Below are 143,848 nucleotides of genomic sequence, written 5' to 3' on the forward strand. Positions count from 1 at the left end.
TAGAGTCAAGGAAAAGTAAAAATTAAAGGTAGGCTTTTTTCAGTACTCACTATGTGTGACATATTGTGTTTTGTATGTATTAATTTCCCGTTCAAAATCCTCTAATAGGCTGGGGACAGTGGCTTACGCCTGTAATCCCAGCATTTTGGGAGGCCAAGGCAGGAGGATTACCTGAGGTCAGGAATTTGAGACCAGCCTGACCAACACGGTGAAACCCTGTCTCTACTAAAAATAAAAAATAGCCAGGTGTGGTGGTACACATCTGTAGTCCCAGATACTCAAGAGACTGAGGCAGGAGAATCGCTTGAACCCAGAAGGCGGAGTTTGCAGTAAGCTGAGATCGTGCCACTGCACTCCAGCCTGGCTGGCAAAGCGAGACTGCATCTCAATAAAAATAAATGAATAAAAATAAAATCCTCTACTAGCTTCCTACCCTTCTCAGAATGAAATACAAATTCTTCACCACAGTCTGTGATGTTCAGTATGATTTGGTACATAATACAGTTTTTCCTTCCTCCTACATTGGCCTCTCTCCATTCCTCAAATGTGGTCGGTACTCTCCTGCCTCAGGGTCTTTGTACTTGCTATTCACACTTCCTGAAATACTCTTTCCCAACCACCAATAACTGTGTGGCTGTCTCCTTCTTTCAGGTCAGACCTTCCCTGCCCACTTCCTTATGTAACACAGGTAGATGATCCCATCTACATACCATCACTCTCCTCCCCTTCGTTCTTTTGCCCCTGTTTTATTTTTCTTCTTATCACTTAGTATCCACTGGAAAAAAAAAAAATCTGTTGTCTGTCTCTCCCAAGTGGATTGCAAGCTCCATTAGATCTGGGACTTTGTTTTATTCATGGAACAGTGTTCTCAGATCAATGCCTTAAATATAGCAGGTGCCCATGAAATATTTATTGAATTAATTAATTAACTTAGCACATACAAAAACCTATTTGGTAAACATGCCCATGTGTCTTTGGAGGCTGGAATTATGTGTTTCCATGGTGGCCAAGGTCCTCCTAGATTAGCTGTATCTGGTTAAACTGTGCTAAGATGTCTGCAGAGCAGCTGAATGCCTTGCAGTGGAAGAAGACACAGACTCCTGGTCTATTCCAACCTAAGGGAGGGACAACTGCAGTAGCTGGCCTAGGACCCTGGCTGAGGCTGGGATGACTGTTCTTTTCTTGGGAAAAGTGAGATTCGATGAAGGTCTAAATAAAGGGTGGCAGTATCTGTAGAAAATAAATTGGGAAGGAATGGCATAGCTGGATGGAGTGTTTGGGGGCTGCAAGAATGTTGTGGAGTCAGACTCTACAGACGGTTTGAGGTTTCCAAATTAATTCATTTTCAGGGAGAGCTAGAGGAGACACAGATGGATAGAAATTCTGAGTGGCAAACATCCCACTGAGCAATCCACTGCAGGAGGAGAAATGGGCCCTGAAAACTGTCTAATGCATTTTGAAGAATTTCACTTTGTTGAACTCAAATGAAATACACAGCCAAATCTCTGAAATTAAAATGTTTTATTTGGGAAGAAAGAATTGCCATTTGGGCCATACACACAGACCAGGTGGTCTTCAGTATGTCTGAAGAACAAAGAGAAGGTCAGAAGTTTTATTTAAAAGGATAAATGTTACATATTGCTCTTTGAGAAAGTTCATTGGCACTAGTAAGGTTTTAGGAAGCTGGCAAGTTTTGATTGGTAAATGATGGCAAAGGGTAAAATAATTCTTAGAGTCACAGGAGGTAGTTTCAGTAGCTAGTAGATAAAACTGGCTTTAGGCTACAGCAGGCAGTTTCAGCAGCCAGGCTTGCAGAGAATGACATTCTTGGAGCAATGTTATGTGCCCTGAGGGCCTTCTCCCCCTGGCCTCTCAACTGTTTTAGTTGGGTAGAACAAAGATGACCCAATTTATTGATCAACTTTCACAATTCCCACCTGAGATGACCTTTTGAATTACTCTTCAGGTTACTATTTGAAGGAATATTGAGTTTTCTCCAGAGGAATTGAGGTAGCTAAAACCCTCCTTTGGAACTCAAGTCAGATAACTGACCATACTCAGAAGCATGTTGAACACACTTGCCTCCTAAAAAGAAAGGCTATTGGTGATGGGGGTGAGGTACCAGCATAGACCTGGGAACTGCAACACTCTGAGGTGCTAGACTTAGTGTGTCATGCTTCAGCCTGAAAACTGCAACAAAAATATGTTTCCATCCGTAATAGGAGAAAGTAGTGAGTTTACTTGCTTCAGAGACAGCATAGTTCAAACAACAAAACCATGAGAGGGGCCTTGTGTTTTACCTAACAATTGCTTACTTTCTAAAATGCTGTACAACAACTTGTTAATGAACTGAATGTTTAAATCAATTAGGTAATCCTGCTGTTTAAAAGCTTCCTATGGGAAATACTTTGGTAAACAATCTCTATACTTTCAAAAATGAAACACATTACTGTACTTCCAGTTTTCACATAACAAAGCACCTCTTTATTTATTTTAAACAGAGTCTCGCTCTGTCACCCAGGCTGGAGTGCTGTGGTGCAATCTCGGCTCATTGCAACATCCACCTCCCAAATTCAAGCGATTCTCCTGCCTCAGCCTCCCGAGTAGCTGCGATTACAGGCGTCTGCCACCACGCCTGGCTAATTTTTTGTGTTTTTTGTAGAGACGGGGTTTCACCATGTTACCCAGGCTGGTCTCGAACTCCTGACTTCAGGTGATCCACCTGCCTCAGCCTCCCAAAGTGCTGGGATTACAGATGTGAGCCACCGCGCCCAGGCTAGATAAGCCAGTTTCTGATCTGTAAGCCATGTTACTGAATGTGTGTCAGTTATGCCAAATAATTGTCTCTTGGCTGGGAAAAGATTTTCCGGCAGGCCCTCAAAGACAAGGACAGATGGCATTCCACTGGGGGTACTCTTTGTTTTAACAAATATTGACACTTTTGTAGGAAACTGATCCAGATCCTGTTTCTTCCTAACTCATCCTGGCAATCTTGAAGGTTTGAAGAGGTGTAGTTCAACAGAATTGTGAAAACGCACTTACCATTGAATTATAAAAAGACATACATCTTGAAGAATAATGCTGTTGGTTAATTGCTGCTTGTAAAAGTCACAAAGTAATAAATAATACTGGGACACTGTGATCACAAAGCACTTTCAAGCAGAAACGAGACAGGAAAGAAAGGGAGAGAGGAGAGGACACAAGAAAAACGCTTCCCAAAAATTCAAATTGCTATATGAAACGTTTTAAATTTTTATTTTTATTGTTTTTGAGACAAGGTCAGCTCTGTCATCCACCCTGGAGTGCAATGGCACAATCTCAGCTCACTGCAACCTCTGCCTCCCAGGCTTAAGTGATCCTCCCACCTCAGCCTTCTGAGTAGCTGCAACTGCAGGTGCGCACCACCACACCCAGCTAATTTTTGTAATTTTTATAGAGATGGGGTTTTGTCATATTGCCCAGACTGGTCTTGAACTCCTGGACTCAAGTGATCTGCCCACCTCAGCCTCCCAAAGTGCTGGGATTACAGGTGTGAGCCACCACTGCCAGCCTGAAACTTTTTTAAAAAGACCCTTTCCAAACTAGATGTTAGTAATAGCAAGGTTATGGTAGTTTACTTAGAAAATCAGGGAATATTTACTGTAATTCAAAATTTGTATATACTGTTTTTCTTGTTTGTTTTTGAGGTGGAGTCTTGCCCTGTTGCCTAGGCTGGAGTACAGGGGTACAATCTTGGCTCACTGCAATGTCCACCTCCTGGGTTCAAGTGATTCTCCTGACTCAGCCTCCTGAGTAGCTGGGATTACAGGCGTGTGCCACCACGCCCAGCTAATTTTTGTAGTTTTAGTAGAGATGGGGTTTCACCATGTTGGTCAGGCTGGTCTCGAACTCCTGACCTCAAGTGATCCACCTACCTCGACCTCCTAGAGTGCTGAGATTACAGGCGTGAGCCACCATGCCTGACCCAATAACTCTCTTATTAAAGCCTTAGGTGTGTGTTTTACTGCAGCCTTGTTGTGGATGGGAGGAGAAGGATGAAATGAAGATGGTACAGATCAACCTTGAAGGTGAGACAGGGACAGAAGAAAGGATTCAAGTGGTCTTCTCAGACAAGAACCCACTGTCAGTGCCAAACCATCTCCTGTGTTCATGCTCCTCCATCATGTTAGACAAGTGCTGGCCCCGAGCGGCAGTATCTCAACGCCCTGCTTCAGCAGTACTCTCCTGTACCTTTGCTCCAAGGCTGCCTTGAACTTAGCAGCACTCAGAGTCCCCCAGTTTTTACTCAGGGAAAGAGTTCATTTTTTCCCCAGCTTTATTGAGGTGTAATTGACAAATTAAAATTATATATATTGAAGGTATACAATATGATTTGATATATGATATACATTGTGAGATGATTACATCAAATGAGTGAACACATCCATCCCTAACTAATGCAGTTAGTTACCATTTATGTGTGTGAGTGTAGTGAAGACACTTAAAATCTATTCTCATTGCAAATTTCAAGTAAACGATACAGTATTATTAACTATTATCATCATGCTATACATTAGATTATCAGAACTTATTCATTCTATAACAAAGTTTGTACCCTTTAACCAACCTCCTAGCCCCTAGAAACCACCAATTCACTCTCTGCTTCTATGAGTTTGACTCTTTTTTTAAATGATTCGACACATTTAGCTGGGTGTGGTGTTGCACACCTGTAGTCCTAGCTACTCAGGAAGCTGAGGCAGGAGGATTGCTTTGGGCCCAGGCATTTGAGGCTGCAGTAAGCTATGACTGCACCACTGCACTCCAGCCTGGGCAACAGAATAAGACCCTGTCACTAAAAAAAATTTTTTTAATTAAAAAAATTTTTAAGATTCTACACATAAGTGAAATCATACAGTATCTGTCTTTCTGTGTTTGGCTTATTTTACTTGGCATGATGTCCTCCAGATTCATCCATGTTGTGCCAAACAACAGGACTTTCTTCTTTTTTATGGGTGAATAATATTCCAAAACTGAACATGGTGGCTCAGGCCTGTAATCCTAGCCTTTTGGGAAGCTGAGGCAGGAGGATCACTTGAGCCCAGGAGTTGGAGACCAGCCTGGCCAACATGGTGAAACTTTGTCTCTATCAAAAATACAAAAATTAGCCAGGCATGGTGGTGTGCACCTATAGTCCCAGCTACTTGGGAGGCTGAGGTGGGCCCAGGAGGCAGAGGTTACCGCGAACAATGGAGAATGCTCCATTGTACTCCAGCCTGGGCGACAGAGCCAGACCCTGTATCAAAAGAAAAACACACACACACACACACACACACACACACACACACACATATATATATATTCCATAGAAATAGTTCTTATGTAGGCCAGGCACGGTGGCTTATGCCTGTAATCCCAGCACTTTGGGAGGCCGAGGTGGGCGAATCACGAGATCAGAAGTTTGAGACCAGCCTAGCCAACGTGGTGAAACCCCATCTCTACTAAAAATACAAGAAAATTAGCTGGGCGTGGTGGCACGCACCTGTAATCCCAGCCACTCAGGAGGCTGAGGCTGGAGAATTGATTGAACCTGGGAGGTGGAGGTTGCAGTGAGCCCAGATAGCACCACTACACTCCAGCCTGGGTGACAGTACAAGACTCCATCTAAAAAAGGAAGGAAGGAAGGAAGGAAGGGAGGAAGGAAGGAAGGGAGAGAGGGAGGGAGGGAGGGAGAGAAAGGAAGAGTTCTTACGTAATAACAAGAACAAAACAAAAAGGGAAGGAAAATTTAAAAAGCTGTATTAGTTTCCCTGGAATGCCGTAACAAATGACCACAAACTTGGTTGCTCAAGATAACAGAAATGGGCCAGATGTGGTGGCTGATGCCTGTAATCCAAGCACTGTGGGACGCCTAGGTGGGCGGATCACCTGAGGTCAGGAGTTCAAGACCAGCCTAGCCAACATGGTGAAACCCCCGTCTCTATTAAAAATACAAAAATTAGCTGGGCATGGTGGCATGCACCTGTAATCCCAGCTACTTGGGAGGCTGAGACAGGATAATTGCTTGAACCAAAGAAGCAGAAGTTGCAGTGAGCTGAGATAGCGCCTCTGCACTCCAGCCTGGGCAACAGAGCAAGACTCCGTCTCAGAAAAAAAAAAAAAGACAACAGAAATGTATTCTCTCATAGTTCCAGGGCCCAGAAAGTCTGAAATCAAGGTGCCGGCAGGGCCATGCTCCCTCTGAAGGCCCTACAGGAGGATCCTTGCTTGCCTCTTCCAGCATCTGGTGGCTCCTGGCATTCCTTGGCTTGGGACAGCATCACTCCAATCTCTGCCTCTGTCTTCATATCATCTGCTTCTCTGTGTCTTTGTGTGAGTTTTTCTGTCTCTTTTAAGGCACTCTCATTAGATTTGTGACCCATACTAATCCAGTATGATTTTATCTCCATCCTTACCTTAGGGTTACGTCTGCAAATACCCTATTTCCAAATAGGTCAAATTTTGAGGTTGAGGTAGATGTGAATTTGGGGATAGGAGGTATATTCAACCCACTACAATAGCATAGACACGTTTGTTCAGCAAACTAAAATTATAACTAGCATTTGCCTTTTAGAAAGCAGATAGAAGGCAGGGGTTGAGGGGGCTCAGAAGTTGGCCTAGATGGCTGGGGAGTCTCACCTTCTGTTCTGATCCTGCCTTCTGACAATCAGAAGGCTGCTGCCTGGTTAAGGTCAGATAGAGATTCCACAGAGCTGATGATAAAACTTGGAATTAGATAAAACCAGCAAGGACAAACAAACAGTTGAAAAGGAATTGTTTAATGATATGAATTACTAAAGAGAGTATTGTAACTGCTACCAAAAATGTAAATGTACTTAAGGGAGATGATTAAACAATTGAGAGAATTCAGGTGCTAAACTAACGGTCAGTTCAAATATAAAAAACCATCAACTTTATTAAATACTGATCAGGGTCACTGGCCTCAAAACTAAAGTTTTTTTCTAGCAAAGTAGCAATAATTAGGCCCTCTGCCAACTGTGCTTGTGTTAATTTTCAGTTACGGGTGCTTGGGTTTTCTACTTTGTAAATAATCAGTGACTTTACCTACAGTCCAACTTACATATGTGCAGCTTTCCTACCGTCAAATAGTGTGCAATTAGGGAATGCATGTCCATATGAGTGTCACGTGTTCACAATGTCATCCGGCAGATATATGTACTGACAAAAAGAGTAAGATGCATCCCAAAGCCAGAGAGAGGCCTTTCAGATTCTTCCTCCAGATGGAAATTTAATCAAGAGTAGAGTGAAATATCTTCTTTCTTTTCCAAATCTATGTGGTAGTGCTTTTAGGGCTGAAAGCCACAGAGTTAAGCAAGAATACCAGAGTTTGGTCATTATCTAGCATAATTCCTCACTTGTTGCCAGGGCTTTCAGAGACACTCAAGGTGCAAAGGGAACTTAGAAATCTGTCCAGTTCAAGTCCTCACTGTGAAGGTGAGCGGCTCTGAGGTCCGGAGATGTAGTAGGTGTTCCTTCTAAAATGACTTGCTTGTGCCAAACCATGATGAGACCTAAACCCCAAGCTCTTTCCACGATGTGCCCCACTTTGACCATTCTCACCAGGCAGCATTTCCTAAACACCTGGACTGTCAGGGCAAAGTGCTGCTCTACCATGAACAAGTCATTGAGGTTTGTGTTAGTGTATTAATTCACTATGAGTGGCTAAAATAATATGTTTAGTCCAAAAAGAGCAAGATACCCAGTAGGTATTGAATAAGTGGTTTGCAAATGAATGGAATACAGAATAAAACCAAAGGACAGTAACTTACCACATGTGGCAAAGATAGCCATCCATGCTCTCTTCTTGGTCTTGAGCAGAGTTAGGTCCTCCTTGCAGCTTCCCTTTGTTACCAGCAGTGAATCCATAAGGCTCTGCAGCAACCTCAATTCTTGCCTCCTCAGAAGAAAGAATGCAAACAAGGGGGAATAAGGCAGAGTGAGAGACTGAGGCAAGTTTTGGAAGAGGAATGAAAGTTTATTAAAAAGTTTTGGGGCAGGAATGCAAGGACATAATGTATACTTGGAAGAGGGCCAAGCAGACAACCAAGAGGACCAAGTGCATGGTTTGACCTTTGACTTCAAGTTTTCTGCGTTGGCATACTTCTGAGGGTTTTTTGTTTTGTTTTGTTTTTGAGACGGAAGTACCACTCTGTCGCCCAGGCTGGAGGGCAGTGGCATGATCTCGCCTAACTGCAAGCTCCGCCTCCCGGGTTCACGTCATTCTCCTGCCTCAGCCTCCGGGGTAGCTGGGACTACAGGCGTCCGCCAACACGCCCGGCTAATTTTTTGTATTTTTAGTAGAGACGGGGTTTCACCGTGTTACCCAGGATGGTCTTGATCTCCTGACCTCGTGATCCACCTGCCTTAGCCTCCCAAAGTGCTGGGATTACAGGCATGAACCACGGAGCCTGGCTTCTGAGGTCTTGCTGTTACTTCTCCCCTGATTCTTCCCTTGGGGTGGGCTGTCAGCATGTGCAGTGGGAGCAGTGTGTTTACTGAAGTTCTATGCATGCTCACTTGAAGCCTTCCTAGAGTAAGATCATATTGCCGTTAAATGCTGCCATTTTTTTGCCTCTTAGTGCGCATGCGTGAGCCCACTCACTCAACTCCTGAGATTGCATTGGGAAACTGCTGATCACCAGTTTCAGGTTTTTCTGTCTGTTGGGAGACTGCCTTTCCCTGGTGTCGGCTGTGACCAATTATTATTTTAGAGAGACAGTTAACCATCACCTGATGGCCACCTGACATTCCTGATGGGGAGAGGGAAGCCCTCTCCTGCCCTGTTGATGTCTGACTAGCTACCTACTGTAACACCTCGCTGTTTAGGTGTGGCCCTGTGGCGCCGTTCCGGCCAATGAAGTGTGAAGTGGAAGTCATGAACGCCACTTCCTAGCCTGGCCCATACCACCCTCCCGTGCTTGATTTTCACTTGCTCCATCCACCAGCTGAATGGACAGGACTCTGAGGATCCAGAGGAGCCCAGAGCCACAATAAGAAAAGAGCCTGTGCCCTCAAACGACTTTAAAGGACACGGTCTCCCTTTATCTTACACCCTTTTTCTGAACCACAAAATAAGCAAGAGGCCAGGTGCAGTGGCTCACACTTGTAATCCCAGCACTTCTGGGAGGCCAAGGCTAGAGGATCACTTGTGCCCAGGAGTTCAAGACCAGCCAGGGCAATACAGCAAGACCTCGTCCCTAAAATACAAAAATTAGCTGGGTGTGGTGGTGTGCACCTATAGTCTCAGCTACTCGGGAGGCTAAGGTGGGGGGGATGGCTTGAGCCCGTAAGGCAGAGGTTACAATGAGCCAAGATCGTGCTAGTGCATTCCAGCCTGGGTGACAGAGCCCAGACCCTGTCGGGTTAAAGCACTGAAATTTGGGGATTGGTATAGTGGCTATCCCATCCTGATTAGTGCACTATGCTTGTGTGGGTCGTTAAACAGAACCAGATCCAGCACTTTGGATCTGATGGACAGGACAAAGGTTGCCAATGGTAGTTCCCCTTTGCTTCCAAATGATGTATGCTATAATCCCCACTGATCAGCTTGACTCCGAGGTCCCCTAGACCCCTTTTCCTAATTTCCTTTCCATCCTCTGCACACACACACACACAGAGAGAGAGAGAGAGAGAGAGAGAGAGAGAGAGAGAGAGAGAGAGAGAGAGAGAGAGCGCGCAATCACAAACCCTGGAACCTTAACCTGAGTGTGGGAATCCCAAGTCACACCAAAGAGACTAGGTGGGAGTCAGCAAGCCTACTTAGCTTGTGATTTCCCTGGGACAGGCCTGGTCCTAAACATGTTTCTCATATGAGGAGTCCCAGACTCCTCAATCAGTGGCATGCATTTCACCCTGTACACACTCTGCTTCCCTAATAAGACCGCAAGCTCTTGCCCTGACAGTCTTTGTATCCCAGGGACTGTCACAAATGGATGCTTAAAATATGTCTTTGAGAGTAAACAAGGCCGGCATGAATCAATAGGAACGAAAAGTATGCAGGAATCACCAAAGAGCCAAGCAACAAGATAAAATGCTTTAAATACAGTTAGTTGTTTTGGTGTAAAAGATCAAGAAAGGCATCGTACGAAGGGGCAAAATCCAATACTTCATTTCTTCTGACACTTTGCAGAGAAGAGATTTTGGCAGATTTTACATTTTCCAAAGCTGGGGAAAGAATGCTAGGTTGAAGAAGGGCATTCCCTCTTGCAAAAGGAGGAGGCTGAGTCATGAATAAACAAGCAAAACAGTGCAGAGGAGTGGCGGACGGCAATAGAAAGTTGACAGATGGTTAATTTCAATTCTGACTCTGCCGTTTATTGAGGGAATTTCCTTAGGCAGAGGGTGGCATGTCCCTGAGCCTCAGTGTCCTCATCTAGACTATATAAAATGGAGATAATTTTAGGAATTCTGGCCAGAGTTCCTAAAACTCTTGTTAACTTCCTAAGTGATAAGAGTGATAAAAGTGGCCAGGCGTGGTGGCTCATGCCTGTAATCCCAGCACTTTGGGAGGCTGAGGCGGACAGATCACAAGGTCAGGAGTTTGAGACTGGCCTGGTCAATATAGTGAAATCTGTCTCCACTAAAAATACAAAAATTAGCCAGTCGTGGTGGCGGGCGCCTGTAGTCCCAACTACTCAAGAGGCTGATGCAGAAGAATCGCTTGAACCCAGGAGGCAGAGGCTGCAGTTAGCTGAGATCGTGCCACTGCACTCCAGCCTGGGCAACAGAGCGAGTCTCCATCATAAATAAATAAATAAATAAATAAATAAATAAATAAATAAATAAATATAAATACATAAAGTGACAAAAGCATCTTTTGTTTTGATATTTGGTTTTTATCCCTGGCTACCCTACTTCACAAAGATGCTGTAAGGAATAAATGCACCAAAAGGGGCCAGCGTGGAGCAGGGTTCAGTACATCGTGGCTGCTATTGTGAATACTATGTGCAAGCACTTAGCGATCATTGTCATCATAATGTCCAAAGCCACGTTAAAGTCAAACTTTCGGAAGATTATAAACTAACCAAAAAAAAGCACAAACTCATCCTTTGCATTAAGTATCAGTTGATTCTTCATCTCCAAGATTGGTATTACACAGCAAATCGGGTCATTCATAAAGCTATTCTCTTTTGCAAAAGCCTTTGGCAAAATGTCCCAAGAATTTCAATTCTAGTGACTATACCTGTTTTAAACTAGCTATACTTAATTATCCCTCCTAGATGATACAATGTATATCTTAATTTATGTCTTGGACTTTAACAGGCTATTTTGCTTAATCATGGAATTTCTACCACAAATTTAAATTTCCTGTGGCTAATATTAACAGACACTTTCTAAAAGAAGGATGTCAAGGTTTTGACCTGTTTTCTTTCTTGCTGATTTTGGATAGATGCTGTGATCTTGTAATATAATGAGAAATATATCTTTGGCTGGGTGCCGTGGCTCAAGCCTGTAATCCCTGCACTTTGGGAAGCTGAGGTGGGTGGATCGCTTGAGTCCAGGAGTTCAAGACCAATCTTGGCAACGCAGAGAGACCCCGTCTCCACAAAAACTACAAAAATTAGCCTCGTGTGGTCCCAGTTACTCAGGAGACTGAGGTGGGAGGATCTCTTTGGGAGGATCTCTTCAGCCCAGGAGGCAGGGGGTAGAGTCAGTCAAGATTGCACCACTGCACTCCAGCCTGAGTGACAGAGGGAGACTCTGCTCCAGAAAAAAAAAAAAAAAAAAAAAAAGAAAAGAAAAGAAAGAAAAGAAAAAAGAAAAACTCCAAACCCACCATATGTACATAGGTCTTTGGTCTTTGTCTTGGCTCCTGGCCAGAGCGCCTAAAACCCTTATAACTTACAATGTGATAAGAGTGGGAGAGGAAAGGGGCTAGAGATTGAGTTCAGTCCCCAAAGCCTAAGGAATTAATCAATCATGCCTATAAGCCTGGTGTGGTGGCTCACGCCTCTAATCCCAGCACTTTTGGAGGCTGAGACAAGCAAATCACTTGAGACCAGGAGTTCGAGACCAGCCTTGCCAATGTGGCGAAACCCTATGTCTACTAAAAATAAAAAATAAAAAAATAAAAAATAAAAAAAATTAGCCAGGCATGGTGGTACATGCCTGTAGTTCCAGCTACTAGGGGAGGCTGAGGCACGAGAGAATCACTTGAACCAGGAGGTGGAGGTTACAGTGAACCAAGATTGCACCACTGCACTCCAGCCTGGGCAATAGAGCAAGACTCTGTTTCAAAAAAAAAAAAAAAAACCATGCCTACATAATGAATACTTCATAAAAACAAATAGATAAATAAAAGGACAGGGTTTGGAGACCATCTGGGTTGATGCACTCATAGAGATGCTGGGAGGGTGGTGCACCTGGGGAAGTTACGGAAGCTCTGTGCCCCTTCCCCATACCTTGCCCTATGTGTCTCTTCCATGTATTGTATCTTTTATAACAAACCCATAAACATGAGTAAATGTTTCTGAGTTTCGTGAGCCATTCTAGCAAATTATTAAACCTGAGAAGGGGGTTGTGGGAACCCCCAGTGTATAGCCCGTCAGTCAGAAGTTCAGAAGGCATTGATGAGATTGGCATCTGAAGTGAGGTCTGATGTTAACTCCAGGCAAATAGTGTCAGAATTGAATTGGGTTGGAGGACACCCTGTTGACCCCAGAGAACTGGAATCGAAGAACTTCTTGGTGTCGAAAACCCACACATTTGGTTGTCAGAAGTGTTGTGTGAGAGTACAGAGAGGAGGAAAAAAGTGTTTTCTATTTAGAGGTCTACAAGAAATTGCTGTTGTGTTCATCTCATACCAGGTAGGCGTGGCCATGTTTTAGTGGTTACTATCTTTCATGGCAAGTTATAATTTTACATTTAAATGGTTAAGCCCTTTAAATACATCTAGGGACTAGAATGTACTACTGTAAAGTTAATTCCTAGTTATAAATTATTCATTGACTATATCATTAACTGTATGGCACAAATGCAGTTACATTTTCAGCTTTTCCTTCTACTTGACTGATGTCTACCTCTTTTTCTTTTTTAAATAGAAACAGAATCTCACTATGTTGCCCAGGCTGGTCTTGAATTCCTGGACCCTGGACTCAAGACTGGAGGTCCACCTCTTTTTTCTTTTTTTTTTTTTTTTGGAGACAGAGTCTTGCTCTGTCACCCAGGCTGGAGTGCAGTGGTGCAATCTTGGCTTACTGCAACCTCCACCTCCCAGGCTCAAGCAATTCTCCTGCCTCAGCCTCCTGAGTAGCTGGGACTACAGGTGCATGTCACCACGCCTGGTTAATTTTTTGTATTTTAGTAGAGACAGTGTTTCACCATGTTGCCCAGGCTGGTCTCAAACTACTGAGCTCAGACAATCCACCCGCCTAAGCCTCCCAAAGTGCTAGAATTACAGGCGTAAGCCACTGCGCCCGGCGATGTCCACCTCTTACACAAGGTATACAAGTTACCTACGACTATGTAGCAAATCACCCAAAAATGCAGTGACTTCAAACAACATTTATTATCTTAGATTTATTTCTGGGTCAGGAATCCATGTGCAGTGTAGTCCTCTTGCTCAGGGCCTTTCACAAAGCTGCAATCAAGGAGTTAGCATGGGCTACAAGCCAACTTAGTCACTTCAAACCTCAACTGAAGAAGGATCAGCTTCTAAGCCCACTCAAGTGGCTGCTGGCAAGCTTCAGCTTCTCTCTCACTGGATATTGACCTTGCCACATGAGCCTCTACATAGGACTCCTTAAAACATGGTAGCTTCCCTGCTGGGCATGGTGGCTCATGCCTCTAATCCCAGGACTTTGGGAAGCCAAGGTGGGTGGATCAACTGAGGTCAGGAGTTCGAGACCAGCTTGGCCAACATGGTGAAACCCCATCTCTACTAAAAATACAAAAAATTAGCTGGGCGTGTTAGTGGGCACCTGTAATCCCATCTACTCAGGAGGCTGAGGCAGAAGAATTGCTTGAACCTGGGAGGTGGAGGCTGCAGTGAGCCGAGATCGCACCATTGCACTCCAGCCTGGGCAACAAGAGCCTCATCTAAAAAAAAAAAAAAAAAAAAAAAAAAAATGGTAGTTTCCTTCCCCCAGAGTGAGGGCTCCAAGAGGGAGAAAGTGGGAGAGAGGGTAAGCAAGCAAGATAAAAGCCACTCCATCTTTTTGTAATCTAAACTCAGAAATGAAAGCCCACCATTTTTGCCACATTTTGTTTATTAGAAGCACATCACCAGGTCTAGCCCACGCTCAAGGGAAGGGAATAATCACTGTACATTATCTTAGGCATTGCCTACCCTACCAGGATGTCATTTAAGGCAGTGCTTCTCAAACTAACCCTGGTGAAGAATCAACTTAAAAAAAAAAATTTCAATTTGTTGCAAGTCGGTACTTTTGTCAAATAAAATAGAAATTCATTTCTAGAAAACTAAAATTACAAAGGCATTAAAAACCCCCAAAATCTCAGCTCATCTGTTGATGTTGTAATGATGTCAAATTGCTATATAAATTTCTTTAGGCCAAGCATGGTGGCTCACACTTGTAATCGCAGCACTTAGGGAGGCTGAGGCAGGAGGATCACTTGAGCCCAGGAGTTCAAGACAGGCCTGGGCAACACAGCAAGACTCCATGTTTACAAAAAGAAAAAAAAAATTATTTCAATTCTCAATTCTATTACTTATCTCATTTGGATCAGAAGCAAAAAGTTTACATATGGGCATCAGTTCCAGGTCAACCTTTAAGTAGCACTGATTTCAGGATTTTATGAATGCAGATGACTTTTCGAGGCTTTTACAAGACAATGGTTTGGGCTTTTCACTTGGCTATTCCTAGACGGAGGATTCTAGAAATAAACCTTAGGAAGTTTTTCCTTCTAATTTCATTCCATTCTCTCCATGCTCCTAAAAAAGGGACTTTTTATTGTGAGTAAAGTCAAGGGTATGTAGGATAGTCTCCTGGTTAACACTTTACTGCAAGATCTTTTAGGTACCCTTGTTCCCGCCAGTCAGAAGCCACAGAGTTAAGCCACGCTTTTGAAGTGTGTAGTGTGAAAGGTATTTAACACTACGATTATCAATTCACATTGTAAAATGGTGAGGGGTCAGCCCACTTCCCAACAAATGTTAGAAGTTTGAATGCGCTTCCTGTTCCTAGTCTATTCAGATTTCTCAAAATATATCTCAAGTGTAACCTCCTCAATTCAACTAATAAATATTTTTTTTGAGCATCAACTGTGTGTAAGATTCTTGAGGGCACCACCTTGAAGAGGCACTGCCTCTACTCTCAATAGTTTATAGAGCTCCCTACATAAACCCTGAAGTAATTTACATCTAAGTATTTTGGCAATCGAATACATTATTTCTCTTGTTTCTTGGTATCTCACAAATTTTTATCTCATCTCCCTAGTGAAACCATAAACTTACAGAACGAAAGTACTCCATTCCATATCCTTCATGCCTCCAGCACAGCCTCAGGCAATTAGTAGGCTCTCAGTAAAAAGCTGAAGGCAGCATTTACTAAGCTGAGACTCTGAATCCCCTGTTCAGGGACTAAATGCTGTGAACGGGGTCTTGGTAACCTTGCAATCACCTTTCTTCATCCTCTTTGCCACCCCAACCCATCCTCCAAGGCTGAGCACAGAGGAAGCAACTTTAAGAAGTCTGTTTCTGCTCCCCTGGTCCCCATTCTTTTCTCTTCTTACTACACTAGCCCAGGAGACAGATGAGAAACCCAGGTGGAGGGAGGGGCCTTTTAAAACAAGTCTTGCTCAACTTTTTACACAACTGGCCATTCTCAGTTGGACATCCCCTCCTGTCCCCTTTTCTTCCAAGGAAGGGAGCTAAGGTTAGTAAAATCTACCCTTGCAAGGCCCAGTGCTGGGTACTGTGCATGCACAAAGGTGAACCAAACAGGTTCCTTGTCCTCAAGAATTTACAATGGGCAAATCAGACCGATTCTCATCTACAACACAGAGTAGAATGAGCCAACTGCTATAATGTTGGCGAACGGAGAAAGCACTGTGGAACAGATGGGGGAGAGATTAATGCCAACTGGTGAAAATTCAGAGGATGTAGCTTTGGAGCTAAGCCTTGAGGGTGAGTAATACAAACAATGGGTAGCAGGGAGCACTTCCTACCTATGCAGTGCTGTGGTCGGTGGTTTACATGCATTATCTCATTTGGGGCTCACAAAAGGTCTGCTGGGGAGGTGCTATTATTAGTCTCATTTTACAGTGAGAAAACTGAGGCACAGAGAAAAGGAGAGATTTGTCCAAGGTCACCCCTCAAGTGGAGGGGGGACTTGAACTCACTCAGGGTAACTGTAGAGCTGGTGCTCTCAACCCTCAAGGAAACAACGGATAAGGAGCAAAGGATACCAAGAGAGGAGGTCTAGCACTATGCAGAACATGCCCAGAGAAGAGAGAGGGGTCTGTGAGGCGGGGACTGGGGTGTGCAGAGTGGTGGGATGACTGATCCCAATGGCACATATAAATTTCACGTGTAATTTATATGTGAAACTACGAACTGTACACAAAATATTTCATCTGACCTCATCACATCCCTGTTTGACAGGGGCTATGATCCCCATTTTACAGATGGGGAACTGAGAGAAGTTACTCTTGCCCACTGTGCCCGCCAAGTGTCCTCACGTGGAAGTGGAAGCCCTTTGCAAGCTGCCAGACGCCTCGCAGTTGCCCAGTCACTCTCCGCCTAATCTACACATCCTGTCCCTTCCCACCCAGCTACCCTCCACCTAGTCCTCCACCCCAACTCCCGCCCTTGGCTTTCAGCTAGGATGGTGAAGCTCACGGGTGGCAAGGGGCCACTTGGTGCCCAGAACAGCTTCTGCTCCCAGAAAGCCTTGCGTTCCCCGAACATAAAGAGGCTTTGAGCTCGGGGAGTCCCGCCCCGCACGGCCCCTCCCACGGGCGCGGGCCTGGGGCGGCAGGGGGCGTGTTCCCGGCGGCTGCGCCCGCGGCCGGGGGCGGAGCTTGGCCACCGCGCCTGGCTGCGGGCGGCCGGGCTCCATGCGCAGGTGGCTCCTCCTTCGCTTCTCCCGATTACCGGCCGTGCCAGGCACGGTGCCGGCTGCGGAGGGAACACCTTTGTGTCCGGTCCTGGGAACCCGCGACGGCCGCCGCGCGCCCCGGTTCATTGTTTCGCTTCTCCGGGTTCCAGGAAGGTGTGGGCGGCGCGTGGGGTCCGCACGTGTCACCCAGGCGGCTGGGGCGCGGGGACCCGCGGGCGCCGGCAGGGGCGTTCCCGGGCTCGCGGCAGCGATGAAGCACCTGAAGCGGTGGTGGTCGGCCGGCGGCGGCCTCCTGCACCTCACCCTCCTGCTGAGCTTGGCGGGGCTTCGCGTAGACCTGGACCTTTACCTGCTGCTGCCGCCGCCCACCCTGCTCCGGGACGAGCTGCTGCTCCTGGGCGGCCCGGCCAGCTCCGCCTACGCGCTCAACCGCTTCTCCGCCTCGGGAGGGTGGGGGCGCGCGGGCCAGTTGCACCCCAAGGGCCGGGAGCTGGACCCTGCCGCGCCGCCCGAGGGCCAGCTGCTCCGGGAGGTGCGCGCGCTCGGGGTCCCCTTCATCCCTCGCACCCGGGTGGATGCGTGGCTGGTGCACAGCGTGGCTGCCGGGAGCGCGGACGAGGCCCATGGGCTGCTTGGCGCCGCCGCCGCCTCGTCCGCCGGAGGAGCCGGCACCAGCGTGGACGGCGGCAGCCAGGCTGTGCAGGGGGGCGGCGGGGACCCCCGAGCGGCTCAGAGTGGCTCCTTGGACGCCGAGGAAGAGGAGAAGGCACCTGTGGAACCGACGGCTCAGGTGCCGGACGCTGGCGGATGTGCGAGCGAGGTAGGTGCAGAGTGGGACGCGAGCAAAGTGTGGCGTCTACGCCGCCCGGAGCCCCCGAGGCTTGTGTCGGATCTGGGCAGGGGCCACTCTCGCTGTGTCCTGACACCCTTAGCCCCTGGGCTTTGCAGGTTCGCAGATGCTGCTGCTCTGATTCCGAGTGAAGAGCTACTAGTGCTGTTGCGGTGGCTTTTAGGTGTTTAAGGAAGAAGCGGATGAAATCATCCGTTTGGTTGTAGAGAACACCTTTCCTTGTGTTTGATGGCTGGCAAGAGTAGTTCGGGGATGGGGAGGGGAGAAGCAATGCCCGTTGTCTTCGATGAGTACCTCATGTACACTGGGATGTCGTTCTCTGGGACACGTGCCCGACATGGACGATATGAAGGGAAGCCGTGACCTCTGGGAGGATGCACGTTTTTAGGAAGGACTCTCTCGGCCTAACGCAAGGGCCTTCGCCCTGATTTCAACCCAATTGCTGTTCGTTTTTGCTGCTTCCCTGAATTAAGGAGCCATAGTCAGGGTCTATTCAGAGGCCAGCTGGCAGGCGGTCCCCCTGTGACCTAACCATCCCCTGCACCTAGCAATTCTTCTTCCTGGAATTTGTGTAACCTCTTATTAGCATAAAGAAAACAGGTACCTTGACAGTCACCTAGTGACTAACAAGTTCCCTTTGGTTTATGGGTCCAATCCCTTCTCTGGCTTAACTTCTTTCTGAAACCAAGTTTACCAAGATCTGTTGATTGAAGTATCTGGTGCTCCCCATGGAACGTTTGAGTTCAGTGTGACGACACTTTAGCACCAATTTCCACAAAACCACTTTACTCAAAAATTCCTTCTAGGGGACTTTTAAAATTCTGTCTTGGCTCAAACTTTAGTGTTTGCAACTGGTATCGATCAACCAGTGGTGATCAACAAGTGTTCTTCGGGTGTTGTTTTTGTGGGGCGCATTCTTATGCAAAATGGGATTTGGGGCTAAACTGGTTTGTTTGCTGCTCTTCAGAATTGCCGTTTGTGTAGGCAGTTGCCAGACAAGCTTCTCCACCCTCCTGGAGGGGTCATTGTGTGGAAGTGCTCGGTGATTCACTATTATGCTGATCTGAGCCCTTCCTCTTCCTGGGGACCGGAACCAACGGGGTGGGGGCCTGTGAGAGTCTTGGAGGGATCCTTCTGTGTTCAGGATATACTGTGGGAGGTTCTTCCCCGCTCACTTATCCAATCTGGACCCTATGGGGTCTGTCTCACCTAAATGCTCTGCCCTCTAATAAGCGAGTACAGGCTGCACTGCCACCATTCCTGGTTCTGTAACACAGAATTGAAACCTAGTGCTGGATGCTGTACCAGATGGCACTCTGCCACCCACACCGGAATGCCAACCCGTGTGCAAAGTGTACAGGGACCTGGAGGGAGGAGAGAGGAAGCTGTTCAGTCCTCAGAAACTTCCCTCCTGACATGACCTGGGAGACAACTGGTGGCCTTCCCTTGGCTGTTTTTTGTTTGTTTTGTTTTAAATACAGGGTCTTGCTCTGTCACCCAGGCTGGAGTGCAAAGGCGCAACGACGACTCACTGCAGCCTCAACCTTCCCGGCTCCAGCGATACTTTCACTTCAGTCTCCCAAGTAGCTGGGACAACTGGTGTGCACCACCATACTGGCTAATTTTTTGTAGAGAGAGGTCTCACTATGTTGCCTAGGCTGGTCTCGAACTCCTTGGCTCAAGGAACCATCCCATCTCCGCCTCCCAAAGTGCTGGATTTACAGGCATGAGCCACCGTGGGTGGCCTAGACTGGCAGGCCTGCCTTGGAGGCAGCTTTTGAACCTGGGCCAGCCAAACCACTGTGGAGGCTCTGAGTCCAGCTTTCCTAGGGGAGAGAGTGAAGTTCCGTGATAACCGTTCTCCTGGCAGTGCCTTCCTGGCTGGGCTGGCATGTGTGCACCATGTTCACTTCTGGGATGACCTGGTTACATTCAATCTGGCAAAAATCAGCTGTCTGGCTCCTTACAGTTGTCACGGCCGGTTCACTTTTGTAGCCTTTTACATCAACCTTGCGTGATGCACTGGCCAGGCACCCTTATATACAATTTGTACTTAAGAAAAATAGGTCTGAGTGTGGTGGCTCACACCTGTTATCCCAGCACTTTGGGAGGCTGAGGCGGGCAGATCACTTGAGGTCAAGAGTTTGAGACTAGACTGGGCAACATGGTGAAACCCCATCTTTACTAAAAATACAAAAATTAGTTGAGCGTGGTGGCACATGCCTGTAGTCCCAGCTACTCGGGAGGCTGAAGCACAAGAATCGCTTGAATCTGGGAGGCGGAGGTTGCAGTGAGCCGAGATTGTGCCACTGACCTCCATCCTGGGTGACGGAATGAGAATCTGTCTCAAAAAGAAAAAAATAAAAAGAAGAAGAAAACTAGAAGCCCAGGTTAGGGATTTGGGTAAAGCCACATGTCAGTGCAAAAAGAGGGACTAGAGCCTGAGTCTCCCGACTCCCAGACTGGCACATTAATTAAGTACCTACACTGTACTCAGGCTCTCTGGACATCTGGGACATCTCAGTGCATCTGGGATGGGGTGACTCAGCCTCCCACTGCCCACGCTAACCACTCTCCAGTGCTAGACTCTGCCATTCATAATGAAGAGGTTGCAATTTGGAACCATGACCTTGGGGAGAAAATGGGCTGGAAAAACAACACTGGTCTTTGTAGTCAGCTAGACCTGGGTTTGGGAGCATCACCTGCTAGTATGCCCTCCCATATGCTGCTTGAATCACTCCAAGCCTCCGTGTCTCATGTCAAGTGGGAGAGGAATGTGTACTCCAGAGGGAGTTGTGCTGATTAAGTGGGAAAAGCCCATTGGGAAGGGCAGCATGGTGCCTGAATTGTATAGCTGCTCTCTTCTGCCCTCCGTCCTTAACCCACCCTCCTTCACCTGTCCCTGCTCACTGGATTCCTTTTGGCTTTTTTGTCTACATATCTAGTTTGGTTGGTTATTAAAGAAGTGGGGTGTGCTAGACCCAGACTGCCTGGTTTTGAATCCCAGTTCTACCACTTCTGTGACCTTGGACAAGTTGCTTAACCTTTCTGTGTTTCATTCTCTTCCTCTGCACAGTGGGAATCAGAAGGGTGCTTACCTCAGAGGGTTGATGTGAGAATTAAAAAGTCCATTTCCACGTAAAGGGCTTAGAACTTGCCTGTCACTTAAGTGCTTAATAAATGTTAGCTACTGTTAACTTCAAAGAGAGGAAGTGCTTTGTCCCCTAGGAACATAATTTTTAATTTTAAAAAATAGATAATTCCAGTGGCTTACATTTGAGTTGCAGGAGTTTTATAGTATAATTTTCCATAATTTATGTACATATGCAAAAATATTTTGGAGTAGGGGATTTTCCAAGTATCAGAAGGAGTACTGCTTTGGTTTCACTTCTTACTGGGGCTTATCATTATCTGAAAACCGACTCTGGAATTCCCCAGGGCCGACACGCTTCCCTTCATAACCACAGTCATTCACAACGGATGAAGCATGCGTTCTTCCAAGTAACACACAGGTTAAACAAAGAAATGAACAGATTTTGTAGAATTGAATGTGTAAACGTATGGAACAGCTGCTTATAGCCAGCTTCAGTATTTCAGAGAGTTGTTGCCACTTTGAAACTGAGAGGGCTTGTGGTCATTTTGATGTGGTTTCCTATCCTGGTACAGAGACCTTCTGCTGGGTGAGGGGTCTGGTAAGACCTCTTGATTAACTGCTTGAAGAAACTGTTGGGCTGGGCCGGGCGTGGTGGCTCAAGCCTGTAATCCCAACACTTTGGGAGGCCGAGGCGAGAGGATTACGAGGTCAGGACATCGAGACCATCCTGGCTAACACGGTGAAACCCCGTCTCTACTAAAAATACTAAAAATTAGCCGGGCATCGTGGCCGGGCATGGTGGCACGTGCCTGTAGTCCCAGCCTGAGGCAAGAGACTCGCTTGAACCCGGGAGGTGGAGGTTGCAATGAGCCAAGATTCCTCTACTGCACTCCAGCCTGGGTGACAAAGTGAGACTCCATCTCAAAAGGAAAAAAAAGAAAAGAAATTGTTGGGCTGGTTTCTTCAGGGCACAGAGAGAATCTGATCTAGTCAATATTTATTTTTTTTTTTGAGACAGGGTCACTTTGCCTCGCAGGCTGGAGTATAGTAGTACCATCACAGCTCACTGCTGTCTCAACCTTCTGGGCTCAACGCTTCTCCCACCTCAGCCTCCCAAGTAGCTCAAACTACCGACACGCACCACTGCTTCTGGCTAATTTTTTTTTTTTTTTTAATAGAAATAAGGTCTCTCTATGTTGCCCAGGCTGGTCTCAAACTCCTGGGCCCAAGTACAGGCATGAGTCACTGCACCCGGCCTCAATATTTAATTCTAAGAGTAAAGGAAAGAGAAAGAAGGTCCTTGATTGTTAAAGTAAAAATTGTTTTTCATTTCAGAATAAAAAACAGTCCCTAACGCCTGGGCAATTGGAAAAGAAATTTCAGACATTTGCCCATTTTAAAATCACAGCTATGTTACGGAAATAGTCTTAAAATTACATACATTGCGTTTATGACAAGCGTTCACAGTGGGATTTGCATTTTGGTTACTAAAGGAAGTTTAAAGGTACACTATTGTCTTTGTATGGGAAAGGATGTCATTTAAGTCACTGTACGAGTTTGCTAGGGCTGCCATAACAAATACAGACTGGGTGGCTTAAACAGAAATTCATTTTCTAACAGTTCTGGAGGCAAGAAGTCCAAGATCAAGGTGTCAGAAGAGTTGGCCCTCCTGCGAGCTGTGAGGGAGAAAGTGTTCCACAGCTCTCTCCTGCATTTTGGTGGTTTGCTGGCAATCTTTGGCATTCCTTGGTTTCTTCTCCATCACCTGAGCTCTGCCTTTATCTTCACATGGCGTTCTCCCTATGGGCATGTCTGTATCCAGATTTCCCTTTTTTGTTGTTGGGGTTTTTTTTGTTTTGTTTTTCATTTTTGAGATGGAATCTTGCTCTGTCTCCCAGGCTGGATTTCAATGGTGCAATCTCGGCTCATCGCAACCTCTGCCTCCCCGGATCAAGCGATTCTTCTGCCTCAGCCTCCTGAGTAGCTGGGATAGCCTGCCACGACGCCCAGCTAATTTTTTAATTTTTGTGAAGACGAGGGTTTTGCCATTTTGCCCAGGCTGGCCAAATTTCCCTTTTTATAAGGACATCAGTCAGTCATTGGATAAGGGTCTACCCTCCTTCCTATCTTAACTTATCTAGTTACATCTGCAATGGACCCAGTTTCCAAATAAGATCACGTTCTAAGTATGGGGTTAGGAGTTCAACATGAATTTTGGGGACACAGTTCAATCTATAACAATCACCATCTTCCTTCCGTCAACTCTCAGGGTGTTCAGCTTGCTTATGATTAAAAGCTAAGTGAGCTGTTTCTGAAAGCAGCTGGTATATATGGAGGATCATTTGCACAGGACTTGGTACGTGCTCCTGAGAAAATCTGGGGTTTTGCTGGCTTGATGTGCAACCCTGGGGAAGCTTGGCTCAAACCATCTTTTTCCAGTCAATATTTCCCCTCCATTAGTAGGTTGTGGAGAAATCATTTTTGCCAAGTCTCTTGTGTCATTCTCCTTCTTTCTATGACCCCTACTTCTCAACCCAGACAGTGGGAAATTAGCATGCAAGGCCCAAGCCCTGACTTGATGCAGGCTGGTCTAGGGGTCTTGTGTGCTGGCCCTGGAGTCAGACCAGCCGGGGAATATCCCAGTGCCACACTGGTTGTGTGATCTGGGGCACACTTCTTAACTGTTCTGAGCCTTGGTTCCCTTATCTGTAAAATGGAATAGTAAGAGCACCTTAGGAAGTGGTGGTGAGGATTGAATGAAATAGTACAAGTTGAGCAGGGTTGATACACTGTTAATAATTTAGGTGGGGCTCGTACCGCTTCCTCCCCAATTTACTCCTGTCCATTGCGTTGTCAAGTGCGGGTTTCCAAAGCACACCTTGGTTCATCTCTCTGCTTTGTGTGAGATGCCTCCTCTAGCTTGCCATTGTCTACTTATTCAGTATTTTGTCATTCACGGCTGCCCTTGTGGCTTATGTGACCCAGCCCCCAGCTGCTCTTGCTGGGCCTCTCCATGTAGCCTTCTTTCCAGGAGAAAACTTTCTCCATCCCTTTCCCCAAACAACGCCATGATCTCCTGCCCTTTACTCTCTTACCTTTGCCCAGAATGCCTTCCTTTCATTCCTCTCTTTTATGGTTAAATTCTCAAACTCAGCTCAACCATCACCTCATCCATAAAACATTTCCTGTTCTTCCCTTTGAGCCCTATTGCACTCTGTAATATTTCTTCTATAGGACTTGGCATCCTCTCCTTTGAACTGCAGTGGCTGGAGGGTGGAGACTGGGTCTTGGCTTTCACCTGAAACAGCACCCAGGGACAGGGTTAGGAGCAGAGGTCAGTTCAGCCAGTGTCTGTCTGTTGAGCACTTATCATTCATGACATTGGCTTTGCAGAACTTCAAAGACACCACGGGTGTGAAGGTGTCTTGGGTCCTTCAAGGCCCGAGTCTCAACTAGAAAGTAGGTCAGATCTGAAATCCTGATGGGCCATCTGACTATTTAATGCCAACTGTCTGAGTGGATGGGGCAGTGGAAAGCAGACTTTCAGGCTGGCATTATAATTAATCAAGTGGTGAAACTTGGGATTGCCTAAAGTTATATAGCAAGTTAGTGACCTTGCTAGGAATAGAACAGGTCACCGTTCTTAAGCACTGAGTAAACCACACCTCCTGCTCACTATAAAACTTCAAAGGTAAAAACAAAAGTCTCTCCCATTCATGGCAGCCTTGTGATCCAAAGAGTTTATTCTCAAAATCTTGTCGCTTTTTTTTTCCTTTTCTTTTTTTTTTTTTTTTTTTTGAGAGATAGGGTCTTGCTCACCCAGGCTGGAGTGTAGTGGTGCAGTCATATCTTACTGCAGCCTCAACCTCCTGGGCACAGCCATCCTCCTGCCTTAGCCTCCTAAGTGGCTGGGACCACAAGCATGCACCACTGCACCTGGCTAATTTTTTAAAAATTTGTTTGCAGAGACAAGGTCTCGCCATGCTACTTAGGCTGGTCTCAAACTCCTGGGCTCAAGCTATCCTCCTGCCTCTTCTCCTAAAGTCCTGGGATTACAGGTGTGAGCCACCACGCCCAGTTGGATCTATGTTGATATTCAAATACAGTTCTGGGCAGCTGAAGCCTGCCTAGGCTGAGGTACATCCCTGAGTTGTTTTTGGTGGAGTGGAGTTGCAGGTGGTGGTTGGCAGAATGTGGGCAAGTCACAGAGGCAAGACGTGATATTTTGAAATTGGGGAGAACTGGGTTCCTGTCTTTATCTGTCAGTTCTCCAGAAAAACAGAACAAGTAGGATGTGAATAAATAAATACACACATACACACAGATTTATTTCAAGGAATTGGATGATATAATTGGGAAGGCTGGCAAATTCAAACTCTCTAGGGCACGCAGAAACTCTGGAAGCTCCGCAGGAGCTGTGATGTTGCAGGCTTCAGGGAGAATTTCTTCTTTCTCAAGGAAACCCCAGTTTTGCTCTTAAAGCTCTTCAATTAATTGGATGAGACCACCCAGATTATTGAAGATAATCTCCTTTACTTAAAGTCAGCTGGTTGATTGTAGATGCTAACCACATGTACAGAATACCTTCAGAGCAACACATAGCTTAGCACTTAATAGAATGACTAGGAACAATAGCCTAGCTCCTTGACATTTAAAACTGACCGTGACGCCATCCAGCTCCACCTCTTCCTGGGAAATCATGGTTTCCAAATTGGTAGATGGAGAAAATTAACATCTTTCTTGAAGAGTTCTTATGAGGATTAAATGACACTGTATGTTTAAGGGCTGGTACAGTTCCTGACATAGTAATAGATGGTCAACAGATGATTCGCTTTTATTGCTTCTGAGCTCCAGGACAAACCTCCAGGACACCCCTCGTCTTCTAGAGGAAATTACCAAAGACTGGAATCCACTTCAGCATGAAAGGAACCCTTCCCTCCCCAAGGGGGAGGTCATACTGGAAATGGTTGAATGAATTGGGGCAGTTCCATGCTGAGAAGATCAGACTGAGGAAGGATCATGATCACCAACTTCAAATATTTGAAGAGCTGTTATGTGAAGGAGGCCTTGGACTGGTTGAGGAGGCAGAACTCTAAATGCCAACTGAAGTTCTGCTAAAGCTCAACCACAGGAAGAACTTAATTTCTTAGCTTTTCTCTCTCTTTTTTTTGGCCTTGCCTTTTTTTAGAGTTTCTCCAAGGGTCTAAGGGCAATTCAGTGACTAAATGAGAGCCTCCTGGGGCACTAGTTAAAATGCAGATTGCCAGGCCCACCCATCTACCACCAGGCTGAATGAATACCTCTGGAGTTTTCCAGACCCCCAGGTGGTTCTTTTGCCATCCCAAGCTTAAAGTCCTCTGCCTTGGTGCTCCTCCCCCAGGGCTCCTCAGTGTCCAGCAATACCTGAATGGAAGGAGTGTCTGGCTGAAAGCCCTTGTAGGAATTTAAGGTCCAGAGCAGTTAAAAAACTGGGCCAAAGTGACTTACCAGGTACTTAAAAGTCAAAGCCCAATTTCCCTAGCTCCTTTTATTATTTCCTGATATATTCTAAAGAACATCTCTTTGGATGGGGGTGGAGGTAGGTTGGGGAATGGGGATCTAGCATGCAAAAACAATGAATGCAGAACTAGCTTGCACGTAAGTGCAGTTTAAAATTCATGCTTAACGCCAGGAGCAGTGGCTCATGCCTGTAATCCCAGCACTTTGGGAGGCCAAGACAGGAAGATCACTTGAGGTCAGGAGTTTGAGACCACCCTGGTCAACATGGCGAAACCCTGTCTCTACTAAAAATACAAAAATTAGCTGGGCATGGTGGCACACACGTGTAATCCCAGCTACTTGGGAGGCTGAGGCACGAGAATCGCTTGAACCCGGGAGGTGGGGGTTGCAGTGAGCCGAGATCACACTACTGCACTCCAGCCTGGGTGACAGAGCTGGACTGCATCTCAAAAAAAAAAAAAAAAGAAAATTCGTTCTTCAGTTCTAGAACAGGCAAAGCTGAGCTAAAAATATCAGGAGGGGAGAACTTTCTGAAATGTTCTGTATCGTGGTTGGGGTGTCAGTTACATGGGTGCCTCCATTTGTCAAAGTGTCTACATTTCTGCGTGTATAAATCCTACCTAAAAACTATTAAAGAAGAATTCAGTGGGGAGGGGTGAAGGTATTGATGATAAAAGAGTGCTGATCATTGTTGAAACTGGGTAATAGTTACATGGAAAGTGCACTGTATGATTCTGTATTCTGTTTACATGTTTGAAATTTTCCATAATAAGGAAAAATACAAAAATATGTATTTTGAGGACCAGTTGGTCTATTCTGCCTGGTGGGATAATTTAACACTAAACAAATGAATCATAAATGATGCTCTTTACTGCCGCCCCCATGGAACATGGGCCTCTTGTGTCTTAGCTTCAGCTACCTAGAGTATGTCTGCCAAGTTTTTCAGCTGTTTCCCTGCCTTCTCCAGGGGACTTTAGAAGTAAGTTTAGACTATTTGACTTTTTTTTTTTTTCTTTTGAGACAAGGTCTAGCTCTGTTGCCCAGGCTGGAGTGCAGTGGCATAATCAGGGCTCACTGCAGCCTTGACCTCCTAGGCTCAGGTGATCCTCCCACCTCAGCCTCCTGAGTAACTGGGACTTCAGGTGCGTACCATCACACCTGGTTAATTTCTTGTATTCTTTGTAGTGATGGGTTTCACCATGTTGCCCAGGGTGGGCTCAAGTGATCCACCTGCCTTGGCCTCCCAAAGTGCTGGGATTACAGGTCCATATCACATTTTATTATGGAAAATATCAAGCATTTATTACTAGTGGAGAAAATGGAGATGGATAATGCCCCCCTTCCCATCATGCAGCTTCAACAGTTACCAATTCATGGCCAGTCATGTTTCATCTTTAACTCTCACCCTCTCTGTCTGCCCCTCTATTCTTTTGAAACAAATCCCAGACATTTCTTAGCAAGGAGAAGAGAAAAGACAAGCATTGTTCCTTTCTTACTCTTCCACTATCTCCATTAACTCAAAACCTTCTGTCAATATTTCAGTATATATCCCCAAATCATAAGGACTCTTCTAAACATAACCACAATGCCATTAGCACACCTAAAATAAATTCACAAGGATTTTTTTTTTTTTTTTTTTTTTTTGGAAACGGAGTTTTGCTCTTGTTGCCCAGGCTGGAGTGCAGTGGCACAATCTCAGCTCACTGCAACCTCCGCCTCCTGGGTTCAAGTAATTCTCCTGCCTCAGCTTCCCAAGTAGCTAGGATTACAAGCATGCGCTACCAAGCCCGGCTAAGTTTTGTATTTTTAGTAGAGACGGGGTTTCACCATATTGACCAGGCTGGTCTCGAACTCCTGACCTCAGGTGATCTGCCTGCCTCAGCCTCCCAAAGTGCTGGGATTGCAGAAGTGAGCAACCACACCCGGCCAGGATTCTTTAATAATCATCACATATCTAGTCACTATTCAAGTTTTCTGTTATCTCATGAATAATTTTTCATAGTTGGTTTGAATCACAATCCGATGAGATCCATACCTTGCATTGTATCCAGCTGCTTTTGCATGATAAAGTAATATTCAAGCAGACAGGTGCTTCACTGGATTTGTACGCAGTCAGCTCCTGCCAGCACTGCTGTTGTAATCTGTGTGATGCAGTGTGAAGCGAGCGGGTGGGGCGGGGGAGCAGAATTCACCCTGGATGGCTGAAAGGAAGACCCTTAAATGAATGACTTCTTACAGCCATGTGGTCAGGGACAGACAGGGATGTTGGAGTGTCCAGAGGCTCCCGGTGAGAAGGGATGGAAGGAGTTGCTGGAGCCCAGGATGAGGGGCTGTCATCGTGGATCATGGAGGAAATGCTCTGACCTCCCTCCCCCTTGGCTATACCTGTGTTCTGCTCTAGCCTTCCCCTGGTGAACCCAGCTGGAAGCCAGCCAGCACAGGAGCCCTAGAGTTTCTCAGGGACACACATGGACCTGGAGGGGCAAACAAGAACCAGTACTGTGGCCAAGAACTGGCTGTGAAATAAAAATGCCTGCCGCCAAATCCTGGTTCTGTCATTTACTGGCTGTGTAACTTAAGGCAAGCTGCTTAACCTCTCTGTGCCTCAGTTTCCTCTGTAATATTCCTCTGTAATAACAATACCTACCTTACAGGGATGCGGAGCAGCTTAAATGAGATAATGTACATAGGGCCTGGCCTACAGCCAGTGCTCAATCAACACAAGCTGGAATTATTACAAACTGCTATTAAAAACCACCCAGGCCAAACAGGACACAGTCTCTCTTTATCTGGCTCCATGTTTCTCTCTAGCCCTGATGACTCCAGCTTGCCTGCAGCCTAGAGACAGGCCTCAGAGTGCTTTGGCCTTACCACTTTCCCTCTGATGTCATCCTTCTCATAGGCACCATGCTGTTCTTTGTCTTTGAAGGTTCTCCCAACCCTAGAGGTCAAAGCAGGTCTCCGTCCCTCCTCCTCCAGATGAATAAATGAAAGGCCTAGCTAAGGCAGCTGAGGCTGTTCACAAAGGGTATTTTCAGGGGCAAACCCTCTACCACATGACTCAGATCCCAGTACAGCATAAGCAGCACACTTGCCAGTTGACAGGGGCTTCAGAGACACTGCAAGGAGAAGAGAAAAGCCTAGCTTTTCTTCCCCTTTCCATTACATTACTGATTCAGAAAACCTTTGCGCAAGACTCTTCTGCTCTGCTCCTTACGCGGGTGGCAAAGGTGAGTGGCTGGAGGGCAGGTATCATGTTTACAGCCAGTAGGAAAGAAAAGACCCATATAATTTGTGATTTTAGATAGAACAGGATAAGTGCCATAAGAGAAAACCTAGAAGACATGGGATTTTAGAGACAGGAGAACCCAATTTTGGTTAAAGGGCCCAAACTAAGAACGTTCTGGATCCTTGCAGAGCACGGATGGTTCAGTTACCAGCACAGAGAGATGTGGTGGGGCGGGCCTTTCCAGCAGGTGCCAATTCTGTACAAGTCAGTAGGTGTTTAGTTGTGACTAAGGGCCCCAGCTCACAAGTTTACGATAGCTTCCTGTGTGGCAGGTGTGAAAATGTACTTTTTTTTAAAATTGTCCCAGCCCCACAAGGGTAAAAGTCACCTATTCACAAATAAAAAGTAACTTAATGATGGGTTTAACTTGCCTATTCTTTAAATAAAGAGCATGAACTATAAACCTCAAGTATACACAACAGAACTAGTAAAACATACTCTATCTCAGTTCTGTGTCACTGAATTGAGAAGAAAAGCAGAAAAAGAAAGCAGAGATAATAATTACTGGCTACCAGGGCTAGCTGGTTTCACTTTCTCTTAAAATCCAGATTGAGTTATTGGCAGTTAATCATTAATTGCAAATCTTCAGAATCAAAAAGCGGTAGAAAGGAGTAATTCATGTTTATATAGCAGCTTAGACATATGAAGGGGCTATTTTTAAAATGAGTATCTGACTTTTTAATTTTTAAATTATTTTTAATTTTTTTATTTCCAAACAGGTGGTGTTTGGTTACACAAGTAAGTTCTTTAGTGGTGATTTATGAGATTTTGGTGCACCCGTCACCCAAGCTGTATACACTGAACCCAATTTGTAGTCTTTTATCCCTTACCCCCCTCTTGCCCTTCCCCCCTCCCCTCACGTCCTTGAAGTCCATTGTGTCATTCTTGTCATTCTTTTTTTTTTTTTTTTTTTGAGACAGAGTCTCACTCTGTCACCCAGACTGGAGTGCAATGGCGTGATCTCGGCTCACTGCAACCTCCACCTCCTGGGTTCAAGTGATTCTCCTTCCTCAGCCTCTCAAGTAGTTGAGACTACAGGCACATACCACCATGCCTGGCTAATTTTTGTATTTTTAGTAGAGAAAGGGTTTCACCATGTTGCCCAGGCTGGTCTCAAACTCCTGACCTCAGGTGATCCACCTGCCTCAGCCTCCCAAAGTGGTGGGATTACAGGTGTGAGCCACCATGCCTGGCCATTCTTGTCATTCTTATGCCTTTGTATCCTCATAGCTTAGCTCCCATTTATGAGTGAGAACATACGATGTTTGGTTTTCTATTCCTGAGTTACTTCACTTAAAATAAGAGTCTCCATTTCCATCCAGGTTGCTGTGAATGCCATATATATAATATATATTCCATCATATATACATAATATATTTATTCCATCATATATATATTATATATATATATAAAATCTCTATATATCTCTCTCACAATTTCTTTATCCACTCATAGATTGATGGGCATTTGTGCTGGTTACGTATTTTTGCAAGTGCGAATTGTGCTGCTATAAACTTGCATATGCAAGTATCTTTTTTGTATAATGACTTCATTTCCTCTGGGTAGATACCCAGTAGTGGGATTGCTGGATCAAATGGTAGTTCTACTCTTAGTTCTTTGAGGAATCTCTATACTGTTTTCCATAGTGGTTTACATTCCCACCAGCAGTGCACTTCCCACCAGCAGTGTATAAGTGTTCCTGAAGAGGCTGTTTTCAACTAATTCCTTAAAATATGAATTAGATATTATCTTCTCATTTCGCACATGGGGAAACTGAGGGTCAAAGAGGTTTAGCAGCGGGCCCAGTGTTACCCAGCTATTGGGTAGGATAGGTCTTTTTACTCAGCTGGTTTGAACTTGGGCCCTCCTAGCCTATATGCTGTTTTGGGCTTTGCAGACTGCATATTATATTACACTTGATTCTAGCCAAAAGGCCAAGAAGCAATTGCAAATTATATCACAAACTCCATAGGCCCTTTTTACTTTGTAAATATTACAGCAGCAAATCCTCCACCCCTCCCTGCCTTGAGATTCTCCCTTTCTTTCCCTCAAGGTAGAATAATTGCTAACTGTTACAAGTTGGGTTCTCTGGGAAGCAGACTCTGAGACTACCTTTAGGGTGAAGGAGGTTTATTAGGGGGAACCCTTGGGATCAATAACTGGAGACAGGCAGGATTAGACAGAAGCAGAAGTCGAATTGTGATGCAGGCTGGCAGAACCCAGCACTTGGGCTGACATGGATGCATCAGACTTGTCCCACATTGGGCCTAGATGGCCTTGTCTCTCTACTCTCACCTGACGGGTAATGGGATGTGGGCACAGTGGGACGGGTGTGACCTTAGGGGAGGCAGCTCTTGGATGGTGGAGGCTGGCCGCCCACAGGTGTCCGGGAATAGCCACAAGCCCTCCTTTGAAGGGGACCTGGGCTGCACATCTCCACATGCATCCCACTAGCCCTGGGGGAAATGCTTCCTCTCGTTCATCACTTATGATGCTTGTTGTGTTTATTATATTTGCTTCATAATAGGCTCTCAAGAAAGAAAAGTCGAATGGATACAGGAAGGATCATCTAAGAAGATACTTATTCAATACCTAAGTTTGTGCAGGTTGAAGTATTTTTCTTCCCTCAGTCTGTGGAATTCAGTCTGCTATCCAGATTCTTGAGAGTGGCCGGGTGCGGTGGCTCACGCCTGTAATCCCAGCCCTTTGGGAGGCTGAGGTGGGAGGATTGCTTGAGCCCCAGGAGTTCAAGACCAATCCGGGCAACATGGCGAGACCCCGTCTTTACAAAAAAAAAAAAAAAGTTTCTTAAGAGCTATGCAGTCTTTTCTTCCCCTGTGGCCTCAGGTGGGTCACCATGTGGAATAGTCCTGGTTTATGCTTGTTGCCCAGCCTAATTGTTAATAGTAACCTCTTACCCTCTCAAAAGTGGATGCATTTGGTGATAAATTATACAGTCACTTATTCATAGACCTTTGGAGTGTCAGAGCTGGAAGGGGCCTTCTCAGGAAACCAGGCTTTCAACACTGATGTGACATGGCCCCCAGGTCTTGCTGCCTTCCTCTCCTGCCTCTCTCTACCCAGCTAAAGAAGAAATACCCACTGTAGCCACTACCTTCCTTCCCTTGGCTCTTTTAGTTGCTCATCTTTAAGAGCAGGCAGGCACTCTAACATTTCAAATCTATCCCCACCTCAGTCCAGAGTCGTGCCCTTACTGTCTTCATATTCACCCCTTGTTTCCTATGTACACTGATACCCACGAGACTGTCCTGCTAATGAGCTGTGTTTCTCACCTTTTAATTAGCAAATATTGAGAAACAAACCCAGGGTAGGTGGGCTGTGAGGAAATGGGTGTGCTCACATACCAGACGGCAGTGTAGGTTGGAACAGCCTTTTTGGATGTCTGTTGGTATATCCCATGAAGTAAGTTTAAAAAGTTGTCAGAATAGTTTCTTCAGAAAAACAAAAAACTCCTGGCACAGACAGAATTCAAGGGGAATTCTTTCAAATATTTCAAGTATAAAGAATTCCGATGTTAAATAAACCTTCCCAATTCATTTTTCAAAACCAGGATAACAATGATACCAAGGCCAAAAAAAGCACATCAGAGAAAACCATGAATCACTCTTGGCCTGCATGACTGAGTCCTTTTGGAAGGCTGAGTGGGGAGCATCACTTGAGCCTAGAAGTTTTGAAACTAGCCTGGGCAAAACAGTAAGACCCTTATCTCTACAAAAAGCAAACATTAGCCAGGCATGGTGGCATGCTTCTGTAGTCCCAGCTACTGGGGAAGCTGAGAGGTGAGAGGATCACTTGAGCCCAAGAGTTTGAGGCTGCAGTAAGCCATGATCACCAGTTTTCATCTATCAGATTGGCACTTTTATCCTTTTTTGAAGGCCTTTTCAGTAGATTCCATCAAATAAAAAATACACATATCCATTGACCCAGCATAAATTCCAGGAATGTATCCTACTTGCACATGTGTGCAAAGAACTATGGGTGAGGAGATTTTAATATCTATTACAAGAAAAGATTACAGACAACTATCCACCATTAAGAAGCCAGTTAGGCTGGGTGTGGTGGTTCATTCCTATAATCCCAGCACTTTGGGAGGCTGGCAGGTGGATCACCTGAAGTCAGGAGTTCGAGACTAGCCTGGTCAACGTAATGAAACCTCGTCTCTACTAAAAATACGAAAATTATCTGGGTGTGGTGGCAGGTGCCTGTAATCCCAGCTACTTGGGAGGCTGAGGCAGGAGAATCGCTGGAACCCTGCAGGTAGAGGTTGTAGTGAGCTGAGATTGCGCCTTTGCACTCCAGCCTGGGCAACAAGATCAAAACTCCTCAAAAGAGAGAGAGAAAAAAAAGAAGTCAGTTAAATAAACTATAGTAAGAAGCAAATGAGTATACCATTTGGATATTATCTATGCCTTGAATTGCTTTGTCTCCTTTTTTCACATAGCTAGCTCTCTCACTTACCATAACTTGCAGTTACTTCATTAGTTCACTTGTATTTTTGGTTCCCTCTCTCTTTAGAATGTGAGATCTGGCCAGGAGTGATGGCCCACACCTATAATCCCAGTGTTTTGGGAGGCCAAGGAGGAAGAATTGTTTGAGGCCAGGAGTTCAAGACTAGCCTGGGCAACATAGCAAGACCCCATCTCTACAAAAAAATAAAAATAGAATGTAAGATGTGAAGGGGGCAGGGTCTGATTATATTTTTTACTATTGTATTCCCAGCACTAGTGTTGTATTCGATACTCAATTTAAAATGACTGACTGTATCTCAAATACAAGTCATCCTTATTGGTGAAGCATTCTCATTAATCAGCAAAAATATACCGTTATTATTTAGCATTATTTGGGAAGCATAGCCAAAGCAATTAGACAAGAAAATGAAATAAGAAATTTAAATGTTAAAAGAGTTGAAAATATTAAAGTTTATATGTCTATACACTTGGGGGCAAAATGCAAATAAACAGAAAACTTAATGGGAGAATTATTCTGGACTAACCCTTTGCTGTTGCCTTGGCCAAAGTGATTTTGCTATGTAGGCATTTTTAGGTGAACCTTTTAGCTAAATATAATTTCAAACTTTTAAAAAATGGCATATATATATATATATATATATATATATACTCTTTACCCAGATTTACCTATTTATGTTTTGCCTCATTTAGCTATATTAAGAACCATGTCTCTCTGTATACATATGTAATTCTCTTTGTTTTGAAACATTTATAAGTGAATTGAAACCATTGCATCCCTCAACACCCAGATACTTACTAGTGTATATTTCCTAAGAACAGTGATTTTCTTTTCTATAGCCAGTTATCAAATCAGGACATTTAATATGAATGTAAGGCTACTATCTAATCTACAGTCCATTTTCAGAATCTGTCAGTATGTATTTAGTTGCCAAGTCTCTTTAGTCACCTGTAATGTGGAAACACTCCTCACTCTTGGTGTTTCTTCACCTTTAGATTGCTGAAGGGCATCAATCAGTTAGTTTGTAAAAATGACCCCCAATGTTGATTTATCTGATGTTTCCTCAATGGTTAGATTGAGATTATGAATTTTTGGTGAGAAAACCACAGAAATGGTATCGTGCCCTCCGTATCAGGAGAGCACAATGTTGGTTTAACTCCGTATTTTGATGATAGAGTTGACCATTTGATTTAGATGGTGTCCGCCAGATTTCTCTTGTAGTGTTATTGTTTTTCTTTTTGTAATTAACAAGTAATCTGCAGAGTGATACTTTGAGACTATTTAAGTATCTTATTTCTCATAAAATTTTCACTCCCTAAATTAGGCATCCATTGATGGTTTTCTAATTCATCATTCTCCTTTTATATTTATTATTCGTATTCTACTTTAAGAAAGAGATTTCCTCTTTCCTTCATTTATTTGTTTATATTTGAGTGCACTCATTGATTCTTTTGTTCAACTCATTTTATTCAATGAGTTATGATCCATTATTATAGGATTTTTGACCTAATTTTGGCTTCTTATAGTGTGAATTTTGACCATATAGAATTTCTCTGCCTCCAGTCCTTCTCTTCCTGAGTTTTCAGGCAAGACATCTTACATACCTTTGTTACCAATTCATTACACTCAAAAAGTTTCCCCCACAAAAAAAGCCTTCCCAGACTAAAGTTTTCTTGATCAGTTCCTCTATGGGTTTGATCTATATCAACCACTTGTTTCCCTGTTACTATTTATGTAATATAGGTGACATTGTTGTGTTTGCATGTGTGTGTGTGTCCATGTGTGTTGTATTAATGCATATATTACATATTTAGGGGAGTTTGCTTCATGGTTCTAAAATAGATCATTTGATTTAGAGATTAGAAGTTTATCTCTCTACCAACAGCAAATTTTTAAACAAAGTTAGCTGCCTCAGGTATCCAAAGTTTGAATTTGATTATCTTCAGATTTAATAACAACAAAAAACCTTACTTACCTTGGCAAAAGATGAGAGGTAAAAAGTGGTCAGTCACCTTTTCTTCCTTCCCCAGATTTATATCAGTATTGTTGCAGGAAGGAACAATCCATCAGAAGTAGGATCTCTATCAAAGTCTTGGGATATTGTGTCTAAGAGTTCAGCTATTCAACAAATGTATAGTAAGGGTCTGTTATGTGCCAGAATCTGGGTTAGGAAGTGGCCAATAGCAGGAACCAAGCAGACAGAGCCCTTGCCTTCAAAAAACTAGCATTCTAGTAGGACAAACAGCAAACAAATAAACATGGTAATATATCAGCTGGTGCTAAATGCTATGGAGAAAAAAATAAAGCAAGATAAGGGAAATAGATTTTGGTGTAGTTTTTTATATAGAGTGATTAAGAAAGAAAACTGGGATGGCAGATATTTGAAGAGACCTGGGGGCAGGAGGATAAGAGGGTTGAGAGAGCTTACAGTCAGAAAGGGCTGCAAATACAAGGGCTGTGAAGTGGGAGAGTGCTTGGTGGACCTGAGGACTGAACCTTGGGACATTGCTGTTTAGATATCAAGGGGATGAAGAATCAGCAAAGCAGAAGTTCTTGATGAGGTAGGAGAATAGAGAGGTACTTGGATGCCAGGTGAAGAAGCTGCTTCCAGGAGGAGGTAGTAACTAAGTCAAATTTTGCTGATGGATGAAGAGAAAATACACTGAGTACAGATAACTCTTAGGAGGTTTTTGGTTTAAAGGGGAGCAGAAAAATGGGATGGAATCTGAAGACTAGTGTGGGACCAAGGGAGTGGTTTTTAAAGGTGGGGGTATTTGTGTATGAGAGTAGGCTGATGGGAATTGTCCAGTAGATGAGAAACAACTGTTGATGCAGAAGAGAGGGGAGAGTAGCAGGAGCAATATCTTGAGCACATGAGCAGGGTTGTAACGGAATGTGCAAAGGAAGAGACTGATTGAGCTAGGACCGAACATCATCTACAGTGTCTAGAGGGAAGGCACAGTGTCACAATTAGGCACAATCAGACAGAGAAGCCAGTAAACCAAGTGGGCCAGCAGAATATCAGCCTCCTTTTTTCCTTATCTTGCTTGATTTTTCTCCTTTCTTCTGGCATCTGTAAATTTCCATTTCTTCAACCTTCACTTAAAAATTTTTTTTCTGTGGTTTGGTGGGAAGGGGGTGCGCCAGTGTGTCTGTTCCTGGAAGAACAGAAATTGTGAAAAAGTTTGACAAGCTTTAATGTTATAGGGGAAAAAAATATATCCAGAGAGCTTTGATATCATAGTTGAAACTATCTGAATATGCGGTACACTCTAAATGGTAACCATATTTGAATGTTTAGAGGAATTCTCTAGCCTTTTAGTTATTTAGGTCTCCTTATTTATAAAGTAAATTAAGGTAGAAGGACATATCTGGGTAAATAAGTATAGATCTGTGGAGATGTTTTATATTTATCATTTTCCTGATTATAAAAGGAATATGGCCGGATGCAGTGGCTCATGCCTGTAATCCCAGCACTTTGGGAGGCCGAGGCAGGTGGATCATTAGGTCAAGAGATTGAGACCATCCTGGCTAACACGGTGAAACCCCATCTCTACTAAAAATAAAAAAATTTTTAAAAATTTAAAAAAATAGCCGGGCGTGGTGGCGGGCACCTGTAGTCCCAGCTACTCCGGAGGCTGAGGCAGGAGGATGGTGTGAACCCAGGAGGTGGAACTTGCAGTGAGCCGAGATCTCGCCACTGCACTCCAGCCTGGGCTATAGAGTGAGACTCCATCTCAAAAATAAATAAAGCAATATGTGTTTGTTGTAAAATATTCACAGTTATAGACATGTATAAAGTGAAGTAAACTCTTTCCCACCCTGTTCCCAACCTTCCAGAGAGAACCACAATTAATAGTTTGTAATAATAGTTTCCATATTTGATCAGTGTTTGCTTCCACCTTAGCTGTTTGATTGATTTTGAACAGAAAACTAAAACTGCCTGCTGGCAACATTAATTTCCATATCTAATCTAACTCACGAGTATTTTAAATTCAGGGGCTTTATAAGTGCGTGTTAATTTAAATTGTACAGATTCGAACAGCCTGTCTCAGGACAAGATATAAAACTGACCTTTGTTTCTGAATTAAATGTTTCTTTGATACTAAAATAACGAAATGCCAGTCTTAGCTTTTGACTTGTGGGTTTCATGGTCCCTGAACAATAAGCACAATGCAGTTTTAAAGACTGTTTGCTCATTTGATGCAATTTGGTGCTTTTATAGGAGAACGAGGTACTAAGAGAAAAGCACGAAGCTGTGGATCATAGTTCCCAGCGTGAGGAAAATGAAGAAAGGGTGTCAGCCCAGAAGGAGAACTCACTTCAGCAGAATAATGAAGATGAAAACAAAGTAGCAGAGAAACCTGATTGGGAGGCAGAAAAGAACACTGAATCTAGAAATGAGGTACGCCTGTCAGAATATTCAAGCCTTGCCATTTTGGTTTTAAGGTAGATTTTGTGGCATTGACAGTTTGTGTTAAGAATGAGTATGTAAGGCCGGGCGCAGTGGCTCAAGCCTGTAATCCCAGCACTTTGGGAGGCCGAGACAGGTGGATCACAAGGTCAGGAGATCGAAACCATCCTGGCTAACATGGTGAAACCCCGTCTCTACTTAAAAAATACAAAAAACTAGCCGGGCGAGGTGGCGGGCGCCTGTAGTCCCAGCTACTCGGGAGGCTGAGGCAGGAGAATGGTGTGAACCCGGGAGGCGGAGCTTGCAGTGAGCCGAGATCTCGCCACTGCATTCCAGCCTGGGCAACAGAGCGAGACTCCGTCTCAAAAAAAAAAAAAAAAGAATGAGCATGTAAGTATGCTCTACTGTTAACAAATATCATATATGAAAATATCTCTGTCTTTAAGTTATGGGAGTAGTAATTTGATTTATAAATGAATTAGCCCATATAGTTATTTTCTCTGGTTAAACTCAAGATTTTGTGTGTATGTGCACACACCCCTTTCCAGGACCTTGCTAGCAGGTTTTGCTAGCTATGTTTCCCAAGGCAAGGGATGAAGAAATGGTGAACCTAGGAGTCCTCAACCAGCCACATGAACAGGCAGCCAGGCTGGCCTAGTCCAGGAGAGCAAGCCGAGGACCAACCAACCCTACAGCCGAACACCCATGATGTCAGCTAAGGCTTGGACTCAAATCTTTGTTCAGTCTCCTGGCAGGCCTGGCTGAACCACTGGGCATCCATGGTCCAGTGGGACCACCTCCTTAACTCCTCATTGCCTAACCTTACTCTTTAGCTGTGAGAAGAGGTGTACAAATGAACTCCTAGAGCCACGCTGAAGGGATGGATGCTTCCTGTGATCTGTGCTTCCTTCTCCTTTCATTTGGGCTGTACTGTGGTTTCTCTTCAGCCCTGCTGAGGTCCTGCCCACAGCATAGCAAACAGGCACTCCAGAGATATTTAATAACCATGTGGCACTTCCACCTGGAAGACATACCCTCACAGGTCTTGCCCTGATGGTTCTCTTAGCCATCACCTGCTTTAGTGTGTCCCCTTCCCAGAAGGTGGAGTTTAGGGCTGCGTATTATTAGGGCTTATAATATTACATGGAACATTACTTATTTGGCATTAAATCAGAAAACAGGTTTGTTCTCTTTGCCTACCTGCCACTCCCTTGCCCCTCCAGCTTCCACCTAGAGCCCCTTGGTGAAATCTAGGGCAGGTCCCATAAATTCTAGATACTCATGAAAATCCCTTTGGCCATCCCAGTACAGCAATTGATAAGAATAACCCAGTGTGGCCATGTACAGTTGCTCACACCTGTAATCCCAGCACTTTGGGAAGCCAAAGCAGGCAGATCACTTGAGCCCAAGAGTTGGAGATCAGCCTGGGCAACATGGCAAAACCACATCTCCACAAAAATTACAAAAATTAGTTGGTCTGGTGATGTCTTCCTGTAGTTGTAGCTACCCAGGAGGCTGAGGTGGGAGGATCACCTGAGCCTGGGAGGTCAAGGCTGCAGTGAACTGTGATCACACCAGTGCACTCCAACCTGGGCAACAGAGTGAGACCCTGTCTCAAAAAAAAAAAAAAAGGTATAACCCAGTGTAATTTTCAAGAACGCTGAACCAAAAGTTAGCTGGGCGTGGTAGTGTGTGCCTGTGGTCCCAGCTGCTTGGCAGACTGAGGTGGGAGGATCACTTGAGCCCGGGAAGTTGAGGCTGCAGTGAGTCGTCATCATGCCACTGCACTGCAGACAGGGTGACAGAGCGGGACCCTGTCTCTAAAAAGAAAAATCCAAAACAAAAAACACTGAGCTAAAAGTCAGCATCTTCCCTCAGTTTTGTGTGGCCTGCCCTGCTGATTTCTCTGGGGTTGACGGTGTGGGGTGCTAAGAACATAGGAAATTGTTTCTCTTGACCATCCCATACATTTAAATATTATACAACTCTTTGTCACATGGGCACTTTTTCATGTATAGGTTCTTTGGAGACCCCTGGCCCCACAGTTGGGAGTCTTCCTCTTGACAGAGGCAAATGCATCTCCACTGTAGCTGGTCCTTTAGGGCTCTTCCGTGAATGTTCTGTGCATACATGCATCTCACCTCTCCAGGTGGCCCTCTCAACCATTTGCTGGCCACCTAGCACCTTAGACCTAGCACCTTAGACCCTTTTTCAGTTCCCTAACTATGGCTCTTGCATGGTCTCTCACCCTTTATATTTCCCAGGCAAAAGTGGGATACTAAGCTTCTGTGTCCCCAAAGTGCAGAGAACACACACCAAGCTCTAAATGGTCTCCTTGAGGCCCTTTTTGCCATTCTTCAGATGAAGGGGAGGGGCAGAGAGCACACCCCAAGGAACCCTCCCATTTTCACTCTGACCACTGCAGCTTCAACCCTTTTGTAACCCTCAATTGCAGCCTGGCATTTGGCAGCTGCCTGTTCTTTTTTCCCAGCTGGTTTTCTCCCCAGCTCCTCTGACTTATCTAGGCTTTATATTTATATTTGGATGCGTTGTATGGTTTTACCACTCTCCCCACAGCATACATACTGTATTGTCAATACCCCTGGACTTTAACATTAAAATACTGACAGAACCATATGTATTTTGAAGGGGACAACATTTCTGACCACTTCCCTGAGTGTTCACAGTTCTCTTTGAGGAAAAAGATGTTTTCAGTAGTCTTTCACTTACTTAACACTGAATTGTATATTGCCTTTCTCCGAGGTATGTCTTCATCTTTACTCCCTCACTGGGCTTCCCAGAAAAGCAAGAACTGTTTTCTCTACCTCTACCTGTAACAAACTAATTCACTGCTAGGCACAGAATAGGCACTTACTAAATATTAATGAGGAGACAAATGAAGTAGGGAGCTTCCTTGGAGAGAATTAAAAATATAATTTGACATAGGACAAACATCAATTTGGACAAAACTTTTCAGAAACATACTAATCATTCAAAGCCAGGCATTTGTGCCTAGTTCTTATCAGGCTTGGTTCCTTATTGTGTATCTCCGTGTTCCTAGCCTGAGCATTTACATCACATCTTTGTGTACTTACACTTTTTTGGGGGGGTTGGGGGAGGACAGGATCTCACTCTGTCACCCAGGCTAAAGTGCAGTGGCGCTATCATGGCTCACTGCAGCTTCAACCACCCAAGCTCAGGTGATCTCCCACTTCAGCCTCCCAAGTAACTGGGGCTGTAGGTGCACGCCACCATGCCCAGCTAATTTTTTGTATTTTCAGTAGAGGTGGGGTTTCACCATGTTGCTCAGGCTGGTCTCAAACTCCTGGGCTCAAGCAATCTGCCCACTTTGGCCTCCCAAAGTGCTGGGATTATAGGTGTGAACTACTGCACCCAGTCACATTTCTTATAGTAGTTCTGACAATATATTTCTGTTCTTTTATTGGGCTATTACTTAGAAAGTGCTTTTAAAGCTTGTTGAAATAAAACAAAAATGAGTTAGACCAGTGAATCACTGGCATTTCCATTCTTCCAGATGACAACTCTGGAAGAATATCTAGGAAATGGGGACTGGTACAATTCTGGCTATGCTTTAGAAATCAGAACCCCAGTGGGGGCCCCAAAGCTAGATATAAGATCTGAATGCACACTACCATCACCATCAAGAATCCTCAGCCAAGAGAAGTACAGTCTGGAAAATGATACAAACACTGGTTCTTGAAGAGAAGAATGCAAAACTGCTCCCCGAAAAGCTCACCTTTTAAGAATTAAAAATGACATAAATAGCCATGAGTCAGCATATGCAAGAGTCAGGATTCCTAGTCCTCTGAAAAACTCTAAAATAGTGTTTAAATTGTTCATGAAGGAACAGAATCTATAAGGCAAGAACAGGCTATCATGAAAAAAGAAAAAGATCTAGAAAAGAGCCCACATGAAATTCTAAATATGAAAATAGTCATTTTCATTGAAAATTCAGTGGAAGTGGTGTGAACAGCTAAAGAAAAGGGTAAGTTGGAAGACAGATCTAAGAAAAGTATCTAGAATGTACCACAAAGATGCAAAATATGAAAGCAAAATTGAGACAATGATAGAAGAGAAAAATCGATGTTACTTCTAATAGGAGTCCCAGAAGAGACTATAAAATATGAAAGAGAAGCAATATATTTCCAGAAAAGTCCTCAGATTAAAGGAGTACATAGAGCTCTTAATAAAGACAAATTAAGTCCCAGACATACCAGATTGAAGCAGAACATCAAGAACTAAGAAGAAAAATCTTAAATTACCTGAGATAGAAAAGGTTCATTATAAATAACACTGAGAGCAAACTTACCAGTAGTAATAAATGCCGTAAGACCGAGTACTGAGGGAAAACATTAAACCTTAAATTTACCTGTTAACTCATCATTTAAGCATGAAGGCAAAATAATTCCATGTAGGCCAGGCATGGTGGCTCATGCCTGTAATCCCCTCTTTGTGAGGCCAAGGCCAGTGGATCACCTGTGGTCAGTAGTTCAAGACAAGCCTGGCCAACATGGCAAAACCCCATCTCTACTAAAAACATAAAAATTAGCCAGGTGCAGTGGCAAATGCCTGTAGTCCCAGCTATTCGGGAGGCTGAGACACAAGAATCACTTGAACCCAGGAGGCGGAGATTGCAGTGAAATAGTAATTCCATGTAACAAAAACTGAGTTTACTGCTCAGGTCCTCTCTAAAAAGAACTCTTCAGAGTTCTTTCAACTAGAAATAAGCTAAACCATGAAGGCCAGGAGTGAGATGAAGCATTAAGTTGGTTTAAAAAAAAAAAAAAAATTGGAGTACATGTAAATAAGTATTGACTGTAAAAATTACTTTTTGAGACAAGATCTCATTCTGTTAGGCTGGAGTGTGGCAGCGCTGTCACAACTCACTGCAGCCTCAGCCTCCCAGACTCTGGCAGTCCTCCTGCCTCAGCTTCCCAGAGTAGCTGGGACCACAGGTGCACACCACCACACCCAGCTCATTTTATTTGTAGAGACGGTCTTGTTATGTTGCCCAAGCTGATCTCCAACTCCTGGGCTCAAGCGATCTGCCTGCTTTGGCCTCCCAAAGTGCTGGGATTACAAGCGTAAGCCACCACACCTGGCCAAAATTACGTAATTGTGTAACCAACTGGGAGGGCTGGCTATGGAGGGGCAAAATAAGCTGCAACTAGGAACTAGCCAAAAATTATATGGAAGTTGTTTATGGAAGGTATAGAAATACTGATTAACTTTTTAAGTATGCATGTTGAAATATCGAGTACTGTAAGAAATAGGCCGCCTGCAGTGGCTCACATCTGTAATCCCAGCACTTTGGGAGGCCTAGGTGGGTGGATTACTTGAGGTCAGAAGTTCGAGACCAACCTGGCCAACATGGTGAAACCCTGTCTCTACTAAAAATACAAAAATTAGCCAGATATAGTGGTGCACAGCTGTAATCCCAGCTACTCCAGAGGCTAAGGCAGGAGAATCCTTTGAACCTGGGAGGCAGAGGTTGTAGTGAGCCAAGATTACACCACTGCACTCCATTCTGGGCGACAGAGTGAGACTCCGTCTCAAAAATAATAAAAAGTAAAACTTCCAACCAACGGAGGAACATAATAGGATAAAAACCCAGTGTGGAGGTAAGACCTGGTGATCCTTTAAAGATAAAGCCTAAAGCCCCAGACAACCAGTTCGGTCTTTTACGTGAAGGATGCACCTTTTGTGTTTCTTAACAGAGACATCTGAATGGGACAGATACTTCTTTCTCTCTGGAAGACTTATTCCAGTTGCTTTCATCACAGCCTGAAAATTCACTGGAGGTAATTGGAACCTTGGCCTTTATCCTTGCAGGAACGTATCTGCACTGACTTTTTGGTGAATAAATACAACTCCTTTACTTGGTTGACACAGCACTTTAAAGTAATGCTTATTTTTACAGAAGCACTTCAGCTTAGAATTAACGAAGTATGTATAGCATTCCTCTTTCCAAATCCCAAAGGTGTAATCAAATTTAGACTGGTCATGGAAAACAGTATGGAGGTTTCTCAAAATACTAAAAATTGAACTGCCGTGTGATCCCACTATCAGGTATTTATCCAAAGGAAAGGAAATCGGTGTATCAAAGGGACACCTGCACCCCCATGTTTATTGCAGCAACATTCACAATAGCCTTATCGTTTTAGTGCTTAGAGGCATTTAAGCAACCTCTTTCCTCCAGACTACTACTTCACTGTAGTTTATTATCCCTGACCCGCCACAATGTGATTACCAACCCGCTAGGATGAGAGTTACATCTTATAAAGTAGTAAATTACAAGATTGTAACATTAGACTTTTTAATAAGAAAATGCAGTCAGCTTTTATACTAATCAATCTTAATTTCTAGGTTACTCAGAATTCCAAGTATTCTGCAGAATTCCAAGTATTCTGATTTGGACTCACATCATGTATTGTACTGACTGCATTTTAACCATGAAGTTAGTGCCAACAGCATCTCTCTATTAAATATAAAGGAACTGACAAGAGAGGAAAGAAAAGTTGTGTTAGGTAATAGGACTGCTTCAGAAATAGGGCTATTCATGTTTAAAGTGTTTTTCCTTCATTTTTCAGGGCGTCTCATTGGGAGATATTCCTCTTCCAGGCAGTATCAGTGATGGCATGAATTCTTCAGCACATCATCATGTAAACTTCAGCCAGGCTATAAGTCAGGATGTGAATCTTCACGAGGCCATCTTGCTTTGTCCCAACAATACATTTAGAAGGAATCCAGTAACAAGGACTTCACAGTCACAAGAACCATTTCTGCAGTTAAATTCTCATACCACCAATCCTGAGCAAACCCTTCCTGGAACTAATTCGACAGGCTTTCTTTCACCGGTTGACAATCATATGCGGAATCTAACAAGCCAAGACCTACTGTATGACCTTGACGTAAATATATTTGATGAGATAAACCTAATGTCATTGGGCACAGAAGACGACTTTGATCCAATCAATGTTTCTCAGCTTTTTGATGAACGAGATTCTGATTCTGGCCTTTCTTTAGATTCAAGTCACAATAGTACCTCTGTCACCAAGTCTAATTCCTCTCACTGTGTGTGTGAAGGTGCTACAGGTTATTGTACTGACCACAAATCTAGTTCCCACCATGACTTAGAAGGTGCCGTAGGCGGCAACTACCCAGAACCTAATAAGCTTTGTCACATGGATCATAGTGATTCTGGTTTCCATGGGGATCTTACATTTCAACACGTATTTCATAACCACACTTACCACTTACAGCCAAGTGCACCAGAATCTACTTCTGAACCTTTTTCGTTGCCTGGGAGGTCACAGAAGATAAGGAGTAGGTACCTCGAAGACACAGATAGAAACTTGAGCCGTGATGAATGGCGTGCTAAAGCTTTGCATATCCCTTTTTCTGTAGATGAAATTGTCGGCATGCCTGTTGATTCTTTCAATAGCATGTTAAGTAGGTACTATCTGACAGACCTACAAGTCTCACTTATCCGTGATATCAGACGAAGAGGGAAAAACAAAGTTGCTGCACAGAACTGTCGTAAACGCAAATTGGACATAATTTTGAATCTAGAAAATGATGTATGTAACTTGCAAGCAAAGAAGGAAACTCTTAAGAGAGAGCGAGCACAATGTAACAAAGCTATTAACATAATGAAACAGAAACTGCATGACCTTTATCATGATGTTTTTAGTAGATTAAGAGATGAAGAAGGTAGGCCCGTCAATCCAAACCACTATGCACTTCAGTGTACCCATGATGGAAGTGTCTTGTTAGTACCCAAAGAACTGGGGGCCTCAAGCCACAAAAAAGGAAACCCAAAAGGGAAAGAGAAAGTGAGAAGAAACTGAAGATGGACTCTATTATGTGAAGTAGTAATGTTCGGAAACTCATTATTTGGATCAGAAACTGCTTCAAGAATTATCTTTAAGTACTGCTACTTGAATAACTCAGTTAAGGCTCTGTTTTGAAGCTTATATGGACAAATGTTTAGGACTTCAAGATCACACTTGTGGGAAATCTGGGGGAGCCACAACTTTTCATGAAATGCATTGTATACAAAATTCAGTTATGTCCAAAGAATAGGTTAACATTTTGAAAACCCAGTAAGACTTTTTGGCAGCCATCCTTTTTAGTCAGTCGGTTACTTCAGAAAGAGCAAACACTGGGGATCAAATTATTTTAGGAGGTATTTCAGTTTTTTAAATGCAAAATAGCCTTATTTTCATTTAGTTTGTTAGCACTATAGTAAGCTTTTCAAACAGTATTTTAGTCTTTATATTTAACTTATAAATTTTGTTTTCTGTTGAAATAAATTTTGTATTTGTATTAAAAATTAACTTTTCCCTTTTATACAGAAATCTCAAGCAAATTTCTTGTTTTCCTTCCAAAATATCCATTCAGAAATATAGGTGAATAACAAATAGGGCAGCATAGCAAATTGATCAGACTCAAGCCAAATTGAGGCCAACATAGTATGCCAAAGTAAGGCAAATTCACCCCCCTCCACCCCAATACTTAACACACTGAATACTATGTGATATAGAGTGCACTGAAGACCTGGAGTCACTGGTAGTTTAAGCCACAGGCTTTCCTCATGTAACCAGAGATGGAATGGGCTACTTGCATAAACAGAACTCCTTGTGCGTATATTAAATCCATAAAATCTCTGGCAGTAGTAAAGCCAGCCTGAAGGGATGGCCTCACATCTTAGAATACTGAGATCTCACCAGAACACTGTAAGCCATATAAACAAACCAACAGTAGGGGAAGAGTAACAGTGAAACCATCTAAGATTGTTTAAAATAGGCAAAAGCTATTGGGGGGAAAAAACAGGTGAATTTGAAAATAAACCAGGGTATGGTAAATTCTAGAAATAATGGCATTTGAAATGAAAACCTAAGTTCACTCTAACAGTAAACAGATTGAGTTTTCTGAAGACAGCAATGACCTCACCTAGATAACTGTGAAGTCTGAGGAACATCAACACGTGTACTATAACGTGTACATAAAATTTTATGTCCAATTTTTCAAAATGAAGTTTCTCAGATGCTATTTCTGCCGTTACAGTGTAGAGTATCACATAAATATCTTGGGCTAGAGAAACGCAGTTTATATATACCGTTGGATTTTTGTAATAAGTTTTTTTCCCAAGACCTGTTACTTTGCCAGAAATGCTTCTAGATAAAATTATTGCCCCATTCAATGACTCATGGTGTTCAATGATCATTTGTTTAGTCTGCTGACGAGCTGCTTTTACAAGGGAGTATTTCAAATGTCTTAAGCTTTTGATAGTTATAATTTAAGGACACACGTAAAACATTTCAGTTTACAGTAGGAAATCCTACAGTACCAATTTACTTGTTTCAAAGTTGACTAAGTGCACTCGCACGAGTGCCTGCTTATCAGATAGCATTCTTCAAACCTCTAAAAGGAAAGGACAAGAGAGCAGAATTGGTAATCATGGTGAGTCTTTGTGCTGCTGAATTGCAGTGGCCCCCAAAGATCCAGCCTCGAACTCCTGGACTCAAATCCGCGTATCTCAGCCTCCCAAGCTGCTCAGATTATGCACCATGTCTGGCCTGAAGTTTAAGCTATAAAAAACCTTAAATATAGCACACAGATAAGTAACTGCAAACTGAATATATTTAGATAGTAGTGTCTGTACTGAACTTTGTCATTATTCCCCATACGATGCAGCATACTATTTACCAAACTTCTATCTTGGATTAAATAAAAGTAACCTAGAGACAACTCAAGTGTATGAGACGCGCTTAGGTCATGTGCAAATAAATACACGTTTCATACAAGGGGACTACAGCGTTATTTTGGTAGTGTAGGTTCCTGAAATTGATGCTCCCTTCTCCCATACCAAGGAACTTTTAATTGGTGAATAAGCAGCCAGCTTTACAAGATCTAATTGGCTATGGGCTGGCTTCCTGACATAAACCCATCTCCATCTTAACATGCTGGATTCAAGACATAATAAACGAACTGCTTTTCCGACAGTCCAGTTTTAAAGGTAGAAGGAATTCCACATTCGCTTTCCAGTGCAACCCAACTAGATTACAAAGTCAATGCCAAAAACCAAACCACCATTGCCTAGGACCCTCCACATTACCTACCTAGTTGAGTAATCTTGATTGCAGTATCTAATGTCTTAATCAGAATGAGGAAGATAGGGATAAAGACAACCCAAGTGGGTAGGGTATCTTTTCCAATTAAGACTCACTTGAGCATCTTCTGAAGTGTGATCAGATTTTAGGCCAATTGTGTGGAAAATAAAGGGAGGCTTTGGTTGAGCAGAGCTACAGAACCAGTATACAAGGTTTTTGTGGTAATACTAACTTCCCTAAATGCACTCAAGTGGCTAGATCCTTCTTTCCCCATCTCAGTTTTCAAACTATTTGTTCTCTGGTAAATCCGTGCAACTCACTGGTTCCCCCAATTCCCCTCCACCACCCCAAAACAAGCCAGTGTTAGTGCATTACTAAATAGTGCAAATGTCAAAATTATGTAGGGCCTGTCAACCATCTCAGTACATTAGTTCCAAACCTTAAAGATAGCAAATTTAAATAACATGCACTCCAGGTGTCCTGAGATAGGTGTTTACTACCTTTTGCATTTTTCAACCATCAGTGACAAACTGAGACTTATTGCCTTACATTGTTAGCTCCCAATACCTAACTAGTATTTATTAGGTCAAGCAATTTGGCATCTACCAAATTGGGCTACAAGGAAAACCTTACACAGGGAAATCCGGTTTTACACTCATGCATAAACTGAGTAAGGGTACACCTCTGAGTGTGACAGCTGGCATCTAAGAGAGTTCCCAATGATCCTTGCCTGCTTGGTAATCGTACCAGTGAACAGAACTCTCCCACCACATTCTGTGACCATAAAGGATGTAAGATGGCATGACTACTTTGTAGTGTGTTCGTTTTACAGCTCTTCTTGCTCACTCAACGAGGGAAGATGACAACCAGCATTAACTTTTCAGCCCTGTTAGTATGCCACTCTGGATATAAAAAAAAAAAAAAAATTATCCAATCCTAGTTTTCTGTGATTGCAACTGTGAGCTTTACCCAGAATCAGTTAAGTTGCTCCCAACTGCTGACCCATAGATGCTGAAGTTTGTTTCTCTAAACTGCTCTAAAAGTAAGTTGTTACACAGCAACAATAGAAAGCCTCGGGCAAAAGGCAGCCTTTCTTCATTTTAGGGCACTGTCTCAAAGCTGCACAAGAACTACCTTAAACTTTAATTTCTCCAACAAAAACAGTTCAACACTATACACATAGGAAATAAGTCTATGTTGAATATCCAACATTACCCCATGTTTCAGTAAATCCTTCTTCAATCAGTTCATTTCAGTCTATTGTGCAATTACCTAATTCTCCCCTATTTGTGATATTCCCTTGACCTTGCTGGATAGGGTTGGTATTTTGAGGTTATGCATATCAACCTGATGTATTTCAAAGCTCAACATTCTTTGTACATACAAACATTTTTAAAACTTCAAAATTTTCCTGAAGTTGGGATATTTGTACAAGTCTGTGATGAATTCTGCTATTTCAAACAGAAAAGTGCTTTCTATGTGCTACCCACTGTTAGTGTGACTTACCTGTTAGATCTCAAATTATCAAAACCAAAACAAATTATCATAGAAACAAATCAATTAACTTGGCCCTTATTTTTTGGTTTTCTTAATTCAGATAAATGTCCAAATACACACATTTAAAAAAAAAAAAAAAACCGATATTCATTTACTCTGTGTGAAACACAATAAAACTAATTGACATGTGACAATCTAGTACATATTTTAAGCCTCAGTGCTTTTGCAAAGCCAGTTAATCTAAACCACTCTGGCCAGTTAACCTTTAAAATCCATGATTTTCAAAATGCCACCAGGATTGCTGAACATACAAGGTAAAGCCAGGAACTTTAGTAGGAGTACTCAAACGCTGAATATACAGTGCATAATGAACAGCATTTTATTGGGGACAGTCAATAATGTCCACAATGCTCTTCTCATTTATCTGTTAATATTAAAAGAAAATATGCATAGCCCCAAACTGCTTTAAAAAATTTAGGGGATGGTGATCTTTTAGACAACCAAATGTTTATAGAACAAGATTCACACATTTTATGTGTAAACATTACACCAAGTATTTGGATACAAAAAATATTTATTTTATAAACTTTATATTTAAAATAGAATTGTAATCTGTCTACTCACAAAACCTAATTTAAAACATGATACATTTATCTCTCTAGCCAATTTGATGTTAGTTTTACAAACAACACTCATTTTTTAATTGTTTTGTATCAAGAACCTGAACTAAATGTTTGTTTTATCAGAAAACATTTCCCTTTTATTTTAAAGAGTGCTTTTTTAAATGAAGGCACCAACAAGAACTACTTTCAGATGGTACAGAATTTCTTATTTCTTGAAGACTCTGTGGTTGACCACTTCTTCATTAGTTACCTGCAGCAAGACACCTTCCTGCCAAAGGAAAAAAAAAGTATCTGAAGAAGTTTATCATGTTTGTCCAAAAGAACCTAAACAACTTCAGTGGTGGTCTTAGGATCAAAGAAGACTCACTGGTGCATATAGTAGAGTAAGCCCTGAGTATCACATTCCTGTAAAGGCAATAAAGCCGGGCAATCAAACTGATGGTATCTAAGGAATGAATTTCAACAGCCAACCTACAACTTTCTCTTCAGGGTGAGACACTGAACTAAAATAACCACATTTAACCCACCTACTTGGTACTGGATACATACAGGCTTCATAATGTAGACAGACACTTCACTCAAGTATGAACTACTATCTGAAAACAGATTCAACCATTTTTGCCCTACCTTCAGTCTCATCCTGATAACAACCATAAATACAACAAATGTCTTTGATAAAAACCCCTAGTTCACTCAGAATGTTTGATCCAAGAAATGTGAATACACAAGGGTGTAACGATGGGAAATCTCATGATTTATTGAACTTGCAGCCTAACTTTTACCTACCATTTTACTACCAACACCACTGAAGGAACCAAGAAAAGCTTTATTAATGATCACTTGGCTTGCCTCAGCTGTTGAAATGAAGCACTTTACAGTCTTTGTGGCAGCAGAATATACTTGTCCATGGTTCATATCAATGCTAAAATTCCAGCAGGGAAAAAAATGATATGTTAAGCACCCAAATCTTCACATGGAGGGGGAGGGGGTAGGAAAAGAAGGAAAAAAAGGGAAAAACAACCAAAATAATTTAAGTAAATGACAGATTGGAAAACAGGGTTTATAAAAATTATTCTCTTGAGTTTATAAATTGTTAAACTCAATTTATAGCTATGTTAAACTACGTAAGAACCACTATACTGAAAGACCATTTAAGAGTATTAGTTTATCTTTTAGGGAGGAAAATTAAGAAAGGAAAAGTAAATAAGATCTTACCTAAAGAAGTTTAACTGAAGCTTAGAACTATTTTGCTCTACACCCTCAGCTTTCGTTGGCATCCTTAAAAACTACTGTAGTTAAAGTTTTGTAGAAACAGCACAGTTTTTTAAGACTGGCTGAACTTAGTAGCCGTCAAGAGTTCTCTTGTACTAGACCTGTGTCCCTGAAGAGTACCTCGCTGGGGTTATTTCCTTTCCTTGCATTGAAGAAGCAGCATCTAAAAGATCTAAAAAGGTGTTTCTCCTTGCAGAGATATCCCTTAAGTTATCTACATAATTTAATCCTGATGAATTGCAGACAACACACTTACATCTGACCAGCATATATCTTATACAAATATAACAACAGCTTTGCAACGGACCTTAATTATACTACCCACTCCTTAACTTATTTAAAATAAAAAGTCTATAATTACACAATTTCCTTTAGAATTATTTTATTAAATCATAAATGTACAACAGCTTCTTAACTCTACACACGCACTTAAATTTTTTAAAGGAAAAACGTTATGTCTTATTACACCATGATCCTGGCTAATAGCTTTTCAAAACTTTGAGAAAAATCTTAAAAAAGGTTTCACATGTCACCTGAAACTTACAAATTTAACATTATCAAAGAAGGAATGCTTCTACACTCTTACAAAGACCACTAGAAAGAAACAACAATTAAAAAGCTAAGAAACTGTCTCAAAGGCATTTTTTTTTTTTTTTACAATCCTTCCTCCACAGTAAGGTAATGTTATTAAATAATCCAATCCATTCACAAAATGGCTCTCTGCATCTGCTCTGGTGTCTTCTGCCATATCACTGCATATTTATGCATGACTGAGATAAGAGTTTCCTTAACATTGTTATTTCGATAACCTGAAGCTGTTCTGTTACCTCTGGGCTCTCATCCTCTCCTATTTATACAGTGAAGCCTGTTTCAACAGAAGTAAAGAGTAAAAAAAAAATAGGTTATGAAATTATCCATCTAACCAGATTTTAAGGAAAGATAACATGATCCTAAAAAGCTTTTACTCCTGCAGCTATGTCTCCCAAGATAATAATAATTGTAAAACTCAAAAGCTACTTACCCATGGCAAATAGGAAGAAGCTCAGTATCGGCTCCTCCCACCATAACCCCCACTTCCTCCACTGCCTCCTGGACCATAGTTTCCTGTAATTGTTGGAACAGCAAGAGAAAACAAACTTACTTTGATTTCCCATGATCACCATAACACTACAGCTGATTCTATTTTCTATCCATCCAGTCTTTAATAAAAACAAGCAGATCCTAACCCTTTGCAGCCAGTTAGCACAATTACTTGGGAGATAAATTACTCAGGTTCATAGACGTTCTTATTTCGTGGCTGATGCTATGCTATTCTTTTAAATAAAGGGTCCTCTCATCCTCATTTGGACTGAGTAAGGGATTTTTTTAAACTACACCAAGAACAAGACACAGAAAATGTTTACTCCTGCTAAAAACCTCAAGAATAAGCTAAGCAATGGTTTGAATCATAGTTTAAGAATTTAGCTTCAAAGACCCTCATTCCAATTTACACCACTTGCAATGTGGGTTACAATTTTACTTGGCTGTTTACCAGCCCCCACCAGAAATTAAATTACTGAACTTCCCCACCTCCAACACCCCTAATCCCAATTTGATGTCATAACTGCTTGCTGAGTACTTCTGTGGAGATTTATGCAAAATTTCTTTATTTTCACTAAGACCATATACACCATAACCCAAACTACTTAGTATGTTATTTTCCCTTTAAATCACAAAAGGCTAATCCTTTAATCACAAAAATCTGAATAATCTCAATTATTATAAATTACCTCCACCATATGGTCCCCCCATGTTCCTGCTACCACCAAAGTTTCCACTCTTCATTGGACCATAGTTGGAAGGTTGCTGGTTATAATTTCCAAAATCATTGTAATTTCCACTTCCATAATTTCCTATAAAAAAATTGGAATACTAGTATAATGGACCTCAGAACAATACAAACATTAAACCAAAGATACATGCTAAGGATTTAGGACAAAGCTCCCACAAAAACAAAAGCAAACATTTTATCTAGTGACAAACATTGAAATAAAAGACCAAGTGTTACAAAGGCATTAATTCCAAATTCCCACGTAAAGGTTGCAGGTGAATTTATTACCTCCTCCATAGTTGTCATAACCACCTCCGTAGCCCCCACCCTGGTTGCCATATCCAGGTCCTCCACCACCATATCCTCCTCTTCCTCCTCCATAACCGGGGCTACCTCCAAAATTGCCACCTATTATAAAATAAGCCTTTAAGTAATCACTTAATATTTTCAATGCCATTTTGAACTGTCTCCTCACATCCATTTCCAAGTTTGCATGTGAAACATTCAATGAAATTCCTCTAAAATAGCTTCAAGGACTGAATACCTACCCTTGGTAAACATGTGGTGGCCGCAGTGCCTACCCAGCCAAATGGATAACACCATGTGTACCCACTTAAATAACCTGCAATGCTACAGCTTTCCCTCAAAACTAAAAATCTTAAGTTATCTTGAAATACTGCATGTATATCGTGGGTAAGGACTGTGAGGCTAGACTAGCAGTGTGGGTTAGGGAGAAAGTAATAATTTTTGGCCTACTGGCCCAAAAGATTATGTCTCTCTATGAATTACATCTCTTAAAACAATGTTCTACGGTCAAGCACGGTGGCTCCCGCCTGTAATCCCAGCACTTTAGGAGGCTGAGGTGGGTGGATCACAAGGTCAAGAGATGAGACCATCTGGCTAACACGGTGAAACCCCATCTCCACTAAAAATACAAAAAATTAGCCGGCTGTAGTGGCAGGCGCCTGTAGTCCTAGCTACTTGGGAGGCTGAGTCAGGAGAATGGAGTGAACCAGGGAGGCGGAGTTTTGCAGTGAGCTGTTATTGCGCCACTGCACTCCAGCCTGGGCAACAGAGAGAGACTGAAACAAAACGAAACAATGTTGTTGGCCAGGCCCAGCAGCTCACACCTGTAATCCCAGCAGTACGGAAAGTTGAGGTGAGGCCGGTGGATTGCTTGAGCCCAGGAATTCAAGACCAGTCAGGGCGACATAGCAAAACTCCTACACCTCTACAAAAAACACAAAATTAGCTGTTAACAGTGGTGCACCCTGTAGCTCCAGCTATCCAGGAGGCTGAGGTGGGAGGATGGCTTGAGGCTAAGGGTGCAGTGAGCTAAGATCACACCACTGCACTCCAGTCTGAGCAACAAAGCCAGACCCCATCTCCAAGAAAAAAAACAGACGAAACACTCCACATAGTATGTTCTTTACTGTAAACAGAAGTAGGGACAAATGAAACACTTTCGCATAACGCAAAACCTAAACAAAACAAAACAAAACAAAAAGCCGGGCACAGTGGCTCACGCCTCTAATCCCAGGACTTTTGGGAGGCCAAGGTGGGCGGATCACGAGGTCAGTGAGTTTAAGACCAGCCTGACCAACATGGGGAAACCCTGTCTCTACTAAAAATACAAAAATTAGGTGGGCGTGGTGGTGCACACCGGTAATCCCAGCTACTCAGGAGGCTGAGGCAGGAGAGGAGAATCACTTGGACCGGGAAGGCAGAGGTTGTAGTGAGCAGACACACGCCACTACACTCCAGGCTTGGGCAACAGAGCAAGGTTGTCTCAAAAAAACAAAAGCCACCTTATAAAAAGAAAAAAAAAAAAAAAAAAAAAGGCTTGTGTTGTGGGCTGAGTCTCAAATTACTTGTAGTTAAATACAAGAACTCAGCTTTCTCTAAAATTTTAAAAGGTAGAACAGTGAGATACAGTACTTACTCACACCTAATGAGTGGCAACACCAGAAATCAAGCCTATTATCAGCTCATAGTTTTAAATGTCCCTTCCTTATCACAAAATCTGTCAGCGTGTACCAGCCTTTTCTGTACGCCAATAAAACTGATATATTAATCACATTTCACGTTCAATGGTAGTTCACAACCTTATCTGTAGCCAGGAGCACAGTGAACATTTTGGAAAATTTCCTTAGGTTACTTTTTGAAAGTTATCCTGGGATGCTTACCATCTAGTTAACGGTTTAGACATATTTTACATTTTTCTCCTACATATTCTCCCACCTCTTAGATTTTACTCAGTTAAATCCAGTCTTCTGCACTTTTCCAGAGAAGCACAGTACAAAAATATATCTAGATCCAATTATTTTGCTTAAGATGGAAAACAGGCCGGGCGCGGTGGCTCAAGCCTGTAATCCCAGCACTTTGGGAGACGGGCGGATCACGAGGTCAGGAGATCGAGACCATCCTGGCTAACACGGTGAAACCCCATCTCTACTAAAAAATACAAAAAACTGGCCGGGCGAGGTGGCGGGTGCCTGTAGTCCCAGCTACTCGGGAGGCTGAGGCAGGAGAATGGCGTAAACCCGGGAGGCGGAGCTTGCAGTGAGCTGAGATCCGGCCACTGCACTCCAGCCTGGGCGAGCGAGACAGAGCGAGACTCCGTCTCAAAAAAAAAAAAAAAAAAAAAGATGGAAAACGATGATGATTATCTTTAAATTTTCATTTTAAATAGCACTCTATTCCTTAGGCTGTAACAACTAAGACGGCAAATTACTTATAGAAGAAATAACTGGACCACTATCACCTAAGCCCTTTATAAGGGGCAATATAAAATGTTTAAAAACTCAAAATACAAATGAACTAAATATACAACATGGTTAGTATACATTAGTCACATGAACAAACCAAAACATAGAGGAAACTGACCTCCAGGCCCTCCTCCATACCCATTATAGCCATCCCCAAATCCACGTCCACTGCCATATCCATCTGTTAGGGGCCAAAAAAGATTACATTTATTATAAGCTGTTCACCATTATTGCTAATACTCATTTTTTCAGTTCTCTTAATACCTCAGCACAATAATTAAGAACCTCAGAAAAGCACACACTACTGCTTCTAGTTTATTCACAAAACATGAAAGCATAGAATTAAATCTCATTACGACCTAAATTTTGAACTCTTAACTGAACAAGTCTCAATTTTAGAGATTCCATTTCATTTATACATAAGAATGACACTTCATGGGGCCAAAGCTTTTCTGATGACACTTCGTTTCACATTATTAATCCAGACAAATACAACTGTTATTAACACAACCCTATTAAACTTCTTGTCTGGCCAAGTCACAGGAACTTGCCAGGATACTATCTATTTGAAGTCTTAGGGAAAGGTTTTGATGTAGTTAGATTTCCTGATTCTACTAATCAAAACCTAATCATATTTAAAATAAAAGCACACTCATCCTTTAAACACACAGAATTTGAACTTACCAGATCCTCCTCTGAAGTTACTTCCTGGTCCTGGTCCGAAATTTCCACCGCCACCACGCGAATCCCCGAAGCCGAAGTTGCCTACAATAAATGCCCCAGTTAGAAGCAAGCCCTTATATGAATAAAAATAAAGAAGAAACAAAATTGAAATTACCTCCTCTTCCACTCCTAGAACTCTGAACTTCCTGCATTTCTTGTCTAGACAAAGCCTTTCTTACTTCTGCATTATGACCATTGATGGTATGGTATTTCTGCACTGCAATGAAAAATTCAAACTCCTTTTAAATTAAATCAACATTAAGCAACTTTAAAAGTTTACCTTTCAATAAAAAAATTAGATGTTAACATACACAAAATTGAATACATGGCAAGAACAGTACATTTGTGGTTAGACACTTACATACGATTTTATCCACAGGATCATGGTCATCAAAAGTAACAAAGCCAAAGCCTCTTTTCTTTCCAGACTGTCTATCAGTAATTATCTCAATGGTATCAATTTTTCCATATTCCTCAAAGTAATCTCTAAGGTGATGTTCCTCAGTATCTTCTTTAATTCCGCCAACAAACAGCTTCTTCACAGTTACATGAGCCCCTGGTTTGCCAGATTCCTAAAACAGTGGTGGGGTAAAAGTCATCCCGACAGAAAAAAACACAAGCATGATTCAAAGTAGCCGACCTTTGTACCATACTTGGCTTGTATCCACCTTAAAACTACCAGATCTACAACAACAGCTTTTAGGGACCTAGCTTTTGAAAAATAAGTTAGCTTCAGAAAACGGTCCAGAAACCCAACAGAGCTTTAATAAAATCTTGAGTTAAAACTTCAGAAATACTTTCCAATGATCAACAAGGCAGCATTCTTTATGTTAACTGCACAAGACAGTCATGGTTTGCTTACCTCTCTTGCTACAGCACGTTTTGGCTCAACTACTCTCCCATCAATTGAATGAGGTCTTGCAGCCATGGCAGCATCAACCTCAGCCATGGATGAGAAAGTTACAAAACCAAATCCTCTTGATCTTTTGCTTGCAGGATCCCTCATTACCTTTCAAACCAAAGAGGAAACTTTAGCATTTAATCTCATTATGGCTTATAAGTAAACAGTCATAATAGAATTTTTTACTATACTGATATAGTTACTTCCTCCATGATTCCCTTAACAGCTACAATACTAATATACAGTAACAATTCAGTAACTTACGTACCACACAGTCTGTAAGCTTTCCCCATTGTTCGTAATAGTTCCTCAAACTTTCTTCTGTGGTTTCAAAGCTTAAGCCACCAATAAAGAGCTTACGGAACTGTTCCTTTTCTCTCTGCAAAGGAAAATACCATTTCAATTTTTATTTACATTTTCCTCTTTGTATGCAGGAAATTAAATTCTTAAATATGAGGTGACCTGCTGGCAGAGTACCTTTTTCCTCTCCAAAGGAACAGTTTCTAAAGTTTTCTGGGGGGGAAAAAAAAAACTTACATCAAATTTAAACCATATGTTAAACTGCATATTAGTTGTGTTACACCAAAAAAATTGCCTCAGCTGATCTACACAAGTTTCAAAGTCATTAATGCTTGATCTAAATTTACTCAACATTAAATTATCTTAAGCAAATGTATTATTACTTAATTTAAAAAATTTCTAAGGAGAAATGAACAAATGTAGACCGTGGTTATCAAAAGATTACTAAATCTTTACCAAAAATTTCAACCCTATAACCTAAAAACGCAGATTTCTATTTATAAACATCAGAAAATAACTTTTGGTTCGATGGTTATGACCCAAAGTTTTTATTTCACGATTCAGTACCATTTATTTTCCCTTAACTGCCCCCTCTGGTGGTGATTCTAAGTACATCAGCCAAAAAAACCTTTGTAAAACACTTTCTCCCTATGACTCTGTGACAAAAATATTTAAAATCATGATATGCATTAGCAATAACCTTAAAAATTACTTAAAACCAGGACAAATTCATTTTTATGACCAGTAGCACTCAAAGCTTAAAAGTTTTAACTGGTTTTTGGACATTGTCTATACAGGATATGACAATACAGAGTATGAATTACTCAGCTTAACCTTATGTACAATAAAATAGTCACCTGGCATAATCTCTAAGCTAACTATTACTGAAAGCTGAAGCTTACTAAACTTGATTGGCCATGTGGCAAGAGACACGGCACGAAACAATTTTCTAACTCAATAGGAAAAACCTCAGACTTGAAATCTTTAATACCTGCAAACAAGCAAATATGCTGTATTACACAGCCCAGTATTTTGGGCAGTTAAGAATGTTAAGTAAACCTGTCTTAAAAGATAACTACGTTAAAAAAAAAAAAACTCAAACGAGGGGAAGTGATATCCAGGACCAACTGCTACGAATGCATAATGCACGCTAGAAAGTCACAGGTAATTTTGAATGAAGAATTATTTTTGGTTCCCAGCAAGCAAAATTGCTGCTCTCATCCCAGCTCTACAGAGCTCTCTCCCCCCATTCACATGCTCCTAATTGCTAAAAAACAGTGGTAAAAGCCAGTTCGGATTTTTTCCTGTAATTGTTTTCAGGACTGGTAAAAATTTAAAAAAAAAAAAAATTAACTGAAATGATCAAACTACTTTCTATGAGACACAACGCAGTCTTGAAATGGTTACTTGCCAAGATAAGTATTTTCATTTTCTCAACTAGTTTTTTCTTAATTGTCGTCAGCACATAGGTGTCTCAACTGAAATTACCGACAATGTACATTTATAACAAGTCTTACAGATCACTAACAAAAAGCAAAAACTCATTACTTACCTCACAATTTTTCCAAACTTACCCGATGTCCACTATCGATTTTAAACAATGTTATTTTATAAACGTGCTTAGGGTCAAAGAAAATAACCAGGTAGACCCCCTTCGCTTGAGACCTTATGCTTATCAATGTAATGTTCAACCAAGATTGCAAACATAAATGAGAAAAGTAACAAAGTTCAAATACAGAGCGGCCCAGGCCCAAAACAATTTTGCATAAAAATACACACGCATTACAGGAAAGAGCCTCTGAAGCCATGTTTTAACCGAAGTACAACTAAAGGATAAAATCGTTATTTCACTTTCCTCGTAATTTCTAACTAATCATCTATAATGGTCCATGGAACTGTCCCGTAAGGATTAAACTTCTCAGTAAAAACATTACTTAAAATACGAGTCGGCTCTACAACTTAAGCGGAATCATCAAGAACAGTAAAGGCTTCTGACGCGAATATCATCCCTCCCCCGCCCAGAAAACCATCCTCGTCCCTGCCCCTCGTGGCCGATGGCTTCCAAAGTGTGTTTATTTTTGCTGCGGTTCATCTGCCGTTTTAGTGACTGCAGACCCAGATATATCCGTTACTCAAATAAATTTTAAAAACAGGAAAAATATAAAACGGTTTCTTTGTCCTACAGCTCGCATTAAACCCGGCCCGACGCCCTGGGTGGTGGTATCTTCTCTGAAACCGGGCCCGCAAACCCGGAGCACCCCCCCGCCCGCTCTTCGGTGTGGCTTCCGAACGCAATGGCGCCATTTCATCGAGGGGAAGGCTGAGCGCCTTTAATGAGGTGCGCAGGACTCTAAAGATCCAAGCTCACAAAACACTCCAAATCCACCTCGAAACGGTATGAAAAGAGCCCGAGAAGAAAGAAAAATAGTTAACCACTTCTATGCCTTGACAGAGAAAGCACACTAACAGAATAAGAGAGTTTTAAGAAAAACGCTGAGAGGAAGGCGAGCCATGAAAATGGCGGCCGCCAAATCCGGTTCCCGGGAGAGAGGGGGAGGGGAAGCTCCGCAACCTCGCTCACGGGGACCCGGTGCCCGCCGAAACACTCGCCGCGGAGACGCCGTGGCCTCCGAAGCACCGTGCTTTAAAAAGGGAATAAGAATTCCCGCCTCCGCGCCCCACTTTCACTCCAGCGGGGCAGCGTCCGCCATGTGAAAGCTCCCCATCCCCCACCCCCAGTGAAGGGAAATGGCGCCGGGAGGCTGAGGGTGGGGAAGCTGTTTGTACGTTCAGGCCTCCGGTCAAGACCCCGTTCATAAACCTCAAGCCCCACTGCTACTGAAGCGGTCCGATTTCCTGCCGCTCTCCCACGGAGGCGGCTGGCCGACTTCCACAAGGGGGCCAACGGCCTCGCCATGCCCTTTCCAATAACTCATTGATTTCAAACCCGTTACCTCCATCGCGGACTCAGTCGCTTCAGCCCGATTTCCCGCAGCCGAGCGAGATGAGAGAGATCTCCGCGGACGAACACGAACCGGACTCGTCCTGGCGCTGTAGTGAGAACTGCCGCTGCTCGAGAAACAACACCGCTAGGAGTACCTCCGCACGGGACCCGGCGCTGCTGCTACTGGCGCTAGAGCCGCTGCCGCCGCTTTTCTAGAACCTTCCCCCCCACTAACGCGTCTTCCTCTACGTCAGGCCGTTGCGTAAACGCTCTAGCCGCCGCCAATGGCGGCAAGGCTCTACGCCCCTCCTTACGCCAAATGCGTACTCCTCCCCCTCTTGTGGCCAGCAACAGTGCCCGACGTTACTTCCGTAAATGCGCTCAGTGAATTGCGGAAGGCTCGAGTCCCGCAAGTTACTACCTCTCGGAATAGGGTCCCGCCCCCCGCCTTGGCGCAAGGCAGGTGAGAAACGGTCGCGCAGTTTGAAATTAACGCCGATGGGAGGAGCTTAATCCGCAGCCCGGAGATCCACCCCTCTCAACCTGGGAGGTGGTCCCTGCAGCTACGCCTTTGATAACCCCCGCCAGAAAAATCGTAGTATGAGCCTTCCCTTTTCGTTTTCCGTGTCCTAACTCGGCGGATTGACTCAGCCCCTTCCGGAAACACCCGATTCAACTTCTCAAATTATCGTTCACGCCACACTGACCTAACCCTGACCCGCGTCTATGCAGCTGACCCCTGGGGCACAGGAGGGGTCTCTGCTGAAAGTGGTCCCAAAGGGGTACTAGTTTTTAAGCTCCCAACTCTCTCTCCCCCAGCGTTTGGAGGATTCCGCACCCTCGCACCGCAGGGGCGAGGAAGTGGGCGGAGTCCGGTTTTGGCGCCAGCGCTGAGGCTGCAAAGCAGAAAAGCCACCGCTGAGGAGACTCTGGTCACCGTTCTCGCCCCTCCTCCCCCCTCCCTCCCCTCGGGGACCACCAGGCCCTACGCTGCGAACGGTAAGTGCCGCGGTCTTCGCAACCGCCCTCCCCCTAGGGCCCCAATTCCCAGCGGGTGCGGCGCGCGACCCCTCCCCCCTGCCGGGCGCGCGCCCGCTGCCCCGCCCTTCGTGGCCGCCCGGCGTGGGCGGTGCCACCCCTCCCCCCCCGGCGGCCCCGCGCGCAGCTCCCGGCTCCCTCCCCGCTCGGATGTGGCTAGAGCTGTAGGCGCGCAGGGCCGGAGACGGTGCAGACCCGCGACCCGGAGCAGCTCAGAGGCGGTGAAGTCGGTGGTTTTCCTTCTCTCTAGCCCTCGCTCGGTGGTGGTGCATCAGATGCTGCACGCGCCCCGGGGGCCCGGTTCTCCGCTCCCGTCCCTTCCTTGCCGGACCCCGCGCCGGGAGCTGCGGGAAGGATTGGAGAGGGTCGGGCGGTGGCCTCGCGGCTGACCTGGCGCAGGGCCGGCGCCGGCAGTTAGTGGGGGGACTGTTCGGTCCTCGAGGGGGTAGGGAGCTGTGGCGACCGTCGCCCTATTTCGAGACAAAGCGCATTTTCCCTCCCCTCCCCCACCAGCGTTCCGGCGGAGGCGCCCCCTCCCCCAGCCGCCACGCGGGGCTGGGTCGAGACTTGGGCCTCCGGGAGGGCGGCTTGTGGTCCCGCTTCCGCGAGGCCTGGCGGCGCGCGGCGGACTGTCCCGAGGTTGCGACGGCCGTCTCGTTAACGTGGCCGCCGCGGGGGGTAGGCGCGTGCCGTGTGGCGCAGTGCCCTTGAGCCCCCGCGCCGCGGCCTTTGTTTCTCCCTGCGGATGCGCTGACCACGAGGCCCGCGCTCCCGGGTGGGGGCGGGCACCTGCGCTTAGGCCTGGGGACGGAGGGCTCCAGCGGAGGGGGTCGGAGGCGGAGGGGGAGCGGGTGTATGCAAAAGGTGATTGCGTCTTGAAAGTGTCACGAAACGGGGCTGAAGCATCGTTAAGTTTTTTCCTTTAGTTAGATAACTGCCGATTGGAAAGAGAGAGGGTTTCTGAGCAGAAACAAAGTTAGGATTGCAGAACAGAGAAGATTCACAGTGGTTTACAGTTGTGAGTTGTTTGGGTAATCGTGCATGGTTTTAAAGCGAAAGGATTGTCCTTTAAAAATGGAACATAGACTTTATTACAAATGGGACTTAGATTGGAAAAGATATTTGTCTCCTATTTTAAGCCATGTGAAGCTGCCTTAGGTACCAAGATCCCCAGTAAAGTCTAGACTCACATGGTTAGAACACGTACTTACGTGCATCATCAGCAATGTAGGTAGGAGCGCAAATCTACTCTGGATTTGTATCAACGTTTGAAATGTGCGCTCCCTACTTGGGGGTTGGAATCCAAACAGAACTTGTATTTAGTTACCTTTTCTGTGTCGTGCAAACTTCTCTTAACTGTCATGCATTTTTCTAGTAATAGTTCTTCAAGTCTGCAATAAAAAATGGCCTCCAATAAAACTACATTGGTAAGTTAATGAAAAGCTAAAGTATGTAAGGATTTAACCCAAGGTTTTTTTCCCCAAAGGGTAACTTTGCGTCTTTGTGGTTGAGAAATTTACATCGACGTATTTCCCAGCTCTCCTAGTATAATTATAGGGGAAAATTAGGAGCAAAACGAATTCATTACATGGAGATACTTGCTGAGTTGACTTAATAGCGTCTTAACTAGTTTAATCTTTGAAGGACAGTGCAATGTGGATTTTGCTGAGGATTTTTATCTTCAGATAGAAATACACACATTTTTGCAACGTGGAAAAATATTACATAAAATGATAAAGCCCTTGTTGGTTGGCGTAATTTTCCTTAAATCCCCAGAATTCTGGAGAAGTATTTTCATTAAAGCCAGATTTAAAGAACCAGGTACCTTGTGCACCTAGGTTGGAGCAAAAGTTACTGAATCTTTCAAATTACTTTGGTAATATAATCTTTTACTTGGAAATATAGAAGAATCTTAAATATAATTCATTGCGGTGTTTTTTTTTTTTTTTTGAAAAAAGATCGAAATAGCAAATACGATCCAGAAGGGAGAAAAGGCTAGATTTTCTGTATCTTATTCAGCCATGTCATGTTACAAGTTTTTTAAAACCCTGAAATATTCACGTAAAAATCATGAAATTCAAAGTTACAGTTGTCACAATATTTAACTCTCAACATACTGCATTAATCTTAAGCGGGTAAAGGTGAATGTTAATGTGTCTTAGGTAAAGTAAAGCATTTATTTTTGGTCTGTATATGTTCTCTCTGGATTTCACACTAGAAAGGGCACGTTGGTGATTTTTAATTTGTGCCATCATTAGATTCTATGTTAAGTCAGATACCCTGGAAAACAGAAGTTGTTTTTGCACTCAATTGATACTCTTTGGGGTCTGTTATTTATTGGTATTTAAGTAGTTTATTTTGTGAAGGATCACAGGTTGGCCACTTTAAAACTTTTTAACTTTTCATTTTAAAAATTCATTAGTGTCGTGAGATATGTGTACTGTTAATTTCACTTAAATAATGGGAAATTTATTTTGACTCAAATCCACGTTTAGAAAAAAGTGCTGGGTTAAGCCAAACATATACAACAAAAGAAAATGGTGAGCATTTGAAACTAGCTTATGGGCCGGGCGCGGTGGCTCAAGCCTGTAATCCCAGCACTTTGGGAGGCCGAGACGGGCGGATCACGAGGTCAGGAGATCGAGACCATCCTGGCTAATACGGTGAAACCCTGTCTCTACATAAAAATAAAAAAAACTAGCCGGGCGACGAGGTGGGCGCCTGTAGTCCCAGCTACTCGGGAGGCTGAGGCAGGAGAATGGCGTGAACCCGGGAGGCGGAGCTTGCAGTGAGCTGAGAGCCGGCCACTGCACTCCAGCCTGGGTGGCAGAGCAAGACTCCGTCTCAAAAAAAAAAAAAAAGAAACTAGCTTATGAATGCCATAGTAGTAAATACCGTATGGTATTTTGTCTGCTTTTTTTTTTCTTTTTTTAACCTTAGTGTATATCCTTTTAATTTTGTATATTTATTTTTTACTTCTTCTTTATTTTGTTAGCCTTCTCCCTTTGTGGCAGTAGCTGTTTTGTTTTTCATGTAGTATAGGTGTCTATTCCAGTTTGTCTTTGCTTCTCCCACTATTATTTCTACCTTCTTGTACTGTATAGTGGCAGAAAGCTATTTGGGCCCAGTACTCAAGTATCTTGACTAATGAGAATCATAAGACCTGACTTGGAAGTGGTATCCAAAGAAGTCAGGTGTTTGCTGCATTTTTTTGTATTCCAGGGGACTTTTATTGTGTGTGTGTGTGTGTGTGTTACCTATATGCTTGCTTGCATAGCTTGAAATGTCATTTTGCAGTCTTGAGGCCTTTCTTACATATGTGTCTGCGCACTTCATATGCCTGCATAGCTTGAAATATCCTTTTGTAGCCTTGAGGTGTTGCTGTTAACTTTTTTCTGCTTGCTGCTTTACTTGTGGGATGGCTTTAGTGACTGGGCAATTAAGGTTTATCTTTTTTTAATAGTATTTGGGTTTTTTGGTTTTGTGGGGGTTTTTTTTGAGACAGTTTTTCTCTTGTCCAGGCTAGAGTGCAATGGCGTGGTCTTGGCTCACCGCAACTTCGGCCTCCCGGGTTCAAGCGATTCTCCTGCCTCAGCCTCCCAAGTAGCTGGGATTACAGGCATGCACCACCACGCCTGGCTACTTTTTCATTTTTAGTAGAGACGGCGTTTCTCCATGTTGGTCAGGCTGGTCTCAAACTCCCGACATCAGGTGATCTGCCCATCTCGGCCTCCCAAAGTGCTGGATTACAGGCATGAGCCACCACGCCCAGCAGTAGCATTTGTTTTAAAATGAAATGTTAAGGTGGATTCCTTCTCTGCCCATAGGATCTTCTGATTAACCATTTCGGGGATTTTTCCCCCCATTTTTAATCTCATAAAAATTTTCCCCATTTTTAATCCTCTCATAGCAAATCTTGAGCTATTGGAAAGAGCTGGTTGAGGTTGGTCTCCTGCTTCTCTTAAATAGTGTCATACCAAAAAATGCCTGTTTAAAGTGAAGTTGGCTACAAATATAGACTTTGTCTTGAGAAACCAGGAAGGAAGGATTTTTTTTCACCTTAGGGAATTAAAATCTCCCCTTTTGTCCTCTTGAAGTGACAGCTATATAGGTTCTAAGTGGTAGGAAATATTATCTACAGAGATGGAAAAATAATCTTGTCCTTTAATTTAACCTCCTAGTGGTCTCCATAGTTGACCCTGCAGTTGGTATCAGGATCGTGAACCATGTTTTCATTCTGCGCTTACCTTTTATCTGTATTATTGAAGCTTTTGACATTAGTATTTGAATTGAGAAGGAGGCTCTTAGGTCTGTGGGTTCACCTAAGACCTGTCACTACTATTTTCTTGTCTGTATCACCCTTTAAGTACTTCCTGCATAGTTGCTGTGTTGTTAAAATGAGTGAAAACTCTAGTAAACTTGGTCTTTTAAGACTACGGGGCCGGGAGCAGTGGCTTACGCCTGTAATCCCAGCACTTTGGGAGGCAGAGGCGGGTGAATCACTTGAAATCAGGAGTTTGAGACCAGCCTGGTCAACATGGTGAAACCCTGTTTCTAATAAAAATATAAAAAAAATTAGCCCAGCATGGTGGCATGTGCCTGTAATCCCAGCTACTTGGGAGGCTGAGGCTTGAGAATTGCTTGAACCTAGGGAGGCATAGGTTGCAGTGAGCCGAGATCACGCCGTTGCACTCCAGCCTGGGCGACAGAGTGAGAGACCCTGTCTCAATAAAAAAACAAGACTGGAAAAAAAATAATTTTTCTAGATAGTGTTTTTGATTGTATTATTTTGGTGGTGGGTCATAAGTTTGAGCTAAATCAACAAAATAAAGCATTCTTTTATTTTATTGTCTGTTGACTTTTAATCTTTCCCTGTCTGCCTTGGGATATGGAAGTAAATATTTATGTTGAATGTAATAATGTAAGCAATTGAGCATTGAAAATGTGCCCAAAATTCAAGAAGAATATTTCTTAATTTCTCATTTGTTTTATTTTAGCAAAAAATGGGAAAAAAACAGAATGGAAAGAGTAAAAAAGTTGAAGAGGCAGAGCCTGAAGAATTTGTGGTGGAAAAAGTACTAGATCGACGTGTAGTGAATGGGAAAGTGGAATATTTCCTGAAGTGGAAGGGATTTACAGAGTAAGAAACTTTAGTGCATCTTTATTGTATGTTTGACTGCAGCTAAGTGGTTTTAGAATTTGTTTTTAACCTCTTTTACCTGCTTTCCCATAGATGTCTTTAAATGTAAAGACACCTTGAATTTAGGTATCTTATTTGAAGTCTATTTAAAAAGAACCAAGACTTTATTGTACAGTTGAAGCTGAGCAGACTAGAGACTAGTTTATTACCCTGGGGAGTCAAATTTATAAAATTATAGAGTGTAGTTTACTATGTAATATATTTTAATGTGGTTAGATATTATACAGATTATAACAATCTGCCTTGTTTTCCTCCACACAGCGTACTAAAAAACATTGAAGCTATACAGTATAGACTAGTGGGTCTCATACAGGATTACATATAATCTAGGCTTTATACTAAGTTTATTATATCCTAATATCTAAGAAGTAGAGCCTGGGCATGTTTTAAGCTCTCTGGTTCCTTGTGTTCTTTGATATGGATTCTTGATAATTTTCACAAAATGTGAATAACTTGAACATGCAGCAATTACATACTTTAACACTTAGTGTTTGTTGTGCTTATCTGCTTTGATTCTTTCCTGTTACATCACAAAGCTCCATAGGCAGTGACAATTAAAAATGGATAGGTGGAGATCAATTTCCTGAGCTTGCTGGAGATAGAGCATATGGTAGTCAAGTGATTGGGCTTCACATATCTGTTATCTCGTGCTTTCCCTGCTCTTCACATTTAATTCATAGCAGTTTGGGAAATATGAGTTGAATGGGCGATTTACGTTTGCCTGTTTTATTCTCCAGTATTTTTAGTTGAAATTAAGTATGTATCATAAGTCCATACTTTATTAAGCCCATGAAACATGAAAAATTATTTTTACCTAGCGAAACTTTAGGAAATGAATGGGCTCCTCCCTTTTTCTTCTCCCAAAACTTAAGGCCACTAGCAAAATTATACTGCATTTGGCCATGTGCAGTGTAATAAGTAATGTAAAAGACTTTTTTTTTTTGAGACGGAGTCTCGCCCTGTTGCACAGGCTGGAGTACAGTGGCGTGATCTCAGCTCACTGCAACCTCTGCCTCCCGAGTTCAAGTGATTTTCCTGCCTCAGCCTCCCGAGTAGCTGGGACTACAGGCATTTGCCACTATGCCCGGCTAATTTTTGTATTTTAGCAGAAACAGGGTTTCACCATGTTGGCCAGGCTGATCCCAAACTCCTGACCTCAAGGGATCCACCTGCTTTGGCCTCCCAAAGTGCTGGGTTCAATACTCAGAGCAGAGACTTTTGTTCTCTACCGAGTAATTTGGATTTACTAATTTGGAGTCTCAAATTAGAATGTAGGGCCTGGGTGCAGTGGCTCACACCTGTAATTCCAGCACTTTGAGGGTCCAAGGCTGGAGGATCACTTGAAACGAGGAATTCAAGACCAGCCTGGCCAACAAAATGAGACCCCTTCTCTATTAAAAAAAAAAAAAAAAAAAAACGTATGTGTGTTTTAAGTTAGCTGGGCATGGTGGTGCATACCTGCAGTCCCAGCTACTTGGGCTAAGGCTGAGGATCGCCTGAGCCGGGAGTTGGAATCTTCAGTGAGCTATGATTCCACCACTGCACTCCCGTCTGGGCAACAAAGCAAGACCCTGTCTTTGGCAGAGGCAGGCCAGGGGGTGGGGTAGTGTAGGGAAGGAGGAAATTGTTAGTATCTGCAGTACAGAGGACTTTTTATTCCCCCAGGTGTCTATTAAAATGGATCTGGATAATGGTGATGAATCGTGTCTAATTCAATCATTTTTTTTTTTTTAAACTAAACACAGTGCTGACAATACTTGGGAACCTGAAGAAAATTTAGATTGTCCAGAGTTGATTGAAGCATTTCTTAACTCTCAGAAAGCTGGCAAAGAAAAAGATGGTACAAAAAGAAAATCTTTATCTGACAGTGAATCTGATGACAGCAAATCAAAGAAGAAAAGAGATGCTGTAAGTATAAAATACTGCCCACCAGCCTGTCCTTATGTAAAACGTTGATGGCTTGATTTCTTCCCCCCCTCCCCGCCCCCCGTGAGATGGAGACTTGCTCTTATTGCCCAGGCTGGAGTGCAATGGCATGATCTTGGCTCACTGCAACACCACCTCCCAGGTTCAAGCCATTCTCCTGCCTGAGCCTCCCAAGTAGCTAGGATTACAGGCTCCCGCCTAATTTGGTATTTTTAATAGAGATGGGGTTTCATCATGTTGGCCAGGCTGGTCTTGAACTCCTGACCTCGTGATCCTCCCGCCTCAGCCTCCCAAAGTGCTGGGATGACAGACGTGAGCCACCGCACCCAGCTTTTCCTTTTTTTTTTTTTGGAGACAGAGTCTCCCTCTGTCGCCCAGGCGGGAGTGCAGTGTTACGCTATCTCGGCTCACTGCAACCTCCACCTCCAGAGTAGCTGGGATTATGAGGGTGCGCCACCACACCTGACTGATTTTTGTATGTTTAGTAGAGACGGGGTTTCATCATGTTGGCCAGACTGATCTCGAACTCCTGACCTCAGGTGATCCAACTGCCTTGGTCTCCCAGAGTGATGGGATTAGAGGCGTGAGCCACCCCACCAAGCCCAGCTTTGATGGCTTTTTTAAAACGCAGATACTTTTATAAAAGGCCTCTTAATCGTATTTTAAATATTTTAATATTTAGGACAATAAGGATGGGCATGGTTTAGCCTACATTGTGTAAATGTGCTATAAGTGCTTATGCCACTTAGGTTGTGCTAGTGCAATTTTTCTTAGTTTCATGGATTTGATCCCTGATTAGACCCATTAATTACCTGTGGTCCCAGGCTAGTAATCTTAAGTACAAACAATATTAAGATTTTTGAAAGCCTTTGCACTATAGTAAAAACAATGCAAACAGAACTTTCTGATTATAGTCCATTAATGGCATTGACCACCAAAAAGTATTTGCATGTCATCTTTGTATTGCCAAACAATGCCTTGATTTTGAAGTCTATAATCTTTGATAATTATTACACACTTTCTTGACATGAATTGAGACATTCAGTTGATTCACTATACATGTGTTTTGGTCCAGTCTTTCCTTTACTTACGTCTCTGTGGCTTCAGTCAAGTCAGGTAACTTCTTACTTACATCCTTGACTGTAAAACAGATTATACTTATCTTGCCCGCTGTACTAGTGTGGCAATTTGGGGAAACATCTTGGTGCTGAATTAGGTTCTAGGCTTAGGCACTATAAACATGATTTAAAACTTAATCATTTGAACTAGAAGCAAAGAAGTACAACCTTCATGATAACTCTGTATAAGGTCATAGGTGTAATCGCTATTACAGATGAGGAAACGAGATTGACTACAAATTTGGTTTTGAAAGTAAATCATATGCTTAGCAGAAGCAAGGTTTTGGCCAGGCACGGTGGCTCGCGCCTATAATCCCAGCACCTTGGGAAACCAAAGCAGGAACATTGCTTGAGCCCAGGAGTTGGAGGCCAGTTTGGGCAACTTAGTGAGACCCCATCTCTACAAAGAGAAAAAAAATCAGCAAGACATGGTGGACACCTCCTGTAGTCTCAGCTACTTGGAAGGCTGCAGCAGAAGGATTGCTTGAGCCTGGGAGTTGAAGGTGTAGTGAACTGTGATCATGCCAATGCACGTCAGCTTAGGCAATGGAGCAAGACCTTGTCTCCGAAAATTATTAAATAATAAATCAAGCACAACTTTAACAATACTTATTGAGCCCTTACCATGTGCCATACTGTGTGCCAAATCCTTTGCTTTTAATGTGCTATGAAATACCTGTGCTGTAGATACTAAAATTCTGTTTTATGAAACCACAAAGAGGTTAAGTTGCCCAAAGCCACACAGCTCGTAAGTGGGGTAGGTCCATCATTCTCACCCTGGCAGTGTTACTCCAGAGCCTGTGACATTGACGTAAAACTCTGACAGGAATAAAGGATTTATTGATATCATTTGTTCTCCAACTTTTTTTGGTCTCAAGGCCTCTTTATATTCTAAAAAAATTATTGAGAATCCCCAGAGAGCTTTTGTTTATATGGGTTATAACTATCAATACTAACATGGTAGAAATTAAAACAAATTTCTAAAATGACTTTTCTAAAAAAGTTGAGAAGGGTAGCATTTTACATTTTTACAAATCTTCCACTTGTGTCTTAAGGCAATTTTACTTAAACACATTTGATTGCTGTGGCGTATTGTTTTGGTGGAGGTATATGAAGACAATCCAAAGTCACAAATAGGTGAAAAAAGGGGGCCTTACACAAACCCCTCCCAAAAAGAACTCTGGAATCCCCAATGAATCCGTAGACCACATTTTTAGAACCACTGGTTTATATTAAGTACTTTCTAGTGCAGGGCGTCTAATATTTTGGCGGCCCTGGGCCACATTAGGAGAATTGTCTAGGGCTACACATAAAATAGACTTAACACCAACCACAGCTGATGAGCTTAAAAAAAAAAAAAATCGGCCGGGCGCGGTGGCTCAAGCCTGTAATCCCAGCACTTTGGGAGGCCGAGACGGGCGGATCACGAGGTCAGGAGATCGAGACCATCCTGGCTAACACGGTGAAACCCCGTCTCTACTAAAAATACAAAAAAGTAGCCGGGCGAGGTGGCAGGCGCCTGTAGTCCCAGCTACTCAGGAGGCTGAGGCAGGAGAATGGCGTAAACCCGGGAGGCGGAGCTTGCAGTGAGCTGAGATCCGGCCACTGCACTCCAGCCTGGGCGACAGAGCGAGACTCCGTCTCAACAACAACAACAAAAATCACAAGAAAGTCTCAGTATAAGAAAGTTTACAAATTTGTGTTGGGCCACCTTCGGAGCCGTCCTGGGCTGCAGGTTAGACAAGTTTGTTCTAACATTTCCTATCATTTAGAATGATCACAGATAGTTGGTGTGAGTTTTAACATTTTTAATATTTCTCACTGTTTGTGTTTTGTTTATGCTTTTAAAATGCATTGGTAATTCAGACTAATTCCTGGAAGTAATTTGAAATATATTAACTTTCAAGACTTTATTATTACCAGAAATAAAGAGATTAGTTTTTCTGTATGCCCACACAACTCTGCCTTTGGTGTCACTGAATGCAGTAATTTTCTTGAGTTTTGATTCTGAATGTTTTTGGAAATTTTAAGTGTTCTACGTTGAGTATCAAACTCAGGTTGTTTTTCTACTTGTTAATGGAAATCAGATGTTTTTAATTACTAAATATGGGTTCTTGCTCTAGTCATTTCTGTCTCGCTATTGGAACGTGTTTATTTAAAATAACGCCGTGAAAACAATTTAATACTCTTGAGTTTGCTGTATGAAAAAAATGTCTTCTAAACAGGCTGACAAACCAAGAGGATTTGCCAGAGGTCTTGATCCTGAAAGAATAATTGGTGCCACAGACAGCAGTGGAGAATTGATGTTTCTTATGAAATGGTGAGTATGCAGGGACTGTTAGATTTGAAAGTAAGAATAGACTTTTTTTTAAATTCGTGAAATGGTTTTCATCATTAGGTAGGGAAAAATTACCTGCCGAGAGGATGATTCTGGTTAGTTCTACTAGTAGTGTTTTAAAGCAAGGGTCAGCAAACTGGGGCCTGTTTTGAAAATGAAGTTTATTAGAACATAGCAACAAGTAACATATAACCCTCCTGGAGCACTTAATACCTTTTGTTTGGACTATTATTTTTTTAAATGAATGGTTGTCAGTTGACAAACAACTTAGACTTGTAACTGAATTTTTCTTTTTCTTAAAACAGGAAAGATTCAGATGAGGCAGACTTGGTGCTGGCAAAAGAGGCAAATATGAAGTGTCCTCAAATTGTAATTGCTTTTTATGAAGAGAGACTAACTTGGCATTCTTGTCCAGAAGATGAAGCTCAATAATTGTTCACATTTTTTTATATATATTTATATATATATATAAAATTTGGGTCTTGGATTTTGATTTACTAGTGTAACAAAATAACTACATCCTAATGAAAATCAAGTTTGATATGTTTGTTTTGAAAGTAGCGTTGGAAGAGTTGTTGGGGGGTTTTTTGCATCCATAGCACTGGTTACTTTGAACAAATAAATAAAAGCTTTCTGTAGTTGCTTCCTTTATCAGAAAAGAACATTTGATACCATGGTATATTATTTCCTCTTCATTGAAGAACAGCTTTTCTAAATGTTGGGGGAAATGTCCATAGTCATTACTCAATCAAAACTTGTGTTCTCATAAGCCTAAGGACCATTTTAGGTTTTTTACATGTTTTTGTGTGTGTGTGTATCCATAAAATGCATATGTAAATTTTTCTTTGTTTTTAAGCATTCACCCAAACAAAACATCACAAGTAAACCCATGTTTCTGAGATGCCAATATTCTGACCAAAGTAAGAGATACTCACTTCAAGTTAAATTGAAAATTTTCCTGAAGCCATATATTTCAAGTGGAATAAGTAATTCTAAATAGGACAATTTAAATTGGATAATTTTAAAGTATCTATAATTGCAGTGGTTTATTTGCAAAATTCCTAAAAGGAAAAATTTTATCACTGCCATCGCAGCAGGTTTCCTCATCCATGTGAGGAAACTAGACAAATGCTAGTGTGTTTTAACTAGCTAAACAAAACTAAGTTAAATGAAAATTTAAAATTTTCCCTAGTGAGCCATTCCTTAACAAAATGTTGAAATCCCTGTTGCTGTACTGACTAAAAGGTAATGATGAATGGAATATGTAAGACTTCGCTCATATAAACCTAATCAGATGGTTAGAGATGTTGGCAGTTGAGGACCTGCTGCCATAAATGTGTGAACAGCCTTTTGTAATCTAACCTATTGACCTGCATGTTTTTTCTTTACCCCAACTGATACCTTACATGTAGGCTCAATCTTCAGTTACTTGCTTTACTGGTTTAACAAAAGCCAGGAAGAACAACTTTGTAGTAATCAGAGTGTTATCCAACTGTATATTGTTTACTTTATTGTAAATACTGGTGAACAGTGGTTAATAAATAGTTTTATATTCCTTTATGCAATTATTAGACTTTTCTTTCTTTATTTGATACACCTTTACGGTAGAAATAGAAACGCCCGCACTCATTGGATTATCTTTGTTTATAAGTTGGATGATACTAGTAAGGCATTAGAGTACATATCCTAGATCTTTTGAGCTTATGAGTTTTAAACTTGAATATGTATTTCCACAGGAATGTTTCCACAGTTGGGAGATAAAAGTTAGTTTCATGTGATCACTAGGAGGAATTGTCTCATTAAAATGAGGTTTTAAAATCTGGTGGTTGTAACTATCTTCTAAAGAACGTAAAGTATTCTGATAGGGCTCAGTGTGATGATAGACACATTTTAATTGATTTCCAAAATCCATACAGAAAAGGAAATAACTGATGTCCTTGTAATCCCAAAATTTGGGGAGGCCAAGGCAGGAAGATTACTTGAATCCCAGGAGTTTGAGATCAGCCCGGCAACACAGCGAGACCCCACCTCTACAAAAAATTTCAAAATTAGTTGGGTGTGGTGTCTTGCACCTGTAGTCCTTGCTACTTGGGAAGGTCCCTTAAGCCTAGGAGTTTAAGACAGCTATATATACATGCCACTGTGCTCCAGCCTGGATGACAGACTCTCAAAAAAATTTTTAAAATACTGTCCTTTTATACTTATGTTTGTATTACTTTCCTATTGGTACTTTAACAAATTACCACAAATTTAACCCATTTATGGCTTACCGTAGTTCTGTGGGTCAGAAGTCCAAAAATCAGCGAGCTGAAGTCAGGTTATCAGGGGAGTTCCTTCTGGAGTTTTCGATGGCAGAATCATTTTTCCTTGTCTCTTCCATTTCAAAAGGCCACCTATATTTGGTTCCTGGCCCTTTCCATCTTCAGAACCAGCAAGCAGTAGAGCATCTTGCATTATCTTTCTCCCCCTTCCCCTCTTCCTCTTTCCGTCTCTCCTGGCTACCACGGTGTATTATGGAAGGATTGAGCCAAACCATTCGTTCAAGTTCTTGAATTCCTGGAGCTTAGGTCTTTAGATGAAGAGAAAACCCTTTTTCTATCATTTCTACCCTCTGATGTCTGTGTAATAGGCTTCTTGTAACAATTCAGATGCTGTAGAAGTAAGGCCACCTCACCAATTTCCTTGCTTCAACTCAAAGTTTAATTGACACCCATATCTCTACGTATATGACTTTATACTTTTTTTTTTTTTTGAGATGGAGTTTTGCTCTGTCACCCAGACTGGAGTGCAGTGGCACGATCTCAGCTCACTGCAACTTCTGCCTCCCAGGTTCAAACTATTCTCCTGCCTCAGCCTCCCCAGTAGCTGAGACTACAGGCACTCACCACCATGCCTGGCTAATTTTTGTATTTTTAGTAGAGACGGGGTTTCGCCATATTCGCCAGGCTGGTCTCAAATTCCTAACCTGGTGATCCGCCCACCTCAGCCTCCCAAAGTGCTGGGATTACAGGCGTGAGCCACTGTGCCCAACCCACCTTTATACATTTAAATACAGTTTTTAGGCCAGGCATGGTGGCTCACGCTTGCAATCCTAGCACTTTGGGCAGCTGAGGTGGGTGGATCACCTGAGGTCAAGACCAGCCTGGCCAACATAAAAAAAACCCCTCTCTACTAAAAGTACAAAAATTAGCCAGGTATGGGGGTGTGTGCCTGTAATCCCACCTGCTGTGGAGGCTGAGGCAGGAGAATTGCTTGAACCCAGGGAGCGGGGGTTGCAGTGAGCCAAGATTGTATCATTGCACTCCATCCTGGGCAATGAGTAAAACTCTGCCTCAAAAAAAATTTGTTTTTAACAAAAATAATTATTTTATTTTATTTTATAATAGACTTTTTCTTCCCAGCTCTGTTTCCACCACAAAAGCCAAGGTAACAGCCTGGAAAAAAAAAATATATATATATATATATTTTTTTTTTTTTTTTTTTTTTTTAGACGGAGTCTTGCTCTGTCGCCCAGGCTGGAGTGCAGTGGCCGGATCTTGGCTCACTGCAAGCTCCGCCTCCTGGGTTTACGCCATTCTCCTGCCTCAGCCTCCGGAGTAGCTGGGACTACAGGCGCCTGCCACCTCGCCCGGCTAGTTTTTTTGTATTTTTTAGTAGAGACGGGGTTTCACCGGGCTAGCCAGGATGGTCTCGATCTCCTGACCTCGTGATCCACCCGTCTCGGCCTCCCAAAGTGCTGGGATTACAGGCTTGAGCCACCGCGCCCAGCCAAAAATAATTTTATTTTTTAATTTTATTTTGCAACTTATATTTCACCCAACTCTTATCTTGAGCCATCTTACTTAATACACTAAATATATTCTAGCATAGCTGCTAACCACTCCAGAAAAGTTACCAGGGTTGGAATCTGCTGTCTATTCTTTGATTCTGAACAAATTAATGTACTTCACCTCCCTGTGTCTGAGTTTCCTCATCTGTTATTCATGGGTTCTTATAAGGGTGAAATGTATGCATGTGAGACAGAACAGTGCCTTGTGTTTGTTTAGTAATCAAGATGTATTTTATCTTTTTTAATAGGGACATAGTAGGATATCATATGGCAGCTCCCCAACTTAACCAATTGCTGCGTATGAATACCTAGGTGGTTGGTAGTTTCCTGCTATTAGATTAATGTAGGGAAGCCAGGCGAGGTGGCTCACGCCTGTAATCCCAGCTCTCTAGGAGGCAGAGGTAGGCAGATCAGGAGGTCAGGAGTTCGAGACCAGCCTGGCCAACATGGAGAAACCCCGTCTCTACTAAAAATACAAAAATGAGCAGGGCGTGCTGGCGTGCACCTGTAGTCCCAGCTACTTGGGAGGCTGAGGTAAAAGAATCACTTGAAACCTGGAGGCAGGGGTTGCAGTGAACTGAGATCATGTCACTGTACTCCCACCTGGTGACAGAGCGAGACTCCATCCCCCCCCAAAAAAAAAGATTAATGTAGTGCTCATTCTTACATACAGTGACACTTAGCAGACAGATGGATTCTCAGAAGTCATTAGAGAAGTCAAGATTGCGGTGATTTACTCTTCTATCAATAGCCATTACCCCATTTCCTCACTAGTACTACAAATTAACAACATCGATCTTACTAATTTTTAATCTTTTTTAGGGATGGGGGGGCCTCACTATGTTGCCCAGGCCGATCTCGAACTCCTGGCCTCAAGTGATCCTCCCACCTTAGCCTCCCAAAGTGCTGGGATTACAGGCATGAACCACTTGCTAGGCCGATTTTACTAATTTTTAGTCAATCTGATGGCATCTTGGTTTAATTTTACATGTTTGGTTTTGTTGAGCATTCTTTTCATACTTAACTATTTGCATTTCCTTTTATGTAGATTAGTTATGCTCTGCATAACAAGGCTTTGATCAATGATGGACAGCATATACAATAGTGGATCCCATAAGATTATAATATCAGTATTTTTACTCTACTTTTTTTATGTTTAGATCCACGAATGCTTACTGTTGTGTTACCGTTGCCTACAGTGTTCAATATAGTAACATGCTGTATGGGTTTGTAGCCTAGGACCAGTATCTAGCCTAGGTGTGGAGTAGGCTGCACCATCTAGATTTGCCTAAGTACATTCTCTGATGTTCACACAGTAATGAAATTGCCTAATGATGCATTTCTCAGAACATCCCTGTCATTAAGCAATGCATGATAGGAAATCATGCATTTGAGTTTGATTATTACTAGATCTTCCTTTTCTATTTCTGTCACACAAAAAACAGCCCAGTTTATTTTGTCTTAACCACACAACCCTCAGACTCCTAGCTGGACTCATATGTATGGCTCTATTCCCCCAGAAGGCTAATGAAGACACATGTATTTTAATGGGAAAAACTCATAAGCTGTCTTATATTTGATCCTTACAGTAGGCTTTTTTCTCCCTCCCCGCCCAGAGATGGGGGTCCTCATCTGTCATCTGCACTGGAGAGCAGTGGGACAATAACTCACTGCAGCCTCAAACTCCTGAGGGCAAGTGATCCTCCCACCTCAGCCTCCTGAGTAGCTGGGACTACAGGCACGTGCCACCATGCCTGGCTACCTTTTTTGGAGCTGGGTCTTACTCTGTTGTTTAGGCTGATCTCAAACTCCTGATCTTAAGTGATCCTCCTGTCTCAGATTACAGGTGTGAACCACCATACCTGGCCCTTTTCATTTTATTAAGCCAATATGGACATTGAGTATCAAGAAAAAAAGAGGCTGGGTGTGGTGGCTCATACCTGTAATCCCAGCACTTTGGGAGGCTAAGGCGGGAGGATCCCTTGAGCCCAGAAGTTTGATGCTACAGTGAGCTATGATTGTGCCACTGTACTCCAGTGTGGGAAACAGAGCGAGGCCCCATCTCAAAACAACAATAAAACAATCTCTAATATGAAGTGGAATGTGAATATTTTGTGTCTGTATTTGTATGTTACCTATACAATAGAGACTCTTATCCTTTGTTGAATCAAGTGAATTTATGCCTTGAATATTTACTGAACAAGGGGAGCAATTTTAACAAGAGCTCCAGTAGTCGATCGGCCCGTAATCCCAGCTACTCGGGAGGCTGAGGCAGGAGAATTGCTGGAACCTGAGAGGCAGAGGCTGCAGGGAGCTGAGATTGCACCACTGCACTCCAGCCTAAGTGACAGAGCAAGACTCTTTCTCAAAAAAAAAAAAAAAAAAAAAAAAGATAAAGGAAATTCCTGGCCTAGAGACAATAACAAAGTAGTTCAGAGCGCTGGCTCTGGAGCTTGACCCCTTCAGTTTAAATCCAAACTCAGCTATTTATTGTATGAATTTAGGCAAGTTACTTAACTTCCCTATGCCTCAATATTTTCATCTGTAAAACAGGCAGGATAATGATGGTACTTACCTCATGAGGTTTTCAGGATTAAATGTGAAATGTGAAAAACACCTAGAGCTGATTATCTGGTATATAAGAAGAAGAACCAGATGAGTGTTAATTGCCAGTCTCCACTGTAAGCCTCAGATGTCTGGAACCTTGACCCAGCACAACCTCAAGACTTGCCATCCCTGGTTTCTGCTGCTTTCCTTATGTTAGCTCTCCTCTTTGGGACTGATCTCCGCAAACCGAAAACAGCTGCTAGCAACTCCCAGATCCCCAGGTTTGTTCTAAGGAGACTGAGATTCACTCTAGTGTCCAGTTTAAAAATCTTCTGGCCAGGCGCAGTGACTCACACCTGTAATCCCAGCACTTTGGGAGGCCAAGGTGGGTGGATCACAAGGTCAGGAGATCGAGACCATCCTGGCTAACACAATGAAACCGCGTCTCTACTAAAAATACAAAAAATTTGGCGGGCATCTGAGGCAGAAGAACGGCATGAACCTGGGAGACATTGCTTGCAGTGAGCAGAGATCGCACCACTGCACTCTAGCCTGGGCAACAAAGCGAAACTCTGTCTAAAAAAAAAAAATCTTCTAGCCGAGTGCCGTGGCTCACGCCTGTAATCCCAGGACTTTGGGAGGCCCAGGCAGGTGGATCACCTGAGGTCAGGAGTTTGAGACCAGCCTGGCCAACATGATGAAACTCCATCTCTACTAAAAATACAAAAAATTAGCTGGGCATGGTGGCAGGTGCCTGCAATCCCAGCTACTCGAGAGGCTGAGGCAGGAGAATCGCCTGAACCTGAGAGGCAGAAGTTGCAGTGAGCCGAGATCAAGCCATGTACTCTAGCCTGGGCAACAAGAGTAAAACTCAGTCTCAAAAAAAAAAAAGAAAAAAAGAAAAAAAAAATCCTCTAAGGCTGGGCGTGGTGGCTTACACCTGTAATCCCAGCACTTTGGGAGGCCGAGGCAGGCGGATCACAATGTCAGGAGTTCGAGAACAGCCTGGCCAACAGGGTGAAAACCCATCTCTACTAAAAATATAAAAATTAGCTGGGCGTGGTGGCGTGTGCCTGTAATGCCAGCTACTCGGGAGGCTGAGACAGGAGACTCACTTGAACCCCAAAAGCAGAGGTTGCAGTGAGCCGAGATCGCACCACTGCACTGCACTCTAGCCTGGACAACAGGGCGAGACTCCATCTCAGAAAAAAAAAAAAAAAAAAAATTCCTCTAAAAGATCTCTGATTGTCCTGGCTTGCATCAGATGTCCTCCCTGGAACTATCAAGCATAAGGAGATGTGTGGAGTACTATGATACATGAATCACCAGAAGAGTGCTTTCCAGGAGAAGATGGATATTTGCCCTATATAAACAAAATGTGTAACTAACGTAGAATTTCAGCCAATTTGCAAATGCCTTCTTATTTATCTATTTATTTTTTGAGATGGAGTCTCGCTCTGTCCCCAGGCTGGAGTACAGTGGTGTGATCTCAGCTCGCTGCAACCTCCACCTCCCAGGTTCAAGCAATTCTCTTGCCTCAGCCTCCCAAGTAGCTGGGATTACAGGCACACACCACCATGCCAGGCTAATTTTTTTGTATTTTTAGTACGTACAGGGTTTTGCCAGGTTGGCCAGGCTGGTCTCGAACTTCTGACCTCAGATGTTCCACCTGAGTGCTGGGATTATAGGCGTGAGCCACTATGCCTGGCCGAAAATGCCTTCTTAAAATACCTTTTGTTCTTGCTTTTTAGATCTTTTTTTTTTTTTTTTTTTTTTTTTTTTGATTTTGAGATGCTCTTGCTCTGTCACCAGGCTGGAGTGCAATGGCATGATTATAGCTCACTGCAGCCTCAACTTCCCAGGCTCGGGCAATCCTCCCATCTCAGCCTCCCAAGTAGCTGGGATTATAGGCACACACCGCCACATCCAGCTAATTTTGTTTATTTTGTAGAACGAGAGCTCACTATGTTACCCAGCCTAGTCTCAAACTCCTGGGCTTAAGCAATCGTCCTGCCTTGGCCTCCCAGAGTGCTAGGATTACAGGTGTGAGCCACTGTGCCTGGCCACTTTTTAGAAAACTTAAGACCATAGACTCCCTTTTATCCTTATTCAGAAGTTCTGCATTTTAGCTCCTTAAAGGAGAAAATAATATGACACTGAAACTAATATTAAACAATCTTTCATACCAACCTACCAACCTTCCCTTTTTCCTTATATGTCAATTTCTCTCTTTTTTTAAATTTTTTTTTATTTTTTTTTTGAGACGGAGTTTCACTCTTGTCATCCAGGCTGGAGGGCAGTGGTGTGATCCTGGCTCACTGCAACCTCCACCTCCCGCATTCCAATGATTCTGCTGTCTCAGCCTCCCAGGTAGCTGGGATTACAGGTGTGTGCCACCATGCCCCAGCTAATTTTTGTATTTTTAGTAGAGACAGGGTTTTCCTTATGTTGGCCCAGGCTGGTCTCGAACTTCTGACCTCATGATCTGCCCGCCTCAGCCTACCAAAGTGCTGGGATTACAGACATGAGCCACCGCGCCTGGCCATATTTCAACTTCTACTATAAGGCTCAGTCAAGCTCAATGATATCTAACCACTACCTATTTCCCTGATGCATTTATTAGACACTCATAACACCATAATTTAATATGCTGAATTGGTCATTCTTACATATTAAGCTAATATTTTTAGTGCTCTAAAGCCAGTTTTAGTGTCTCTATGCTCTTACTCATTTTGATGAAAGTAGGAGAAAATCAAATGAATAAAGAAAACTGAGGGGCAGACATCAAGAGGAAAAGTGTAGGTGAGAATGGGCATTGGGAAGTTTAAGAATGAAATTAAGAAACCAAAGAAGATATATATGCAATATCCATGCCATCACTTAAGGGTTTTTTGGTATTTCAGTAACTGAACACCTTTGGATAGTCCCCAAGATGGATGCATTTTAAAGGAAATTCATCCTTCTAGCAAACAGTGTTGCAGGGAGATTCCTTCCTCTTAATTCTCTAGTCTTTTTATTTAACTTTTATGAATATCTGATTTCTTTGCCCCAAGAAAACTTTTTAAGTAATATTATAGAAACCTATCTCTGACCTGATGAAAAGGATAAAAATTGGGACATTTTGCATAGAGAATGCTGTAGCTTTCTTGCAGTTTGTTACATAGAGTGGCAATACAATGAAAAACTCAGATTTACTCTGAAATCCCAGTTGTTCACCACGGAAAGCCATAGTCAACCATTTTCTAGCACCAAAACATGACATCTAGTAGGACAGAATTCTTAAAGCAAATTATACTGCTCCTTTGTAGTATGAAAAAATAAGATACTGATCTTTCCACAGGTGGTTGTTAGGCAAACCAGGGCAGAGGATGACTGAATCTTCTGCTTTCCCCTCTTCTAGAACATGGGAACAAGTACTTGTCTTTTTCACTGGTGTATGCCTAGCACCTGGAAGAGAGGACCTAGCATCTATTTGGGGAAAGGAGTGTTGGAGGAAGGGCCCGAGATTTAAATTTGGGCTTGAAGTACAGTGGTTCTGCTTTTTTTTTTTTTTTGAGACAGAGTCTTGCTCTCTCAGTTTGGAGTGCAGTGGCGTAATCTCAGCTTACTGCAACCTCCACCTCCCAGGTTCAAGCAATTCTCCTGCCTCGGCCTCCCAAGTAATTGGGATTACAGGTGCCCACCACCGTGCCCAGCTAATTTTTGTATTTTTAGTACAGACGGGATTTCACTATGTTGGCCAGGCTGGTCTCAAACTCCCGACCTCAAGTGATCCTCCCCTCTTGGCCTCCCAAAGTGCTGGGATTACAGGTGTGAGCCACCGCACCCGGCCAGTTCTACCATTAAAAATGCAATACAGCAAGCTTGACATATGGATTATGTATTAAGGCTAGACAGCGCAAAATTATATATATATATATATATATATATATATATATATATAGTAACTTAAAAGCGCTGCTGGGTGTAGTGGCTTATGCCTGTAATCCCAGCAGTTTAGGAGGCTGAGGTGGGCAGATCACGAGGTCAGGAGTTCGAGACCATCCTGGCCAACATGGTGAAACCTCGTCTCTACAAAAATACAAAAATTAGCTGGGCATGATGGCGGGTGCCTGTAATCCCAGCTACTCGGGAGGCTGAGGCAAGAGAATCGCTTGAACCTGGGATGCGGAGGTTACAGTGAGCTGAGATCGCACCACTGCACTTTAGCCTGAGTGATAGAGGCAGACTCCGTTTCAAAAAAAAAAAAAGTGCTATAGTCAAGTGCCTGAATGCCTGAATTAATAAGATAGTCCTAGGAATGAACACTACTTTTTTTTCCCTCTCTAAATCACGAAGCCTGCTTTAATTGACCCCACATAATCTACAATGGCCTTCCTTGTGTTTATCATTGTCTTTTTTTTTTTTTTTTTTTGAGACAGAGTCTCGCTCTGTCGCCCAGGCTAGAGTGCAGTGGCGCGATGTTGGCTCACTGCAACTTCTGCCTCTCAGGTTCCAGCAATTCTCCCACCTCAGCCTCCCAAGTAGCTGGGATTACAGGCGCAAGCCACCACACTCCACTAATTTTTGTATTTTTAGTAGAGCTGGGGTTTCCCCTTGTTGGCCACGCTGGATCATTGTCTTCTATACTGTTAATAATTTCTCCTTCTATTACTTCTCATTTATCTAACTAAAAGCATATTTTTCTTCGGGAGCAGAACAGTGGACTAATATGGTCCCATACCCTATCATTTTGCTATGAGAAAAGAGGGAAGAACAAGGGGAAGCGAGAAGAGCTCAGGGATTTTGAGTACATGGTCATTTTCAAGGATGAATTAAATCCATGATGAAAATTACTATTCTTTAAACAAGCAGGCTTAAATTTAAAATGGTACTATTATTATGAAACAAGTTTTAACCATTCGCTCTGTACTGAGCTGGTACTGTACTAGGTGTTGGACCCAAGTCTATTCCACACAGACATATTTCTTTTCCTGGCAGCATTTACATTTTAACATGGACGCTGGTGAGAACACTCAGTCAAACTGGATTGAAATACAGGAGTGAGTAAAGCAGACATATGCAATTGGGACACCTTGTTCAGCCAGCCAAAATAAAAGAGCATGCCACATATGAGTCATGCCTCTGGTTGCACAAGCTTTATACTAAGATATTTAATTGTACATTATAAATGGGTAAATAGTATGGTATGTGAATTATATTTCAATAATTCAATGCTTAAAGAAAAAGCTGGCTGGGTGTGGTGGCTCATGCCTGTAATCCCAGCACTTTGGGAGGCCAAGGAGGGTGGAACACCTAAGGTCAGAAGTTCGAGACCAGCCTGGCCAACATGGAGAAATCCCATCTCTATTAAAAATACAAGGTCCGGCGCGGTGGCTCATGCCTGTAATCCCAGCACTTTGGGAGGCCGAGGTGGGTGGATCACCTGAGGTTAGGAGTTCGAGACCAGCCTGACCAACAAGGAGAAACCCCATCTCCACTAAAAAAATACAAAATTAGCTGGGCGTGGTGACGTATGCCTGTATTCCCAGCTACTCGGGAGGCTGAGACAGGAGACTTGCTTGAACCCAGGAGGCAGAGGTTGCAGTGAGCTGAGATTGTGCCATTGCACTCCAGCCTGCGCAACAAGAGCAAAACTCTATCTCCAAAAAATAAAATAAAATAAAATAAAATAAAAATAAAAATGCAAATACAAAAAAATTAGCCTGGCATAGTGGTCTGTGCCTGTAATCCCAACTACTCTGGAGGCTGAGGCAAGAGAATCGCTTGAACCTGGGAGGCAGAGGTTGCAGTGAGCTGAGATCACACCACTGTACTCCAGCCTAGGCAACAGAGTGAGATTCCATCTCAAAAAAAAAAAGAAAAGAAAAAGAAAAAGTTGCAGTATGAGAAAGCAGTGAGCTGAAAAAATACTTTTAAAAATCAGTTTTTAATCTGGTTACTATTTTTCTTGCTATTGAGTTGTTTTGAGTTTCTTCTGTATTTTGGATATTAACCCCTTATTCAGATGTATGGTTTGCAAATATTTTCTCCCATACCAAAGAGACAAGAGTTATATAATAAAATGCTTAACATTGCGGCCGGGTGCGGTGGCTCAAGCCTGTAATCCCAGCACTTTGGGAGGCTGAGGTGGGCGGATCACGAGGTCAGGAGATCGAGACCATCCTGGCTAACATGGTGAAACCTCGTCTCTACTAAAAAATACAAAACACAAGCCAGGCGAGGTGGCGGGCGCCTGTAGTCCCAGCTACTCAGGAGGTTGAGGCAGGAGAATGGTGTGAACCTGGGAGGCGGAGCTTGCAGTGAGCTGAGATCCGGCCACTGCACTCCAGCCTGGGCGACAGAGCGAGACTCCATCTCAAAAAAAAAAAAAAAAAAATGCTTAACATCATTAATCATCAGGGAAATGCAAATTAAAGCCATAATCAACTATCACTGCATACTTGTTAACAATGGCTATTAGCACAAAAACAAAAGATACTAGTGTTGGCAAGGATGTGGAGAAAAAGAAAGCCTTGCATACTGTTGGCGGGAGTGTAAGTCAGTACAGCTATTATGGAAAACAGAATGGTGGTTCCTCAGAAAACTAAAAATAAAATGACCATATGATCCAGCAATCCTATTTCTGGATATATATATGTAAAGGAAATGAAGTCAGTGTGTTGAAGAGATATCTGCACTCCCAAGTTTATTGCAGGATTATTCACAATAACCAAGATATGAAATCAACCTAAGTGTCTGTCAGATGAATGGGCAAAGAAAATATATCTATATACATACACACACATGCAATGGAATATTATTTAGCCTTTAAAAGATGGAAATGCCATCATTCGTGACAACATGGATAAACCTGGAGGACATTATGCTAAGTGAAAAAAGCCAGGCACAGAAAGATAAGTACTGCATGTCTCACTCATATGTGGAATCTGCAAAGGTTGACCTTGTAGAAGCAAAGAGTAGAGCTGGGTGCGATGGCATGTGCCTGTAATCCCAGTTACTCGAGAGGTTGAGGCAAGAGCGTCACTTGAACCCAGGATTTTGGGGCCATAGTGCCCTATGGCCACTGCACTCCAGCCTGGGCAACATAGCAAGACTCTGTAAAGAAAAAAAAAAAGTAAAAGCAGAGAGTAGATTGGGGGTAAGGTGGTTATATCAAGACATTACATTGAGGCCTCACATCTGTGATCCCAGCAATCTGGGAGGCCCAGGTGGGTAGATAGCCTGAGCCCAGGAGTTCAAGACCAACCTGGGCAGCATGGTAAGACCCTGTGTCTACAAAAAATACAAAAAAATTAGCCAGGCATGGTGGTGCATGCCTATAGTCTCAGCTACTTGGGAGACTGGGGTGGGAAAATGTATTGAGTCTGGGGGGTCAAGGCTGCCACCACTGCAGTCTAGCCTGGGTGACAGAGTGAGACCCTGTCTCAAAAAAAAATCACATTGAACATTGTAAATGTATACACTTTTTGTCACTTACGCCTTTATAAAGCTGGGGGAATTAAAAAATAAAATTAAACTAAATTTTTAAAATGTCATGCTTCTTAATTATCTCCTTCATAGACTCTTTGATTTGATCATGCCATCATTTTCTGTCACCTTGAAACTTTCTCTCCTACTTTTACCTTCATGCCTTCCTTTGCTCACACTTCTATGGTGTGACATCAATTTAAAAAGTCATATTATACATCTTACAGTGTTAACAGGGAAATTATGAAAGTGTTGGTATACAATGGCCTGAACTGGGTAAATGCCTGAATCCTGGAATGCCCTGTATACCCACAAAGCTGGGCTGGGGTTTCTTACAGGTAGAGATTTCCTAGTCAGCTAGTAGAGAAATTAGGCGAGCATGGTGGTGTGTGCCTGTAATCCCAGCTATTTAAGAGGCTGATGCAGGAGGATCCCTTGAGCCCAGGAGTTGGAGACCAGCCTGGGCAACATAGTGACACCCTGTATTAGTACATTCTCACGCTGCTAATAAAAACATACCTGAGACTGGGTAATTTATAAAGGAAAAGAGGTTTAATGGACTCACAGTTCCACATGGCTGGGGAGGTCTCTACGTCATAGCCGAAGGTGAAGGAGGAATAAAGGCTTATCTTACATGGTGACAGGCAAGAGAGCACATGCAGAGGAACTACCCTTTATTTTTATTTATTTTTTTTTTTTTTGAGATGGAGTCTTGCTCTGCCGCCCAGGCTGGAGTGCAGTGGCCGGCTCTCAGCTCACTGCAAGCTCCGCCTCCCGGGTTCACGCCATTCTCCTGTCTCAGCCTCCCGAGTAGCTTGGACTACAGGCGCCCGCCTCGTCGCCCGGCTAGTTTTTTTTGTATTTTTTAGTAGAGACGGGGTTTCACTGTATTAGTCAGGATGGTCTCGATCTCCTGACCTCGTGATCCGCCCGTCTCGGCCTCCCAAAGTGCTGGGATTACAGGCTTGAGCCACCGCGCCCGGCCGGAACTACCCTTTATAAACCATCAGATCTCATGAGACTTACTCACTATCACGAGAACAGCATGAAAAAACCCACCCTCATGATTTAATTACCTCCTGTTGGGTCCCTCCCATGACATGTGAGGATTATGGGAGCAACAATTCAATATGAGATTTGTATGGGGACACAGCCAAACCATATCACACCCATCTCAAAAAGAAAAGATAAGAAAAGAATAGAGAAAAGAAAAAGAAAAGACAAGGCAAGACTATTGGGGAAATGTGTTTTGTGCTGTGTGATGGCTTATACCACAGAGAACCCAGATGCAATGTATAAGTACTGACCAGCGGACTCTGAATTTTGTTTCATATTCTGCCACATCCTCAGCTATTGGCCCTGGGATTCATTACTATGACTTCCATGTTAAGTCTTTTGGGGGTCCCCCATACATTGTTCTGACCCTACTGAGGTTGCAGTGATTTCCTACAGACTAGAAACCCAAGTGTCAGTCAAGAGAAACTAATCAGGATGAAATGTACCTTCCAAACAATTTCTGAACTTTGGCTGACTCTTCAACTTTTTGATAGAAAGCAGCTATAACTATTTTTTTCTTCTTTTTTTTTTTTTTCACTATTTGCTTACTGCTTGATTCTTATCGGTTTGTCCCTGCCCCCCAGAAAATAAAGCATACTTACTAAATTCCAAAATAAAAATGTAAAGAAATCTGTAAGGTAACCCAAGTGAAAACTTCTAAAATAAATTACTAAAGAGCTGGTGGGTTTTTAGAATAATTTCTCCTACCATGTCAATTTAACTATTATTGCCAACTTGTTTTTATTCAGCAAAAAGCCAGCATTTTAATTCTCAAACACAGGAAACAAATATCTTTAAGATAAAGACTCTTATTAGAAGATTGTAAATCAGTGGCTCATGCCTGTAATTCCAGCACATTGGGAGGCCAAGATGGGAGGATCACTTGAATTCAGAGGTCGAGGCTGCAGTGAGCTGAGATTGCACCAGTGCACTCCAGCCTGAGCGGCACAGCAAGACCCTGCATCAGAAAAAAAAAAAAAAAAAAAAAAAAAAAAAAAAAAAAAAAAAAAAAAAGTCTTTAGAATTGGACAGAAGTTTTTCTGAAAAGCCTCACATTTTATGCTCATAGAAAGGACTCTTGGGCCGGGCACGGTGGCTCATGCCTGTAATCCCAGCACTTTGGGAGGCCGAGGCGGGCGGATCACAAGGTCAGGAGATCCAGACCATGGTGAAACCCCGTCTTTACTAAAATTACAAAAAAATTAGCCGGGCGCGGTGGCGGGCGCCTGTAGTCCCAGCTACTCGGGAGGCTGAGGCAGGAGAATGGCGTGAACCCGGGAGGCGGAGCTTGCAGTGAGCCGAGATCGCGCCACTGCACTCCAGCCTGGGCGACAGAGCGAGACTCCGCCTCAAAAAAAAAAAAAAAAAAAAAAAGAAAGGACTCTTGGACTATACTGGTCAACTAAATATTAGGAGAAAAACAAAACTTTATGTAATCATCACAGTGCTTTCATTTGTAGCATACAAGATACAAAAGATGCTTAAATAAATAACTACCCTGGTTGTACAGCAGAATGGCTCTACGTCCTCACCAGTGAACAGACAATTACAGTAAGGGTGTAAAAGATAGGATGGGAAAAATATAAAATTATATCTCAATTTTCATATCATTTGTCTCCTATACTTTAAATAAGGTATCACCCTAGATTAATAATTTATGTGAAGACTTATGACATACTTTAAATTGTCTTAGCTTTAGTGATATGCTTCCTAAGAATATTTCTTGCTTGCTTGCTTGCTTTCTCTCTCTCTTTCTCTCTCTCTCTCTTTCTTTCTTCTTTTTTAAAATAGGGTCTTTCTGTGCCACTTAGGCTAGAGTGCAGTGGTGACATTGTAGCTCACTGTAACCTTGAATTCCTGGGCTCAAGTGGTCATCCCACCTTAGCCTCCTGAGTAGCTAGGATTACAGAAGCATGCCACCATACCCAGCTTTGATGGTTAATACTGAGTGTCAAATTTATTGGATTGAAGGATACAAAGTATTGATCCTGGGTGTGTCTGTGAGGGTGTTGCCAAAGGACATTAACATTTGAGTGAGTGGGCTGAGAAAGGCAGACCCACCCTTAATCTGGGTGGGCACAATCTAATCAGCTGCCAGCACAGCTAGAATATAAAGCAGGCAGAAAAATGTGAAAAGAGAGACAGGCCTAGCCCCCAGCCTACATCTTCCTCTCATGCTGGATGCTTCCTGCCCTCGAACATCAGACTCCAAGTTCTTCAGCTGGGATTCAGACTGGCTCTCCTTGCTCCTCAGCCTGCAGATGGCCTATTGTGGGACCTTGTGATCGTGTGAGTTAATACTCAATAGACTCCCATATATATATATATATATAAAATGGTAATTTATATATATTTATATATATTTTAGTAATTTATATATATTCCATTAGTTCTGTCCCTCTAGAGAACCCTAATATACCAGCTACTTTTTTTTTTATTTTTCATTTTTTGTAGAGAAGAGGTCTTGCTATGTTGCGCAGTCTGGCTTCCTAAGGATTAATACATATGTCATACTGTAGGTGAGATCTTTTTAAAATTTTTTCTCTCCTCTAAGTGATGTATAAGAAATGATCTATTTTTATGAAAATAGTTATTTTCTTTGATATTAGCCCCAAATAATTCACACTATCACTTAGGTCTTTTGATGCCTACTAGTTTTACCCTAACACAGAGGTTGGCAAACTTTTTCTGTAAAGGACCACATGGTTACATTTTAGGTTTCCATGAGAATGATGTTTTCTGTTGTAACTACCAACTCTGCCACTAGCACAAAAGCACAACAGATGAATGAGCGTGGCTGGGTTCTAATAAAACTTTACTGACGCTGAAATTGGAATTTCATGTAATTTTCATATGTCATGGAATATTATTCTCTTGTTTATATTTTTCAGCCACTTAAACATTTAAAGATCCTTCTTAGTTTTTGCATCACTATAAAACAGGCAGCTGGTCATATAGAAATAGGCAGAGGGCTGATTTAGCCTGAAAACTATAGTTTGACATTATTCCATAGCAGGGGACCCCCCCCATCACCGAACCTAGGGCCTCGCACTGGTACCAGTCTGTGGCCTGTTATGAACTGGACCGCACAGCAGGAGGTGAGCAGCAGGGGAGCCAGCATTACTGCCTGAGCTCTGCCTCCTGTCAGATCAGCAGCAGCATTAGATTCTCACGTGATCAAGAACCCTATTGAGAAATGAACATGCTAGGTGTGAGCTCCTTATGAGAATCTTATGCCTGATGATCTGATGAACTGATGAACAGTTTCATCCCAAAACCTTTTTCCCTGTCCCCTAACTCCATGTCCATGGAAAAATTGTCTTCCATGAAACTAGTCCCTGGTGCCAAAAAGGTTGGGGACCACTGTTCTACAGGATTAAGGTGTGCAGGTAAACCTTTCCTCTAAAAGAATCTCTACTGGCTGGGTGTGGTGGCTCATACCTGTAATCCTAGCACTTTGGGAGGAGGAGGTGGGCAGCTCACTTGAGTCTAGGAGTTCAAGACCAGCCTGGGCAACATGGTGAGACCTCCCCCCCGCACCCCCGTCTCTACAACATGGCATACCTAACTTTTTTGGTTTTGTTCTTTTTTTTTTCCTTCAACTTTTAAGTGCAGGGGTACATGTGCAGGATGTGCAGGTTTGTTACATAGGGAAACAAGTACCATGGTGGTTTGCTGCACAGATCATCCCATCACCTACATATTAAGCCCAGTAACTATTAGCTATTCTTCCTGGTGCTCTTCCTTCAACAGGCCCCAGTGTTGTGTTGCTCCCCCCATGTGTCCATGTGTTCTCATCATTCAGCTCACCCTTCTAAGTGGGTGTTTGGTTTTGTGTTCCTGAATTAGTCTGCTGAGTTAGTGTGGCTTCCAACTCCATCCATGTCCCTGCAAAGGACAAGATTTTATTCCTTTTTATGGCTGCATAGTATTTCATGGTGTATCTGTACCACATTTTCTTTATCCAGTCTATCATTGATGAGCATTTAGGTTGATTCCATGTCTTTGTGTATGTTCATTGCAGCAATATTCATAATGGTATACCTACTTTTTATCATAGTATGGACCATTACCTTCCAGGGCCAATCATTGAAAAATTGTGAAATTTCTTTTTTAGTTCCTCCTCTCTTCCAGAGATTTCCTTTCCCCTTTGTGTTTTCCCTACAGCTGTCTAGGGTCTCCTCACATGGCATTCCACTGGAGACCGTCCACACCTTTACTTCAAAACAGAAGTTCTTAACCTGTTGCAAGAGGTTCCATGAATTTAATGCAATACTTTGGGGGAGAAATTTCAAGGCAAAAGGTCCAAAATTGCAACATATTCTCAAATAATTAATTCATCACAAAAAAATGGACTTAAGGCTGGGCGCAGTGGCTCACGCCTGTAATCCCAGCACTTTGGGAAGCTGAAGCGGGCGGATCACAAGGTCAGGAGATCGAGACCACGGTGAAACCCCGTCTCCACTAAAAATACAAAAAATAGCCGGGCACGGTGGCGGGCGCCTGTAGTCCCAGCTACTCAGGAGGCTGAGGCAGGAGAATGGCATGAACCCGGGAGGCGGAGCTTGCAGTGAGCCGAGATTGTGCCACTGCACCCAGCCTGGGGGACAGAGCGAGACTCCGTCTCAAAAAAAAAAAAAAAAAATAAAATAAAATAATAATTTTAAAAATTGACTTAAAACTAAAGACCTATTTTAGGTCTTTTCTTCAGTTTTCATTTTTTATTTTATTTTATTTTATTTTTGGAGATGGAGTCTCACTTTGTCGCCCAGGCTGGAGTGCAGGGGCATGATCTTGGCTCACTGAGACCTCCACCTCCTGGATTCAAGTGATTCTTGTACCTCAGCCTCCCGAGTAGCTGGGATTACATACATCTGCCACCATTCCTGGCTAATTTTTGTATTTTTTTGTAGAGACAGGGTTTCACCATGTTGGCCAGGCTGGTCTCAAACTCCTGACCTCATGATCTGCCTGCCTCGGCCTCCCAAAGTGCTGGGATTACAGGCGTGAGCCACCGTGCCCAGCCTTCTGCAGTACTTTTTAAACCCACCTATCCTGTTTCCCACCCCTCACAACCATGGATTCTGCTTTCCAAGGGGAAATCAGTAAGCTAAGAAATTACTCTGCCCTCCTTCCTTCCCCATCCTTTCAATATATGTGCACTCTAACAGTGTTCTAAAAATGATACTCAAACACAAAGTTTCACTGTTGGAATTACAGGCGTTCTGGTGGGCTGAAATTTTCCTGGTGCCCCTCAGAATGCTCATGCACAGTTCTTCGACATGCCCTGCCATTCTATGATCTCTCCTTTCTTTTACCTACCCCTTCCATTTCTTACAACCTCCTCTTGCTTTCAATTACCCTCTACCTGCTAACTTACATTTTTCCCCCAAAAGAAGTTTATGAGTTAGGCCTCCTCCCATGAGCTTCTGTCTCTACCCCACCACCTCTTCCATTGTGGTATTGTGATTGCTAGCTAATTGGCCTGACTTCCCATGACAAGCTCCTAGGAGCAGGCACTATGTTTTGTTCACTGTTTTAGCCTCTGTGCCTAGCATACATGCAGCTAGTTTACATTAACCATTCTATGAGGATATGAATAAAATCTCAACCAGTTGGCCAGGCACAGTGGTTCACACCTGTAATCCCAGCACTCTGGGAGGTTGAGGTGGGTGAATCACCTGAGGTCAGGAGTTCAAGACCAACCTGGCCAACATGGAGAAACCCCGTCTCTTCTAAAAATACAGAAATGAGCCGGGCATGATGGCAGGTGCCTGTAATCCCAGCTACTCAGGAGGCTGAGGTGGGAGAATCGCTTGAATCCAGGAAGCGGAGGTTGCAGTGAGCCAAGATCACACCATTGCACTCCAGTCTGGGCGATAGGGTGAGATTCCATCTCAAAGAAAAAAAAAAAGAAAAAAAATTCAACCAGTCACTTATCTAAGTAACCCACACATCTATGTGCTCCCAGACCCTAAGGGCCATTTTCACCTAAGCTCACAGGTTCATTCTTTGCAATGTCCTTACCTGCCATTCACCAAAAATTCAACTAACTTCACAAACCAGACACTTCCAGTCCCAGACAGATGCAGTTAATATGTGTATATGACATCTCATAAAAGTAGAAATATCTCTCATAGGATGGTTTATCTGTATCATACAGTATTACTGTACTACAGCAATAAAGAAGCACTAGTCTGATTGTTTATTGGTTTCATATCAATAATTCATAAACCTCTTGCTCCTACATACAGAATCCATTGTTCAAGTAGTGTCATCATCTATAAAAATGAGATGGACTCCAAAAAAGCTATTTTAAAAAAATCCACTCTTCAATAAAAGAAATTGGAAGGCAGGGAAAGTTGTTTAAATGTATAATATTTTTGACTAAATGGCTAAAAGCCCCATGACATTCTTATTTCTTCATGGCATTTCTGGAGCACATTAATAGTATTTTTAAGCTCAAGTAGTTTTGGGATTACATTATCCAATATCCCAATCATTCTCACGCCCTTTCTTAATTTTTCCTTTCTCTAAATTCTGTGCTTGCTGAGGTTGATCACTGCACTGATTCTGGAGGGAGATATGAATTGTAGTCATCAGAAACCAAGATGCAGGCCGGACACGGTGGCTCATGTCTGTAATCCCAGCACTTTCGGAGGCCAAGGCGGGTGGATCACTTGAGGCTAGGAGTTTGAGACCAGCCTGGCCAACATGACGAAGCCCCATCTCTACTGAAAACACAAAATTAGCCAGGCATGGTGGCAGGTGCCTGTAATCCCAGCTACTCGGGAGGCTGAGGCAGGAGAATTGCTGGAAGCTGGGAGGCGGAGGTTGCAGTGAGCTGAGATCAACGCCACTCAACTCCAGCCTGGGTGACAGAGGGAGACTGTCTCACACACAAAAAAGAAAGAAACCAAGATGCAGCCTGTGAATGGGGTGACTGTTTGGATGTCAGGTGAGGAGGTGTCTATGCAGATCGCAACTCTGAAAGTGACTGCAGTCTTTATTAGGTGAATACTTTCTTTTCTCCATCTACCTGACTGTTGCCTGCCAGCCCCCACCAGAATGTAAACTCCAATAGAGCCTCACTGTTTTGTTCTCCACTGTATCTTTGCTGCCTAGAATAGACCCAAGTAGAGCAGATGCTTAGTAAATATAATTTCTGGGGAGATGACGTCTTCAGTATATAATTAACCCAGTTTCACTATTTCCTTCCTATCTCCCATGAGTTGGATCAAGTTGGATTCAAGGTGCAAAAAATCATCTATCCTCAGGGATTGGAGTAAGGGTTTCTTAGTGGATTATACTCCCAACTTAGCAACTATATAGAACATGTTTACCAAACATTTTGATGGCAAATATTAAGAAGAAATAAATTATGCTGGCCAGGCACGTTGGCTCACACCTATAATCCCAGCACTTTGGGAGGTCGAGGCGGGTGGATCACTTGAGCCCAGGAGTTCAAGACCAGCCTGGGCAACAAAGCAAAACCCTGTCTCTACTATAACACAAAAATTAACCAGGCATGGTGGCGTGCGCCTGTAATCCCAGCTGCTCAGCAGGCTGCAGTGGGAGGATCACTTGAACCCAGGAGGCAGAGGTTGCAGTAAGCCAAGATGGCACCATTGCACTCCAGCGTGGACCACAGAGTGAGACTCACTCTCAAATAAAATAAATTTATTTTACATTAACATAGAACATATAGTCTACCACACATATATCTGAAACTAAAGTTTTACCAAACTATACTTCTATATGTTTTCTAGTCTTTCTTATCTTGTATTATTACGATTGCTGTGGCTGTTGCTATTTTGCTGGTCACAGACCACCACTAATTTCATGCACAACCCACGAATAAATCAGAAGCTGCAGTTTGAAAAACACAGGCATGCAGCAGCCTCAGTCCTACCCTAGCTGCTCCTGATTGGCAGTCAGCAGACGCTTCCACTGAGATGGAGGTGGTGGAAAAAAGAGTAGACTCTCTAGGCAGAGTCTTGAATGCAAGTACTAGTTCCACCCAGGAGCTGGGGAAAATAACAGTCTCAGTTTTCTGGAAAAGGATACTGAGGAAAGCAACAGCCTCTTTATCTGGAAAAGGAGGTTATTAGAATCCTTGTGGGGCTTTTATAAAGACTAAATAAAACTGATCACGGTGGCTCATGCCTGTAATCCCAGTACTTTGGGAGGCCGAGGCGGGCAGATTGTTTGAGGTCAGGAATTTAAGACCAGCCTGGCTAACATGGTGAAACCCCATCTCTACCAAAAACACAAAAATTAGACGGGCGTGGTGGTGCATGCCTGTGGTACCAACTACTTGGGAGGCTGTCAGAAGAATGGCTTGAACCAGGGAAGCAGAGGTTGCAGTGAGCCGAGATCATGCCACTGCAACTCCAGCCTGGGTGACAGAGCAAGACGAGACTCCGTCTCAAAAAAAAAAAAAAAAAAAGGGAAGAAGAAGAAGAAGAAAGGAGAAGGAGAAGGAGAAGAAGAAGGCGGCTAGGCGCAACACGGTGGCTCATACCTGTAATCCCAGCACTTTGAAAGGCCGAGGCTGGTGAATCATGAGGTCAGGAGTTCGAGACCAGCCCGACCAACATGGTGAAGCCCTGTCTCTACTAAAAATACAAAAATTAACCAGGTGTGGTGGCACACGCCTGTGATCCTAGCTACTGGGGAGGCTGAGGCAAGAGAATTGCTTGAACCCTGTAGGCAGAGGTTGCAGTGAGCCAAGACTGAGCCACTGCACTCCAGCCTGGGTGACAGAGCAAGACTCCATCTCAACAACAATAACAAAAACAACAAACTAAATGAGTATATAATCAGGGTTTCTCAACTTTGGAACTATTGACATTTTGAGTTGGAGAATGTTTTGTTGTGGAGACTGTCCTGTGGATTGTAGAATGTTAAACAGTATTCCTGCCCTCTACCCACTAGATGCCAGTAGCACCCCCTCCAGTTATGACGATCAAAACCATCTCCTGACATTGCCAGATTTCCCCTGGGAGACAAAATCACCCCAGATTGAGTCACTGGTATCTGTAAAGCATCTGCCATAGTCCTTGGCCACTATTATTACCCTAATGCTTCTTACTTTGAAGAAACTAGAATTGAGTCTATGGGAGAGGACATACAAGAAGCACAGTGCCAAGCTGTGTGTCCACCATCATAAGTGAGGACATGAACACTGTAATGGCTGAATGATAGGCATAAACTGTGTCAGCAGTGGCCATCTTTAGGGGTCAGATAAGTGTGGAGCTGGAGGAACATGATACAGCGAGAACACTGTATGCAGGAAGGTGCATTACAATGGGGGCTGTGGGAAGAGGAAATGAAGAGCTGGCTTAGACTCTGATTATTGGAGATAGGAATAGGTAAGCCGAAGCGGGGCCTGCTGATGACTGAATGTGGAAGGTGAAAGAGGCTACAGCAAAAGCCCAGCAAGTGTCCCTACCTGGATGACTTGGTGGCACAGAGAGGCAAGGACACAATGTGAATGGGGACAGTAGAAATGAGGTAGCAGAAGAAAGGCTAAAAGTCGATAAGTGTGCCAGGTGCAGAAAGTGACACATTTCTGGCCAGAAGGCAGAACTCCAGACCTAGGACACAGCTCATGGTTTCAAACGATTATCAGAAGTAATTTCACCGTCTGCATAAAGGTGGAGAAAGGAATCTCTTGAGTCCTGCAACAGTGGGTGTATTTCCTTAAAGAGTCTGCAGTAGTACTCAAATTGTGCAAAAATATTGGTGAGGAAAAGATGAGCAAACTAAACCATATATCAAATGAAATTACTTTTATGTATAGTTCTTTTTTACTTTACTATTTATTTTTTGAGATGGAGTTTCACTCTTGTTGCCCAGGTTGGAGTGCAATGGCACGATCTCAGCCCACTGCAATCTCTGCCTCCTGGGTTCAAGCAATTCTCCTGCCTCAGTCTCTCAAGTAGCTGGGATTACAGGTGCCCACCACCACGCCTGGCTAATTTTTTGTATTTTGAGTAGAGACAGGTTTTCACCATGTTGGCCAGGCTTGTCTTGAACTCCTGACATCCGGTGATCCACCTACCTTGGCCTCCCAAAGTGCTGGGATTACAGGCATGAGCCACCGTGACTGGCCTTGTATAGCTCTTTTTTATTTGGAAAGAGCAATTACCCAAGACTGCATTATTAACATCACAGATAACATCCTTCATTGGGCATTTGTATCCTTTATTGAGAAACAGAATGCCTAGGACCATATACTACAATGTGGAAACAGAAGTGGTTTTTTTTTTTTTTTTTTTCAGGATTTTACATCACTTTTTGTAGAATATTGGTTGTAAATGATTCTTATCCGGATTTTTTTTTTTTTTTTTTTTTTTTTTTTTTTTTTTTTTTTTTTTTAGGTCTCACTCTGTTGCCTGGGCTGGAGTGCAGTGGCATGATCTCAGCTCACTGCAAGCTCTGCCTCCCAGGTTCACGACGTTCTCCTGCCTCAGCCTCCTGAGTAGCTGTGACTACAGGCACACACCACCATGCCCGGCTAATTTTTTTTTTTTTTTTTTTTTTTTTTTTTTGAGACGGAGTCTTGCTCTGTCGCCCAGGCTGGAGTGCAGTGGCCGGATCTCAGCTCACTGTAAGCTCCGCCTCCCGGGTTCAGGCCATTCTCCCGCCTCAGCCTCCCGAGAAACTGGGACTACAGGCGCCCACCATGTCGCCCGGCTAGTTTTTTGTATTCTTTTTTTTTTTTTAGTAGAGACAGGGTTTCACCCTGTTAGCCAGGATGGTCTCAATCTCCCGACCTCGTGATCCGCCCATCTTGGCCTCCCAAAGTGCTGGGATTACAGGCTTGAGCCACCGCGCCCGGCCTAATTTTTTTTGTATTTTTAGTAGAGACGGGGTTTCACCATGTTAACCAGGATGGTCTCAATCTCCTGACCTCGTTATCTACCTGCCTTGGCCTCCCAAACTGCTGGGATTACAGGTGTGAGCCACCACGCCCGGCCAGATTTTTAATTTACATTGTGAGTTAGCTAATAGCAGCTTTTATTTAAGCATAAGTGAATTTAAGAATAAATTATTTATATAACTCTGCATTTTTTAAATTTTTTATTTATTTATTAATTTTGAGGCAGGATCTTGCTGTGTCACCCTGACTGGAGTGCAGTGACATGAGCACAGCTCACTGCAACCTCCATCTCCCGGGCTCAAGCAATCTCCCACCTCAGCCTCCTGAGCAGCTGGGACTGCAGATGTGTGCTACCATACACGGCTAATTTTTGTATTTTTCTGTAGAGACAGAATTTCACCATGTTGCCCAAGCTGGTCTCAAACCCCTGGGCTCAAAGGATCCTCCCACCTTGGCCTCTCAAAGTGCTGGGATTATAGGCATGAGCCACCATGACCAGCCTGTATTCTAATATTCACTGAAATGCCCACAGTAGTTTGCTGATATGGTTTGGATCTGTGTCCCCACCAAATTTCATGTCGAATTATAATCCCCCGTATTGGAGGTGTGGCCTGGTGGGAGGTGACTGGATCATGTGGGCATAGTTCTCATGAATGGGTTGGCACCATCCCCCCGATGCTGTTCTCATGATAGTGAGTGAGTGAGTTATTGTGAGATCTGGTTGTTTAAAGGTATGTGACACTTGAGAATCTGAAATAAGTATAAGAAAAAATAATAAGTAGGCCAGATGCAGTGGTTCATGCATGTAATCTTAGCACTTTGGGAGGCCAAGGTGGGGCAGATCACAAGGTTAGGAGTTTGAGACTAGCCTGGTCAATATGGTGAAACCCCGTCTCTACTAAAAATACAAAAATTAGCAGGGCATGGTGGCAGGTGCCTGCAGTCCCAGCTACTCAAGGGGCTGAGGCAGGAGAATCGCTTGAACCCAGGAAGCCAAGGTTGCATTGAGCCGAGATTGTGCCACTGCACTCCAGCCTATGCGACACAGCAAGACTCCATCTCAGAAAAAAAAAAAAGAAAAAAAAAAAAAGAAAGAAAATAATAAATAAAAATAATTAGGAAAAAAAAAAGTGTGTGGCACCTCTCCCTAGCCTCTTGTTCCTCCTTTGGCCATGTGAAATGCTGCTCCCCCTTTGCCTTCCACCTTGATTGTAAGTTTCCTGGGCTTCCCTAGAAGCAGAAGCAGCTATGCTTCTTGTTCAGCCTGCAGAATCATGAGTCAATTAAACTTCTTTTTTTCTTTTTCTTTTTTTTTTTTTTTTTTTGAGACAGGGTCTCACTCTGTCGCCCAGCCTGGAATGCAGTGGGGCAATCTTGGCTCGCTGCAACTTCCACCTCCCAGTCTCAGAGTAACTGGGACCACAGGCTCACACCACCATGCCTGGCTAATTTTTATATTTTTAGTAGAGATGGGGTTTTGCCATGTTGGCCAGGCTGGTCTCGAACTCTTGGCCTCAAGGAATCCGCCTGCCTTGGCCTCCCAAAGTGCTAGGATTACAGGCATGAACCACCGTGCCTGGCCTAAACCTTTTTTCCTTATAAATTACCCAGTCTCAGGTATTTCTTTATAGCATCATGAGAATGAATTAATACATATGTGTATGTCTTTTCTAATGCATGCTGAAGCATGTGAATTTAAGCCCAAAGTAACACAAAGACTCTATGAAAAGTTATCATAATTACTTTGGCAACCCTCAGGGAAAAAAGCATTTAATGTAAAAAGCACCAGTAATGTTATAAATAGAGAGCTGGTGGAATTTTATATAAAGTTAGTTACTTCAATGGGGAAATGAAGACCTATTATGAAGACCAGGCAAACATAACAGAAAATGTGGCAAAATGCTAATTAAATATCATTGAGAGAACAAAGAAGTTTCCACTCCCTCCAACATATGCCTCTATAAACCACACAGGACTTGACAAACCATGGGTAAGTTTACAGTTTTCCCAGAGTGACTAAGCGGGAAGCTCATTGTTTAAGTGTGAAATTGTGTTTCCCTGTTTCTACCGATCCTCAGGAGATAAGAGTGGGTTGTAGAGGCAATAGGGCTTGACTGGATGCTGTGATAGCCAGCTTCCAAGATCTTCCTCAGTGATTTCTCCTCTAGGTATTCACAGCCTTGGGTAGTCCTTTCTCACATTGTACCAGTCTTGGTCTGTGTGACCAAAAACGTGTAGCAGAAAAGCTGGTATGTCACTTTTCCAAGAGTAGGTTATAAAAGATTGTAGCTTCTGTCTTGCGTGCTCTCCCCGCTTCCACTCCCAACCTAGATCACTTGCTCTCAGGGAGGCAAGCTGCCATGTGCTAAGCAGTCTTATGGAGAGAACTACCTGTTGAAGAACTGAAGGCTCCGGTCAACAGGCAGTGAACAAACCATGCCTGCCAACAACTATGTGTGTGAACCTGGAAGCGGATTCTCCAGCCCCAGTCAAGCCTTGAGATGACTGCAGCTCCAGCCAATAGCTTGACTATAGCCTCATGAAAGACACTCAGAACCACTCAGCTAAGCCACCCCTCGATTCTTGACTCCCAGAAGTCGTGTGAAATAATACATGTTTGTTGTTTTAATCTGCTAAATTTGGGGGTAGTTTATTATGTAGCAATAGGTAACTAATACATATATACCTTTTGCAATGCAATGAATGTTTCTGTCCCCACTCCCAAAATTCGTATGTTGCAATTCTAACCTTCAAGGTGATGATATTAGGATGTGGGCCTTTGAGAGATGATTAGTTCATGGGGGCAGAGCCCTTATGAAGGGATTAATGCCCTTATAAAAGAGGTCCCAATAGCTCATTAGCTGCTTCCCCCATGTGAGCTTACACTCACAAGATGGCCATCCATGAACCAGGAAGCCAGCCCTTACCAGACACCAAATCTGTCTTGAATTCAAACCTCCGCAACTGTGAGAAATAAATTTTGTTGTTTATAAATCACCCAGTTTATGGTATTTTGTTATAGCAGACTGAATGGATTAAGACAACTTCCTTGTCTTTCAGAGAGAAAATGCTTACAAAAAAACTGGATGAGACTAGTTTTGTTAATCTAACAGACCATCAGCATGGGGGTAGGAGAAAGAGGAGAGAAAAATCAAGCAAATGAGTAATTCTCCAAGGAGAGCTGGTACCTCATTAGATGGCTCCTATAGTGCTTATCCCTTTATTAGTGAAGAATTAACATCATCAGTCTTCAAAATATTCTAATTATACCCCTGAAACTCTGAGAGGTTTAGGGTGTCTACTGAGACAGAGAAGAGAGAAAACCCTTAAGAAACTCCTCTCAACTGTCTTCAGGGGTTGGTGACTTGGTCAATAACTATCTATTGAACTCCTACTTCTCCAAAACTATAAATGATGTATAAAAATAAAGTCCAAATGGCACACACCCAGCAAAATACTCAACACACCAGGAAAATGGTAAATTATGGCACAGCTACAGTATGAACTGTTTTTTGTTTGTTTGGTTTTTTTTTTTTTTGGAAACAGGGTCTAGCTCTGTCGCCTAGGCTAGAGTTCAGTGGTGTGATCTCCACTCACTGCAAACTCCACCTCCCAGACTCAAGTGATCCTCCCACCTCCGCCTCCTAAGTATCTGGGACTACAGCGGTGTGCCACCAGGTCCAGCTAATTTTTGTATTTTTTGTAAAGATGAAGTTTCACCACGTTGCCCAGGCTGGTCTCAAACTCCTGGTCTCAAGCAATCCTCCCACCTTGTCCTTCCAAAGTGCTGGGATTACAGGCATGAGCCACCACACCCAGCCAGTATGAACTCTTAATGCAGCCATTTGAAAGAATTTTGATGAAGTACATAGAAATTGGAAAGATAGTGTTTCAAGTTGATAAACTATACTGTTCCAGATATAGACGTTGCTGATGAGAGACACTTCACAAACATTTGTCCCCTATGTATTTTTCCTGTGATAGTTAGTGTTTCAGGGGCTGGAAAGTTCAGGTTTTGGATCTCTTGTCTCACAATCCAGTCAAACGTTGGCCAACTTTTAATCTTTCTCTTTCTCAGTTTTATCATCTGTAAATGATATAACCTTGCTGTTTTCAGAATATATAATACTCCAGCCGGGCTGGTGACTCATGTCTGTAATCCCAGGACTTTGGGAAGCCACGGAGGGTGGATCACCCAATGTTAGGAGTTCAAGACCAACCTGGCCAACATGGCAAAACTTCATCTCTACTAAGAATACAAAAATTAGCCAGGCATGGTGGTGCGTGCCTATAATCCCAGTTACTCGGGAGGCTGAGGCAGGGGAATCGCTTGAACCAGGGAGGCAGAGGTTCCAGTGAGCCGAGATCACACCATTGCACTCCAGCCTGGGTAACACAGCGAGACTCCATCTCAAAAAAATAAACAAAAAATAAAATACATAATACTCTGAGGACATGAGAACCTACATGCAAAAAGATTTCAAAAGAGCTCTTAAATAGCATTCTCCAGATCTAGGATACTATGCTGAACAGCAGGAGGCCTTGCTAGGTGATTGTTTTTAACCCTTTTGGAAACAGGGACTTAGAGGCCTCAGACATACCTAATTAGCAATAGAGCTAAGATCAGAATTTAGGGTATGGCTTTGTGTCACCTCCAGGTTTGACCTTCACACACCAGACTTCTGTCTTAGCTATATAATTAAATAAAGAAAAATAAAAGCCTAAAATAATCTACAAAAGCCATTGTCAAATTTTCTTTCATTGGCCTAATTTTTTTTTTAAAGGACTACTTCATATTAGAGACTAAATAATCATTATCTCATCATTGAATACTTTTCACCAACTTACTGTCATCTATATCCATGACAATAAGCTCCAGTGCCTACTCCTGCCTTCACCATAGGAATATGGAAAAATACAAGCATAACTGAGAGAAAAAAACCCAGAAAGCTGGATTTAATACAAAGTAAAAAAGATAAGCTTGGCACAGTCATTAGCTGTTAGTATAAACACCTTCATAGTCAGCTGCAGAGTGGAAACTGAGTATTTGCAGTATATTATTAAAAGCAAAGCAGGAAATGTTGTACTCAGAAATATTTCTAACAACTTTTTTTTCAGCTGGGTGCAGTGGCTCTTGCCTGTAACCCCAGCGCTTTGGGAGGCTGAGGTTGGAGAATCACTTGAGCCAAGGAGTTCAAGACCAGCCTGACCAACATAGCGAGACCCTGTCTCTACAAACAATTTAAAAATTAGCCAAGCATAATGGCATATACCTTCTACTCTGGAGGCAGAGGTGGGAGGATTGCTTGAGCTCAGGAGGTCAAGGCTGCAGTGAGCTGAGATCGCTCCACTGCATTCCAACCTTGGTGACAGAGCAAGACCCTGTCTCACACATAAAAAAAGAAAAAGTAGTTTTTATGGCCGGGCATGGTTGCTCACGCCTATAATCTCAGTACTTTGGGAGACTGAGAGAGGAGGATCACTTGAGGTCAGGAATTTGAGACCAGCCTGGCCAACATGACAAAGCCCTGCTCTTGGCTGGGCACAGTGGCTCATGCCTATAATCCTAGCACTTTGGGAGGCAAAGGTGGGTGGATTGCTTGAGTCCAGGAGTTTGAGACCAGCTTGGGCAGTGTGGCAAAACCTCATCTCTACAAAAAATACAAAAACTTAGTGGGTGTGGTGGTGCGTGCCTGTAATCCCAGCTACTTGGGAGGCTGAGGTGGGAGGATCACATGAACCTGGGAGGCAGAGGCTGCAGTGCACTGAGATTGCGCCACTGCACTCCAGCTTGGGCAACAGAGTGAGACCATGTCTCAAAAACAAGACAAAACCCATCTATTAGGCAGCTTTTGTGTGTGTGTGTGTGCGTGTGTGTGTGTGCGTGTGTGTGTGTGTGTGTGTGTGTATGTGTGTGTCTCGCTTTGTTGCCCAGGCTGGAGTGCAGCTGTGCAACTTCGGCCCACTGCAGCCTGAATCTTCTGGTTCAAGCAATTCTCGTGCCTCAGCCTCCCAAGTAGCTGGGATTACAGGTGCACACTGCCACACCCAGCTAATTTTTGTATTTTTGGCAGAGATAGGGTTTCACCATCTTGGCCAGGTTGGTCTCGAATTCCTGATCTCAAGTCATCCACCTGCCTCAGCCTCCCCAAGTACTGGGATTACAGGCATGAGTCACCATGCCCGGAATATTTTTTTTTTTTTTTTTTTTGAAACAGGATTTCACTTTTTTGCTCAGGCTGGAGTGCAATGGCATGATCAAGGCTCACTGCACCCTCAATCTCTCTGGCCTCAAGCAATCCTTCTATCTCAGCCTCCCTAGTAGCTGAGACTACAGGCATGCATATCTTTTTGTAGAGATGCGGCTTCACCATATTGCCCAGGCTATTGTTAGGCATCTTGATGGGCGTTTTTATTTGCTTCCTTAGTATAAATCCCTTCAAGTAAAATTGCTACCATCATATAGTATGCACATTTTTAAGGATTTTGGAACAAAATGCCAAAGTATGTTTGTACATATTGTTGGAATTTACACTTCCATCATCAGTGTAAACTCCTATTTATTGATAAACTCCACAAAATATGTTTTTGTTCTTTCAAAATAGAAATAAGAAATCATACAATTGATATGTATGTTAATTGTTTTAAAAAAAAAAAAAAGAAAGAAAGAAAAGTAATCAAGCTGTACCAAAGTGAAAACTGGTAGAGAGTAAAAGCCCTGCTTCTCCCAGCTCCACTCCCTAATTTTTTGTCAATAAATTTCCAGGACTTTTTCAGATAATAAGGTAGAGATAGATAGATTGTAGATACATTTAAAAAAAAAAAAAAAAAAAGAGCGCACACTTGCAAGAAAGTGCAGTAGACACAGAGATACATATATTGGTTTTTTAGAACAAAATTTAAAACATATATGTTATTGCATAACTGCTTTTTAATTTTATTATTATTATTTTATTTTACTTTTTGAGACAGAGTCTGGCTTTATTGCTTAGGCTGGAGTGCAGTGGCGCGATCCGGGCTCACTGCATCCTCCATCTCCTGAGATCAAGTGAGCCTCCTGAGTAGCTGGGACCACAAGCGGGTGCTGCCACACCTAGCTAATTTTTGTATTTTTAGTAGAGACTGAGTTTTGTCATGTTGGCCAGGCTGGTCTCAAATTCCTGGGCTCAAGAGATCCGCCCACCAACATATTTACCAAAATCGGCACTTTTTGTCTTTTTAATTGTTGCCAAACAGATAGGTCAAACTAACAAACAAAAGCCCCAATTCCTCATTTTATTTTGTTTTTTAATTACTACTTTATTCTATATGCAATTGAGAGTGCCAATAAAACTTTGCTGACCAGCGTGAGAGCTGGAGTTGAGGGAGGAGACTGAGAGACAGAAAGACCAGGAGAGGGAACCTGGCCCTGATGCTCATGAGTGAATGAATGATCTGCCCCAGTATACCCTCGGATGGAGTGGGAGCGTTCATTCACATCTACCATGACCTGGCTTTTTTGTTTGTTTGTTTGTTTTTAATTCCGTAGAATAATTCCTTTTCCCCTAAAGAAAATCATGTACATGGTTTAAAAAAAGAAAAAAAAATCAAACATTACTCATGTTTACATAATGAAAACCAAGTGTCCTTGTCTTAAGGCTGCCAGGGCCAGGAGCAGCGAGCGGTTCATGCCTATAATCCCAGCACTTTGGGAGGCGGAGGCAGGCGGATCACCTGAGGTCAGGAGTTCACGACCAGCCTGGCCAACATGGCGAAACCCCGTCTCTACTAAAATATAAAAATTAGCCAGGCGTGGTAGCACACGCCTGTAAGCCCAGCTACTCAGGAGGTTGAGGCAGGAGACTCACTTGAACCCGGGAGGCAGAGGTTGCAGTGAGCCAAGATCATGCCACTGTACTCCAGCCTGGGCAACAGAGCAAGACCTTGCCTCCAAAACAAAAACAAAAACAAAAAAAAGATTGCCAGACTTAGACACTGTCTTCCTTCCCTCTCTAGGTCTAATACTACTACTACTAGTAGTAATAGCTCACATTTTTTGAGTTGTTACTATGTGCCAGAAACAAAATTTCCTAGACTTATTAATTCATTCAAATTCCCTATAACTTTCCGAATATGTACCGTTTATGATCCTCATTTTTTCAGGTAAGAATATCACATCACAAATAAGTTAAATAACTTGCCCAAAGTTGCACAACTTATAAGCAATGGAGCTGGAATTCAAACCCAGGTGGTCTGGCTCCCCAGCCTGTTTGCTTAATTTAATTCACATTACTCTAAATTATTTTCATTGTAGTGGGGTGGAAATTTCTGGATACAAAGTGACAGGGGTCAAAGGTTTTCCATGATTCCCTATCATAGGTGATACTAAGCAGATCTTATCTACCTGGTCCCTGAGCTGGTGTGGTTCCTAAGTGTTTTGCCCACAGCTGCCCACTATCATCATTTCTCGTATGTCCTTCCTGGGCTGTGTAAGCATAGGGATAGTCTCTCTATATAATTATAAACCAAGTAGTTAAAATTCACCTTGAAAGTCATTTCTTTTCAGTTGGTAACTCATTTTTTTATTAGCTAATATTCTATTTATTTCTTTAACCAATCCTTTGGCGATGGACATTTATATTGTTTCCAAACAACACTATAGTGAATCTCTTTGGATAAAAATCTTCTGCATAAAGGATTTATGCATAAGTAAAAGCTATACTATGTTCCTGACAGTGAAATTGTTAGATGAAAAGTTACACGCATTTTAAAATTTAACAGACTGTACTTTTTTTTTTTATATGGGGGTCTCAATCTATCGCCCAGGCTGGAGTGCAGTGGTGTGAGGCTCACCACAGCCTTGACCTCCCCAGGCTCAGGTGATCCTCCCACCTAAGCCCCCTAAGTACCTGGGACTACAGGCATGTGCCACCACACCCAGCTAATTTTTTTGTATTTTTAGTAGATATGGGGTTTTGCCATATTGGTCAGTTTGGAACTCCTGGGCTCAAATGATCCGCCTGCCTTAGCCTCCCAAAGTGCTGGGATTATAGACATGAGCTACTGTGCCTGGCCCATGTTAAGTTTTAAAGTTAACACTGATAGGGGGGTATGTGAGGGTAAAATATATAGAGCCTTGCAGATCACTGAAAAGACTGCATTTTACTCTGTGTTGGGAATCTATTGAAGAATTTCTATTAGAGGAAGATCTTTAAGAGGAAAAAAATGCAGACAAATTATCCTTCTCTCCTTGGTCTCTGCTCCAAAGAGGTTTTGTGAGAACCTGTGGTACAATTTTGGATGTTTAAGATGGGGAGCACTCCTCCAATGGTTAGGAGGGACACAAGACAGAAATAAAGATTGCTTTCTAGGCCTTGGGGAACACGTGGTACACTTGGAGGCCACACACCTGGAGGTCAGGGAGCACAGGCTGGGAGAGAAAGAGAGCAACACATGGGCCAACACCCTTATTGGATCCAAGGTGTTATCCAAACAGGTTTCCCATTGGGGAGTTTTAATTGGTGGGTTTAAAGCAACCAGGCACGAGTTCCAGGTCATGCAGTGACTGAGAGGTGGTCATTGTGTCATACCTGCATGGTCAGTGTAGAGTGTGAGGACCATTCAAGTTGGTTGCATGTAGCTGTCCCATAGGGAAGTGGTCACCAGGGCATAACTATAAGGGCGATATCTGGACTGGCCACATTGAGGAATGGAGGTAGGGTGAGGGTGGGGTATAGAACAAGAAACTAGGTCAAGGGTGACTGAGCCCTGTTTCTGGTATTGGAAAGTCAAACATAATCAAAATGGATGCTGAGGCAACACAAAATTATAAGAATTCACTATAACCAGGTTAGGCAGTAGAGCATTTAGAAACCCCCTACTTAGTTGTTCTTTCAAATCAAAAAATGAATCAGCGAATATTTTCTATCCAGAATCACTTTGTAGGTTTGGTGCTTCTGTGGCATGGGTACTGCTGTGTGTGGCTGGATCTGCTCCACAGAGGAGGTAGGGACAACACATTGCCTTATAGATCTTCAGAATGCCTATTTTTATTATTTTTATTATTATTAATAATTTCACCACTGCTTTTTTTTTTTTTTTTTTTTTTGAGACTGAGTTTCACTCTTGTTGCCCAGGCTAGAGTGCGATGGCATGATTTTGGCTCACTGCAATCTCCGCCTCCCAGGTTCAAGTGATTCTCCTGCCTCAGCCTCCCGAGCAGCTGGGATTACAGGTATGTGCCACCACAACCGGCTAATTTTTTGTATTTTTAGTAGAGATGGGGTTTCTCCATGTTGGTCAGGCTGGTCTCGAACTCCCGACCTCAGGTGATCTGCCCACCTCAGCCTCCCAAAGTGCTGGGATTACAGGCGTGAGCCACCGTGCCTGGCCAAACCACTGTTCTTTAGAACAAGTAAGTACCTGGTTTTAGAACAAGTAAGTACCTGGTTTTGAGTACCTGGTTTGGAACTACTTTGATTTTGGGCTGAATAGTTCTTTTAGGTAGTATTAATCTAGCTTTGTTCTCCTTGATTTCCTCTCCCTTATACTCTAGACAGTCTCTTTACATGTCTCTGTCTTCTTATGTCCTTTTTACAGAACTTGAAGAAAAAAATTGCTTGAAAATGGCAATTCCTGCCTTTTGGGAAAGATTATGCCAAGAATTCAGGAAGTGGAAGAAAATTCAGGTGGATCTGGAATCGATCCTTGGAGAAATGTGCAACAGGCTCCAAATTTGGTGTATGTGAAGTAGGGAACAGGCAGGCTGATCCCCAATGCAGGGATCCTAGCCTCTGCAGAGATTTCTGGTCCCCCACCCCCATGTTGCAGGGTGGCCAGGCCAGACTAGACAGGAACCATGTGGCTTGAAAATGAGGATATGAATGGTAACTGATAGCATGGAGATGTTCTAGAAATTTGAGATCTTCCATTTTTTTCCAGACACCCCAGAGTCTTCCAGTTTGTATGAAAGTAAGTGCCATGGTTTGTGTCCCCTCCAAAACTTATGTTGAAACATAATCCTTGGCCAGGCTCAATGGCTCACGATTGTATTCCCAGCACTTTGTGAGGCTGACGCAGGAGGATCACTTGAGCCAGGAGTTGGAGACCAGCATGGGCAACATGGTGAAATCCTGTTTCTGCAAAAAAATACAAAAATTAGTCAGATGTGGTGGTGCATGCCTACAGTCCCAGCTACAGAGACTCAGGTAGGAGGATTGCTTGAGCCTAGGAGTTCGAGGCCACAGTGAGCCATGATCGCACCACTGCACACTAGCCTGAGTGAGAGTGAGAATGTGAGGAAGGAAGGAAGGAGGGAGGGAAGGAGGGAGGGAGGGAGGGAGGAAGGGAGGAAGGGAAGGAAAGGAAGGAAAGGAAGGAAAGGAAGAACCAGGCAGGCAGACAGGCCAGGCACGGTGGCTCACACCGGTAACCCCGGCACTTTGGGAGGCCAAGGCAGGTGGATCACTTAGGGTCAGTGTAAGATTCTCCCTGGGGCCTGAAAGCCTAAGGAGATGAATAACTCCTCCCTTCTCAGGCCCACTCTTAAGGCGCAAGGCTACTTGTGCCAGCAGCATGTGCCAGCAAAGTAGAGAAGCAGAAAGAGAGCCGGCGGGAAGACACGCCCTAAAGATCTGAAGATCGAGAAAGAGGCCATCCGGGTACAATGTAGCAGGTTACGTCAGACGAGGAGGCTTCTTGTTTACAGGAGACTATGAAACCTTTGTCCCCTCCTCACTTGGGGCTGACACCATTTTAGGCCTCAGCCTGCCTACACCTAGGCGTTCATTAAAACAGCATGCAGTTTCACACTGCCTCGTGTTGTCTATTGGCAGGCTTTCAGGTTTCAAACCTATAAAAGAACCTTACATCTGGAGCCAAAACCCAGGAGTCGCCTCTCTGTGCATGCACATCGGTCACTGGTCTCGACTAATGGTAAGTTTCCCCGGGAGCCCAGTTAACAGGGAACAATTCGCATGGCCTCTCAGTTTCTCCGGTCTGAAAATCCAGTGTTGGTCCAAGAAGGGTCTGGTGTGTGCCAGGTACTCACTGATCATCTGGTCTTAGGGGAATGCCTCTAAGCCATTTGATCCCGTTCCAGAACGAAAAAGGCAGCAGTGATGGTCGCTCCTTTTATGGTCTCCCTCCGGCTGTCCAGGACGGTCTCCTTTTTCCCTGTTCTCCCGAGCCTACCCTCTGTTATAGGAAACTCCTGGTCATCCATTCCAAAAAGCAGCACTCTAGGCTGCCTCATAAAAAACCTGCAAACCGTAGGCCTCAGGCAAAATATCCACCCTGAGCACCTTGTCTTTTTTTGCAATACAGCCTGGCAGCAGTACAAATTAAATAACAGGTCCAAATGGCCCGCAAATCGAACATTCAACTTCACAATTTTAACTGATTTAAGCGATGATTGCTGACAACTGGAGAAGTGGGAGGAAATTCCTTATGTCCAGGCCTTTTGCACTCAGATCACAACCCGACCTCCGCAGTTCTTGCTAACCTGTTCAAATCCTCCTCCTTCATTCCCATCACCCAGATCGCCTTTCTCCTCCCAACCCTACCTCTTTTTCCTGGTTTAATCCAGCTGACTACTGTCCTCCCAGCCCCTATGTTTTCCTCTCAACTGTCTTCTTTAATCCCCCAAGCCTCCTCATTGTCTTATCAGCCGCCATCTTCCCAGTCAGCTGTATCCACTACTTTTCCTACACCATCCCCCCTCAGGACAATTCTAGTATTGCTTGTACCCATTCTCCTCCACAGCTGCCCTCTCCTGAGGCTTGTAAACCCATCCTGCCACTTTACGCCCCTATCTGTCCTCCACTCCATGTTAATGCAATCCCCCTTCCCCCTTCAAACCCTCAGCAGGAACCACTATCTTAAACCTTCGGTTCATCTCCCAATCTACCCCTGATATTCGGGGCAAGCTTCAGAAGCTTGATGACGGCCCTCAAACCCCACAACGAGACCTTCTTAATTTAGCCATCAAAGTCTTTAACAATCATGATGAGAAAAGTAAAAGGCAAAAACTGGCAGAGTTTCAAATGCCTGCCTCCGCCATCAGGGGCCCTGTAGGCCCATGGGGCCACAGCTCCACAGGGAAGCCTCCTAACAATCCACCTCCACCTGGTGCCTGTTTCAAGTATGACAATGAAGGCCACTGGTCCAGACAATGCCCAAACCCAGATAAGCCCACCAGGCCATGCCCCCTCTGCGGAAGACCCCACTGGAAGTCGGACTGTGAGCAGCCCCCGCGAGGACTGCCCCCATCCCTTCCTGAGCCAGCCTACTTGGATCTCATTGGCCTTGCTGCTGAAGACTGATGGTGCCTTGGAACGGATGCCCCAGCAACTACCATCGCTTCATCCAAGTCAAGGGTAACCCTGGTGGTGGCAGGTAGGCCAGTATGTTTTTTTAATTAATCCTGGGCAACCTACTCTGCTTTACCTAATTTTTCAGGACCCACCCAGTCCTCCCAAGTCTCTGTTGTGAAAATTGACTGACAAGTCTCCAAACCCCAAGCCACCCTTCCACTTTTCTGCTCCCTGCACACTTTTTCCTTCACTCACTCTTTCTTAGTCCTGCCCTCATGCCCAGCTCCGTTCCTAGGCAGAAATATCCTTTCAAAACTCCACATTACTCTTCACTTCCACATTCCCCATAGTACCCAATGCATCCATCCAGACCCCTCCAGTACTTCTAGTTTTCTTCTACTCTTTCAACCTCCCACCGTAAAACGTGCAGCCTTTCCTTGTCCTCCATCCGTAGTTAACCCTGCTGTTTGAGATCCTTCCACACCCTCAGTCACAGAACACCACACCCCCATTCACATTACCCTTAAGAGTCCCACCAGTTCCTATCACGGAAGCAGTATCCTATCCCCCAAGCGGCTCTCGTAGGCCTACGGCCTATCATTTCTCACCTCCTTGCCAGTCACCTACTCTGCCCAACAGACTCCCCTTTTAACACACCAATTCTACCTGTTACAAAGCCAAACGGAACTTATCACTTAGCCTGAGGTCCTTAGACCAGGACCTCAGGTTCATTAACCAAGTTGTACTCCCGGTATGTCCAGTAGTTCCTAACCCATATACTTTACTTTCCGCAATTCCCTCCAATACTACCCATTTTTCTGTTCTAAACCTAAAGGATGCATTTTTTCACATTCCTTTACACCCTAATTACCAAAACCTCTTTGCCTTTGCGTGGGAAAACCCTGACACCCACCTTTCATGTCGGCTCACCTGGTGCATACTGCCTCAGGGTTTCATAGACAGCCCCCACCTTTTTGGACAGGCCCTTGCTGTCAACCTCTGTACCTTGTTTCTAAAACAGTCCACTCTCCTTGAATATGTTAATAATGTACTCCTGTGTAGCCCCTCTCAAAGAGACTGCAACGTCCATACTATCTCTCTTTTAAATTTCTTGGCAGAACGGGGGTATCAGGTCTCCCCTTAAAAAGCACAAATATACACCCCCTCAAGTCACCTATCTAGGCCTAGCTCTTACCCCGCGAACCCGAGGGCTCACGACCGACTGCATATCACTCCTCCAGTCCCTCCCGCCTCCACAAACTAAGCAAGAAATTATTTTTTCTAGGACTAGCGGGATATTTTAGGCTCTGGGTTCCCTCCTTTGCTCTACTTGCCAAACCGTTACACCAAACTGCTAAAGGCCCTCGCCATGAGCCTTTAAAACCTACACAGCCTACGGGCGCGGTGGCTCACGCCTGTAATCCCAGCACTTTGGGAGGCTGAGGCGGGTGGATCACGAGGTCAGGAGTTCAAGACCAGCCTGGCCAAGATGGCGAAACCCTGTCTCTACTAAAAAAAATACTAAAAATTAGCTGGGCATGGTGGCATGCGCCTGTAATCCCAGCTACTCCAGAGGCTGAGGCAGAGAATTGCTTAAGCCTGGAGGGGCGGAGGTTGCAGTGAGCCGAGATCGTGCCACTGTACTCCAGCCTGGACAACAGAGTGAGACTCCATCTCAGAAAAAATAATAATAAAATAAAAAATTAAACCTACGCAGCCTATTACCCAGCCTTTCTGTCTACTCCAAAAGGCTCTCATCTCAGCCCCCGTCCTCACTCTCTAGAACTCACCAAACCTCTCTCCCTCTATACTGACAAACGGCCTAGAGTTGCACTAGGTGTTCTAACCCAGTCTAAGGGACCCACCCTCCAGGTTGTTGCCACCTCTCTAAACAGCTTGAAGCCACAGTTCTCAGATGGCCTGCCTGCCTCCAAGCATTGGCGGCAGCTGCTGTCCTCACTCTTGAAAGCCTAAAACTATCTCTCCAGGCCAACCTAACAGTTTATTCAACCCATACCATCAAAGATATGCTAGCTCACCACAGTGTACTAAGTCTCATCTCTGCCCCACGGCTCCTTCAACTGAATGCTCTATTCATAGAAACGCCCCAAATCCCACGCGAACCAGCTCCCGTCTAAACCCGGCCACGCTCTTACCAAGACCCTACACATAACTGTGTGAACACTGTTGAAACCTTTCTTATACCTTTTCTAAACCTAACAGATGAACCCCTTCCAGATGCCTCCTTTACTTGGTTTGTAGATGGTAGCTTCTTCCTACATCAAGGACGCTGGCATGCTGGCTATGCTATAGTGTTACCTCTCCACACTGTTGAAGCCAATCTGCTCTCCCTAAGCACCACCTCCCAAAAAGCTGAACTCATCGCCCTCACTTAAGCTCTCACTTGAGCAGCCAGACAACAGCTCAACATATATGCAAATCTTGGCCGGGCGCGGTGGCTCACGCCTGTGATCCCAGCACTTTGGGAGGCTGAGGTGGGCAGATCACAAGATCAGGAGATCAAGACCACCCTGGCCAACATGATGAAACCCCGTCTCCACTAAAAATACAAAAATTAGCTGAGCATTTTAGCGCACGCCTGTAGTCCCAGCTACTTGGCAGGCTGAGGCAGGAGGATCACTTGAACCCAGAAGGTGGAGGTTGCAGTGAGCCGAGATCGCACCATTGCACTCCAGCCTGGGCGACAGAGCAAGACTCCATTTAAAAAAAAAAAAAAAAAAAAAAAAAAAAAAAATATATATATATATATATATATATATATATATATATATATGCAAATCCTCGTTATGAGTTCCACATAGTGCACTCACACTCGTCCATCTGGAAAGAATGGGGTTTCCTAACTGTAAAAAAACTCTCCTGTCATAAATGGCTCTCTCATCAGCAAACTCCTTCAAGCTGTCAGGCTCCCGCAGAAAGTTGCCATCATTCATGCAGAGGCCACCAAACCCCAGACAATCCTATAATAGCTGGAAATGTGCTAGCAGATCGAGCAGCCAAAGAAGTAGCTCTACAACCCATGCAAGGCCAGTTTCTGTCCCTGTCCCTGTTCTCTCCTCTTTACTCCTCAGAAGAAAAGGAAGACTTCTGAGCCCAAAACCTTCAAAAGCAAGGACCATGGTATGTCAAGGAAGGGCGCTTCGTTCTTCCTCACTCTCAAACAATCTCTATCCTCCAAAGCCTCCACAACTCTTTCCATGTTGGTTACAAACCTCTCTTGCAACTTCTGTGCCCTATTCTCACTTTCCTCATCTTTCCAGCCGTGTTCAAGAAATTACCCAGTCCTGCTCTATCTGCCACTCAATGTCACCCCAGGGCTCCCTTCGGCCGCCGCCTTTTCCTACCCACCAACCCCGGGGCCAGTTACCCAGGCAAGATTGGCAAGTAGACTTCACTTACACGCTGCCCGATAAACGGCTCTGCTATTGTCTAGTCTTTGTGCTTTCTCCCGGTGGGCAAAAGCGTTCCCAGCAACTTCAGAAGGTGCAAATATCCTTACACAAACTCTCGTCATACATATAACTCCTCGTTTTAGACTCCCAACATCCATGCAGTCCAATAACAGGCCTGCCTTCATCAGCCAAATTAACCAAGGCGTCTCTACATCCTTAGGAATAAAGTGGGTTATCCACACACCCTACAGGCCTCAATCTTCAGGCAAAGTTAAAAAAAAAAATTAACTCTGTCCTTAAAGCCCAATTCATCAAGCTGGCTCTAGAAACCCGCCAGCCGTGGACAAAAAATCTCCCTTTTGCCCTCATAAGACTCCGCACAACACCAAAGGCACCCTCTTTTCATAGCCCCTTTGAAATCATGTATGGCCAAACATTTGTCTTGGGGTCTCCACCCTTACCAGACTATGAGCCACTCAGAAATTACCTCCCCTCCTTAATCCAGACACGGTGTTTCATTTGTGAAGCAGCAAATGAGGCCATGCCTCTCCCTGTTGACACCACCTTGTCCTCTCAACATAACTGTCTTGCAGTCACAGATGTGTTTATCTGTCAATCTGACCCTCACCAAAAGCTACAATCGAAGAGGAGAGGCCCCTACCCTACACTGTGATACTCAGCATGCCAACTGCAGTGAGAGTCCAAGGACTGCCCCACTGGGTCCATTGCACCAGGGTCAAGCTCACCCTCAAGGGTACTCCTTCCTCCAAAACATTAACAGCAGGCAACACCCTCAGCGTCCTTGTATATAATAACCTAAACAAAGAAAAACGATCCTAAAGGTAGGAGGAAGCCAAAGATGGCAAGGGAACGAATGGCCTCTGAAACGGATCATTGAATATTACGGTCCTGCCACTTGGGCTGAGAATGGTTCATGGGGTTACTGCACTCCATTATATATGCTAAATAGAATAATTAGACTACAGGCTATTCTAGAAATACTAACCAAACCGCCTCAGCCCTGGAAATGCTCGCACAACAACAAAACCAAATGCGCATGGCAATTTATCAAAACGGGCTAGCACTAAATTACTTATTAGGAGAAGAGAGTGGAGTCTGTGGTACATTTAATATATCTAATTGCTGTCTTAACATAGATGATAACAGAAAAGCGGTTCTAGAAATTGCTTCAAACATCAGAAAAGTTACCTGTGTACCAGTCCAAACCTGGAAGGGATGGGACCCAACAAACCTTCTAGGAGGGTGGTTCTCTAATTTAGGAGGATTTAAAGTGCTGGTAGGGACAGTAATCTTCATCATTGGGCTCCTTCTGCTTCTCCCCTGTGTTATCCCACTGATAATAAAAGCCATTAAAACTCTTGTTGAAGGTACAGTTAACTGCCAGACTATCCAGGCGACACTCTTGCTACAACGACACGATGGATACAATTCTCAAGAATACCCCAAAAATTAAGTTTTTCTTTTTCCAAGGTGCCCACTCCACCCCTATGTCACGCCTGAAATAGTTATTGAGAAAGTTGTTCCTTTTCCCTTTTGTATAACCAAACAGACAGGAATGTATAAGATTCTCCCCGGAGCCTGAAAGCTTAAGGAGATGAATGACTCCTCCCTTCTCAGGCCCAGTCCACAAGGCTACTTGTGCCAGCAGCGTGCGCCAGCAAGATAGCAGAAGCAGGAAGAAAGCCAGCGGGAAGACACGTAACCCTGAAGATCGAGAAAGAGGTCATCTGTGTACAATGTGAGACTAGGACACTTCCTGCTTACAGGAGACTATAAAACCTTTGCCCCGTCCTCACCTCGGGCTGACGCTATTTTAGGGCTCAGCCTGCCTGTGCCCAGGCACTCATTAAAACAGCACGTTGCTCCACACCGCCTGGTGTTGTCTATTGGCATGCTTTTGGGGTTTGAACCAATACAAGAATCTTTTATGGTCAGGAGTTCGAGACCAGCCTAGCCAATATGGTGAAACCCCATCTCTACCAAAAATATAAAAAATTAGCCAGGTGTGGTGGCATGCACCTGTATTCCCAGCTACTGGGAGGCTGAGGCAGGAGAATTGCTTGAACCTGGGAGGCAGAGGTTGCAGTGACCCGAGATCGCACCACTACACTCCAGCCTGGGCAACAGTGAGTCTCTGTTCTCAAAAAAAAAAAAAAAAAAAAAAAGAAAAGGAAGGAAAGAGAGAGAGAAGGAAAGAAAGAAAAGTCCTCAATGTGGCAGTATTGGCAGTATGGCAGTATTTAGAGGTGGGGCCTTTTAGAGATGATTGGATCATGAGAGCTCTGCCCTCGTGAATAGATTAGTTCATTCACAGATTAATGGATTATCATGGGAAGGGACCTAGTGACTTTATAAGAAGAAGAGATCAAGGCAATGGTGCACGACTGTTCTCCCAGCTACTTGGGAGGCTGAGGTGGGAGCATAGCTTGAGCCCAGAGATTGGAAGCTGCAGTGAGCTATAATCACACCACTGCACTCCAGCCTGTGCAAGAGAGTGAGACCCTGTCTCTAAAAAAAGAAAAGAATAGAAAAGAAAATCACCAATTGACAACCACCATAATAGTAATAAATGATTCAGACAAGAATCAACAATAAATCCTGATTTTTATGGCAAAAATTGGATGAGGAACAGGACATTTATATAGTCCAAAGTAGCTCATCACGAAAATAATCATTGATTTTTTTTTTTTTTTTTTGAGATGGAGCCTCGCTCTGTCGCCCAAACTGGAGTGCAGTGGCCGGATCTCAGCTCACTGCAAACTCCGCCTTTTGGGTTCACGCCATTCTCCTGCCTCAGCCTCCCGAGTAGCTGGGACTACAGGCGCCTGCCACCTCGCCTGACTAGTTTTTTGTATTTTTTAGTAGAGACGGGGTTTCACCGGGTTAGCCACGTTGGTCTACGATCTCCTGACCTTGTGATCTGTCCGTCTTGGCCTTCCAAAGTGCTGGGATTACAGGCTTGAGCCATTGCACCCGGCTAATTGAGTATTAATAGTACAAAATACTGTTTCACTTACAATGATGAAAAAAGAAAGACATTATCTAAACCAATGGATAAAAGTTGACGTTCACAGCTGGGCGTGGTGGCTCATGCCTGTAATCCCAGCACTTTGGGAGGCTGAGGTGGGGAGATCACCTGAGGTCAGGAGTTCCAGACCAGCCTGGCCAATATGGTGAAACCCCGCCTCTGCTAAAAATGCAAAAATTAGCCAGGCATGGTGGCAGGCGTCTGTAATCCTAGCTACTCGTGCCGCTGAGGCAGGAGAATCACTTGAACCCCAGAGGCGGAGGTTGCAGTGAGCCAAGATCGTGTCTCTGCACTCCAGCCTGGGCAACAAGAGCGAGACTCCGTCTCAAAAAAAAAAAAAAAAGAAAAGTTAGCAGTAATGGGACAAATGGCCATGTGCTTTCTGATATGTGGCAGGAAAACCTATCACTGTGTGTTTTTCGCCAAAAATGCATAGATTAAATCTAATCATAAGAAATTATCAGGTAAGCCTAAATTTCAGAACAATCAACAGTGTAACTAGACTGTTCTTTTTAAAAATGTCAAGGTCATGAAAGACATGAAAGTCCGAGGAACAGTGCCAGATTGGAAAGACTAAAGAGGCAGAATAAATACATGCAATTCAACCTTGGATTGGACCCTAGACCTATAAATGACATCATTAGGATGACTGGTGAAATTTGAATGAGCGCTGTGGATAAATGAAAATATAATATCTATGTTAGTTTATTTATTTTGTGGATATTACGTGGTTATGTAGGAGAGTGGTTTTCATTTTAGGAAATATGCACTGAAAGTATTACGGGGTAATGGAACTTCATATCTGCAGTTTATTCTCAAAATGTTCAGAAAAATAGAGTCTGGGCGCAGTTGCTCATGCCTGTAATCCTAGTACTTTGAGAGGCCAAGGTGGGAGGATAGCTTGAACCCAGAAGTTCAAGACCATCCTAGGCAACAGAGTGAGACCCCATCTCTATTTTAAAAAAGAGAGAGAGAGAGAAAAGTGTGTGGCCAGGCACAGTGGCTCACGCCTGTAATCCCAGCACTTTGGGAGGCTGAGGTGGGTGGATCACCTGAGGTCGGGAGTTCGAGACCAGCCTGACCAACATGGAGAAACCTAGTTTCTACTAAAAATACAAAATTAGCCGGGCATGGTGGCACATGCCTGTAATCCCAGCTACTCGGGAGGCAGGAGAATCTCTTGAACCCAGGAGGCAAAGGTTGTGGTGAGCCAAGATCACGCCATTGCACTCCAGCCTGGGCAATAAGAGCAAAACTCCATCTCAAAAAAAAAGCATGTGTGTGTGTATGTAGTGAGAGAGAGAGAGACAGAATAGTAAGACAAATGTGATAGAACATCAATAATTGGGTCATCTGAATGAAAGTTTTATGGGAGTTCTTTGTGGTGTACTTGTAAGTTTTCTATAAGCTGAAATTATTTAAAAATACAAAATTAAGATAGTGTTTAAAAATAAACCACCATGCCTACAAGAAAATTTTTCTAACCTTTCAAGGAACAGATAATTCCAATTTAATACAAGGCTTCCAAAGGATATAAAAAGAAGAAACATTCCTCAATTTAGTCTATGAGGCTAGTGTAATCTTGATACCTAAACTAGATACAGATAATATAAAAAATGAAACAGACTAATCCCACTCATAAACACAGGTGTGAAACTAAACAAAATATTAGTTTTTGTTTAGTTTCAAAACTGAATGCAACAAAACATAGAAAAGATACTACCACTTAAGTTCACTTTATCCCTGCAATATATTTCATCTAACACTAAAAATGTTTGTAAGTGTAATTTATTACAATAGATTAAAGAAAAAAAAACACATATTCTCAATAGTTGTAGGAAAAGCATTTATGAAAAAACCCTTAGCAAACCAAGAATAGAGAGCAATTCTTGTTAGCCAAATAAAGACTATCTACAAAAACCTATAGTAAACATCATTCTTAGTAAAACATTAGAGAAATATTAGAAAATTTCTCTTTAAAAACCAGGATCAAGAAGAGGACGTTTATTGTTCTCATTTCTAGAGCTTGTAGCCAATGCAATAAGACAAGAAAGGGAGGGAGGAAGGAAAGGAGAGAAGGAGAAGGAGAGAGGGGAGGTGGGCAGGTATTAGGAGTGAAAAGGAAGAAACAAAACGGGTTTTATTCAGAGATGATATAAATGTTTACATAGAAAACTCAAAATCCTTTAGACAAATTATTATAATTAATAAGGTTATTAAGATAGCTGGATATAAAGTCAACATACAAAATTTAATTACATTTAGATTCATCAGCCTGAAAGAAAATATAATATCTCAAATGATACCAGTAACAATAGCAAAATAGAGAACCTACTAATAAATTTAATAAAAGACATGCAAGAAATTAAAGGAGATCTAAATAAATACAGAGTTAGTCATGAGCCAGGTTCCTGGATAGGGAGATAGAATCTTTAAAAATATGCTTTAAGAGCATAAACTTGATGGTTGACAAGTTATTTATCTGACTTATCTGCAAAATGGAGGTAATAATAGCACTTACCTCACAGGGCTGTTATGAGTATTACAAGACAATACATACAAGAGGGATTAGAACAATGCCTGCCATGTAGGAAAGTTGTCTGGCACCATGCAGTGATCTTGGAATCAGAAGCCACACACAGCAGGGCAAAAAAATCAAAGCCTGGTTCCCTGAACAATACTGCAGTGACCACCTCTCAGTTTTTATGTGAGAGTGAAATACACTTTTTTTTTTTTTTTAAAGACAGGGTCTTTCTCTGTTGCCCAGACTGGAGTGCAATGGTATGATCACTACAGCCTCAAACTCCTTGGCTCAAGGGATCCTCCCACCCAAGCCTCCCAAGTAGCTGGGACTACATGCACGCGCCATGCTGCCTGGCTAAATTTTGTATTTTCTCGTAGTGACTGAGTCTCTTTATGTTGCCTGGTCTTGAGCTCCTGGGCTCCAGTGATCTTCTTGCCTTGGCCTCACAAAATGCTGGGATTATAGGCATGAGCCACCATGCCTGGCCCAAACGCTTTTTTTTTTTTTTTTGAGATGGAGTCTTGCTTTGTTGCCCAGGCTGGAGTGCAGTGGCACAATCTTGGACAGAGATTGCAACCTCCACCTCCCAGGTTCAAGCAATTCTTCCACCTCAGCCTCCCCAGTACCTGGGATTACAGGCGCCTGCCACCATGCCTGGCTAAATTTTGTATTTTTAGTATAGACAGTGTTTCAACATGTTGGCCAGACTGGTCTCGAACTCCTGACCTCAAGTGGTCCGCCTGCCTTGGCCTCCTAAAGTGCTGGAATTACAGGTGTGAGTCACCACACCTGGCTTCCAAATGCATTCTTTTTTTTTTTGAGACAGACTCTCACTCTGTCACCCAGGCTAGAGTGCAATGGCGTGGTATCAGCTCCCTGCAACCTCCGCCTCCTGGGTTCAAGCTATTCTCCTGCCTCAGCCTCCCGAGTAGTTGGGACTATAGGTATGTGCCACCACACCTGGCTAATTTTTGTATTTTTAGTAGAGATGGGGTTTCACTATGTTGGCCAGGCTGGTCTCAAACTCCTGACCTTGTGATCCTCATGCCTCGGCCTCCCAAAGTGCTGGGATTATAGGCATGAGCCACCGCACCTGGTCCCAAATGCATTCTTAAGGGTCATACTTCCTTTCTGTTGATGTTTCACACCCAGCTTAATCTCAGTGGAGGGTTTTGGAAGCCAAAGCTAGGAGATGCAATATTTCTGATTTTTGCTTGAATGGGAGAAAAAGGAGGGGGAGAAAAAGACAAAGGGGAAGGAAAAAAGAATATGAATTGATCCTTTAAAAAATTATCCTGCCACAGTGGTTCATTCCACCGCGAGCTTAGAGTCGGGAGGCCAGTTCCTGCCTCTAAATGAATTCAGCAGCCCCAGCTCTCACTTTGGTGTGTGGTCCTTCTCGACGAAGAGAGTCAAACTCTGTAAAATATTTTAGGAGATTTATTCTGAGCCACATATAAATGACAAGACCCATGACATAGCCCTCAAGAGGTCCTGAGAACATATTCCCAACGTGGTCGGGCACAGCTTGGTTTTATACATTTCAGGGAAGCATGAGACATCAATCAAATACTCAAGAAATACATTGGTTTTGTTCAGAAAGGTGGGACAACTCAAAGCTGGGGGCTTCCAGGCTGTAGGTAAAGTTAAACATTTTCTGGTTGACAATTGCTTGAGTTTGTCTAAAGACCTGGGATTGACAGAAAGGAATGTTCAGGTTAAGATATTGTGGAGACCGAGTTTTATTGTGCAGAGGAAGCTCTCAGATAGCAGACGTCAGAGACAGAGCAGGTTGTAAAATGTTTCTTTTTTTTCTGAGACAGAGTCTTGCTCTGTCACCCAGGCTGGAGTGCAGTGGTGCCATCTTGGCTCACTGAAACCTCCGCCTCCCAGGTTCAAGCGATTCTCCTGTCTCAGCCTCCTGAGTAGCTGGGATTACAGACGCACACTGCCATGCCCGGGTAATTTTTTTGTATTTTAGTAGAGATGGGCTTTCATCGTGTTGCCCAGGCTGGTCTCAAACTCCTGAGCTCAGGCAATCTGCCCGCCTCAGCCTCCCAAAGTGCTGAGATTACAGGTGGCACCCAGTCATAAAATGTTTCTTTGAATTGGACCTAAAAGGGTCCCTGGCTCTTAGTTGATTATCTCCTGGATCTGGGAAGGAAGAAAGGAAAACAAAGGGGAAAGAGGATTCTCTATAGAATGTGGATTTTTCCCACGAGAGACCTTGCAAGGCAATTTCAAGGTATGGCAAAGAAATATATTTTGGAGTTAAATATTTTCATTTTCTTTCTTGTCTCATAATGTTATGCCAGAGTCAGACTGGAAAGTAAGCCACGACATATAGGATTAAATAAAACCCATCTGATGAGAATTTATGGTTTGTAGGGCATGATTCCCTAGACCCTTAGATAGGAATTTGGGCAAGATTAAAGAATCAGAGCTTAGGCCTCAGTCCCCGCACTTGGCCAAAAAAACATTCCATAGTATGCATGTGCAGGCCAGCGAAACAGCAGCAGGTCCCACAGCGCCAGGAAGGCTCATTCCTAGCATTGTCTGATTTGGCGATCTGGCAGGGACTCACGGTGCTACGAAGTTTTGTTCCTAGAGTCCTCTGATTTGATGGTAATAATTTTAAATATTAGTGATTTGGATCATGGTGGGAGGATATGGCCTAACCCGATGTAATAGCCAATTGTTTAAGGAGTGAAATGGAGTCAGGCTTAGGGTTTAGTCTAAAAAATTCTGGATCAGATCTATTTTCTGAGTCATCATGATCCGGGTCTTTAAATTTGCCTTTTCCTTCTGCTGTATCTGCCATAACATGTACAAGAAATGTCTAATGTTAATACAGTAACAAATATAAAGATAGTGAAGATTTGGACATTCAAGGTTACAGGTAGAATCAGAGGGCAGTAAACAATCGAATCAGCCAGAAGAAAACCCCTGTGCATCATCATATTCTTTGATCAGACTCACAATGTGTTTACTGTCCCTATCAAGGGTTATTTGGACCTTGTGATAAATCTTACTTGAAAATTATGGGACCAAAATTAAATTATAATTTAATAAATTTAGTCTCTCTTCCGGCCCATTTATCTCCATAGGTGTAGCATCCTGAAGAGGGTATAAATTAAATGCAAGAAATGCCTGGTCCTCAGTGTCTAAATTGTTAAAGACTTGTTAACAGTAGACAAATCTCTTTTTCCCACCACTTTGTATTGCACCATATACTGGTATTTGGGAGAGAAAAGGTTTTGTCACAGGAGAAGTCATATAATTCCACAGTGTCAGTTTTTCCTCTGCAGGACTCCCTATGGCTGAGAGCTTTAAGAGTCAAAAGACTTATAGCCAATTAATTGTTCCAGGCCAGATAGGAATGAATGTGGACAGGCATTCATTACTTCCTAAAATTATTTTAAGTTAAAAAATCCCAGTACTTTGGGAGACCGAGGTGGGTGGATCATGAGGTTAGGAGTTTGAGACCAGCCTGGCCAAGATGGTGAAACCCCATCTCTATTAAAAATACAAAAATTAGGCTGGGTACGGTGGCTCACACCTGTAATCCCAGCATTTTGGGAGGCCGAGGTGGGCGGATCACGAGGTCAGGAGATCGAGACCATCCTGGCTAACATGGTGAAACTCGGTCTCTACTAAAAATACAAAAAATTAGCTGGATGTGGTGGTGGGCACCTGTAGTCCCAGCTACTCGGGAGGCTGAGGCAGGAGAATGGTGTGAACCCGGGTGAGCTTGCAGTGAGCCGAGATCGTGCCACTGCATTCCAGCCTGGGCGACAGAGCAAGACTCCGTCTCAAAAAAAAAAAAAAAAAAAAAGTAGCCAGGCGCAGTAGCAGGCGCCTGTAATCCCAGCTACTCACGAGGACGAGGCAGGAGAATCACTTGAACCCAGGAGGTGGAGGTTGCAGTGAGCCGAGATTGCTTCATTGCACTCCAGCCTGGGTGACAGAGCGAGACTCCATCCTCCCTCCCAAAGAAAGAAAAAAAAGCCAGCATTAAGCCAAAATGCAAAGTTACAAGACCAACTTATTTTTAACTTCTATGTGTTGAGCTACTGTAAGCTTGGTTTATGTTACAGATGTATAGCAATTAGCAATACAAAACGTAAGCACTGTTCTGAAAAATTATTAAAAATGTGTATATGTGTACAGATATATTTATCTTCACAGCTTATAATTGGGAGTATTATGCCCAGGAGGCTTTGTTACAAGGTATTTTACCCCATTAATAAAGATATTTTTAAAATTTTATAGTAAGCAGAAAATTTTTGTGGTTGGGGTATATGCAAAAGTGACACATAATAGTTTAGAAGGCAACTAAACTTGTTTTACCAGCTGTTTAGGCATTTTTTGTACCCCCTTCTTGATTTGGAAGTTTGATCTTCTCCTAATTTTATCCCTCAAATCTGGCTCTTGCAATCTTACGTGCCCACCTCTTTCCTCCGAGATAGTCCTGGGCCTAGAGAGAGGCAGCTTGTATGGTTTTTTTTTTTTTTTTTTTAGACAGGGTCTCACTCTGTCGCCCAGGCTGGAGTGCAGTGGCGTGATCTTGGCTCACTGCAACCTCCACCTCCTGGGTTCAAACGATTCTCCTGCTTCAGCCTCTCGAGTAGCTGGAATTACACATGCATGCCACCATGCCTGGCTAATTTTTCGTATTTTTAGTAGAGATGGGGTTTCACCATGTTAGCCAGGATGGTATCTATCTCCTCACCTTGTGATCCGCCCGCCTCAGCCTCCCAAAGTCCTGGGATTACAGGCGTGAGTCACTGTGCCTGCCTGTCTTCAGGCACAGTGAATACTAGAAAGGGGAACATCCCTTAGTTACATATAGCACTCACTTTCCTAAGACATTTAGGTAAAAGGGGTTGCAACTACCTTACATAAAGCTCGTTTAAACATCTTACATCTTACATTTTATGATTCTATTGACCCGTATGTGTTTATGTTCTGATCCCAGGAAGCCTTTTTTAATCTCCAGTCCATTTTACCTTTTCTGGTGAAAAGGGTTTGGTTTCCCAGCAGGGAGTTGCATCTGTAAGACCTATGAGGGACAGCAGATTTGATAAGGCAAACAGACCTATGATTCTGTGGGAGGGGCACCATGAAAAAAGGGCTTCCTTAACCTCCAAATTTACCATGACCTGGGTAATAGACATACTAGGTTGGAGGATATCCCAGTTATCATAAAGTTAGTCCAACAAACTTGCATAAGAAACATATTAGCTGCTTCATCTGCGGTACTTCACTTGGTATTTTATTAGGGAGAGTTAGGCAGTCCCCTTCTCAGGGCAAAACAAACTTTATAATGGCATTATCTGGCCCACTAGGCTGATTGCTTTTTCAGGAATAACTCCTTGTGCATTTGGATCACAGATACTCAGTGATTGTTCAGTAATGAGCTGTGGGTTCTGCATTAATCCAAACAAGCTCTTAAATTCTGCAGCATTTAAAATTAAGAATTTTGTGGCCTGGCAGGGTGGCTCACACCTGTAATCCCAGCACTTTGAGAGGCCGAGGCGGGCAGACCATGAGGTCAGGAGTTCCAGACCAGCCTGGCCAACATGATGAAACCTCATCTCTAATAAAAATACAAAAATTAGCCAGGCATGGTGGCGCATGCCTGTAATCCCAGCTACTCCGGAGGCTGAGGCAGAAGAATCGCTTGAACCTGGGAGGCAGAGGTTGCAGTGAGCCGAGATCATGCCATTGTACTCCAGCCTGAGCGACAAGAGCAAGACTCCATTGCGAAATAAATAACATAACATAACATAAAGAATTTTGTCCCTAAATGGTTTTTGGTTTTGTTTTTGTTTTATTTACTTATTTATTTTTGAGACAGAGCCTTGCTCCATTGCCCAGGCTGGAATGCAGTGGCTGGGTCTAGGCTCACTGCAAGCTCTGCCCGGCTGGGGTTCACGCCATTCTCCTGCCTCAGCCTCCGGTGTAGCTGGGACTACAGGCGCCTGCCACCACGCCCGGCTAATTTTTTGTATTTTTAGTAGAGACGGGGTTTCACCGTTTTAGCCAGGATGGTCTCGATCTCCTGACCTCGTGATCCGCCTGCCTCGCCTTCCAAAGTATTGGGATTACAGGTGTGAGTCACCGTGCCCGGTCCCCTAAAGTGATTATTTTTACAATCCACTGTAGTAAAGATTTTTTTTAAAGAAGCTGAGTGATACCAATCTACAAAATGGAACAATTCCTTTACATTACACCCTTTGGTTTTAAAGTTACTTGGTTTTGCCCTTTCCCCATATCGACTGTTTTCTTGGATAATCATAGGATTCAGAGTTTTGTTGCCTTGGCTTTTTAAAAACGTTTATTTGAATTTATTTAGTTTATCTGCATAATTTCCTTTGTTAGAAATCAACTAAATAACTTTTTTTTTTTTTTTTTTTTTTTTTTAATCTAAGACAGAGTTTCTTTCTTGTTGCCCAGGCTAGAGTGCAATGGCACAATATCGGCTCACTGCAACCTCCATCTCCCAGGTTCAAGTGGTTCTCCTGCTTCAGCCTCTCCAAGTAGCTGGAATTACAGGCATGCGCCACCACGCCCGGCTAATTTTTTGTATATTCAGCAGAGACAGGGTTTTGCTACGTTGGCCAGGCTGGTCTCAAATTCCTGATCTCAGGTGATCCACCTGCCTTGGCTTCCCAAAGTGCTGGGATTACAGACATATAAAGCAACTCTTAAGTAGTTTTCTTAACCAAAAAGACACTTACTTTTTTTTTTTTTTGAGAATTGACATCCTTGTGTTTATAAAATTTTAACAAAAGCATATTTTATGCTCCACTCTTTTAACTTTTAGTAACCCGTATTTCCAGTAGGGAAACAAGTCTTAACATGACTTTAAGATGTTAAATTACTGGAGACAGTTCTGAGATTAAGTTTATCAAATTTATTTTACCAGTGATTACCAAGGTTATGTAAATTAAAAGGCATCTGAGCTAGCTTTTACCAATGTGATAAGCACTTACATTTTTTAAATTAGAGCTCTTTCATGTAGCTGGGAAGTGAAATACCACTTCCACAGGACACATAAAGATAGAGATAGGCATGTTCAAAAGATACTTTATTTGCCTGTTTTCAAAACAATTTTTCTCCCTTGCTTTAGATAATTAGTAAAAGTTACAGGAGCCAACAAAAGGTGAAGGAGACAACCATCATTCAAGGCCTTTTCAAAGGTGAAAGAGTAGCACTTTTAAAATATCAATCCCGTGGCCGGGCGCGGTGGCTCAAGCCTGTAATCCCAGCACTTTGGGAGGCCGAGACGGGTGGATCACGAGGTCAGGAGATCGAGACCATCCTGGCTAACATGGTGAAACCCCGTCTCTACTAAAAATACAAAAAACTAGCCGGGCGAGGTGGCGGGCGCCTGTAGTCCCAGCTACTTCGGAGGCTGAGGCAGGAGAATGGCGTAAACCCAGGAGGCGGAGCTTGCAGTGAGCTGAGGTCCGGCCACTGCACTCCAGCCCGGGCGACAGAGCAAGACTCCGTCTCAAAAAAAAAAAAATAAAATAAAATAAAATAAAATAAAATATCAATCCCAAGAATGTTAAAGAAACAGATTATAGACCGGATGTGGTGGCTCACGCCTGTAATCCCAGCACTTTAGGAGGCCGAGGTGGGCCGATCACGAGATCAGAGATCGAGACCATCCTGGCTAACACGGTAAAACCCCGTCTCTACTAAATATACAAAAAAAATTAGCCGGGCGTGGTGGCAGGTGCCTGTAGTCCCCGCTACTTGGGAGGCTGAGGCAGGAGAAAGGCGTGAACCCGGGAGGCGGAGCTTGCAGTGAACCGAGATCGCGCCACAGCACTCCAGCCTGGGCCACAGAGCAAGACTCCGTCTCAAAAAAAAAAAAAAAAGAAAGAAAAAGAAAAAGAAAAGAAAAAACCAGATTACAGAATTTAAAAATTTAAATACTTCTTGAATTAAAAATAAGTCAATATTTGTAATAAAAGCTTGTTTTAACCAGTTATTTAGTTTTGTGTTAGTGCATTTTTTAATATTAAAGACCTATTTCTAGAAAGATTATTATGGTTTCTTTTTAATTACATCCAACTGAATTATACAACTCCTTTAAAAAATTCGTTTTACTAACCTTATTATGACTTACATAGTTCATTTACAACGTGTTTAGACTGTTTTGTCATATATAGCACTCTTTTTTTTTTTTTTTTGAGACAGAGTCTCGCTCTGTCGCCCAGGCTGGAGTGCAGTGGACGGATCTCAGCTCACTGCAAGCTCCCCCTCCCGGGTTTACGCCATTCTCCTGCCTCAGCCTCCCGAGTAGCTGGGACTACAGGCGCCTGCCACCTCGCCCGACTAGTTTTTTTTTTTTTTTTTTTTTTTTTTTAGTAGAGACGGGGTTTCACCGTGTTAGCCAGGATGGTCTCGATCTCCTGACCTTGTGATCCGCCCGCCTCGGCCTCCCAAAATGCTGGGATTACAGGCTTGAGCCACCGCGCCCGGCATATATAGCACTCTTTCTTGTACAACCCCATCATTTTTATTTTAGGACAAAAATTTACCACACAAGATTGTTTCTTATATAAAGTTACTTTCCTTTTTTTTTAATCAAAAATACCTCTTTATATCTTTAACTTGCTTTATATCTCTTATTTCCTGATTCCTTTACCTTGTTTTACACATAACCCTTATATAAGCCTTGAATTAGACAAAGATATTTTACCTTTAATAAATTCTTAAATTTATTTTAAGAATTCTTTAATTCTTTAATTATTAATAAATTATTTAATTCTTAAATTGGAATTGCCCAGATACTTAATATCAATTAACAACCTTAGATCCTAAATTATGACGAGTTTGTTCCATTACATTTTCCTGATTAATTTAGTAATTTAGCTAGATGATTTACAGAAAATTATGATAGCCAATATTTAAAGTTATTTTTCTATTAACCATTTTTATAGCTGTGAATTTTAGGTATTTACTTAAGTAATAAAACTTGTGATTAGTTTTAAGGGTATTTATAACAATTATTTATAACAATATCTCAGTTTCAGCTGTTTTCATTTAAGTCAACAATCATAAGCATATACAAGCAAAGATCATTCTGTCTTGGGCTGGGTTTTATAGTTTATAACCCTTATGGCAAATCTTAAAGTATTCTGCAGGAATAAACATGAAACTACTTATCAATAAATGCAAACAAAATGCTAATAATTCTAAAGACATTGCTGATATTATTTTACCAATAATTTAAAAGCCGCCTTATTTAGTAAAGGTTTCACTTATGTCATGTGAACTTGCATTTGACTAGACTTCTTTTTTTGTGTGTCTGATTTCAGCACTTTTTTTTTGTTTGTTTGTTTTGAGACGGAGTCTTGCTCTGTCGCCCAGGTTGGAGTGCAATGGCGCGATCTCGGCTCACTGCATTAAGTGCTTTTTTTGGAAGCCAATTAATTAGAGCTCTTTATATATTTTTAGTAGTGAGAATATTGTGTACACACAAATATATAGACGTATTAGACATGCCAATAGAAGCACATCGTATAGACTCATAAAAACCTCCCTTGTTTCCCCGTTTTTAGAAATCTTACCCCAGGCAATTGTCAGCTAAGTAGCCTTAGATTTGCATATTAAGGGCAACTCAGGTGAAAACCAGATAGCAATATTTACATCATAAGGTACAAAGAGAAAGTCTGGAAAGTCTGGTACGCTAGAGGGAAATTGAAACGGATTTAGGCCGGGTGCGGTAGCTCAGGCCTGTAATCCCAACATTTTGGGAGGCCGAGGTGTGTGGATCACCTGAGGTCTGATGTTTGAGACCAGCCTGGCCAATATGGTAAAACTCCATATCTTCTAAAATACAGAAATTAGCCGGGTGTGGTGGCGGGCGCCTGTAATCCCAGCTACTAAGGAGGCTGAGGCACAAGAATCGCTTGAACCCAGGAGACGGAGGTTGCAGTGAGCCAAGATCACACAACTGCACACTCTAGCCTTTGAGCCAAGAGTAAGACTTGGTCTCAAAAAAATAAAAACAAAAAACACAACAGATTCAATTGTCAATTGAACCTAAAATTATGGAAGTCTATCATAAAGGTCTTTAAATATATACACACACATACACACACACAGTTTCCATAGCTGTTACTTCAGTACTTTAGCCATGAGATAAATACAACTTAGCTTGCAAAATACACTGTTAAATCCAAACAGTGGTTTTTATCTCAGTAGAAAAGTAATAGCAGATTAAAGCAGGAAGAAAAGAAAATAGAAGAGAACCTAAGCACTCTATAGTTTGCAGGTGGACCTTAAGACTCCTTTTCCTTAATGTAAACGTGCACAAAGACCATAGTACTTCCATTTTATATAAACTCTGGCAAGTAGTGGTGCCATAAAATCTCCAGAGTGCCCAGAAGGGGGTCATCCTCCTTGTTTTCTCCTTATTCTTAGATATGTTTCCCATTTTTTTTTTCCTTTTTTCTTAAAAGGAGGAACTGAGCAGTAGCCTAGAGTTTTTGTGTGGTGGATTGATGCATGCTGCTTGTGGGCAGGACTCCACAGTGTGTCACCACTGAGTCGTTTCCACCTTCTTACGGGTCTCAGTTTCTCTCTCCAGGGGTCTGTGACCTCTGAGAGGGCTCAAAACGCTGAGTGATCAGCCCTTATATGCGTTTCTGGATGCACCATTTTAAAATTAATTTTTGGAGGGATTTCCCTGCAGGGTCACTGCATGTCACAGGGGATCAATCTCCCAGGCACTCCCACGAGGCCCCCAGTCACCCAGGGGTGTCTTTTGGCTGGGAGGAGCAAGTGCCCTTTCTCTTCGGAGCTGAAAAATTCAGTCTCTCATTTGTCTATGAAAACAACAGTTCAGTTCCGCACAGAAATGCACACAGGAAAACTGAATCAGGACAAATTTCAGGAGAAAAAGCAATAGAGAATTCCCTTGAGAGTGCATCTCCTAACTAGAATTAGGATCCTTAAACAACAGCTCAGAATAAATCAAGAACCATCAACCAAAGGGAGGACTTCTGCCTGGGGCTCAGCAGGACTCACCAGTTCCACTGGAGGAGAAGCTCAAACTCAGGGGAGCTTCAGTGGACCTCTGCTGGTACCTTAGCTCTGGTTTCTGGCAACTCCTTTGGGGTCCTGAGTCTTCTCTGAGGCCCCATGTATTTAGACGCCAAAATATTGTCAACAAAAAGAGTCAAACTCTGTAAAATATTTTAAGAGATTTATTCTGAGCCACATACGAGTGACCATGGCCCGTGACACAGCCCTCAGGAGGTCCTGAGTACATGTGCCCAAGGTGGTCAGGGCACAGCTTGGTTTTATATATTTCGGGGAGGCATAAGACATCAATCAAATACATTTAAGAAATATATTGGTTTTGTTCAGAAAGGTGGGACAACTCAAAGTTGGGGGCTTCTAGGCTATAGGTAAATTTAAACATTTTCTGATTGACAATTGGTTGAGTTTGTCTAAAGACCTGGGATCAATAGAAAGGAATGTTCAGGAATATTGTGGAGATCAAGTTTTGTTGTGCAGAAGGAGTTCTCAGATAGCAGACTTCAGAGAGACAGCAGGTTGTAAAATGTTTCTTATCAGACCTAAAAGGGTCCTTGGCTCTTAGTTGATTATCTCCTGGATCTGGGAAGGAAGGAAGGAAAACAAAGGGGAAAGGGGATTCTCTATCGAATGTGGATTTTTCCCACAAGAGACTTTGCAGGGCAATTTCAAGGTATGGCAAGGAAATGTATTTTGGGGTTAAGTATTTTGATTTTCTTCCTTGTCTCATAATGTTATGCCAGAGTCAGATTGGAAAGTAAGCCACGATATATAGGATTAAATAAAACCCATCTGATGAGAATTTATTGTTTGTAGGGCATGACTCCCTAGACCCCTTAGATAGGAATTTGGGCAAGATAAAAAATCAGAGTGACCGGGCATGGTGGCTCACACCTGTAATCCCAACACTTTGGGAGGCTGAGGCGGGTGGATCACTTGAGGTCAGGAATTCGAGACAAGCCTGACCAACATGGTGAAACCCCATCCCTACTGAAAATACAGAAATTAGCCAGGTGTGGTGGCGTGCGCCTATAATTCCCAGCTACTTGGGAGGCTGAAGCAGGAGAATCACTTGGACCTGGGAGGTAGAGGTTGCAGTGAGCTGAGATCGCCCCACTGCACTCCAGCCTGGGTGACAAGAGTGAAACTCCATCTCAAAAAAAAAAAAAAATCAGAGCTTAGTCCTCATCCTCTTGACCCTTGCAGTTCTCCCTCTACCTCCCTGGTAGAGAACTGAGAACTCACCAGAACATCAAAACGCACCTGAAAAAGCCTGAGAACAACTTAAGGATATAATTTTCTTCCCTGAGTACACGTGTTGGGTTTAAACTGCTGTGGAGAAAAACCTGACCAGATGTTGGAATATGGAAAGAGACACAAAGAGGGGCACAAGCAAACAGTGACACTGGGGGAAATGACACAATTGCCCGCCTTTCCTTTCTTCCCTAGCCTACTGTCACTCCTGTGTTTCCATGTCAGGATCAACCCCACGTTTACCCTGACTCGGTGCCCACTGCTCCTCCTCTTTCAACAGCTTCTCCTTCTCAGACTGGTAGAAATGAACCTCAGCCTTGAAAGAGTCTGTCACCTTGGTTCTTAGGGTTCTGTCTCACAATACTATGTCCATGTGGCCACTGTGCTGGCTGAGAACCAGCAACAGCAGAGCTGTGAGGTTGGAAGGGTTGTTACTTCCTTCTGCCCTCCAAATGCCATCTTCAGGAAATGGTTCTATCTTGAACTTTTTTTTTCTTTCTGTTTCAGAAATGTATCACCTTTCCAGGATCTTAAGGGAAGGGGGATGACAATGTATCAGACTTTTAGCTAGATTTATTCATGTTATCCTCCCAACCATCCCCAAAAGAGGGTGTTGTTCTACCCACTGTGAAATCATTAGTAGAAATGTTTGAGGTGTCCAGGAGGTAGTGAGAGAAGAAGGTGCCTCTGAAAGGTCATGTGATGGAAATGAAAGCTTCCCTGTGTCAGAGACCTGTGAACCAGAGCAACTCCATCTTAAACAGGAGCTGGGTAAAATGAGGCTGAAACCTACTGGGCTGCATTCCCAGACTGGTAAGCCATTCTAAGTCACAGAATGAGATAAAAGGTTGGCACAAAATACAGATCATAAAGACCTTGCTGATAAAACAGTTTGCAGTAAAGGAGCCAGCCAAAACCCACCAAAACCAAAATGACCATGAGAGTGACCTCTGGTGGTCCTCACTGCTACATTCCCAGCAGCACCGAGACAGTTAACAAGTGCCATGGCAGCGTCAGGAAGTTGTTACCCTACATGGCCTAAAAAGGGGAGGCATAAATAATCCACCCTTTGTTTAGCTTATAATCAAAAAATAACCAAAAAATGGGCAACCAGCAGCCCCTGGGGCTGCTCTGTCTATAGAGTAGCCATTCTTTTATATTTCTTCACTTTCTTTTTTTTTTTTTTATTTTTGAGACGGCGTCTCGCTCTGTTGCCAGGCTGGAGTGCAGTGGTGCAATCTTGGCTCACTGCAACCTCTGCCTTCCAGGTTCAAGTGATTCTCCTGCCTCAGCCTCCCAAGTAGCTGTGACTACAGGCATCCACCACTATGCCTGGCTAATTTTTTTGTACTTTTTTAGTAGAGATGGTGTTTCACCATGTTGGCCAGGATGGTCTCGATCTCTTGACCTTGTGATCCACCTGCCTTGGCCTCCCAAAGTGCTGGGATTAGAGCCGTGAGCCACCACGCCCAGCCTTTTTTTTTTTGGAAATGGAATCTCACTCTTTTACTTTGTCTATAGAGTAGCCATTCTTTTATTTCTTTACTTTCTTTTTTTTTTTGGAAATGAAGTTTCACTCTGTCACCTAAGCTGGAGTGCAGTGGTATGATCTCAGCTCACTGCAACTTCTGCCTCCTGGGTTCGAGCGATTCTCCTGTCTCAGCCCCCTGAGTAGCCAGGACTACAGGCACGCGACATTCCACCTGGCTAATTTTTGTATTTTTAGTAGAGATGGAGTTTCACCACGTTGGCTAGGCTGGTCTGGAACTCCCGACCTCAAGTGATCCACCCACCTCAGCCTCCCAAAGTGCCGAGCTTATAGGTATAAGCCACCACACCCAGCTAAAAGCTAGTTTGTTGACTTTTTTTAAAATCAAGATATTTCTTGCACATCTGAGTTTATACAGTGACATTAACATGGGTTACTTATAAATAAATTAAACCTCCGAGAAGTTAAATAACAAGTCCAAGACTACACAGCTAACAAGGATCAGAGATGAAAATTGAATACGCTTTTGCTTCTACCACCCAGGCTTTTCCCATTCTAACTTGCTACCTCTTATGCATTATGAGAATAATCTTCTTCTCTGAAATTACTGCCAATTCACTATGAGCACCTGATGGAAATAAATAAATAAATAAAATTACTGCCAAGTAAACCACTTACAGTTAACCACAACCATCAATTTTGCCTTCTAAATACTTCTTAAAACTTTCAGTGTTCTTCATACTCAATGCCAACACCCTAGGCCAGTTATCATCTCTCACTCAAATATTTGTTATCGCTCTCTAGTCTCCTTGTATTCGTTCCTCTAAATCTTGTTCAAGGCTGAGCGCAGTGGCTCGGTGTAATCCCAGCACTTTGGGAGGTTGAGGCTGGAGGATTGATTGAGTCCAGGAGTCAAGACCAGTCTGAGCAATATGGGGAGACCCTGTAACAACCACTCTTCTGAGTGATCTTCTCAAAATGGAAATCTGATCACATTCCTGTTCTATCTAAAACTCCTTACTGACGTCATGATGTTTTAGGATTTAGTCCAAAATCCCTAACCTGGCTGTCAGTCTTTGTGAGCGTTTTTGCAGCTTCATCCCTTATAACTACCTTTGCAATTTGATCTCCAGTGGTCCTCCGGGGTGCTGTGCTTCAGCTACAGGGCCTCTGAACATGTGATTCTAAATGCCAAAAACATCACATGTCATGTCAAATCTCTTTTCTCAGTGAAACCTTTCCTGATTCCTCTAGACGAGGTCGGTTCTGTCAGTTTTTACTTTTATAACACTTAGTACTTTTTCTTCATAGCACTTCAAGCAGATTATACTTAATTATTTTTGTGGTTACTGGATTAAAATTCATCTTTCCTAATAGATTGTTAGCTTCATGAGGACAGGGATAATGTCTATTGAAAAAGCTGGCTTGTGGGCTGACACAAAATAGATGCTCAGTAAGTACCTGTTGAATGAATGAACAAACCTTAAGAAGATAAACATAAATGAAAGCAGGGGCTGAGATTATGATGGTCTATGGTTCTGGATTTACTTTTGTGAACCTCAGAAAATCTGAGATAGGTCTCAGTTAATTTAGAAAGTTTATTTTGCCAAGGTTGAGGATGCACCTGTGACACAGCCGCAGGAGGTCCTGGCAACATGTGCCCGAGGTGGTTTGGGTGCAGCTTGGTTTTATACATTTTTGGGAGACGTGAGTCTTCAATCAAGTACATTTAAGAAATACATTGGTCTGGTCCACAGAGGCGGGACAACTCAAAGTGAGGTGGGTGGGGGCTTCTAGGCTAAGGTAAATTTCAACATTTTCTGGTTGACAATTAGTTGAGTTTGTCTAAAGCCCTGGGATCAATAGAAAGAAATGTTTGGGTTACAATAAGAAGTTGTGGAGACAGATGAAGCTTTTAGCTAGCAGGCTTCAGAAAGAACAGGCTGTAAAATGCTTCTTATCAGACTGAAAGTCTGTGTTGATCTTAATGGTGGAGGTATAATGAGGCATGTCTGATCCCCACTTCCCTTCATGGCCTGAACCAGTCTTTCATGTTACATTTTAACAGCCCTCGCTGAGGAGCAAGTTCATTTAGATGGTTGGGAGGCCTTAGAATTTTATTTTTGGTTTACGCTTTGATGGCTTTTCTTACACAGAAATAATTGTGGAGAAAAAATAACAAGCCGTTTTAATTATTGATTTAAAAACAAGTAGGTATGGATGCTTTCAAAACAAGTAGGTTTTGTTATACAGCTGCAGTACATTCATTCCTGTACAGAAAACATACTCCAGGGCAGCTCACGACTGGCTTCGTTTGGTTCACACTAACTTCCAAGAAAAGTGAATCACAGATAGTGAGACTGTCCAGAGGAGCCACGGGAACAGGACGGACTGTAATTCACTTTGTCTTATTGTTGCCTCACACAATTAAATGCTACTTGGTATTGATTACAAAGGAATGGAATGTTTCCTTTTTGTTGTTGTTATTGTTGTTTTTGTTTTTGTTTTTGAGACAGGGTCTCCCTTCGTCACCCAGATTGGAATGCAGTGGTGTGAACATGGCTCACTGCAGCCTTGAGCCCCTCCTGGGCCCAAGTGATCCTCCCACCCCTCCCACCTCAGTCTCCTGAGTAGCTGGGATTACAAGCACACGACACCACACCCAATTAATCTTTGTAGTTTTTGTAGAGATGGGGTTTTGCCATGTTGCCTGGACTGGTCTCTGTAAGAGTTTAAGAAAGAGGAAAGAAACACGAAAAGTGGCTCAATAGTTAAAGACAGGTTTATTTTGGAGAATAAACCTGAGAGGGGTTTCTGGTCGATTTCAGTCAGGAGCACTGACTCTTACAGACTAAGAGTATTTAAGGGTTTTAAGGTGAGAGAGTTTATTACAGGCTTGGAATGTTTCTGTGTGGAGGAGAAGTTTATTAGGAGGTTGGAATGTCTCTGGTTGGAGGGGAGGTTACCTTGGGGGTGGCACATCTCTGGTTGGGGAGGGGGTTTATCTTAGGGTTGGAATGTTTCTGGTCAGAGATGTCATTTGTGGTTTATGCTCATGCTGACATTGGCTATTAGGCTGATGCCCTTTGGATTTAGGCAGTTTTTGATCAAGGGGAACTTTAAAATGGCGGTGCTTGTCCAAGATGGCGATGCTCTTGCTATGTCACTCTCGAACTCCTGGGCTCAAGTGATCCATCTGCCTCTGCCTCCCAAAGTGCTGGGACTGCAGGTGTAAGCAACCGCACCTAGCCTAGGAATGGAATGTTTCTATTGTTAATTTCATTGTCACCTGGAAACTGAAAGTCTCTCTTGATAGTAAAATTTTAAAAATTTCAGAATCAAGGTATAATCTCTTTAGGGCTTCACCAAGGTGTATCTAGGGAAGAAAAGAAGAGATACCTTTATTCGGATGCTTGAAGCAAAGATATGGGCTGTTTTTTTCTCCTAATATTTGTCTTTGCAAGTTTCCTTTTGCTTTATGAAATAGATAATACAGGGGAAATCTATGTATCCTCTTTCTCTTCTCCACACAATTTTGTTATTTAGTTGGGGGTTTATTTCTACAGAGGAAAAGTTGGAGCCAGGTGTGGTGGCTCACACTTGTAATCCCAGCACTTTGAGAGGCTGAGGCAGGGAGATTGCTTGAGCCCAGGAGCTTGAGACCAGCCTGGGCAACATGGTGAAACTACGTCTCTACAAAAAATATGAAAATTAGCTGGATGTGGTGGCATGTGCCTGTAGTCCCAGCTGCTAGCAAGGCTAAGGTGGGAGGATTGCTTGAGCCTAGGAGGTCAAGGTTTCGGTGAGCTGTGATTGGGCCACTGCACTCCAGCCTGGGCAACAGGGCAAGACCCTGTCTTAAAAAAAGAAAGAAAGGAAAAGAAAAAAGTTGCCCTTAGGATTAGCCAATAGGGACATTTTGGTAAGGGTTTTTTCAAGAATGTTCTTTTCAGTTTGCTTTCTGCTTTCTTTCCTTCCCCTCCCATCCTTATGACTTTATTGAGGACCTAGAGCCTGTGTTCAGGTCCGTATCTGGAACTTCAGGAGTCTACAGGCAGCACAGTTCCTGCCTTCAGGAAGCCCATAGTCTGATGAGGAAGATGGACATCAGCCTTGCAGTGGTGTTGGGATTTAGGGGATCTTTTCAGACTTGCTTTTCAAAAAGTTTTTCTCTTTCCTTTCCGATATCATGATGCCTACCCTGAACATGTCCTGTCCCCCTTCTGTTTTATGGCCTACCAGAAAGTCCAGAATTGCAGTAAATAAGAGGAAAAGAGGTCTAACTATGAGTTTTAAGGGTCTTCCTACATGTGAAGTGTTGGGTTTTAGTAATGGGTTTTAGTGTTGGGTCTTATAATAATCATGACTATGAACTTTGTTGCAGACAGTCATACTGGCTAGAATCCTCTAGGTGAGCAGGAGTGTTACTCTTTTTTTTTTTTTTTTAATCTTATCTAAAAACGTGTAACATTTTATTCTCCAACGATGTCAAACAAATGGGTTATGGCAGGGGTAACATAACATATAACAAGGAATGCCTATATTTTCCCCTACTAAATATTTTGTACTTTGGTCGCTTGCATGGCAGGGGTATTGAAGGATTAAGTAAGATGATAAGAATAATGCCTGGGACATGGGACATGACAGCTGTTATCAGAACTGATGCATTTTCTCAGCAACACCTTCTCTCACTGTGGGCCAGACCTGTGGCTACCTGAAGAATCCTCTGAGGCTGGGCGTGATGGCTCACACCTATAATCCCAACACTCTGGGAGGCTGAGGTGGGAGGATTGCTTGAGCCCAGGTTTTTGAGGTCAGTTTGGGCAACATAGTGAGATCCCATCTCTACCAAAAAAAACCCAAAAACAAACAAAATATAAATTTAGCTGGGCATAGTGGCACATACCTGTGATCCCAGCTACTTGGGAGGCTGAGGTAGGAAGATTGCTGGAGCCCAGGAATTTGAGGCTGCAGGGAGCTGTGATTGTGCCACTGCCCTCCAACCTGGTCAAAAAAGCGAGACCCTGTCTCTAAATAAATAAATGGATAAATAAATGGAATCCTTTGAGAGGAACTTGTTGCTTCCAGTTTTCATATTTTTATGGTTCCTGCTTTACCAGATTTCTGGGTTCATTTGTTTGTTTGTCTGTCTGTTTCTTTGTAGAGACTGGTTCTGGCTCTGTCCCCATGCTGGAGTGCAGTGGTCATCAGAGCTTACTTCAGCCTCAAACTCTTGGGCTGAAATGATCCTTCTGTCTCAGCCTCCTGAGTAGCTGGGACTACAGGCACGCAACACCACACTTGGCTAATTTTAAAAATATTTTGTAGGGACAGAGTCTCACTATGGTGCCCACGCTTGCAGATTTCTGGTTTTTATCCTTTGAATATATATGCTACACAAATTCAACTAATGTCATTGTGAAAAACATGGGAAGAAAAGTTTACCACCTGATAATATCTCTAAGCACTTGCCTTTTCTAGACATTTTATATAGATTGAATCATATAATATGTGGTCTTTGTGACTGGCTTCTTTCATTTAGCATAATGTTTTTATTTTTGTTTTTTTGAGATGGAGTCTCACTCTGTGGCCCAGGCTGGAGTGCAGTGGCATGATCTCGGCTCACTGCAAGCTCCGCCTCCCAGGTTCACGCCATTCTCCTGCCTCAGCCTCCCGAGTAGCTGGGACTATAGATGCCCACCACCACGCCTGGCTAATTTTTTTTTTTGTATTTTTAGTAGAGACAGGGTTTCACCGTGTTAGCCAGGATGATCTCGATCTCCTGACCTGTTGATCTGCCCGCCTTGGCCTCCCAAAGTGCTGGGATTACAGGCCTGAGCCACCGCGCCCAGCGGAAGAATTTTTTTTTTAATTGGAGTCAATTCTTTCAAACCTTGCCACTGCTTTATCACGTTGATGGAATATTCTAAATCTTTTGTTGTCATTTCAGCAATATTCACAGCGTCTTCACCAGGAGTACATTCCTGGTTTCTCAAAACACCACTTTCTTTGCTCATCCATAAGAAGCAACTGCACATCCATTCAAGTTTGATCATGAGATTACAGCAATTCAATCACATCTCCAGGCTCCATTTCTAATTCCAGTTCTTGCTATTTCCACCACGTCTGCAGTGACTTCCTCACTGAAATCTTGAGCCCTTCCAAGTCAGCCATGAGGGTTGGAATCAACTCATTCCAAACTCCTGTGAATGTTGTCATTTTTACTTCCTCCCACAAATGTTCTTAATGGCATTCAGAATGGTGGATCCTTTCCAGAAGGTTTTCAATGTATTTTGCCCAGATCCATCAGAGGAACCATCTACAGCAACTATAGCTTTACAAAGTGTGTTTCTTTTCCTTCCTTCCTTCCTTCCTTCCTTCCTTCCTTCCTTCCTTCCTTCCTTTCTCTTTCTTTCTTTCCTTCCTTCCTTCCTTCCTTCCTTCCTTCCTTCCTTCCTTCCTTCCTTCCTTCCTTCCTTCCTTCCTTCTTTCTTTCTTTCTTTCTTTCTTTCTTTCTTTCTTTCTTTCTTTCTTTCTTTCTTCTTTCTTTCTTTCTTTTCCTTCCTTCCTTTCTTCCTTCCTTCCTTCCTTCCTTTCTTCCTTCTTTTATTTGAGAAGGAGTCTTGCTCTGTCACCCAGGCTGGAGTGCAGTAGCACCATCTAGGCTAACTGTAACCTCCACCTCCCAGGTTCATGCAATTCTCTTGCCTCAGCCTCCCAAGTAGCTGGGATTACAGATGTGCACCACCATGCCAGGCTAATTTTTTTGTATTTTTAGTAGAGATGGGGTTGTGCCTTGTTGGCCAGCCTGGTTTCAAACTCCTGACCTCAGGTGATCCACCCGCCTTGGCCTTTCCCAAAGTGCTAGGACTGCAAGTGTGAGCCTCTGCGCCTGGCCAGTATTTCTTTTTCTTTTTCTTTTTTCTTTTTTCTTTTCTTTTTTTTTTTTTTTTTTTTTTTTTTTTTGAGACACATTTTCACTCTTGTCACCAAGGCTGGAGTGCAATGGCGTGATCTTGGCTCACTGCAACTTCCACCTCCTGGATTCAAGCGATTCTCCTGCATCAGCCTCCTGAGTGGCTGGGATTACAAGCACCCACCACCATGCCCAGCTAATTTTTGTATTTTTGGTAGAGACAGGATTTCACCCTGTTGGCCAGGCTGGTCTCGAACTCCTGACCTCAGGTAATTCACCTTCCTCAGCCTCCCAAAGTGCTGGGATTACAGGCATGAGCCACTGCGCCCAGTCAGTATTTCTTAAATAATAACACTTGAAAGTCAAAATGGCTCCTTGATTCATGGGCTGCAGAATGGATGTTGGGTTCATGAACATAAGACAACATTAATCTCCTTGTACAGCTCCATCAAGCTCCTGAGTGACCAGGTGCATTGTCAATAACCAGTAATATTCTGAGCAGTATGTTTCACCAGTAGACTTACAATAATCAGTAAACCATGTTGTAAACAGATATGCTGTAATTCAGGCTTTGTTGTTTCATTTGTAGAACACAGGCAGAGTAGATTCAGCACAATTTCTAAGGACCCTCAGATTTCTGAAATGGCAAATGAGCATTGGCTTCAACTTAAAGTCACCAGCTGCAATAACTCCTAACAAGAGAGCCAGCCCATCCTTAGAAGCTAGCCATTGACTTCTTTTTACCTATGAAAGTCCTAGATGACATCTTTTTTTTTTTTTTTGAGACGGAGTTGCGCTCTGTCGCCCAAACTGGAGTGCAGTGGCCAGATCTCAGCTCACTGCAAGCTCTGCCTTTCGGGTTCACGCCATTCTCCTGCCTCAGCCTCCTGAGTAGCTGGGACTATAGGCGCCCACCACCTCGCCCAGCTAGTTTTTTTTTGTATTTTTTAGTAGAGACGGGGTTTCACCAGCTTAGCCAGGATGGTCTCGATCTCCTGACCTTGTGATCCGCCCGTCTCGGCCTCCCAAAGTGCTGGGATTACAGGCTTCAGCCACCGCGCCCGGCCGATGACATCTTCTTGCATCTAAATTGTTTCATCTAAATAGGAAATCTGTTGTTCAATGTACCTTCATCAATTACCTTAAGTAGATCTTCTCGATAGCTTGCTGGAGCTTCTCCATCAGCACTTGCTCCTTCACCTTGTACTTTTTTTGTTTAATTTTGTTTTGTTTTTTACCAGAAAGAATGAGCTTGAAACCTTCCAGTTTTATTTTATGGAGATGGCTTATTTCCTCATGAACTAACCCCTGCTGGCTTCCAACTTTTCTTCTGCAGCTTCCTTACCTCTCAACCTTCATAGAATTGAAGAGAGTTAGGGCCTTGATCTGGATTAGGCTTTGGATTAAGGGAATATTGTAACTGTTTTGATCTTCTATCCAAACCACTCAGTTTCTCCATATCACCGATAAGGCTGTTTTGCTTTCTAATCATTTGTGCATTCATTGAAGTAGCATTTTAAATTCCTTTTGAGAACTTGTTTTGCCTCCTTTCTCTGCCATTGTGGTGTGTGATGTTGACTCCATTTCTTGCCATATCTTCTCACAAGACTTTCAAAATCAAGCAATTGCTGGCCAAGAAACAAAAGCAAAACGGTCATTCCGCAGTGGATTTGGATGAAAATTGGCAATAAAATCAGGTACAACTCCAAGATGTTGGGAATAGGCCCCCAAAAGCTGGCCATAAACTGGCCCCAAAACTGGCCATAAACAAAATC

General features: G+C 43.1%; 3 protein-coding genes and 1 pseudogene across 10 annotated transcripts; 3 read left to right on the forward strand and 1 right to left on the reverse strand.

Annotated features, from left to right (window-relative positions):
* Positions 1-16,977: 16,977 nt before the first annotated feature.
* NFE2L3 (nuclear factor, erythroid 2 like 3) lies at positions 16,978-47,871 on the forward strand. Its single transcript, XM_010356537.2, has 4 exons — positions 16,978-17,874; positions 38,500-38,679; positions 44,427-44,510; positions 45,300-47,871. The coding sequence occupies exons 1-4, from the start codon at positions 17,053-17,055 to the stop codon at positions 46,557-46,559; spliced, it is 2,346 nt and encodes a 781-aa protein (XP_010354839.1). The 5' UTR covers positions 16,978-17,052; the 3' UTR covers positions 46,560-47,871.
* A 2,579-nt stretch (positions 47,872-50,450) lies between these two features.
* Positions 50,451-61,925, reverse strand: HNRNPA2B1 (heterogeneous nuclear ribonucleoprotein A2/B1). Of its 6 annotated transcripts, none has more exons than XR_747188.2 (13): positions 61,673-61,886; positions 58,896-58,931; positions 58,687-58,797; positions 58,380-58,526; positions 57,879-58,089; positions 57,633-57,734; positions 57,479-57,559; positions 56,913-56,975; positions 54,315-54,434; positions 53,986-54,108; positions 53,238-53,320; positions 51,794-51,866; positions 50,451-51,212 (listed from the first exon to the last, which is right to left on the reverse strand). XR_747188.2 is itself a non-coding variant. In XM_010356535.2 (12 exons), the coding sequence occupies exons 1-11, from the start codon at positions 61,676-61,678 to the stop codon at positions 53,259-53,261; spliced, it is 1,062 nt and encodes a 353-aa protein (XP_010354837.1). In that variant the 5' UTR covers positions 61,679-61,886; the 3' UTR covers positions 50,451-51,212; positions 53,238-53,258. The 6 variants fall into 6 exon arrangements, 4 of the variants coding, with proteins under 4 accessions (XP_010354837.1, XP_010354836.1, XP_010354838.1 ...); XR_747187.2 differs by having other exon boundaries at positions 50,678-51,212; positions 51,731-51,866; XM_010356535.2 differs by lacking the exon at positions 51,794-51,866.
* Positions 61,926-62,522: 597 nt separating this feature from the next.
* On the forward strand, positions 62,523-74,847 carry CBX3 (chromobox 3). 3 transcript variants are annotated; one of them, XM_030933164.1, is made up of 6 exons: positions 62,532-62,661; positions 64,076-64,127; positions 67,698-67,840; positions 69,646-69,808; positions 73,170-73,264; positions 73,588-74,847. In XM_030933164.1, the coding sequence occupies exons 2-6, from the start codon at positions 64,104-64,106 to the stop codon at positions 73,712-73,714; spliced, it is 552 nt and encodes a 183-aa protein (XP_030789024.1). In that variant the 5' UTR covers positions 62,532-62,661; positions 64,076-64,103; the 3' UTR covers positions 73,715-74,847. The 3 variants fall into 3 exon arrangements, with proteins under 3 accessions (XP_030789025.1, XP_030789024.1, XP_010354834.1); XM_010356532.2 differs by lacking the exon at positions 62,532-62,661 and adding an exon at positions 62,772-62,926; XM_030933165.1 differs by lacking the exon at positions 64,076-64,127 and having other exon boundaries at positions 62,523-62,661.
* A 64,795-nt stretch (positions 74,848-139,642) lies between these two features.
* LOC115898205 overlaps positions 139,643-143,848 on the forward strand; it is an 11,587-nt pseudogene continuing 7,381 nt past the window's right edge.

The sequence above is a fragment of the Rhinopithecus roxellana genome, chromosome 6 (assembly GCF_007565055.1).
Source record: "Rhinopithecus roxellana isolate Shanxi Qingling chromosome 6, ASM756505v1, whole genome shotgun sequence".
NCBI lineage: Eukaryota > Metazoa > Chordata > Mammalia > Primates > Cercopithecidae > Rhinopithecus > Rhinopithecus roxellana.

What these genes read in the sequence shown, in the direction of transcription:
- NFE2L3 (XM_010356537.2), top strand. Translation starts at nt 17,053, where the DNA reads ATGCGCAGGTGGCTCCTCCTTCGCTTCTCCCGATTACCGGCCGTGCCA. An exon ending in CTGGCGGATGTGCGAGCGAG is followed by an intron (nt 17,875 to 38,499) that starts GTAGGTGCAGAG and finishes GTGCTTTTATAG; the next exon opens with GAGAACGAGGTACTAAGAGA. An exon ending in ACACTGAATCTAGAAATGAG is followed by an intron (nt 38,680 to 44,426) that starts GTACGCCTGTCA and finishes GTTTCTTAACAG; the next exon opens with AGACATCTGAATGGGACAGA.
- CBX3 (XM_030933164.1), top strand. Translation starts at nt 64,104, where the DNA reads ATGGCCTCCAATAAAACTACATTG. An exon ending in CCTCCAATAAAACTACATTG is followed by an intron (nt 64,128 to 67,697) that starts GTAAGTTAATGA and finishes GTTTTATTTTAG; the next exon opens with CAAAAAATGGGAAAAAAACA. An exon ending in CAAAGAAGAAAAGAGATGCT is followed by an intron (nt 69,809 to 73,169) that starts GTAAGTATAAAA and finishes TCTTCTAAACAG; the next exon opens with GCTGACAAACCAAGAGGATT.
- HNRNPA2B1 (XM_010356535.2), bottom strand. An exon ending in GAAAGCTTACAGACTGTGTG is followed by an intron (nt 58,527 to 58,686) that starts GTACGTAAGTTA and finishes TTGGTTTGAAAG; the next exon opens with GTAATGAGGGATCCTGCAAG. An exon ending in TTATGACAACTATGGAGGAG is followed by an intron (nt 54,109 to 54,314) that starts GTAATAAATTCA and finishes ATTTTTTTATAG; the next exon opens with GAAATTATGGAAGTGGAAAT.